At 45.4% G+C, this 144179-nt stretch overlaps 2 protein-coding genes across 6 annotated transcripts in view; one reads left to right on the top strand and one right to left on the bottom strand.

The window, feature by feature from the left end:
• The window catches only part of LOC133370342 (digestive cysteine proteinase 1-like), a 43931-nt gene extending 26941 nt beyond the window's left edge, over positions 1-16990 (bottom strand). The window contains exons 1-2 of the mRNA XM_061596522.1: positions 16643-16990; positions 5573-5632 (exon numbers count right to left, since the gene is read on the bottom strand). Coding sequence (XP_061452506.1) covers positions 5573-5632; positions 16643-16694 — 112 coding nt within the window. The 5' untranslated portion in view covers positions 16695-16990. The remainder of the gene's footprint in view (positions 1-5572; positions 5633-16642) is intronic.
• Positions 16991-41864: 24874 nt separating this feature from the next.
• On the top strand, positions 41865-139597 carry FGR (FGR proto-oncogene, Src family tyrosine kinase). Of its 5 annotated transcripts, none has more exons than XM_061597998.1 (13): positions 41866-42281; positions 96185-96245; positions 104539-104803; positions 105431-105533; positions 108137-108235; positions 109729-109832; positions 115090-115239; positions 123867-124031; positions 127304-127483; positions 130162-130238; positions 135220-135373; positions 136762-136893; positions 139005-139597. In XM_061597998.1, the coding sequence occupies exons 3-13, from the start codon at positions 104551-104553 to the stop codon at positions 139211-139213; spliced, it is 1626 nt and encodes a 541-aa protein (XP_061453982.1). In that variant the 5' UTR covers positions 41866-42281; positions 96185-96245; positions 104539-104550; the 3' UTR covers positions 139214-139597. The 5 variants fall into 5 exon arrangements, with proteins under 5 accessions (XP_061453984.1, XP_061453982.1, XP_061453985.1 ...); XM_061598001.1 differs by lacking the exon at positions 123867-124031 and adding an exon at positions 125874-126029 and having other exon boundaries at positions 41869-42281; XM_061597999.1 differs by lacking the exon at positions 41866-42281 and adding an exon at positions 45255-45381.
• Positions 139598-144179: the final 4582 nt, after the last annotated feature.

The raw sequence follows: 144179 nt of genomic DNA, 5'->3' as shown, positions 1-144179 counted from the left end.
GTACTTCCTTTTGTCTGTCCTGAATCTTCCAACATTCAGCTTCTTGGAATGTCCACGAGTTCTAGTATTATGAGAGAGGGAGAAGAACTTTTCTCTATCCACTTTCTCAATGCCATGCATAATTTTATACACTTCTATCATGTCTCCTCTGACCCGCCTTTTCTCTAAACTAAAAAGCCCCAAATGCTGCAACCTTTCCTCGTAAGGGAGTCGCTCCATCCCCTTGATCATTCTGGTTGCCCTCTTCTGAACCTTTTCCAACTCTATAATATCCTTTTTGAGATGAGGCGACCAGAACTGTACACAGTATTCCAAATGCGGCCGCACCATAGATTTATACAACGGCATTATGATATCGGCTGTTTTATTTTCAATACCTTTCCTAATTATTGCTAGCATGGAATTTGCCTTTTTCACAGCTGCCGCACACTGGGTCGACATTTTCATCGTGCTGTCCACTACAACCCTGAGGTCTCTCTCCTGGTCGGTCACCGCCAGTTCAGACCCCATGAGCATATATGTGAAATTCAGATTTTTTGCTCCAATATGCATAATTTTACACTTGTTTATATTGAATTGCATTTGCCATTTTTCCGCCCATTCACTCAGTTTGGAGAGGTCTTTTTGGAGCTCTTCGCAATCCCTTTTTGTTTTAACAACCCTGAACAATTTAGTGTCGTCAGCAAACTTGGCCACCTCACTGCTCACTCCTAATTCTAGGTCATTAATGAACAAGTTGAAAAGTACAGGTCCCAATACTGATCCTTGAGGGACTCCACTTTCTACAGCCCTCCATTAGGAGAACTGTCCGTTTATTCCTACTCTCTGCTTTCTGCTTCTTAACCAATTCCTTATCCACAAGAGGACCTCTCCTCTTATTCCATGACTGCTAAGCTTCCTCAGAAGCCTTTGGTGAGGTACCTTGTCAAACGCTTTTTGAAAGTCTAAGTACACTATGTCCACTGGATCACCTCTATCTATATGCTTGTTGACACTCTCAAAGAATTCTAATAGGTTACTGAGACAGGACTTTCCCTTGCAGAAGCCATGCTGGCTCTGCTTCAGCAAGGCTTGTTCTTCTATGTGCTTAGTTAATCTAGCTTTAATAATACTTTCTACCAGTTTTCCAGGGACAGAAGTTAAGCTAACTGGCCTGTAATTTCCGGGATCCCCTCTGGATCCCTTTTTGAAGATTGGCGTTACATTTGCCACTTTCCAGTCCTCAGGCACGGAGGAGGACCTGAGGGACAAGTTACATATTTTAGTTAGCAGATCAGCAATTTCACCTTTGAGTTCTTTGAGAACTCTCGGGTGGATGCCATCCGGGCCCGGTGATTTGTCAGTTTTTATATTGTCCATTAAGCTTAGAACTTCCTCTCTCGTTACCACTATTTGTCTCAGTTCCTCAGAATCCCTTCCTCCAAATGTTAGTTCAGGTTCAGGGATCTGCCCTATATCTTCCACTGTGAAGACAGATGCAAAGAATTCATTTAGCTTCTCTGCAATCTCCTTATCGTTCTTTAGTACACCTTTGACTCCCTTATCATCCAAGGGTCCAATTGTCTCCCTAGATGGTCTCCTGCTTTGAATGTATTTATAGAATTTTTTGTTGTTGGTTTTTATGTTCTTAGCAATGTGCTCCTCAAATTCTTTTTTAGCATCCCTTATTGTCTTCTTGCATTTCTTTTGCCAGAGTTTGTGTTCTTTTTTATTTTCTTCATTCGGACAAGACTTCCATTTTCTGAAGGAAGACTTTTTGCCTCTAAGAGCTTCCTTGACTTTGCTCGTTAACCATGCTGGCATCTTCTTGGCCCTGGCGGTACCTTTTCTGATCTGCGGTATGCACTCCAGTTGAGCTTCTAATATAGTGTTTTTAAACAACTTCCAAGCATTTTCAAGTGATGTGACCCTCTGGACTTTGTTTTTCAGCTTTCTTTTTACCAATCCCCTCATTTTTGTGAAGCTTCCTCTTTTGAAGTCAAATGTGACCGTGTTGGATTTTCTTGGCAATTGGCCAGTTACATGTATGTTTAATTTAATAGCACTGTGGTCACTGCTCCCAATCGGTTCAACAACACTTACATCTCGCACCAGGTCCCAGTCCCCATTGAGGATTAAGTCCAGGGTTGCCGTCCCTCTGGTCGGTTCCATGACCAACTGATCTAGGGAATAGTCATTTAGAATATCTAGAAACTTTGCTTCTTTGTCATGACTGGAACACATATGCAGCCAGTCTATGTCCGGGTAGTTGAAGTCACCCATTACTACCACATTTCCTAGTTTGGATGCTTCCTCAATTTCATATCTCATCTCAAGGTCTCCCTGAGCATTTTGATCAGGGGGACGATAGATCGTTCCCAGTATTAAGTCCCTCCTGGGGCACGGTATCACCACCCACAACGATTCTGTGGAGGAGTCTGCCTCTTTTGGGGCTTCGAGCTTGCTGGATTCAATGCCTTCTTTCACGTATAGAGTGACTCCGCCACCAATATGTCCTTCCCTGTCCTTCCGATATAGTTTATATCCAGGGATAACCGTATCCCACTGGTTTTCTCCATTCCACCAGGTCTCGGTTATGCTCACTATATCAATGCTCTTCTCTAAGACAAAACACAATGGCCAAAGTAACAAATGGACTTGGTTCATTTTGGTCATCCCGGTCACTCATGGGGGAGGGTGACAGAGTTCGCAGAGGACCTCTTGACAGCTGTCTCCTAGTGGCTGCCAGTTACATTTTCCCAGAATGCCCCAGGCATTGTGCCATGTTGGAGGGGGAACGGTGGCTGACACACGCACGCACACACAAGCAAGTAAACAATTAAGGGATCTAGTATTCATATTGAATTGCTCAGCATTTGATAAAAGAACTGATACTATAAAGACCTACATTCGCATGCAATTTCTTCAAGAGGAGGCCCAGAAACTATTAGCTATGGATGCTACTCTCCATCAGGTTTCTTCTGTGACTCAGGGCTAGATCAATATTATGTACTTGAAACAAAATGTTGCCATGTGGGGTGATGCTCTTTAGGTTTCCAGCCAGCCCTGCCCTTTTCCAGGATTCCACCACCTCAGTTTTCTGCCTCTGCCTCCCACCCCCACCATCAAACAGTTGTCAGCATTCTGTGACCACTGAGTGTGTCCAGTCCTCATTGAGCTGTTTTGGGATTTCCCACCTATTTGGGACCATCGGCGGAATGGACTCCACCAGTTCCACTGATATGGAACCACCAGTTTGTAACAGTATTCTCCAGTACAGAGTACCGGCACTTCTGTTTTTGCTGCCTATGGCAGTGATTTTGTGCTGGCACCCATGGCACTTTTATCATGATAGGAGTACTGGCATCTCATTTTTTTTTACCAAAAAAAGGATATATCTTTCTCTATAGATATTAAGGGATTCACTGCTGCTTGCTATGCACCCCCCCACAGGGATTCCCCACCCCCAAGCACCTCCAAACATACAGCCAGGCAACTCCCAAAATGCCCACCCCCAGGAAACTCCCAAAAGAGCCCCCCAGGCACTCGCTGGCACTTTGTTTAGGCAGCTTATTGACCTCCCACCTGCCCAGGCTGCCGCTGCCTCAAACGCTTACCTGTCTTCTGACTTGCAGCTGCTGCCCACCTGCCCGCCCACCTGCCTGCCCACCCCACGCTTGCTCATTGATTAAGGGATATATAAATCTTGTTAAAGAAATAAATAAAACAAACGAACAGGTTAAGAAGAAATTTTGCTCTGGAAAAGAGTAGGTGATGGCTTATGAGAGCGAGAGAGGCGGGCAAGTCACTCAGCTATGCTGGCTAGGGCAGATGGGAACTATAGTCCGAAACATTTGGAGAAGACCCAGTTGGACAAGCTGAAACATTTGCCCAGGGGGTTTGTCAGGAGGAAGATTTCTGATGCATTTCAAAAGCTTTACGCTCTAATGTTCCTCCTAGCTGGTGAAAACAAAAATCAAAGGGAAGTTGAGAAATCCCAGCAACTTTTTACTTCACTCATTTTCTACAAGTCACAGCAAATTGCCAAGTTGAAATCCACAAGAATTTGCCTTGCTGGATCAAAGCCAGCCTGTGCTTCACCTTAAATTGCACCTGCCGACTCACATGTTTCTTGGTTACATTTCATTCAAGCCGGCAGGTGAGATGCCAGTATCACTGGACTTCGTATTTCCTTGAAAGTGGTTGCCAATGAAGTGCAGCTGAAGGAATATATCGGGGGGCCTAAATGGAGGTTCTTAATGGAAGTAGTTTGCAACATACAGAAATACGAAACATGTATTCATGAGATGGTAGCATTGGCCATAAGCGTTCCAAAGCACCCTAGTTTTATTTATTTATTTATTTATATCAAGCCCTTCCTTCCAGAAGGAGCCCAGTGGTAATTACTTCCCTATGAAAGTTTAGCTAAATGCTAGTATTGCTAACATTAGTTACTCCTCCTCCTCCTCCTGACTTTGACTATACGGCGAGCCGCAAGGAAGTGGCTCTCTTCCTTCAGGGATGGGAAAACCTGTCACCCTCCAGATGTTGTTGGACTACAACTTCCATCATCGCTGATCATTGATCATGCTGACTGGGGCCGATAGGAATTGTGGCCTTCCAGATGTTGTTGGGCTACAAGTTCCTCACTCCTGGTTATGTCACATTTCCTGAGCAAGATGAGAAGATTCTGTGTGCTTCCTCTCTTGAAAGCAAAGGGTTGTATTAAACTAAGTCCTACTCAGAATAAACCCATTGAAATTAATGAACCTAAATTAGTCATGTCTATAAACATCAATGGGTCTATTCTAAGTAGGACTAGTGTTGGATACCACCTAAAAAATTATGGGCAATTTATGAATCCATTGATTTTAATGCAGAAACATGCCCCAAACTCGGGTGTCTTTGATTCAGTCTCAATGGGATTTTCCCCCAGATTAAGTATGTATAGGATTGCAGCCCTGAAGGACCAGAAAAGACAAATATGTAAGAACATAAGAAGAGCCCTGCTGGAACAAGCCAGTGGCCCATCTAGTCCAGCATTCTGTTCTCATAGTGGCCAAGCAGATACCAATAGGAAGCCTGAAAGCAGACATTTTTAACGACATCCATTTGGAAATTAACATGGTGCCAGCCAAGAAATTTCACACAGACTGGAACTGTTTGGAAGGCTCACATATATTTTCCAGTATGGCTCCTATGTCCCAAATGAAGGCTTGCAATGATCCTGTAATTGGGAGACACCAGTTTTCAGCTAAACTAAGGATATTTTGCACAGTTCCAGATGCATCTTTTACTGCCTGCCCAGACCACAGCATCTATTGCATGATCACAGCCATAAAAGGCACAGAAGCATGTTTCAAGACATGGTCAGCACTTCTGTCCTGCACATAAACTAAATTTTACTGCATGGGAGTAAAAGCCATCACCACAAGGGTAAAGTGACATCTGAAAGCAGCTTAAGAGCAGAGTTGTACGCCTCAGGTATTTTGGCCTAAGGCAGTAAGGGGTGAGAGAGAGAGAGAGAGAGAGAGAGAGAGAGAGAGAGAGAGCGCATGCACGTGTGTGTGAAGTCAAACTGAGGAAAGCTTACCTTTGACATGGTACAGGGCTCCAAAATCAGGGGTTGTGCTTGAGTAATTGCAGCCATTTCCTGAAACAAGACAAAAAATGGTTATGGTGAATGCATCACAATGGTGATGTCTAGATTCTCTGTAGAAGAAAGCAAAGGATGACAATTCCAAAGAAAGGGGCTAAAGTGGAAAGCAATCCGTTTTCTTGCCATTTGCAGTTGGCAAGTATAACTGGTCACCATTTTCCAGCCTCAGCTTCCCATCTGTAAGACAATGGCCTTGGGCTGAGCCATAAAAATCAGGAAGACCCTGGTTCAAATCTTGTTTCTGTCAGGAATTCACCATGTGGCCTTTACTAAGACACTCTCTCTTATCCTCAGTTCCCAGAGCTCCAAGTTGAGATCTTATATTGACAAAAGCCCTGTAAGGTTACAAGCAAAGAATGGATGTGAAACCCTTTGATCAAGTGAAAGTGATATACAAATAACTATTGTTATTAGTTAGCACTGGACATTCCTTAGGCTGGTGGATACTCATAAACTAACCAACAACAGCTTTGCTGCATTAAAATGGCTGGACGAATTGTGCAGAGGTTGATTTGGTTGTTGTTAATTAATCCATGTTAGGAGAAAGCACCTCCTTTCACTCGGTCTGCACTTAGAAGGCAATGTGTTTCTGTCCTCCTAGCCTGGACATTGTCATCAGCTCTGCTCCCTGATCTGATCTGGGGTGGGGAGAGTGCATCAAGCGAGAGAATGCTTTTTATTAAGGGCAAGACAGCTGTAAGCACTACAGACATCAACTGTAACTTCAAAGAACATGTGCTTGAGCTTGCTTTTCCCTCTTCTCTCTCGCTCCTTCTTCCCTCATGTGTCATGTTATTTTAAACCAAGATCCTGAGGGTAGGGACCATCTTAGAACGGGTTTTTGTAAGCCGCTCAAAGAGCATTTTTGGCTAAAGAGGCAGAGGATGGATGCTATCAGTCAATGAATGAATGAATGTTTGGTTCTGGATATTCCATCATTTTGTTTTTATTAAAATGCAACAAGAAGAGACGGTATTGGCTGAGGGGGAGGGGAGTTTCAGCACTAGTGTAATGGCAAGTTCAGAAGTGCAGAGCTCATTCAAGATAGTCATACCATGCCCAATCAAAACCATGCCCCCTTTCCCATTTCCCCTCATGTCCCTTACTCTCCGTGTTGTCTCCAAGTCCACTCTCCACTACAACAGACATGCCTAGAAGCCAATCAGTATGAAAGGAGAGGCTGTGCATTAGCTACTGAGAAGAGTCTTCTCTGTGGCTGCCTCATCTCCTTTCACTCTGATCTGTTCCAATCAGCACAAAAGGACAGGAACTCTTCTCAGTGACTAACACACTCTCCTTTCATGCTGATTGGCTTCTAGGCATGTCTGTTCCGGGGAGGGTTAATTTTCAGGACTAACTGCCTATTACTCTGAACTGTTATCATTCCTATTTATAGTTTCCTTGTTATATTGTATTTTATGTGTATTTTATTGTGCTGCATTTACTGCAACTGATTTGTACGTCGCCTAGAGTGGCCATTGGCCAGATAGGCGACACATAAATTAAATTATTATTATTATTATTATTGGCTTGTACATAGGGACCTGACTGGGATCCTGCTCCCAAAGAAGTAAGGGGTCTATGACTCCCTGCGACCCCGGATGACTACACCCCTGAGTTTCAGGTGGCATTACTGGAAAGCCTCCCACAATCAGAATTAGAAATTGCACAAGGAGAAAATAACTATTTTGAGAAAGGGACCAACCCCCAAAAATAGATCTGATAAGCTTGTCTGTTTTGTTTTTTGGTTGTTTTTTTTTAAAAAAACTAACACTTTGACAGAGATCCGGAGGAACACGTCTTACTCTTACCCTTCTAACACCTGCCCCTATCATTAAGCAACTTCCAATTTGGAATGGCTATGAAATAACACAGAGACCAAAGCCAACACACCCTGAGAATGGGGCTTGTCTCTTCCTTGATGTCAGCATTTCCCGCAGAAGGGGACAAGCCGCTAATCTGCAGGTAGGAGCAAGGCGGCCTGCCTTGGAAGAAGAACAAACCGCCCGCCTTGAAGAACAAGCCTTGGTGCACTCAATGCCCCTTGGCTCTTTTAGCACCTCTGTGTAAAAGCTGTTGGGCAAAGAGAGGAGAAGGCGATGTGGAACAAGCAGCCCTGGTTGCTCTTGGCTCCCAGCTAGGGCTGGAACATTTGGAACATTCATAAATCAGCCTCTAATTTGGAAACAGAATGGTGCAGAAGGAGACATGCCCTGCTTCTCTCCGTGTCTGCTATTTCTCAGAAGATGCCGGAACCCAAACCATCTTCCCCAACAGGGAAGGGCTGTAGCTCAGTGGCAGAGCATCTGCTCTGCGCGCAGAAGGCCCCAGGTTCAATCCCTAGCCTCACCAGGTAGGGCTGAGAGAGACTGCTTGCCTGAAATCCTGGAGAGCTGCTGCCTATCAGTGTAGTCCAGGGGTGGGGAACCTCCGGCCCATGGACCTGGAGCCAGATTTGAAATGGATCCAGATTAACTGGCTTCATCCAAGAATGCCTGAAGTTTCGCTTCTTCCAGCTTGCAGGCTGCGATAAAGGGCAGGATGAAGAGATGGGGCCATGGATTGTTTGCATTGACAGCCAGTAAGAAAAATGTACAATATTCCCAACCAGACAATAAAAGCACAGCTGCAAAAGATGTCGGGGATAAAAAGGATCCGCTGATTGAACAATTAATCCAGACCTGGAGAGCTCACAGTGCATCAAGCAAAACACAGCCCACCAACCATGTACTGTAGCCCCAACAGTCCCCTTGTTTTTACTGTTCAAGGGTGGCAGCAAAAAGAGAGGTGTATTCAGCCCTGGTGGAGCCACCATACTTTGGCTGCAAGTCCTGCAGGCTTGAATTAATTCCCAGTTCAGCTCCTTTCCACTCATTCCTATGCGCCTTCACTCAGAAAGACTAGTGTTGTGTTCAACGGGGCTTATTCCCAGGTAAGGACGCAGAGGACTGCAGCCATAATCTAGTGGCTAAGGAAACCACCTGTCGCACAACTTGGGCCATGACAAGATGAGCTCCCACTGACTGTGTAGAAGCTGGAGACAACACCCTGTGCTTACCCAGAACAACCTGGAACAAGGGGTGCCAAACAGTGGTCTGCAAGCTTCATTTGGGTGGTCAGCAGTATATCTATGGATTTGTGGCTGAAGACAGGAGACAGCACATCCATTGCACTGAATATGAATATTGATTTTTAAGTGTCTTTTGTTTGCTTCTTTTATCTCTTACATTGCATCTTATTGTGTTAAAATTGGAATTCCATGGAAACAGGCAGAAAGATCATTACGTGGTCCACCAAGACACTCAGCAATTGTCAAGCAGTCCACGAGGGGAAATGTTTGGGAACCAATGACCTAGAACATCACTGCCTTGCTAGATCAGGCCAAAGGTCTATCTAGCCCAGCAGGAGCCTGTTCTCAAAGTAGCAAACCAGAGGCCTAGAGGAAGCCCCCAAGCAGGACTTGAGCACAATAGCCCTCTCCCCACGTGATTCCTAGCAACTGGTATCCAAAGGCATACTCCCTCTGGAGTGGACGGAGCATGCAGCCATCAAGGCTAGTAGCCACTGATAGCCTTATCCTCCATGAATCTGCCCAGTCCTCTTTTAAAGCCATCCAAGTTAGTGGCCATTGCTAGAAAGTTTATATTTTTTTCTTCGCTGCACATGCATCCACATCTGCCATTTTTGTCCCGTTCCTTTCCAAAAGGCAACTCAGCTTGAGAAGTCACACTCAGCATTCAGGGCACAGCCAGGCTAGACACCCAGCTTGTTCCACTGAAAAACAACACCACCAAACACACCATGACTGATACATCCCTATGCAATTTCCAATTTAGAGCAGGGATGGGGCCCTTCAGGCCCAGGTGGCAAAAGCAGCCATCCAAACCTCTCTGTCAGGCCCTAAGAACTCTTCCCAGGCCACACCCCTCACAAGCCCTGCTTTGCATCTCAAATGTTTTTCCTGGGTGATAATCCTGGATGGAGAATAGAGAGAGATGAGATTTTTTGTATAAAGTAGCCTACTGTACAAAAGGTACAATTAATATTAATTGTTCACAGAATCATACAATAGTAGAGTTGAAAGGGGACTATAAGGCCATCAAGTCCAACCCCCTGGTCAGTGCAAGAATCCAACTTAAAGCATACCTGACAGGGGGCTGTCCAGCTGCCTCTTGAATGCCTCCAGTGTGGGAGAGCCCACCACCTCCCTGGGTAATTGGCTCCATTGTTGTACCACTCTAACTGTTGGGAAGTTTTTCCTGATGTTCAGACAAAATCTGCCTTCCTGTAATGTAGCCCATTACTCCATGTCCTGCACTCTGGGATGACTGAGAAGAGATCCTGGCCCTCCTCTGTGTGACAACCTTTCAAGTACTTGACGAGTGCTATTGTGACTTCTTTTCTCAAGGCTAAACATGCCCAGTTCTTTCAGTTTCTCCTCGTAAGGCTTTGTTTCTGGTCCTTACCTTTGCCTCTGCCCCTGTCCACCAATGGCATGTGCCCCCCTCCCCCCGGTTGCTCAGAAGGGAATGTGGCTCTCGGGCTGAAAAAGATTCCCCAACCTTATGGTAGAGCACCTGTAGTGCCAAATATCTCCTGAAGACATCTTGATGTGAGGGCCGAGGAGATAGTATGGCATGCCCCATTTCCCCTGTCCCATAATTCTTGCCTCAGGACCCTTGATTTATGGGGTGCTTATTGCTGTTGCCCACTGTCATTGCATAGTCTTGAGAGCTCACAGCACAGGCTTTCTGACATGGTTGATAATAAGCTGAGAAAGAAGTTTTTCACTCTGCTTATGTTCAAAAGCAAAGCTTGGAAAAAGCTGTTCAATTAACCAAAACAATCCACATGAGCTTGTCTCATATCCCTGCTTGCCCAAGTGGGCTTGTTTATGGCTTTCCCAAGCTGAGAAGGGACAGTGAGCTTAATTGGTTTACAAATGTTCTCACCCTGCTTATGTAAACAAGAGTCAGAGAAAGACTCTTGTTAGTCAAAATAAAGCAGCTATGCCCATGGCGGGAGGGCAAGGGCAAAAGCTGGGAATGGTGTCAACAGCTGTATTCCCAGCCCAAGTTGTAGCAAATTCAGGGTCAGAAGAGATAAAAAAGTCATCTGTGTGAGAATCCAGCAATCTGGGTGCTGGGAAGATAATGATCTCATAGGTATAAGGTGCCCCGTCCCAGGGAGTCTTTTGGGTATAAATACAGAACCCTTGATCTGGGCAGATAAGCCTCGGCACCGGCTTGCAAGGGCACACTGCTTGGTGTAAAACTGGGCGAAACGGATTCCTCTGTCTGTTGCTGATAACAAGGTTTCCTGCCGGGAGAAATGGAGGCAAACAAGATCAAAGCTGTCATCATCAGCTGCTTAAGTGTAAGAGATTACAGCCTGCTTGTTAGGAGTCTCAGCTTGTTAGACTGTACAGCTTGCTTCAATGAAAATCACCACATTTTCCTTCCTCATCAGTGTGTTTCATGGTTGTTCAGATCTTGAGCCTCTTGCCTCAGGGAAGGGCAAAATCTCTGGCAAAACAGCATCACCTGTTCCAAGTGGGCTGCGTCTTGTGATAAGGGGAAAAGATCATGACGAGATGCTGTTTGCACAATTAGCTGTAGGTGTCTGTGCAGGGAGTGGCAATTCTATAATTTTCGGTACTCAAGTTGGGGCCCACCCAGGATTTTAAGGAGTGGTTCTGAGAATCAGAGTTTCACCAGGTCACCTTTGATCTCTTATGCCACCACAGGAAAAGGAAATACCTGGAATTGTAGTTTTGCAAGGGGACAAGGCTAAGAGAAATGAGGAAGAGCTGGGAATTCTTTTCACTCTTAAAACTACAGTTCCCAGGTTGCCCTGGGGAAGCCTCATTCATCAGACCTGCTTGAAATCATGTTTAGTTTAATCTGCCCATAGTGTTGGCATGGGGGGGGGATTAACACAATTATTTGAAACTCTGACCACCAGAATACGACTGACTCATGTCTTTGTCCTCCGACATACTCTCACTTGTGATTTGGACTGAAACTGCAGCACCTGCTGGAGCTGTGATTTGCTATATAAGGCTGAATTAACTTGAAAGGGCAGGATTGGCATGGAGCATCACTCTGGCACCACCAGTTTGTCAAGCCCACAAGAGAAAGAGAAACCCTTATGTTAGATTGACTGCTAAGTCTGCTGTCAGAAGAGAGAGCTAACCAGGGCTGTGGAGTCGGAGTCGTGGAGTTGGAAGAAATTTTGGGTGGAGTCAGAGATGGCAGAAATGTACTGACTCCGACTTCAAAATAAAATTAATATTTTAATATTAATATTAACTTATTAATATTAATACATTAATATACATTTGCCATTTATGAAGGAGTCAGAGTCAGACAGTAGAAAAATTAATATACATTTGCCATTTATGAAGGAGTCGGAGTCAGACAGTAGAAAAATAGAGGAGTCGGAGTCGAAGGTTTGACTTACCAACTCCACAGCCCTGGAGCCAACAGTATGTTTTAAATACTCAACATTTCACAGCTTCAGCCAGCAATGCAATTTTTTTTTAAAAAAAAATGATGGATAAATGCAGCAGGAGTTTTCATGGTACATTTCCCTTCCTGCAGGTTTGTAAAATTACTTGGGGAAAGGCTGTAGTTCAGTGGTACAGCATCTGCTTTGAATGCAGAATGCCTCAGGTTCAGTCCCCAACATCTTCTGGTAGGGCTGGGAGAGACCCTGGCCTAAAACCCTGGAGAACTGCTGCCTGTCAGTGTAGACAGTGTTGAGCTAGACAGGCCAATGGCCTGACTCAGTATAAGGCAACTTCCTACGTTTCTATCCTCCTCCAAAAGCAAAAATGTAGAATCAGCAATAAGTCAAAACACAAACTATTATGTGCCTTCCCAAGCTATTTCAGTTGCTAAAGCCCCATTAAATAAGCACACTGGTACAGTTACTATAACAGATAACAGCGATGCAATATGCCCAGTGGGGGGGAAACACACTGATCATGTTCACATGTGGTGTTACATATTATCTTCGCTGTTCTTCAGTAGGAGAGTGCCTCCATGCAGCACAATTAAGCAAATCTTGTCGAAGGCAACGAAAACTCCAGGAAGTGTTTCATTCATTCAAAGATGCTATCGCTGGACAAATAGGGATATTTGCTTTATGCAACTGTTAGCACACATTTACAAAGGATATTGTCATCCATGGCTCTTCTATGGGCATTGCATGTGGGGAAATGCTTCACAAGTAGCTACCTGCGAGCAACAATGCCCAAGTCAAGCAGGTCGGACCCTTGGTGAAATTGCTGCATGGATTATTGGATACTTCACAGTCTTTCTCAGGTACAAAAGCACAGTTGCAGGGTTTGCCAAAGTGTTATTAGGTACCAGTAACCATAGGCATAGGATCTGGTTCTCTCAACATAACAACAGAAGCTACTCAGCCCCTGAAACCATTCTGGGAAGTTGAAGGAGTTTTGGGGCACGTTTTTACAAACACATATAGGCCCCATCTGCACTATACATTTAAAGCAGTATCATACCACTTTAAACTGTCATGGCTTCCCCTAAAGAATCCTGGGAACTGTAGTTTGTGAAGGGTGCTGAGAGTTTAGGAGTCCCCCTATTCCCCACACAAAGCTGCAATTCTCAGAGTGGTTTAACGATCAAATCCTCTTCCCAGGAAACTCTGGGAACTGCAGGTCTATGAGGGGAACAGGGGTCTCCCAACAACTGTCAGCACCCTTCACAAACTACAGTTCCCAGGATTCTTTGGGGGAAGCTATGACAGTTTAAAGTGGTATAATACTGCTTTTAAATGCATAGTGCAGATTTGGCCTCTTGTCTTGATAAGAACCACCATCCTGTGAACTTGCAAACCTGCCAATACAACCTTCTTTAGGTTGACCAACTGTGACCTCCAGCTTAGGGCATCTTACTGGCTAGCATACACTAAACACCTTCCTACTTCCTCGGTCAAATGATCTCCACATCCTTTAAGCATTTTGCACACAAGGTAGTTTAGAATCTGCTGTACACCTCTGGGTTGTTTTGCAATAGCTCAAAGGTTTCTGACTCCCAGTTATTTTAGTAAGAGCAGCAACCTAAAGTTCTCTCTTTTAAATTAAGACTGCTGACATTAATAAAGCTTTGGGGGCAGGCAGCAACTCAAGCAGAAGAACAGTGAGCTCAGCTCTGGTACTAAAAACAAATGCCTGCACTGAGCATGCACTTAGAGGAAGGCTGAGCCAAAATGCCCCCTCCCCAATCCCTGGAGCAAATGACACTAGGGGCACTTGCAATAATCTAATCAGGCGGTTATTGGGGTGCAGATAACTGTGCCAAGGCTGTCTCTATCCAGGTTACGCACGCCTGGGTTACAACATACCCCAAGCTTTCCTAACCTGATGCCTTGCAGATGTTCTGGACCTTAACTCCCATCAGTCCCGGTCATCGTGGCCAATGGTCTGGATTATGAGCGTTGTAGCCCAGGGGGTTCCCAAAGTGTGGTCTGCAAGTTTCATTCAGGTGGTTTGTGGTATGTATGCCCTAAATACTCATATCGATCTTTAATTGCTTCTTTTATTTCTTATAATGTATTTTATTGCATCACCATTTACATGCTATGGAACGCAAACCATAATACAATAAAATGCAGTATAAGAAATAAAAGAAGCAAAAATAAAAATACAGTTAAATACAGCATCTAGCAGAGCACATTAGAATTGCCAAAGGTCTGTCAAGACCACTAGCATTTTTCAAGTGGCCCACAGGGGGAAAAAAAAGGCTTGGGAACATAGGAAGCTGCCTTATATCTATTGATTATTTGATTTATATCCTGCCCTTCCTCCCAGCAGGAGCCCATTATACTGAATCAGACCATTGGTCTATCTACGCTGACCGGCAGCAGCTCTCCCAGGGTTCAGGCAGGAGCCGTATCTGGAGATGCTGGGGGTTGAGCTTAGGAACTTCTGCATGCTCTACCACTGAGCCACAGTCCTTCCCCCATTGTAGTCCAAGAACATCAGATCTGGAGGGCATCAGATTGGGGGAAGGCTGGCAGAGTATATTGTGGCTTGCCATACTAAAAACTGCCTGAATCAACTCTCAGCCACGGTGCTTTTAGCTTCAGTTCTGCATTGAAAGCAGCAGTCGACTGCATGGTTTTCCCCCTCTATAAATCATTGTGCATTAAAGTTGCTTTTGCTTATCCAGCCTCTGTGCAGCCACTTTGCAGCTTGCATATCCCTTTCTGCTTTGTAGGAAACACAAGGGTGGGGCTAGCAGTACACCTAACAGCAGTTGCTAGCCAAAGCCCTCTCTTCTCTACATGTAGGTGAAACAGAGGTGGTCATTACGAGCAAGGGAGGTTTGACCTGGAGGTCACTACGAGCGAGGGAGGTTTGAACTGGGAGGTCACTACGAGCGAGGGAGGTTTGAACTGGGAGGTCATTACAAGCAAGGGAGGTTTGAACTGGTGGCCTTTGGAAGAATGTCATCCAACTCACCTAGCAGTTCCTACACATCCTCAATTATGCCTCTGGATCCACCTGCATGTATGGGAGCCAAACAAACTATGGACAACTCAGAATGCCAGCATTCCAAGTCACTTTGAGTGTGCGAAGGACCACAGCTCAGTGGTAGAGCATTTGCTTTGCATGCAGAAAGTCCCTGGTTCAATCCCTGGTATCTCCAGATGGGGCTGGGAGAGACCCCAGTCTAAAACCCTGGAGAACCATTGCCAGTCACTGTAGACAATACTGAGATAGATAGGCCAATGGCCCGACTTGGTATAAGGCAGCTTCCTATGTTTCTATGGTATTTAAGGCAAAAGGCAGAATGCAAACCAAAGCCAATGAATAAAATAAATAATTCAACAGATGTCCACGTCTCTCTCTCCCATTTTCTAGTCTCCCTACCAGGTCCAGAAGAATGCACTGAAGAGCTCCACAGTTGCATTGGTCACAGGCCAACCAACCATTACCAGCTGGGCTATATGCCTAAAACAGCAGACCAACAGGCAGAAGTTCAGCAGATGCAGTAGCCTCATGGTTACAGCTGTTTGATTTCTGACTGTTACAGAGCAACTCAAGGTACAGATCCTCTGGTAGGAGAGCAGGGAGAGAGCTTGGTAACCGCACATACCAAAAGAGGTTTTGTGCTTTTTATTATCCTTCCATAACCCAAACAACCTCCCATACCATCAAAAGAATGGCAGAGAGACATTGATCCCCCTTCTCCAACTGGACACCTTCCACCAGGTCTTGCATGCTGCAAAAAATCTTACAAAAAAAATACTTCTATTTTGCAAAGAATTTAACAAGTTACACATAACCAAACTGCTTATATCCCTGCCTGAAAACTGAAGTCTTCAGGGGAGCCAGTGTTAGCGGTCCCCTGTGGCTCAGACACACACCTCATATCTACCACTGAAGCTGTGTGTTCAGTATTGTGGGCCCAGTTCTATGGAACTCCCTCCTGGCTGGGATCAGACAAGCCCCCTTTTTGTTGAACTTCCTGCACCTATTGAAGACCTTCTTCTATTTCAGGAGGCATTTTAAATAAGTTTCCCCGATTTTATGAATTTTAATTATTTTTATCTTCAGTGTGCCTTTCATAGCCTTTGTACACCACTTAAGAGACTACAGTGTTAAGCGGTATATAAATTGTTGAAGCAAACATACATACAACAGCTCCAAGGTGTGTGCAAATGGCCATGTGTACATATAGCGATTCACACACATGTAGTCTCAGCATACTCTACAAACCCCAGAGAGAGAGAGAGAGAGAGAGAGAGAGAGTGCACATTAACTCTATCCTGAAACACACAGCTCTGACACATTCCAAAGTTCATACCTGAAAGTGCCTTAGTGCTGGGTCAGAAGATACCAGAAGGCAAGGAGGGTGCAATAGAATTATACATATGAATGCCAACTTTTTACCAGCACAGGCTTGATCACAAGCAACCGCAAAGAAACGGAAGGCTTGCCTACAAAAGCCACGATAGCCAGAAACTCACCTAAAGCAAAACTCCAGGCGCAGACGACCAGGACCCAACAAAACCTCCCCATATCGCCTCTTCCTCTTCCCAGGCTGCACAAACACAGAACTTCGTGTCTTCTTTTAAGATGAACACAGCCTGCCAATGAGAGTAGCGAAGCTCTCTCCGGAGGTGGAGTTTCGACTTTGTATTTCCAAATACTGTAGTGTAGGTGATTATTTTGCGACAGAGACAGACGTCTGGCACTGTAAGGAAACTGGCGGTGCAATTTTAAAACATGTCTACTCAGAAGCAAGCCCCATTGAAATCAATGGGGTTTACTGCCAGGTAAATGGGCAGAAGATTGCGACTCTTAGGCTTTCCTTCCTCCTGCAACATCCCAGGATGATGCAGGGAGAGTTTCGGTTTGTTTGTTTCAGCCTCGTGACACGCATCTCCCAACCCTAATCCGCCCCCGGATACTTACAGTAAACTGTTCGGGGCCTGAGCAGACTAGTTTCCCCTCTGCCACCCACCCCCCTTGTGTCATCCTTCTCCCTTAACTGATACCTCAACATTCTGTGCATCCTGGAAGCTCACAGGTCTTTGTCAGACCATTTTTTTAAGAGAGAGCGAGAGAGAGCGAGAGAGAGAGAGCTCTTAATCTTTATTTAAAATATTTCTTAGCTACCTTTCATTGAAAAAAATTAATCCACCTGCAACATGTTTTTAAAAGTGACAGAATAAAAATAACAAAAGAATACAACAGGGAACCCCCCCATTAAAAAACAAACAAATAGAAATCCAAATCTTATATCAAGAGAGTTTAAAAACACGTATACAGATACCTTTACATACCTAGAAAGAGGGCATTCTAAAGAGCCTTGATACCAATTAATAGCATTAATTAATTATTTCTTAATAGTAGTACAAAGAAGGCTTTATTGGATGGTCATAAAAACTTGGCTTTTGGAAAAGACCAAATATCCATTTCAAGGTCAGCCACTTGCTTCCAGCAGTGCTAGCCTGATGCCTCTAAAACCTGCCTTTGGCAACCTTTTGCTTTCCAGATGCTTTGGACTATAGCTTCCATTAGCCCCACTAGCATAGCTGTACTGGCTGGGACTGTTGGGAGGTACAGTCCAAGACATCTGGAAGGAAAGGAGAGCAGTACACTAACATTCCAGCATATGTGTTTAGACTTAAGATATGCCTCCCACCTATATTTTAATGCCAGAACCCAGAAGAAAAGATAGAAATATGAAATGATTTTGTGCTTATGCAACAGGGGTGAAGAAACCTGTGCCTCTCCAGATGTTGCTGGCCTCAAAAGAGTGGTTTAACAATTGATCCCTCTTTCCTGGGAACTCTGGGAATTGCAGCTCTGTGAGGGGAACAGAGATCTCCTAACATCTCTCAGCACCCTTTAACAGACTACAGTCCCAAAAATTCTTTGGTGGATGCCATGAGCGTTTGAAGTGGTATAGTAGTGCTTTAATTGTATAATGCAGATGGGGCCTATGTGTCCATTTACTACAGCTCCTGGCTAGATCCAAGGCTAGGTCCTTGGGCACCAGACAGCCATACCCATGCACGAATGCGCATATGTTAATACTCTTGTATTAATACTCTTGTGGCGCTGCATCAGCACACGTCTGCCATTACCAAAGATGGTGGTGGTGATGTCAACACACCCCTGCCACCGTCTTGGGTGATGGCAGGCATGCAGTGTTGCAACAGGAGATGCGACTGGGTTTATTTAAGCCCATGCCAGATGCATGCACATTGGTGGCGTCACCTGGGAGAGTGGGCCTTCTGCTCCACGATCCACACCACCTTTCGGTCACACCCCACAATCCAATGCTGCCAGGGATTGGGGAGTGGGAGCTCCGTCCTCCCAGCCTTCAGCCAGTGCCTGATTTGGCTACCTGCTGGCGCCAGGCATGGCTAGATCTATTCATTACTATCTCCTTTGTGTAAATGTTATGTTATGTTATGGTTTATTTCTAGGCCGCCTTTTGGCCAAAAAGATCCCCAAGGCGGCTTCCACACAAATAGAAAAACACAAATACAAAATACAAATAAAAGGAATACAATTTACCAAAATTCAAGCCAACAAAATCCTTGCATTTCTAAAAAGCAACAACAGCTAAAAACCAAAAGCACTCATCTTCCTGATAAAGGACAGTCCCCAGAAAAATGTCACTAAGAGACATTCCAGTCATCACCCAAGATGACTCTAGTCATCCTTCCTTTATTACTTTTGAATTTAATATTAAACAAAAGAGCATCCGACAGATGACTTCTTCTGGAGGTGCTAAGTAGAGATCAGGGAGAAATTTGATTTAGTTCACATTTAGGGCAAACTTACCAGATTCCTGCTTAGAGAAACAATACATGGACTGAAACACAGCCATCCTTTGAAATTTGCACTTCTCTCAATTTTGAACTGCAGTACTCCAGACAACTAATGTTTACAAAAATGCATATATTAGTGAAAACAACATACAAAATACATTAGGGATAATTACTTGCAAAAATGTGTATATTAAAAATTACATACAAAAATATGTTTATCAGAAGAAATTCACACTAAAATGCTGATGAATTTTCACAAGGTTCTTTTTTAAAAAAAACATTACAAATTGTTGTGGAAAAGTGGAGAACTGAATATAAGATTGGAAAAATGAGAAACCTGGAGAACTGAAACTGATAGCTTTGTCCATCCCTAGTGTTAAACCAGAAGATTAACTGCTAAAGTGTTAATGAAAAGCCGCTCCTTCCCAGTAGTGTAGTAGCAAATTCAGAAGTGCAGGATCCCTTCACTGAAGTCATGCCACAACTCCTCACTCGCTCTCTGTTGTCATCTCCGCACTCCTCAGTCCTTCCTATGTGTGCCTTCTCCAGAACAACAGACGTCCCTTAGAGAAAATCAGCATGAAAGTAGAGTATGTTAGCTACTGAGAAGAGTCTTCTCAGTGGCTGACTCATATCCTTTCACTCTGATTGGCTCCAATCAGCAGGAAAGGACAAGGAAGCATGTTAGAAGCTTCTTCTCAGTTGCTAACACACTCCCATTTCATGCTGATTGGCTCGTAGGACAACTGGAGACATAGGAACCAGGCTAGGACACTGCTTCCAAATTAAGGGGTCTAAGTTCCTGGATGATTACACCCCTGCACCTCCCTTTCCTCCCCCTGCTCCCTACAACCAGATGTTTGAATGGCCTGAGACTCTGGCCAGAGGGGCTAATCTTTCTCTCTGCCCATCCATCCATGAAACAGCAAGAAGATGCCTTTTTCAAAGGTTTACCAGGGCAGCCAATATGGTGCCCTCCAGATTTTGTGGGACTACATCCCCCATCACCCCTGACCTTTGGTCATGTTAGCTGAGGCTGATGAGAGTTGGAATCCAACAACATCTGGAGGGCATCACATTGGCTGCGTCTCATTCAGAACAAGCACCATTTCAAAAACTTAAAACACCCCAATAGCTATCAGGAAGCAGGAACACACACATTCTAATTATTAAGCTCAGGTTTGGCTGTAGAAGTTGCTACTAGCCACCCAACTTTTTAGTAGGACTCCTCTCTTCCAAGGATTTCTTACTGAGAACTTGCTGTCTGTGACTCTTAGGAACACCCCTCCACTGCTGCTGCCAGGACAGTGTACTCAAATCTCAGCAAAAAGCATAGCATAGTCCTTTCCTATACAACAGTAGGAGATGTCTGTTGTCCTCAGGACCTACTTGCAGACTTCCCACAGGCATCTGGTTGGCCACTGTGTAACAGGATGCTGGACTAGCTGGGCCTTTCAGCCTGATCAGGCAAGATTCATCTTACGTTCTTTTAGTAATTTCTCGCCTTCTAGACAGTCCGCAGACCAGCTAACATAAGAAAAGTCCTGCTGGGTCAAGCCAATGGCTTATCTAGTCCAGCATCCTGCTGTCACTGTGGCCAACCAGATTCCTATGGGAAGCCAGCAAGCAGGAGCAGCTAGAAATTGTCCATGCTGTACACACCCCTTCTCTGGACCTCCCTTTCCTCTCTTGCTCTGCTAGGGCTTTTGCTGTACCAGGATGGCTCCAGAGAGACAATACAGGACTCTCCCTTATATTGAGGAAGGGCCATAGCTCAGTGGGAGAGCATCTGCTTTGCATGCAGGAGGTCCCAAGTTCAATTGCTGGCATCTCCAGGTAGGGCTGGGAGAGATTCCTGCCTGAAACCCTGGACAGCTGCTGCCGGTCCGTGTAGACCAAACTGAGCTAGATGGACAAGTGGTCCAACTCTGTATAAGGCAGCTTCCTACATTCCTGTTCCTTATCAAAAATACTCAGAACCTGCTCAGTGCTTGCAACAAGTAAGTTTCAGCTCTAGGCAAAGATATGTTTGTGTTCTGGAGCAGCACTAGTGTTTGGACATTTGTGTTCTGATAAGGTTTTTAAATACACTTACGTAGTTTTATTCTAGTTCTAAATTGCTTTGGGGACTTTGTGGAGTGGGAAGCAATATATACATGTAATAAACCTAACCTAACTTGTAGTTTGTGATTATGCTGGGCCCTTAAGGTTACTGTTATAGAATAATTTCTCTTTATTGTTTTGGATAAACACCCCTTCTCTAAGTGCACTTTTTCTAATCTCTGCCTCAGTTCTTTCCCCTCTCTTTCTTTGATCAATTTCACTGCATCCTACCTTTTCTGTACAGGTCTGTGCATGCTCATAGAACTGATCGTTTGAATGCCTTAACTCTTTCTATGCCTCCTGCTAGTGTACTGCTTAGGAAAGTCCATGTCAAATAATAATAATAAAATAATAAAATTTTATTTAGCAGATGCCCATCTGTCCGACTGAACGGACACTCTGGGCGACGTACAATATAAAATACAATATAAAATACAATCTCCTCATATACATAATCATCACATTATTAATGTCATAACATCTCATCTGAAGACCATCTTACGCTAGTACAGTGTAAAAGCTAACCCACCCCAGAGATCCCATAGGCCTGCCTGAAGAGCCAGGTCTTCAAGGCTCGGCGAAAAGTCAACAGGGAGGGGGCATGCCGAAGGTCAAAGGGAAGTAAGTTCCAGAGGGTGGGGGCCACGATCGAAAAAGCCCTCTCCCTGGTCCGCACCAACCTAGTTGTCTTAGTCGGTGGGACCGAGAGAAGGTCTTGTGAGGCTGATCTTGTTTGGCGGCATATTTGGTGATACTGGAGGTGCTCCTTCAGATAAACTGGGCCGGAACCGTATAGGGTTTTAAAGGTTAAAACCAACACCTTGAATTGGGCCCGGTATACAACTGGCAACCAGTGTAATTCAATCAACACTGGGGTGATATGATCGCGGCGGCGGGTCTGCTTTATTAAGCGTGCCGCCGCATTTTGTACCAGCTGGAGTTTCCGGACCGTCTTCAAGGGTAACCCCACGTAGAGTGCATTACAGTAGTCTAATCGAGAGGAGATCAGGGCATGTATCACTCCTGGGAGCAGATGTATGGGAAGATAGGGTCGCAGCCTCTGTACTAGATGAAGTTGGTACCAAGCTGCCCGGCTCACTGCAGAAACCTGAGCCTCCATAGACAGCTGGGAGTCCAAGATGACCCCGAGACTGCGGACCTGGTCCTTCAGGGGCAAACTCACCCCATTAAGTATCAGGTCAAAATCACCCAACCTTCCCTTGTCCCCCACTAGTAATACCTCAGTCTTATCGGGGTTCAGCCTCAGCCTGTTCTCTCCCATCCATCCACTTACGGACTCCAGGCACTTGGACAAGGTATCCACAGCCAACTCTGGTGAAGATTTAAATGAGAGATAGAGCTGCCTGTTGCAACTTCTTTTTAATTAACACGCTAATTCCATTTTTGATACACAATAAAGTGATGGAAGATTGATCTTGGCTGTTCTTGACTCCATTAATCCTCATGGTGCCAAGTTCTGGAACAGGGCCAGCTCTCAATGTCAAAGGTCCTAAAGATGGGTGCATTAGGCCATCTGGGAGAACGAGCTGTAGGCTTGTGTGCAAATTGCACATATTGGAACAGCTAGGCAATGAGACATCAGGAGGGAGGGAAGAAAACGAGACATGGGCAGCAATTAAATTACATAATTTTATAAATAGGACTTGGATCCTGCTTTTTGACAAAAGCTAAACATCCTGAAAAGTGGCTTAGGGTATTAGCGATGGAATGTTGGCATTCCAAGGTGACCTTCATAGTTTTAACACCCACATGTACAGGTGGATCTGTGACTGAGCTAGGATGCATAGAAACTGCTAGATGAATTGAACTGCATTTCCCAAAAACTGCCAGCTCAAATCTTGCTGGTAATGGCCATCTCTGCTCCATTAGGATCAGTGAAGATAAACCTTTTTCAGCCAGAAGGCCTCATGCGCAATCTTCTGGGGGGCTGTATACCTGTGGTAGGTAGGGCTGGGGCCAGTTGCAAAAGTGGGCAGAGCAAAGGATGTCACCCTTATCTTTATCCAGTAGGGGGGCTTCCAGTCTGTTACTTCCATCTGGCAAATTCAGGGTGCACAATTAAAGCTGATTTTTGAGCTCTTGCACAACAAACCCACTTCCCCCAAAGCACTGCCTTTTGGCAATAAGGAAAAAACGGAAATGGTCTGCCTTCAAGTCGATCCAGACTTATGGCTACCCTATGAATAGGGATTTCATGGTAAGCAGTATTCAGAGGGGGTTGACCATTGCCTCCCTCTGAGGCTAGTCCTCCCCAGCTGGCTAGGGCCTGCTCAGCTTGCCACAGCTGCACAAGCCAGCCCCTTCTGTGTCCACAGCTGCCAGCTGGGGGGCAACTGGGCTCCTTGGGACTATGCAGCTTGCCCACGGCTGCACAGGTGGCAGGGCACGTAACCCCTGAGCCACTCACTGTGGGGGTGATCTTTAACTGGCCGTTGATGCCTAGGAGACAAGAGCGGGGATTTGAACTCACAGACTCTGGACTCCCAGCCAGGCTCTCCTCCCCACTGTGCTATACCAGTTGTTGGCAATAAGGAAAGTGACGGGGAAATGCACTGGAAGGTATGGGATAACTCTTGATTTCACACAATGCCATCTAGCCTCCCTGGAAAAGTCAGGATGAATGCTCAATTCAACAGGCCATCTGGAAGTGCCCCAGGTCACATTCCAGCTCTGCAAAAGCCAGATGTTTCTGAACGCATCTCTCTCCGTCCTCCTTCCAGGCAAGCAAGAGGCATTATGACAGTTGAAGGACACATTTCAAGCCAGGCCAAAAGCACACAAGGAGGATGTGGCCTCTTGGAAGGGCTGGGGGAGAGTCCTGAGGAACAACTACAGAGGCCTGGAAGGCCATATTTGGCCAATGGCCCAGAGGTTCCCCATCCCTGACCTGCATGTAGAGGCAATAGCGATAGCCATTAGATGCATTGCTAGTCACACCCTTGTATCCTGCACCCTGCAACATCAAAAAGATATGCTGATTGCTCAGCAGTGGAAGACCCTGCAAGGTTTGAATCTTGGTTTGTGATATCTAAACGTTTGGGATATTGCAATCCTTGAGAGGCTAGCAGTCCACCTGCATGCTCTCCAAGGACGTGCCAAGCCATATACTTTTTATACTGTTTGGTGCAACTTTATTGTTTATACTGTAGAATATCAGTTGCAACAGCAGCTTTCTCCAGCATCTCAAGATATATGGAACTCCTGATTTGCTAATAGTTTGGAACTCTGCATCATCACTCCTTTTATAGTTCATATGTGTTGGCTGCTTTTCTTGTTCTATATTTAAAAAATCAATAAAAATATTTACAAAAAAGAGGGAGCACTGCATCACAGGGCTTCATATCTTGGACAGAGATAGCCTGGACACAGTCATCCTCACAACCTCCTAACTTCCAGATTAGATGACTGCAATTTGTTAGATATGGGGCTTAAGAAAAACTCATATTAAGTTACAATTAAAAGAGTAATTCACTGAGCCTAGAAGAGCATTCCGTAACATCAGCTTCCAGCTGCTTCCCCCTCACCTCATTGGTTCCGGGCTTGCTAAATAAGTAGTTCAAACCCATTTGAAAGCTGCTGTCTTTGCCTCTTTCTTTGAGTAGGGACACAGTTACTGTTGTGCCAGTTCCAGTGCATCTCCACCTCTCTTTTCTGAAAACAGGGCACCCCTTCTTACTCTAAAATCTGGTCAGATCAGCTCAAGTGAGTTTTTTTTTTAATCTGCTTCAGAAAGATTTCACAGCTGATTAGTAGATCAACTCATTGCCCCTCTAGGTGTGGCCAATGGAAATGGTTTGCTGTAGGCTCAGGCAGAGACAGTGGTTGGCCCAACACTTTACTGTGGGCAGTCCTGAAAGATCTGAAGTCAGCAGTGGAGAAGGGAGGTGTGTCCAGCAAGAGGGCAGAGTTGCTTCAAAACGCAGCCAGAAAAACATTCTCACTGCTTTTGAAGCAACTAGTGTGCCCACAACTTTAAATAGAAATAGGGAAACAATTTAACTGAACAACTAGTGAAACATTGCACAAATAGGGTTAGCAACTTTTCATGAGCTGGCTGTTCAGACTTTACAAATGATTGTTAATATTAATTTATGAATTGCTTTTTACATGTGTGTCAAGGCAATTGACAAGCATATCATAAAAGAGCTAAGGATAGTTTTAAAAAGTATTTCAAAGAACTGAACGTTAAGTTTACAACTAATACAAAAGAAACATCTAAGGCAGAGACCTTTTCAGCCAGCTGGGAAAGGCTGTTGCAACAAAAATGTCTTCAGTTGTTGCCAGAATGATGTTTTCCTCCATACCATGAAAAGGTGTCAACTGCTGATTTCTGCAATTCAAGCTGTTGTTTCCCTGTGCCCCCCCCCCCCGCCATGGGTCAGTTAGCAACCCTACAGCATAAACAGGAGCTTGCAAAATGTTTTAACAAGCCCCACTTCAGAAGTTCAATCCTGATGCGAGTTTTTCTATTCAGGACACAGACAACAGATTCCTCAGTGCAATCTGCTTGTCTGTCTTACGTTCTCACTCACCGTTTGTTCCTTCTGGGAGCCTGGTCATCATCAGTTTTCCTTCATGTCTTCTCCACCGTCTTCTTCTAGGCACCTCAAGCATCGCCTAGGGAATCAGATGCCACACTCTGGTGATCCCAGAAGAAAAGATTCAGAGGGGCCCTCCAGATTGGCGGGAGGGGGGTTGCAGGTTTATTTTGCAACATCTCACTGGAGCAATAATCATGCATTAGTGGTAGATTTATACTGGACCATCCACATATCATTCTGCTCATTTAGTTGTTCTCCAATGCTTCCCCAATGTTGCCATGTTATTACCATCTGGCAACAAAAGCAGGAGAAAAAATAAACCAGAACATTTGTTATAGGATTTCAGCAGGAATCTATGGGGAATTCACTGATTGGCAATGAAGCAATATGTGCACCCTGAAACTTTTGCAGGCACAAACATTACTGGAAGTAGGATCACATATAGCCCACCAATACCATTATAAGTGCAAATCATCACGAATGCATAATAAAGGGAAGTCTGCAGGGACCCAAAGAATATTAATGAAACTCTCTCTCTTTCTCTCCCTCTCCAGTATTAGGTTGTGTTGAGCTACTCTACAATGGCCAGCAGAGGGTACTACAGGCCACGTTTAATACTGTGCATAATTTTAAACCTATATGGAACAGAAGCATAATTAGCGACACCTGCTGAAATCTCCTCTTCTACACAACTATGAAAAGTGCAGGAGTTCTGTCCTCTTTTGCACATGACCATTCTTAATACTATTTCAGGCTCCCAAGAACTACAAGCCACATAGGATCTGTGCCAATTCTCTTGCTGATCCTTTGTGACCCTGCCTCAGCGATGGGGAACCTCCACCTCATGGCCTAATTAAAGCCACCAGGCCTCCACATTTGGTCTATGAGACCCTTTTGGTCAAGCCATGCCCACCTGCTCTACACCTGACATCATATATAGCATCAGGAGTAGGGCAGGCAAAGGCGCAGCTCCCTGCTAAAAGCAGGGTTTTCCAGCACCACTGATCAGCTGATTATTGACGCTTGCAATGGTTGGTGCATTTGCAAATACTGACAAGCAGCTGATCAGCAGCACTTGCAGACTCTGGTGGTTTTTCCTGCAAGGATTTGATTTCAAATCATTCAGACAAAGGAAAACAGTTCACTTGATCCCATCATGGTGTCAGTTGATTGATAGGTGGGCAGCCCTACCTATGTGTCAAAGCTGGTCTGCAGGGGTGGTGGCAATGGTAAGGATATGGCCCACTCACCAGATGCACTCTCACCCTCTTGCTGTATCTGGAGAAATTGAACCTGGCTTAAGTTACACCCAATACCCTGGCTACAGCCACATAAGACTCCTGCAAAGCTCTCTTTGTAGAGCTACAGTTAAAGATTGTTTAGGAAACTTTAGCTGGTACAGAAGGTAGCCACCGTCATATTTACAGGGCGGCCAGACATTCTGACTATATTGTGCCATTTGCATTGGTTGCCTATTTGTTTCCAGGCTTTGCCTAAAGTGACCCTTAAAATGCCTAAGGGTCTGCACCAAGTTCCTTGGAGTGTCAGCACCCATATGAATCTGCCTGTGTCCTGAGATCAGCCTTAGAGGCCCTGCTCTCTGGCCTGACATTGAGAGCTATCAGATTGGCTAATAACAGAGATAGAGCCTTTTCAATGTTGGCCCCACATCTTTGGAACTCCTTGCAACAGGAAATACATATGCCCTCTTGTGATGAAAAGCGAACCTTCACTTTGCCTTCCATATCGCCTCACTAAACAAAGACATGTCTGGACATAATGAGACATCTTTAGGTACAAGAGTCTGTAAAGTGGAGGTGGCTCTTCCAGCTTTACGCATACACCCATGACTCAGGAAATGGTTACCTAAGGTACATGCAGGAAAGACGGCATGGTTTGACCGGAAAGGCAGGATACAAATATATTAAATAACAGTAACCATTGTTCATCAATCATTGTTTCTCTTCTCAGTGTTTTAGATGCAAGGAAAGTATTTGTATTTATTTATTTGCTAATTCTTAACTGAAGTATTATTGCTATAGGAGAATCTAGGCATGCTATTTATTTACTTATTTATCAATAGAAGTATTTATATACCACCCTCTCGCTAAACGGTGGCATACAACAAAACTTTAAAAGCAACACAAACACACTATTTACACAAAAATGTGTAAATAAACCTGAAAATCATAATCCACTGCCATGAAGAATTCCTTCACTTAGACAACTGAAAAGGAAGTTATGGAAGGAACATTAAACTGACTGAGACTGATGGGAGTTGTAGTCCAAAACATCTGGACATCTGGAGGGCACTAGGTTGTGGAGGCTGGCCTACAATGAGGAACGGCAACTTGATAGTTTGACAAAAATCCAGCCCATTGTGAGACTGTTGTGAAAAGAGCAAATTCAGTGTTGCATATTGTTAGGAAAAAGATTAAAAAATAAAACTTGCCCATATCATAGCACAGGGATCAAGAAGCTGTGGCCCTCCAGATGTTGTTGGACTCCAATTCCCCTCAGCCAGCAGATCCAACAGTCAGGGATTATGGGAGTTGTAGTCCAGCAACATATCTGGAGCTCCACAGGTCCCCCATCTCTGCTTTATATAACTTTATTGTGTGACAGCACTTTGGAATACCATGTACAGTTCCAGTCACTGCCCCTCAAAGATGATATCATAGAGACAGAAAAGAAATTGGTGTGCCACAGCATCTGATTGTCCTGATGCGCAACCTATACTCTGGACAAGAGGCTACTGTAAGGACAGAATATGGAGAAACCAATTGGTTCCCCATCAGAAAGGGTGTGAGACAGGGCTGTATTTTATCACCCTATTTATTTAATCTGTACACAGAACATATCATACGGAAAGTGGAATTGGACCAAGATGAAGGAGGTGTGAAAACTGGAAGGAGAAATATCAATAATTTAAGATATGCAGACGATACCATACTCTTAGCAGAAACCAGTAATGATTTGAAACGAATGCTGTTGAAAGTTAAAGAGGAAAGCACAAAAGCAGGACTACAGCTGAACATCAAAAAGACTAAAGTAATGACAACAGAAGATTTATGTAACTTTAAAGTTGACAATGAGGACATTGAACTTGTCAAGGATTATCAATACCTTGACACAGTCATTAACCAAAATGGAGACAATAGTCAAGAAATCAGAAGAAGGCTAGGACTGGGTAGGGCAGCTGTGAGAGAACTAGAAAAGGTCCTCAAATGCAAAGATGTATCACTGACCACCAAAGTCAGGATCATTCAGACCATGGTATTCCCGATCTCTACGTATGGATGTGAAAGTTGGACAGTGAAAAAGGCGGATAAGACAAAAATCAACTCATTTGAAATGTGGTGCTGGAGGAGAGATTTGCAGATACCATGGACCGTGAAAAAGACAAATAATTGGGTGTTAGAACAAATTAAACCAGAACTGTCACTAGAAGCTAAAATGATGAAACTGAGGTTATCATACTTTGGACACATCATGAGAAGACATGATTCCCTAGAAAAGACAATAATGCTGGGGAAAACAGAAAGGAGTAGAAAAAGAGGAAGACCAAACAAGAGATGGATTGATTTCATAAAGGAAGCTACAGACCTGAATTTACAAGATCTGAACAGGGTGGTTTACAACAGATGCTCTTGAAGGTCACTGATTCTTAGGGTTGCCATACATCGTAATCGACTTGAAGCCACATAACAACTTGTACTAGGCCCTCACATGCATGCATTCACACACAGTCCCAGGAAAGGTCCCAGCATCCCATCAGCATATTCTTGCCTTGCAGGGAGCCGCTGATGCCGTTATGGGGGGTTGTTGGTAGTGGCAGCTGGTGGCCCCATGATAGCGGGGCAGTAGTGTCTGCTCTGGGTTTTAGTCCAAACTGTCAATGAGCTGTCCAAGGTTCTGAAACCTATTGCCTCAATCAGCTCAGCACCTTGAACAACTCCTTGAGAGTTTGGACTGAAATCCAGAGCACATTCCACTGCCCCACTGACGTGGAGCCACTGGCCACCGGTGGTTGTTGGTGGGTTTGGTGCTGGAAACAGGGTCAGTGGTGATGATGGCAATGGTGACCGTGTGGTTTGCTGCAGCTGCTCCCCTTCCAACTGCCCTCCTTCCTGACTGCCACCTCCCAGCTCAAGTACTGATGTAGCTAAGGGTGGACAAATCTGTTATTTTCACAATCCTCCCCGTTTCTCATTTTTCCCAATCTTCAGTTCTGTGCACTCCACAACAGTTTGCATTTTTTTTAAAAAAAAATCCTCATGAAAATTAATCAGCAGACATTAATCATAATTTCCTCATGAAAATTAATCAGAGCCAGTGTGGTGTAGTGGTTAAGGTGCTGGACCACGACCTGGGAGACCAGGGTTCCAATCCCCACATAGCCCTGAAGCTCGCTGGGTGACCTTGGGCCAGTCACTGCCTCTCAGCCTCAGAGGGAGGCAATGGTAAACCACCTCTGAATACCACTTACCATGAAAACCCTTTTCATAGGGTCTCCATAAGTCGGGATCGACTTGAAGGCAGTCCATTTTCCTCCCAACATACACACTCCAAGCATAATGTCCGTGTGTGTGCTGCCTGGCTCCTTTTGCAGAACAGAAATCAGACTGACTCCCTTTCATTTCCCTCCAGAGATTTTGCAATGCTTTCTTTAAGCTGTTTGGTGGCACGGAATCCGCCCCCTCCATTTGCTGCCTGTTCCAATAGCTAATCATGCTTGTTACAGAAAAACCCGTAACACTTTTCTAATTTGAATATGCCCATTACTTTTGAAGGAAGGGCTATAGCTCAGCAGTAGAGCATCTGCCTTGCATGCAGAAGGTCCCAGGTAATCAGTGCAGGCTGGTCCACTAGGGCAAATGAGGCGCTGCCCCACCATGATCGGTCAGCTTTCAGCCAGCCCCACCCCTGCCTACCTCTTTACAGCCAGCCTAGGGTGTGGCACTGGCTGTCAGCTTCCTCCTCCTCCTCCTCACTGTCAATGTTGCCTTTGTAAAACTGAACAGGAAGGAGGGAGGGGACAAAATCAGAACTGGCTGGCTCCACCATTCATTAGCTCTGGCTCTACCTATTGTGAGCACCAGGCTCAGTCCCTGGCTTCTCCAAGCAGGGCTGGGAGATGCCTCTGACTTGTTCCCCCCCCCCGGACCGCTTGAAAATTGCTAAGAGTCTTGGTGTACCACTGACTGATTTTTTTCTGCCTGTTGTAGCAATTGTAATGTGCTGTGCTAGATGCTGTATAATTTTTAATTGTATTTTTCCTGCTGCTTTTATTTCTTACATTGAATTACAATCTTCATTCCATAGAATCCCAGCTGTAACACAACAGCATACAGTGTAAGAAATAAAAGAAGCAATAAAATACAAGCGGTGGAATACGTGCTGTGAGGCTGATCGGGAACGAGTAAAACATCATAATGGTGCCTACTGTGTGGCGGTGAGGGTGGCGAAGAGGGCCCATTTCTCTGCCTCCGTGGCATTCTCAAGTAGCCGTCCAGTGGAGCTTTTCCGTATTGTCAGGGGTCTGTTGACAGCAGCTCCAGGAAATTGAGTTTTAGACCCTTCGGAGGCCCACTGCAAGTTGTTTATTTATTTATGTATTACATTTATACCCCGCCTTTCTTTTCATCATAGAAACCCAAGGCAGCTTACATATGGTTCCCTGGCGGTCTCCCATCCAGGCACTGACCAGCCCTAACCCTGCTAGCTTCAACAGGGTGCTGGCCTCATGTGCCTTGGGACCATAGCCTGGGAGCAAGTCACTTGGAGGGTAAAGTTGCTCACCTCCGTAGCAATCTTGATGCCCCACCCACATTTACTGTAGTCCCCAATGAGATGTCCCGTGCAACGTCTGCTGCAACTTTTTGGGATCGGTTTCAGTTGATGTGACCTGATGACATGGACAAGGTGCTTGTGACGATGTGGCCAGAAATGTGTCCTCTTGACCTTCACCCTTCTTGGCTTATTAAAGCTTGCTGAGGGGTTTGACCGAGTGGATCCAGGGCATGGTCAGTGCGTTGTTGCGGGAGGGAGTGGTTCCAGCTGCCCTGAAAGAGGCAGTGATCTGACCACTCCTGAGAAAGCCCACCCTGGACCCATTGGTTTGTGACAACTACTGCCCAGTCACAAATGCCGCCTTTTCAGTGAAGGTGATTGTGGCGCAGCAATTGCAAGTACTGTTGGATGAAACAGATTATCTTGACCCATTCCAATCTGGTTTAGGCCTGGTTATGGGACTGAATTGGCCTTGGTTGCCCTGATGGATGTCCTCTATTGACAGAACGATGGAGGAGTGTGATCCCATTGTTCTTGATCTCTTGGTGGCTTTTGATACCATTGACCATGGTATCCTTCTGGGCCTACTTGGTGGGATGGGTGGATCCTATGTCCAGGGTCATTTTCAGAGAATAGCACTGGGTGATTGTCTTTCGGCCCTCTGGCAGTTGTGCCTCAGGGTACCATCTTGTCCCCCATGCTGTTTAACACCTATATGAAGTCCTTGGGAGCAGTCATGAAGAGATTTGGGGTGAGGTATCAGCAGTACACTGATGATATCCAGCTCTATTATTTTTATAACGTCTGAATCAGGACAGGCCGTGCAAGCCCTGGGCCAGTGCCTGGACTGTGTAATGGGCTGGATGAGGGCCAATAAACTGAGTCTGAATCCTAGCAAGGTGCAGGTGCTGAGGGTTGGTGGTTCCTAAGTTTGGATAATTGAACAGTTGCCTGTTTTGGATGGGATCGTCCTCCTTCTGAAGGAGCAGGTTCATGTTTGGGGGTGCTCCTCAATCCATATTTGACCTCAGTGGCTAGGAGTGGCTCTTATCATCTTTGGCTAGTAAGGCAGCTGTGCCCATTTCTGGACCGGGATAGCCTGACCACTGTTGTCCATGCACTGGTAACCTCCAGGCTGGATTACTATAATGCACTCAGTGTGGGGCTGCTCTTGAGGTTGGTCCAGAAGCTGCAACTGGTGCAAAATGTGATGGCGCAACTTCTTACCAGGGTAGGATATCACCAACATGTCACCCCACTGCTGGAAGAACTGCACCGGCTGCTCATTAGCTACTGGGCTAAGTTCAAGGTTCTGGTTTTGGTGTACAAAGCCCTATATAGCTTAGAACCAGGATACCCGAAAGACTGTCTTACCCCTTATATACCCCGTCTGTCATTTTCCTCTGCAGGTGAGAGCCTCCTGCAGACACTGTCTTATCTGGAGGTCCATTCTGGACCTTTAGTGTAGTGGCACCAACCCTTTGGAATTCCCTCCCCTTAAATATTAGACAGGTGCCATCTCTGTTATCATCTTTTTGGCACCTAGAGAAGACCTTCCTCTTTCAACAAGCCTTTTAAGTAGAGACCTTAGCCTAGTTTGCATCTGTGCTGGAACTGCTTTTAAAGATGTTTTTAAAGTTTTTAAAAAATATATGAATTTAAAGATGTTTTCTTTTAATATGTTTTTAAAGATGTTTTGTTTTAATATATTTTAAAGTATATTTTTATGATGTTTTAGAGTGTTTTTAGTGTTTTTGTTTGCCGCTGTAGGCTCCTGCTGGGAGGAAAGGCAGGATATTAATTAATTAATTAAAAACCCAATGTATTTAATATAACATGCCACAAACCACCTGAATGAAGGTTATCGGCCACTGGGGGTCAACATATTACAGTTTGGGACCACCTGAACTACATTAATTTCAATGAGTGTACTTTGAGTAGGTGTGAATGATTCTGAGGTAAATGGACCACTGGCCTGACTCCATGTAACGCAGCTTCTTATATTCTAACTCCAAGCTAAGATGTGTGTATATTTTGCTGTTTGACCCTAGCAATGTGAATTGTCAGTGGACTGTTAAATTTTTTTTTAATGCAATCCTGAATCTTTTGGTCTGAGATGTTTTTGGGTTGTTTAGAAATATTGAATATAGAAGAAGGCTAGGACTGGGGAGGGCAGCTATGAGAGAACTAGAAAAGGTCCTCAAATGCAAAGATGTATCACTGAACACTAAAGGATCATTCAGACCATAATATTCCCGATCTCCATGTATGGATGTGAAAGTTGGACAGTGAAAAAAGCAGGTAAGAGAAAAATCAACTCATTTGAAATGTGGTGTTGGAGGAGAGCTTTGCACATACCATGGACCGTGAAAAAGACAAATAATTGGGTGTTAGATTAAACCAGAACTGTCACTAGAAGCTAAGATGATGAAACTGAGGTTATCATACTTTGGACATATCATGAGAAGACATGATTCCCTAGAAAAGACAATAATGCTGGGGAAAAACAGAAGGGAGTAGAAAAAGAGGAAGGCCAAACAAGAGATGGATTGATTCCATCAAGGAAGCCACAGACCTGAACTTAAAAGATCTGAACAGGGTAATTCATGACAGATGCTCTTGGAGGTCACTGATTCATAGGGTCACCATAAGTTGTAATTGACTTGAAGGCACATAACAACAACAGAAATATTACATATTGTAATAGAAATATTACATATTGTTCTGTGCTACACGTTTTCCTCAGCAGTGGAAAGTTCCAGCAGCAGCACTACCAGGGTTTGGCTTCCTTTTTCAGGACAGATTACTGGGAGAGTTTTGGTGTTTTTGTAACATTTGATTCATACCTCAGGAGTAGAACATCATCTTTTCATGCAGGAAGTCCCACATTCAATCCCTAGCATCTTTAAGTAGAGCTGGGAGAGACCCCTTGTTCAAAAACCTGGAGAGCTATTGACAGTCAGTGCAGACCACTGTTCTTCAACCTTGGGTCCCCAGATGTTGTCAGACTACAACTCCCATCAATCTCAGCCAGTTTAGCTAATAGCCAAGGATGATGGGAGTGCAGTCAAACAACATCTGGGGACCTAAGGTTTATTTATCAGTCAATCAATCAATAAGGACAGTGGTGTAGACAATACTGAGCTAAATGGACCAATGGTCTGACTCAGTATGAGGCAGATTCCTTTGTTCAACGAGCCTTAATCTAGGGCTAGGCACAATAGCTGGTACGAGATTAAATTCAGAGCTTGGAAAAGTTACTTTTTTGAACTACAACTCCCATCAGCCCAATCCAGTGGCCATGCTGGCAGGGGCTGATGGGAGTTGTAGTTCAAAAAAAGTAACTTTTCCAAGCTCTGATTAAATCCCACTTGAAAGTAGCAACAGTAGAGAAGCCCCTAGGTTGGCACTGTTCCCTACTTTAGAGAGTACAGTCCTCTATTTGAAGGGCTGGCTGGTCCAAGCCTGGCCTAAAGATAAAGGACTCTAAGAAAGGAGAGCCGGGGGGCCCTTAAAGTTGCCCATCAACAGCAGCCCCTGAGCAGCAGACTGTTGTACAGGCACACAGGTCACCTGCTGACACAGTCTTTCCAAGGTGAAATGCCTTATATTTCTATTTAAATTAATAGTATTTTAAGGTACTAAACTAGACATATAAATTTATTGACCTCTGATCATGCCAGTTTGATTGGATGGAGGATAGAGAGGGATATGTGAGTGTGTGTAGAAACAAGCCTACTGTACAAAGGTAAGATTCACATTTGTTGCTCCACCCACTTTTGCTTCTGGCCCTGCCCACCATGGCCATGTGACCCCCAGGAAGTTGCCTAGAAATGTGGCCCTTGAGCTGAAAAGAGTTCCCCTTCCCCTGCCCTAATACAATATACGGTAGCATCTTTAAAATGTCATGATATGGTGGTTTTAAGATGCCCATTTGTTTCTGTATCTGATAGAACCCTAACTATAATTATAGAACTTGAAATTGGTGCTTCCTGCTCACCACCAAACCTAGCCATTTTTCAACTTATTCTGTTCAGGGATCTGAATATGGATTTGAATTACTGTTCTTTCCGTAGTCTCTCATGTCTCTTGATTGGGAACTTTGGGAGGCTTGTAAAAAGTCTTTCCTATCAAGACAGTTTCTCTTCCACTTGCCTTGATGGCTCCGTGCTTATGTGAGCAAACCCTGCCTGGATCCTCTGATTAAAGCAAGTTTTAGCCAAAGATAGCAATAGTAACTTTGCCTGGAATTCCTGTGAGGACAAACCCAAAGTGATAGGAAAGGCAGTCCTAATAGTTAAGAAAGTGATCTTGCTGAAATGTTTGCAATAATGTACATTCAGATCAGTATATGCACAGTGAGTAGAGGCTGGTCCATTAGGGTGAATGGGACACTGCCCCACCAACCTCAGTCTGTCCTTAGCCAGCCCCCATCTGCTTGTTTTGTTATTTAGAGCCAGTCAGAGGATGGCTCTGCCTGCTATTGGCTCTCACTCCACCTACTCTTGGTCTCTCTGCCTTCCGCCCTACCAGTCCCAATAAGCACCAGCCATCACTGTGCCAAGTGGAGCCAGGAATGTCTGTGGAACATTTTATTTTGTTCCCTAAGCAAAATATCTAAAAGTGCAACGCTTCCTTAGAAGTAAGCCCCACTGAATCCAATCAGATTTGGGGCCCTTGCTCCCAAGTAGGGATGGGGGAGAAATTGGATTCAGCTTGCATTTAAAGGGAAACAACTAATTTGCACTTTCTGAAATGATACACAAAATGAAACTCAGACATCCTTCAAATTCACGCTTCTCCGAATTTTGCAATGCAATTCTCCTGCCACGTAATACATACAAAAATGCATATACTAGGGTAGAGACGTATGCACATCAATGTATGTGTGTCTATGTACATATATGTATAAATGCATCTGTGTTGGAATTACTTTTTTAGATGTTTTTAAAGCTTTTTTAAAATATATTTTGTTTTAATATGTTTTAAAGTCTTTTTTTTTTTTAAAGATCTTTTAGAGTGTTTTGGTCTTTTTGTTTTCTGTCCTGGGCTCCTTCTGGGAGGACATAAATATATAAATAAATACAATATATTAGTGAAAATAGCAGACAAAATGCATTATAATAGGGATTATATTAAGAGAAATTCACATGAAAATGCTGACGAATTTTCATGAAGACTTTTTAAAAACGAAAATGAATAAATCGCAAACCAATGTGGAAGACTGAACTTAAGACTGGAAAAATGGGAAACTTAGAGAAACCAAGTCACCCATCCCTACTCCTAAATAAATTTGCCTAGGAGGATTGCATCCTTAAACTAGCCATGCCTGGCATGCATTCCTATATGCCAGCCCTATCATTAGGTAGAGGGAGGCAGCTGTCTCAGGCAGCTGGTATTAGGGGTCTCATGAAAGAGTGAGAATTGTCATTTTCCACCCACACTGCAACACTGACAAAAAAAGCCTCCCTAGCTGTTCTTTGACCTGGAAGGGAAGCTTTCATTAGTGCTAGAGCACTAATGTTCATCGGGGTTGTGATCCAGGAGGGAAAGGATTAAATTCCCATCCTCTCATGTCATGATCCTGATCTCTACCTCTCCCCCTCCCCAGGATTGCAAATTAATAACAAATGAATAAACATATGAAATACATTCATATGCTTCATATATCATTTAAATATCATTCAGCCTGACCCCTAGACCAGAGGTTCCCAGACTGTGGTCCGTGGACCACGAGTTTCATTCAGGTGGTCTGCTATGTGCTGGAAGAATGCTTACAAATTTAATTCTGTAGGATTCTATGAAATGCAAAAGGTAATACAATAAAATGCAATATAAGAAATAAAAGAACTGGGGGGGGGCAGGGATAGAATGGAGAATCCTAGAAGAGGACATGGCTGGGTCGCTATGCTGCAACATTTTGTTGCAAGTCACACTTGTATTATTTTCTTACCTTTGTGGCTTCCCTCCATTTAAAAACCAACATAGGGTTATAGTTAAAACTATCTATGTGTGTGTGGGTGTTCTAAATAAAACAGTGGAGAAGAGAAGGTGAAAGGAAGCACTCTTCCTCAGCTCTAAAACTGAGAAGAGTGGCAGCAACAGCTTTTCAGCTTCTCACCTCCACCTCTTGAACCCCCATTTGTTGTCTTCCCACTCTTTTCATTTTGCAAAGCTGCTCTGCTTCACTTCACTTGTTTAAATTGGTATCGCCTAAATCAGTAACTTGGTGACAGTTTATTTCTGTGTGTGCAGCCACTCTTGAGGGTGGGAGCTGGGCAACCACAGGGCTGTTATCCTCCTGTAACCACTTAGGATTAAATTGGAGCTGTGCCCAGCTCAAAGATCTCACACTCCACCAATCTGGAATGTTTCCCCAGGGATTAAAATCCCATTGCATTACCAACATTATCTGCATCCTGTGTGGGTTGAAATTAACAAACTCCCAGCTGTTAAGAGCCTTTCGCATGGCAGACAAAAAGAGGTGACATCTGTTCTTTCCTCTCCTCATTTTGCTCTTTATCCCACTATCAAAATTTAGATTGTAAGTGCCTTGGGGCAAGGACCTCTCTCTCTTGCTTAAGCCGCCTTTTAGACCAGGAGAGGGGAATGTTTGGCCCTCCAGACGTTGCTGAACTACAACTCCCATCAGCCCCAGCAAGCATGGCAGCATCTGGAGGGCCAAAGGTTCCCCACACCTGCTTTAGACAATACTGAGCTAGATAAACCAATGGTCTGACTAGATATATGACAGCTTCCTCTATTCCAGGTATGGGGAATCTTTGACCTCCAGATATTGTTGGACTCCAGCTCCCATCAGCCCCTGCAAGCATAGCCAATGGCCAGGGATGATAGGAGTGGTAGTTCAGCAATATCTGGAGGGCCAAAGGTTCCCCACACTGTCAGTCACCTGACATTACATGATGCCAGGTGATTGACTCATAGCCCACAGAGGATTGGTCACTTCTGGACCTTTAGCCAGATCCAATTCCCCCTTGTGCTGGGACCCCCTTCCCATTTCAGAGCTGTAAACCAGGGCTGGAGACTCTCAGGCCCAGGGGCCAAATGTGGCTCTCCAGACCTTTCTGCCTGGCCCTCAGGACTTTCCTCAGGCCACACCCCTCACTGGCTCTGCTTCACACCCAAAGTATTTTTGTCTGGATGAAATTTGTCCTTGAACTCAGATAATGCCTCTTGCTTGTCGGGATGGAGAGTAGAGACAGGTGTGTGTGCGTGTGTGTAGAAAGATACTAGCCTACTATACAAAGGTAAAATGTATATTTCTAGCTATGCCCACTTTTGCCTCTGAACCTGCCCACCACTGGCTGTGGCCCTTGGAAGGTTGCCCAGAAGGGAATGTGGCCCTTGGGCTGAAAAAGATCCCCCAGCCCTGCTATAAACTGTCTAAGATCAATATATCTTGAGGACTGGCTGCTTATGAGTCTCTCTGTATGTAAAGATTTTCTACTGTTCCCTGCTCCAGCTGCCTACACCTTTGGGAGTGAGCTGGATATCCACGGAGAACTGCATCTTTTCAGTGGTGGCACCTAAACTTTGGAATACCGTTGGTAGCATTATTTGGCTTGTAGGACAAAGTCCATTGTGGTGATGGCAAGTCCAGTAGCTTGAAACTAAGAGTACTTCTCCTTGCCCGCAGTGTGTAGGAGGTGCATTAGAACATAGGCACAACTTGATAGGTCTAGATTTTGGGGAAAACACAGCTCAAGGAGTCTGCGTCTGTTCTGTGATACATATAATGAATGTTTTATTTACTAATGGTACCCAAATTGTATGTCTTGACTAGTGAAGCATAAGGGGGGGCATGATAGCTGTCTTCAACAGTCTGAAGGGTGGCTATACAGAAGATGGAGCAGACTTCCTCTCTGTTGCTGCAGAGGATGGAACTAGAATGAATGGGTGAAAATTGCAAGAAAGGCGATTTCAGCTAAATGTCGGGAAAAACTGCATAATGCTGCTTGACAGTAGGCCAGACTGCCTTAGGAGATGATGGGCTCTCCTGACCTGGAGGTATTTAAACACAGACTAGGTGGCCATGTGCCAGGGATGCTGTAGCTGTAAGATTCCTCCATTGGGCAGGGGGTTTCTATATGCACTGGAGGTTGGTCCATTAGGGCAAGTGGAGCATTGCCCCACCAACCTCATTCTGCCCTCACTTGCCTGTCTTCTTGCTTATCAACAAGTCAGGGGGTGGCTTTACCTGTCATTGGCTCTGCCTATCATTGGCTCCACCTACTGTTGAGCTCCCTATCTTCCGCTCTACCAGCCCAAATGGGCACCAGCCACCACTGGCTATGTGACCTCTCAAAGACTCTTTCAACTCTGAAATGCTACAATCCTGTGAATTCTACAGAACAAGTTATGGAAAATGTCTCTTGTCTACACACCATGTGCATGTTTTGCTAAACGTATTGTACTTCTAAAATGCACTGCTTCTGAAGAATTTGGATGTTTAAAGAAAACAAACAAGGTGTAATGGTTATAAAGGGAAGTAGTAAAGGGAAGTAATGGTGGAGAAACTTGAATTTGTGAGCTAGGCAGAGCATTTAAGCTCCACCCCAGCCCCTCTGGGAGCCCACCCCTGCCATTCTCCTGGCTTTTTAAACTTTCACCAGACCCTTTCTGCACATGCAAGCTTTTCTCTTTGATTACAGGCAATATCATGCAACTGAGGTTGTCTATGCACTATATAATCGGCAACCCTCATTTCTTCCAGGCTCACTCGGTGTTGATTCCTTGCATGATTGTCCTGGAGGAATCATGATGTTGTGGAGTACACTTGGATTGGCTATAGGGTTCTTGTTCTTTGGGTGGTGTTCTAAATGCATTGAAATTATGGGAAGCTGCCATGGGCATGCCTGAAGGGGACTAATAACCTGGTAATTTAAAGGAGGAGGGTCTGGATATAGTAGAGAATTTCAAGATGCTACATTCCTGGATAAATATGAAATTTTGTACTTGAATGACAAGTTGATGGATATGCAGGAAGGACACACATAGCTCTGGGCTTGTCTTGCTATGACGCTTACTGAGTATGGGTTTACTCAGTTCAGTAGGCCAACTGAAGGACAGAGTTAGGAATTTAGTTGATAGGCATCTTGGGAGAGATAACTGAGTAGGATTCTGTGCATCACAGATGTGGTGTGGAACTTTGATGCTAGATGCTAATACCACAAAAGAACAAAACTGCAGGTCTTCGGTGAAATATTTCTTATGCAGCAATGGGGAACCTGCGGCCCTCCAGATGTGGCTGGACTATTGTTCCCATCATCTCTGACTACTGGCCATGCTGGCTGGGGCCGATGGGAGTTGTACATGATGAGAGAAATATCTGGAAGGCCAAAGGTTTCCCACCCTGCTACAGAACTCCCCTCCTCATCTTTTTCAATTAAAGCCTGGTCTGTGTATGCAGCTAAATAAAACAGTAAAGTCCTGTGGTGAGATCCCATAATAGAGGACTCAGTAGCTCAGTTATTACTTCCCAACTTACATTGACTAAGCCTCTCCAAGAAAATCTATGGTTAACCAGATCAGGCATACAGGTCCTAATGCATAAAGCACTTTTATTTTTTTAAAAAAAAATGTTTTTCTTATTTTGAATATAACCATATAAGTACAGCAGTAAACATTTACAAAGAACTTCTCTGGCTCATAATTTGCTTAGTACATAGTCAAACACAGAAAAAATAAAACCTCAGGCATAACTGGTCAACTAAGATGTATGCACGTAGCCCAGCCAAGAAGATGCTTGAGAAGCTGGATGACACATCTCATGTCCAAGTCCATTAACATATTTAAAGAAAAGAAGCCATGTCTCATCAAATGAATCACTCCTGGATATACCAGCAACTGCTCTCCTGTGTTGTGTTAATTTTTCTGATGGAGCTATGTCTCACACTTCATTAAACCAACCCTCCTGAGTGGGAGGCACATCACTTTCCCAGTGACTTGCTATCTCCAGGCGGGCTGCTGCTAGGAGAAAGGCAACAAGATTTTTGTGCATCAACTTAGGACTGATGTCGCTCTCAAGGGCCAATATCTCCAACACAGGGGTGGGTTATAAAGCTGAGCTGTTGTAAATGTCAAGGCTCAAAAAACTTGCATTACTTCGCATGCCTAAAAGGTTCCCTTTCTCCCGCAATCCCTCCAAAGCCACAGGGAGCAATCCTTTATCACTCTCGATAATCGTACCGGTATCCAATCATAAAGTACCCTTCTAATGATGGGATACGCACTCGCCCACCCCTAGGCAGGAAATAATAATAGTTTTCGTAAGAGAGGCATTTCTTCTCCCAAACCGCCCTGAGATGCCTTTAAAAAGACTTCTGAGAGAAGCTCCTGATTGGCTGCTCCTTCCCTCCTCCAGAAAGCAGCAAGCCTGCAATCAATGAATGGGTGGGACCTGGGGGGGGGAGAGAAGGGGGTCCCTCCCCGACAGCTGATTGGGGGCGGTGGCGCTGGAACAAGAGGCGCTCAACCTATAGGGCTGCCCCCACCCCTTCCTACACCGCTCGGCGAGAACAGGGAGGGCAGACAGAAGGAAGGCAGAGAAACAGGGGAGGCGTTTTTCTTTAAAGGCTATTACACCAGCAGAAGGGTCAGTCCGGGGAATATACACGTATATATACACCCGCCTGCTTGCATGCTCAGGAAGTACTCTGGCTAGTCCAAGCCCACTTTCGAGGCGTTTGTAGAGAAAAGCCGCAGGACTGAGGGAGGCAGAAAGGGGCAATTCCAGGAGAGGAAGGCAAAAAGCGAAGTTCCCACGGCTGGTGCCACCGCTTCGGCAAAGAGGCATCCGTAGAGGGCAAGCAAGCTGGACGAAGGAGGGCAAGCAGTTCAAGGTAAGGCAAGTTCTCGATCTCCGGCGCTGTTCAAAGCTGAGTGGCGTGTGATGCGCGCCGCTGGGGAGATGAGCGCTTGTAGCTGGGAGTCAGGGGCTTAGTAGCCAACCTCTGCTTTCTGGTCTCCCCTCTTCGTGTGGGTGTGAAAGGGCAGGGAGAGGGAAGAGAGGGTCAGCTCGCCTTCTTGTAGCAGCCTCGCCATCTCTGCGGCTTGTCGCTGCATCGCGAGGAGGCAGATCAGGAGGGCCACCCAAGCCCAGGGGGGAGAGGAGGGAAGCAGCCGAGGGCCGTGGAGACTGGAGACTTGGGCGCGAGGAAATGCGCCCCCCCCATAAACGATTTGGGGGGGGGTGGCTTGTGGAGGCGGCGGATGCCCACCAGCGTTTGGAAGAGGGTGGCATGTCCGTATCTCCGCAGAGTCCTGGGGTGCTCTTGGGGTCCAGCGCGGTTCCCGGAACTGCAGTGTGGCGGTGTGAGGAGGAGGAGGGGAAGATGGATGGAGAACTGTAATGCTCAAGAGCCCCTTGAAACCTCCGAAGCCAGCCACACTGCGCAAGACGAGGGTTGGGAGCGTGGGGAGGGAGAGAGAAGAGGGAAGTGTGTTTGATGGGCACAGGTTGATGTAGCTTTGTCTCCTCCCTCTAGCCCCCCCTCCTCCCGGCGGGGCTTTCGTCCTCCCCCCCCTCTTTTTATGCAAGGCTGTGCAAGCCAAAAGAAGCATCCTCTTGCCGCCTCCTACGACACCTCTCTCTTCCCCTCCCCCATTTCAGACGTCCTTTTTAAACAGCAGCTTGAGCATCAATAAGCTCCTTCTGTGACAGCCAGCCAAGATCGGGACTAAAATGGACCGCTTAACTCTCTCTCCCTTCTCTCTTCCTCCCCCACGCCCCCCGCAGTTACTGGGGTGTAACCCTTCTCTCTCTTCCTCTTTACTGTCTCTCCCCCCCGCCTTTTTCTCCCTGGAGATACAGGGGCCGTAAATCCCACCATAGCCAGCCGCTCCACAGCAAGCAACAAAAGGCTGAGTTGCAAACAGCCAAGGGGGTTAGTTCTCTGTCTGATCTCACCCTGCAGAGAGAGAAAAGGGTGTGTGTGTGCGTGCGTACCTAGCGTAGGAGTGCCCTTCTCCTCCCGCCACCATTGCAAGGCTGGTGACCTACGGTGGACCCCTTTGGACAGTGGATCGGACAGCTGAAGAACACCTGAAGCCTTTCTCCAGTCTTGCGTTTCCTGTTCCAGCGTGAGCGACTTCGCCCATCCGCACCCCCCTTATTAATTCTGTTTCCCCGTTGTCCGTTTACTTTACCTGTGAGATAGGATGTTGCAAGGGGGGAAAGCCTTCAAGCCCCTCCCCCCTTCCTTATGCTCGCACCTCCCGTTCTCGCCATTGATAAGATTCTTCCCAAGCCCCGCCCCCTCGCCACGCATGCTGGTAAGAGTACAGGGAATGTAGCCTTAAGAGACGTTGTGCCATGCGGGAATCGCAGGCTCCCATCCTCAGGACAGCCCTGACTCCACCAGTGAACTTCAGCAGTCTTGGATTCTGGACTTAGTGATATTGTTCTGGGACATACCCCTCTTTTGTTGGCAATACGTGCTGGTTTATTATTACATTTATATCCCACCTTTTCTCCAAAGAGCTCAAGGTGGTGCACATGGTTCTCCCCACCACCACCAATTTTTATCTTCACAACAGCCCTGTGAGGTTGGTTAGGCTGGGATTGGCCCAAGGTCACCCAATAAGCTTCATGGCTGAGTGGGTATTTGAACCCTGGTCTCCCAGGTCCTAGTCCAGCACTCTAACCACTTTGCCACATTACTTCACTGTGTATATATCATACATTTAAAGCATGTTGCTTTTCCCCAAAGAATCCTGGGAACTGTCATTTACTGAGCTACAATTCCCAGCACTCTGAACAAACTACAGTTCTCAGGATTCTTTGGGGGAAGTCATGTCCTTCAAAAGTATGGTGTGTATGCAGCTCAAAATGTATCAAACCAGCCCTGTGGGGGGACTTCCTTTGTGGGTCCATCTTCTCATTCTGCTGAGTAGGGCCCTTGACTTTGGCCCTAAAGTCCTATCCCAGCAATGGGGAATCCCAATGGCTGCATTCCTTTCTAGGTGACCTCCAGGGAGGGAAGACATGATGTCAATGGTGGGTGGAGCCAGAAGCAAAAGTGGGCAGAGCAACAGATGTAGATTGGGACAGTAGATCAGTTTCTGCACATGAACTCATGTACCCCTATGTATCCCCTATCCAGGCAAGCAAAAAGCATTATTGGCATTCAATGACATATTCTAGCCAGGCAAAAATATTTAAGGAGGGTGCAAAGCAGCATCAGTCAGGGGATGAAACAGTGTGTAGTTAAACTATAGAATTCACTCCCGCAGGATGAGGCAGTGGCCACCAACTTGGACTACTTTAAAAGAGGATTAGACAAATTCTTGGGAGATGAGGCTATTAATGGCTACTAGTCATGATGGCTTTGCTCTGCCTCTGCAGTCAGGGGCGGTATGTTTCCAAATACCAGTTACTTGAAACTGCAGGAGGGGCAAGTGCTCTTGCACTCAGGTTCTACTCATGGCCTTCCATGGGCATCTAGTTGGCCACTGTGAGAACAGGATGCTGGACTAGATGGGCCACTGGCCCGATCCAGCAGGCTCTTCTTATGAAGCTGGAGAGGGGTGTGTGGTCCAGGGAGAGTCCTCCTGCGGGCTGGATAAAGAGACCTGTAGGCCACACTTGGCCCATGGGCCGACGGTTCCCCATCACTGTCCCACCCCGATGACACCCACCTTTCTAATCACACACACTGTAGCCAGGCCTCAGTAGATGCTTCAGGCTTCTGCTGGAGAGCTTTGGTGGAAAACAACTTGTTTCCTTCTGTCTCGCAACGCCCACCCACGTGTGTCCTTGGTTTCTCTTCTGCATTGTTCTTATTTTTCAAAAAGAAAAGAAATGGAGAGAGACAGCATGCTTCCCAAAACTGGGGGTTTCTCCCAGAACTTGACCAGCGGTTTCCGCCTCTCTTCCAACACTCACAGATCCGGGAATTGGCTTCTCCTTCCGGAGGAAGTCCTGTCTTTCTCAGCCAGAGGGTGAGCTGTGGGGAGATGATAGGGTTTGTGGGGAAAGGGTTACTATGGCTACTCTTGCGCAGAAGTGAACGTTTCTCTTTCCTGTGTGTGTGCGTTTTTTTCTCTGGGTCACTTCACAGAGAGTGTATTTTTATCAGGTTTCGGAAGGACAGCCCTTGCGGGGGGGGGAAGTGGCTTAGCTCAGTGGCAGAACATATGCTTTGCGGGTAGAAGGTTGCAACAGAATAGCAAGAACACGGGGTACGTAGCAAGCTGCTTTATACTGAGTCAGACCTTCGGTTGTTCTGCCTTAATAGGGTCTCCACCAAGGCTTCCCAAACGTCTGAGTTCATTGACCCCCTTGGTGAGCTTCTAAAGTTGTCATCGACCCCAACCCAAATTCTTAGGAATGTAAATGAAGTAAAGTCAAGCAATATCAATATCTAATCAACACTGATTAATCGTTGATTGCCGTTACTCGGAATAATAAAATGTAAAAAATAAATATTAAATACAGAGGTTCCTCATTTGCAAGGGAGGTTCCCTCAGTACCGACCAGGCCCTTCATTCCTGAGGTTCATAGTTCCTAGTTCAATTTTTTGCACTATCCCTCATAAACATCTTTTCTACCCTGAGTTCTTCTTGATCCCTTTTTGATCTCAAAGAGCCCTGCAAGTGGCATGGACCCCAGGGGATCAATATCTGCTGTTTGGGGAAACCCAGCAACTCTCCAGGATTTCAGGCAGGGCATTCTCCCAGTTTTACCTGGAGATGCTGGGGATTAAATCTCTGGTTCAGTCCCAGGTATCTCCAGGTAAGGCTAGAAAAGACTCTCGAGTGGCTCTCCAGATGTTTTTGGACTCCAACTCTCTTCAGACCCATATAGCACCAGTGATGGCTGGGGATGATGGGAGATTGGAGTCCCAACAACATCTGGAGAGCCACATGTTCTCCATTCCTGGTGTAGACATTATGGCGTTAGAGGTGCCCGTGATCTGTCTCACTAGACAGCAGCTTCCTATATTCTAAATCAGGGGTGGGGAGTCTTTTCAGGCTGGCAGGCCAGATCCTTATATTCCCACCCATGAAGGGCAAAATTTGAGAGGTGGGTGGGGCTGCCTGCTTTTCAAATCACCTGACATTATAGTGATGTCAGGTGGCACTGCACTTTGAAATCCCAACTGTTGGGACTTCAAAGTGCAGCACAGGGGCTGTTTGAAAGCTGCTCTTTAAATGTCTGGGTTTTGTAGTTTTAAAAAACACCATGGATCTATTTGCAGAAGGTTTTCAAACAGCCCAGCACTGCACTTTGGCTATGCACACATGTTTCCCTGCTGGGAATAGGCCCGTGCAGCCAAACTGAGCAGGATTGAACCCTCAGCTCACTAGCTGATGAGCAGAGGGATCAATTCAGCTGGCTGTACAGGCCTGCTTTGCTTGTGCATTCCCTGCAGGGAATACCCTGGCGAAGCAGACCCCAGCAGGACTGAACTCTGCCTTCCTGCCCAGTGATTTCAGCTGATGGACAGATGGGTGTAGTTTGAGGAAAATGGCTTTGCAGGCCAACTTGGATCTCCTGGTGGGGCAAGAGTGGCCCCCGGGCTGGAGGTTCTCCACCCCTGTTCCACATATTTGGCTTAGCTCCAAAGCCGCTGCAGAGTGATTTAAATGTATACCGCACAATTCCTTTTAGTATCAGGGAGGATGGGGGGCATAATATCCAAGTTAAGAGTAGAAGAAGTGTCTGGCTATATTGGATCACAGTCTACCCAATAGGTCCATCACTTGTAACTCAGCGTTACATTGCCTCTGGATGTACAAGTTCTGTCTAGCTATCACGGCAAGAGCCATTGGTTGTCCTTATTGAGACAGATAGAACACGCACTGATTGTGCATTCAGGATGACCCTGAGTTTTTTGGATCGGACAGCAGTAAATGTGTGGAACCGGTGGGAGGAGGATCTTTGCATTAGGCCGGGGTAGGAATCAACCTACAGTTCTTGGGCTAATTTCAAAAGCCTTTTGCAAGCAATCTGTTCAGACCTCTGGCAAGAGCGATCTATCCCTCCTTAGGCAGCCTGCTTGGCAGGAAGGAAGAGAGAGAAGAAAGGAGAGAATGGGATGTTTGGGAGAGAAACAGAGAAGGGGTGTCAGAAAGAGAGAAATAAGGGGTAGCAACACCCATGTTTGGCTCTGCCCCCCCACATCAGCATGGGCCCTCTGGGTGATTACCCCCAAGAGAATATAGCCCTTGACCGAAAAAAATATTATCCATTTTTTGCTTAGATCATCTGGTTAATTCCATGGCTCTAATATCCTAGAACAGAGATTTTCAAACTTGTTTTCTAAGCTTTCTTTCTGTCTTCTGCCCACCCTTGCCAACCCATAATAATCTGTTCCGCAACAGAGTATGCAGAGACTGTTGCAAAAGATGCTTGAGCTATGAAGCAGGAAGTCCCCAGTTCAGTTCTTGCCTCTGCCCTGATCAGTGGTGGCTGGTCTCCATTGGGACCAGTGGGGCAGGTGGCAGGGAGCCAACAGTAGGTGGAGCCGGAGCAAGTGCCAGGAAGAGCCAACTAGTTCTGGTTTTGTCTCCATCCTCCTCCCTGCCGAGTTCTACAAGGGCAACACTGAGACTAAGGAGGAGGAAGTTGACAGGCAGTGCCACCCCATGTACCAGAAGTAAGGAAAAAGGCAGGCAGGCGGAGGCTGGCTAAAAGCAGACCAAGATTGGTGGGCTAGTGCCCTATTTGCCCTAATGGACCAGCCTCCACAGGTCATGAATATACTATGTAACCTTAGGCAAGCTACTTGTTTTTAGACTCGGTCATCCCACCCCATCATCTACAAAAAGGGGTGGTGGTAATCATGCTACCGTGTCTTTCAGGGCTGTTGTAATCATTATAGCTAGCTAATGCATATGAAGTGCTTTGAACACTTGAGAGCGCTATACAAATGTTGAGTATTATTCTTGATATGTGCAAAGAACTAGGATTGGTACCCCAATCCAGCCTTCCCCAGCCTGGTGCTAGGGATGGAATGATCTGTCAAATTTGGTTCTTTCAGCTTCTCATTTTTTCCAATCTTAAATTCAGTTATCCACATTTCTGCAATTTGCTTTTTAAAAAAATCTTCTTGAAAATTCTCCAGCATTTTAGTGTAAATTTCTCCAAATAGATACATTTTTGTACGCAGTTTTGAGTAATGTACACATTTTTGCAAGCAATTTCTGGTCATACAGTGCATTTTTGCGTTATTTTCACTCATATATTCAAGTTTATGCACACTTCCCTAACATATTTTTATTTATTTATTTATTTTATTAGATTTATATACCGCCCGACTAGCATTAGCTCTCTGGGCGGTGAACAACAGAATATAAAAATACAAAACATCTCAGATCTCATAAAAATACAGCATAAACATATATAAAACAAGAAATCAAAAACAATTACAACAAAATTTAAAACTAAAACGAGTTACATATTAAAACGCCATAGCAAAGAGTTAAGTCTTAACCTGGCGCTGAAAGGAGAGCAATGTCGGCGCCATACGCACCTCTTCGGGGAGACTGTTCCACAGTTCGGGGGCCACCACTGAGAAGGCCCTAGATCTTGTCACCGTCCTCCGAGCCTCCCTATGAGACGGAACTCGGAGGAGGGCCTTCGATGTGGAGCGTAGTGTACGAGCAGGTTCATATCGGGAGAGGCGTTCCGATAGGTATTGTGGTCCCGTGCTGTATAGGGCTTTATAGGTCAAAACCAGCACTTTGAATCTAGCCCGGAAGCATATTGGCAGCCAGTGCAAGCGAGCCAGAACAGGTGTTATGTGTTCCGACCGCCTGGTCCCTGTTATTAATCTGGCCGCCGCATTTTGGACAAGCTGTAGTTTCCGAACTGTCTTCAAAGGCAGCCCTACGTAGAGCGCATTGCAGTAGTCCAGTCGTGAGGTTACCACAGCATGTACGACTGATGTTAGGTATGCATCACATATGCATATGTGAACATTGTTTGGTTGGTGAATTGCACTGCAAAATTCAAATAAGAGTGAATTCAGAAGGATGGCTGTGTTTTGGTTCACATATTGTTTCAGAAAGTGCAAATTTGTGAATTGGAATGCAAACTGAATTGAATTTCTCACCCATCCCTACCTGGTGCTTTCCAGGTGTTTTTGGACACCAGCTCTCATTAGCCCCAGCCAGCATGGTCCGTGCTCAGGGATGATGGAAGTTCCAGTCCAACAACTTCTGGAGGGCCAAAGGTTGGGGACAGATGCTGTAATCCAATACAGGTGTTAAAACTGAACAGGACATTTCCAATTCCTCCTAAAAGCTCATGCAGGCAAACACTATCAGAACCAAACAGCACCTCTTCTCATTTGAGTATGGATGATGGGGCAAGTGGAGGGAGCACACAGGCCTCTCAAAAGAACTCATTGCGAATTCACTAATAGGCAAAAACCCTTGCGGTTTAAGAACGTACCTATAGTTAACAGATATTTCTATCAAACTTTGAAGAGCAGGGAAATTGGGCAGCTATAGTGAATGCACCAGGAGAGCAGGAGACCTGACCTCCTCTCTGAGATATTGTACTGCCCTACAAATTTGTAAAAATGCAAACACAATTTGGGTTTATTTATTTATTATTACATTGATACCCTGCCTTTCTTTTCATGATAGAAACCCAAGGCGGCTTACATATGGTTCCCAGGTGGTCTTCCATCCAGGCACTGACCAGACCTGACCCTGCTTAGGGTCAGCTCCCTGCTGAAGCTAAGCAGGGTCAGGTCTGGTCAGTACCTGGATGGGTTTCATGAAAAGAAAGGTGGGGTATAAATGTAATAAATAAATACATAAAATAATTGGGTGTTTGAACAAATTAAGCTATAGCTATCACTAGAAGCTAAAATGCTGAAACTGAGGTTATCATACTTTGGACACATAATGAGAAGACATTATTCATATTGAACTTGTCAAGGATTATCAATACCTTGTTACAGTCATTAACTAAAATGGAGACAAGAAGTCAGAAGAAGGCTAGGACTGGGGAGGGCAGTTATGAGAGAACTAGAAAAGGTCCTCAAATGCAAAAATGTATCACTGAACACTAAAGTCAGGATCATTCAGACCATGGTATTTCCGATCTCTATGTATGGATGTAAAAGTTGGACAGTGAAAAAAACAGACAAGAGAAAAACTCATTTGAAATGTGATGTTGGAGGAGAGCTTTGCGTATACCATGGACTGCGAAAAAGACAAATAATAGTTCAGGACTATAAGTTTTGTAAGGTTTTGTTTTGAAATGAGCTTGTGGGGTGCATCAGAATGGCATGGGGGTATATTCAATTTAACATTGCGGAATGCGAAAGATCCATGCTGACTATGATATATTTATCCTTCATTGGGGAGATCTGTAAGACCTACATTCAAGAGAATGTTTTGGCAAGGATGCCTGCTTCTGACTTTCTGGTGCTTGCTTGTTTTACTCTACCAGCCCTTGGACCTGCATGAGATGGGGTATGGCTACAACCTATAATTGGTTTAATGATAGATTAATCAACTAAAATGTTAGTTGGTTGATCTGTGGAGAAGAGAATGGAGAGCATGCCTATTTTTTCCCTCTTGAGGCTGTTTTGATTCTTTCATGTGTTACTATAAAAGAGAAGGAAAAGGAAAAAGATGAATCTCTGATTATGCCTTTGTAACCCACTCCAAGAACTACAGTATTTCTCTCTCTGTGGAATATGGTTGCCAAGTGGCCAGAAAAAGAAAAACTGTTCTGGCCTGCAGGTATGCCTTTAGTGGCAACTTTGATCTGCAAAAATAAGGAAACGCAGCTCTTTCTAGCATGGAGATAAAGATTGGCTATGTTTGCACATCGTGCTAGAGTTTGTTAATGGTATCTGTGTGCATCTCTGGCCTGGCCCACTTTGGGATCTGGCCCTACTCTCTGATGGGATGCTGCCTCTGAAAGCTTTCCAGAAATGTTGCCTTTGGACTGAGAGAGTTCCCAGCCCCTGTGCTAAATCATAGTTTAGTGCAATATACGAGAGCCAGTGTGGTATAGTGGTTAAGGTGTTGGACTACGACCTGGGAGACTCGGGTTCAAATCCCCACATAGCCATGAAGCTCACTGGGTGACCTTGGGCCAGTCACTGCCTCTCAGCCTCATGAAAACCCTCTTCATAGGGTCGCCATAAGTCGGGATCGACTTGAAGGCAGTACATTTACATTTAGTGCAATATACATGAGCTGGAATGAGCCTGTGCAACCTCAAGAGTAGTGCTTCCCCCCATTCCCCTATCATGGCTAGGAGTTCAGAAGCACACACCCTGCCCACATCTTTTTATCCAGACCAGCAAGATATATTATCACAGGATGCATTCCAGTCAGGCCAAAGCACTTGAACACGATGCAGAGCAGGTGTGGAGCAGGGACGTGGCCAAGGGAGGAGGTTTGGCCTGGGGAGATCCCTGAGGACTTGAAGGAAAGGCCTGAAGGGTCACATTTGGAGTGAGATTCCCCACCCGTTTTTAAATGAACCATAATTAATGTGAACCATAATGCTGGATCAGGATAATATGACAAGCTGTGTGGGTAACTATGACCTCTTTTGAACTCCCCCTACTTGGCTGGGAGAGAGGAACAGGTGCAAGGCTTCTTTGGTTTCATTTCACTTTGAGCAGTCATGCTAAACTATGGTTTTTTGCATGACGTGTGAACCAGCTCAGCATCGTTTGCTGACTTCTGTACACCATCTTGTTTAAAGACATAGGTACAGGAGCCAGTTCAGAAATTGGCAATCTTATTGAAACTCTCTGGCTTTGGCAGAGCTTGGTGCAGAATCCGTGGCCTTGCTGTTCAGGAAACGAATTCTAATGACTAAGGCTCTGATCTTTGTCCCACTTACCTGGGAATAAGCCCCACTGGATTCAGTTGGACTTCTGAATAGACACGGTCCAAATTTGTGCTGTTAGCCAGAGTAATTCATGGCTTAAGTGACAACCAGATTAAACTACCCTTATGTGCTTGATGTTAAACTACCCTTATGTGCTGGATGTGGGGCTGCTTTGAAGATCAATCAACTATAACTGGTTCAGAGGGTGGCCGCATGGAGCATGTGAAAGCTGTTTTTACATTCTTTGCAGGCTTCCAGTTGTTTCTGGACCCAGTTCTAAGAGCTGGCTTAACCTTTGAAAGACATTAAAAGCCTGGAGTTGTGTACACACCATACATTTGAAGCATGTTACTTCCCCTAAAGAATCCTGGGAACTGTAGTTTGTTAAGGGTGATGGGAATTTAGCTCTGTGAACTACAGTTCCCAAGATTTTTTGGGAGAAGCTATATGCTGTAAATGTATGGTATGTATATAGCCTGGGTCCACAATAACTTAAGGTATGAACCCATTAGTTCATCAAGAACGTCTTCAGAAGCCCTGCTCAGAGGGCTGATGTCTGGTAAGTGACTATGCAGGATGGGGCCTTTGTGACAGTGGCACCAGAACTGTGGAACGCCTTTCACAGTGAGGGTCCATCTTGCTCCATTCATTGCTGTTTCAGCATCAAATCACACTGTTCTTTCATGGAACTTTTGGGATTTGCTGATGCTTAATTTTGTTAGTGACCTGGTGCCACTGATGTATGAGATATCTTGTGTTTTATTGGTGGTCAGTGATTTTGCTTTTATTTATGCACAGCAGGCTTCAGACCTCTTCAGTGGTAGCTGGTGCCCATTGGAAATGGTAGGGCAGAAGGCAGGGACGCCAACTATAGATGCAGCCAGAGTCAGTGATAGGCAGAGCAAGAACCAATGACAGATGGAGCCAACTAGTTCTAGTTGTAGTTCTGTCACGATCCTCCTCCCTGCTGAATTCTACAACAGCAGAACTAAGACCAAGGAGGAAGACGCTGACAGCCAGGAACACCCCCTGGGCTGGTTGTAAGGAAGAAGGCTGAGGACAGACAGAACTTAGTGGGGCACTGCCCCATTTGTCCTCATGGACAAGCTTCCACTGGACTTCTTATCTGTTGGAACTCTGTGAATCCAAAGAAGAGGAACAAATACATAAAGAGAGAGTGAGAATAAGCACAATAATGTGGAAAGGGCCATATTTTGAGATCTAGGAAGCAGACACACATGTGCTGGAGCCCATCTGAAATTGAGAGCATTTGGGAGCATAAAACGTAGCCCCTGGTTAAAATATGAGTCTCATCTAACAGAGCTACTTCATAATTACACTTTGTACTCGGGAACCAATTACTGCACACAGCCAGCATGGCCAAGCAAGCATACTGTCATTTTATTAATGGCATGCACATATTTAAATGGAGGATTTTGCCTGCAAAACACTCATGATCTGCAGCTCCTCCTCCACCATTTGCATATATTTTGCAGGCTAAAGCCTCTGTCTAAACATATGTGAGCCATTCAGAAATGCCACCATGCACATGGAATTTGTACTCAGGAAATCACCAAGTACAAGATGTAGCAGCATATGAAACAACCCCCGCAGTTCCCTCCCCTCCCCTCCCCAAGGCATCCCTCTGCCTATTCAAGGTTTTCAATGGCATCTGGAAAGTGTGGGCAACTAAGATTTTGAATGGGTTCATCAAACAATGTTCTTCTACTCTCTGCCATGTTTAAAAAAAAAAGCGTAATCTTGTGCATGGAATGTTTCTGTACATGGAGCTGCATGATGTGTTACAGTTTTGTCATTCAATAGCATTTTCAGTGTGCAAAGTGTGTTGTGATCTAGTTAGCTCTGGGCTACTATGAAGGCGTCTTGCGGCTGCATTACACACCTTGCCCTTAGTCCTACTCAAAGTAGACCTGTTGAAATTAATGGAAATGACTAACTTAGGTTCATTTGTTTCAGTAGATCTACTCTGAGCAGAGCTTAGCTGCAGACAACCCTAAACAGCTGCTAAAGGGCACGAGTGCAAGCCAGGCTGGCCTGTTTTCCCCACCCCAACAGGATTCTTTGGGGTGGGGGAAGTAATGTTCTTGAAAAGTATGGTGTATACAAAGTCTGTGTCTGGGTGCGTAGTGCTTTTTCAGACCAAGTTCCAAAAGCTTTAACCTATCCTGGTGTATTGCGGGGGGGGGGGAGTGGCCAGGTGGCCGAACACTCAGTTCTGCAACATTGACCAAAACCGTGTTGACTCTTTAAACCGGGGGCAGCCAACATGGTGCCTTCTGGATCCTGTTGGACTCCCGCACCCATCAGCTCCAGCCAGCACAGCCAATTGTCAGGAATGATGGAGGGGGCATCATGCTGGCTCCCCCTGCTTTAATTGATAGAAGCATGGAGTTGAAAGGCTTCTTGTTTGCTACCTAGTCCAACCCCAGCTCAATACGAGAAACCCAGTGCAGGAGCTGGCTGTTGGCTTTTGCATGATGACCTATAGTGAGGGAGAACCCATCACTCTTCTAAGTTACTGGTGGCATTGCTAAACCCAAGAAGTTTCCCTTAATGTTCAACTGGCACCTACCCTTCTGGGGGGCGGGGAGAGAAATAAATGAAATGAATAAACAAGCAGTAGTGGGCCCCTGGTAGAGAGATGGTGGCAGACACCACCTCCATTTCTCTCTCTCTCTCTCTCTCTCTCTCTCTCTCTCTCTCTCACTCACTCACTCACTCACTCACTCACTCTCACACACACACACACACACACACACACACACACACACACACACACACACACACACACTATTGCGTTGCCATCATTATTAGGAACATAGTTAAGCTGCCTTATATGAAGTCAACACATTGGTCCGTAGAGCTCGCTATTGTCAACCAGGGATGGAAGGATCTGTCAATTTCGGTTCTCTCTTTGTCATTTTTCCAGTTTTCCACATTTCTGCAGCAATTTGTGGTTTGTTTTTTTAAACTCCTCTTGGAAATACTTCAGCATTTTAGTGCAAATTTTGCCTAATGCAAATATTTTTGTATGCAGTTTTGATGAAGGTACACATTAATTAATGTCTGCTATTATAATTCATATATTATCTTCATTAATATATTTGTTTTTATGCACACTTTCCCCTAATGGATGCATTTTTGTAAACATTGGTTGGTTGGAGAACTGCACTGCAAACTTTGGATAAGTGTGAATTTCCAAGGGTGGCTGTGTTTTGGTTCTTGTTTTGTTTTGGAAAGTGTGAATCTGATAAATGCAGCTTTAAATGCAAACTGATCAAATTTCTCCCCATCCCTATTGTCAACACTGACCGGCAGGGTTTTCCAGGGTTTCGGAGAAGCATCTTTCCCAGCCATTGCTGGAAATGCCACGGAATGAACCAGGGACCTTCTGTATGCAAGGCTTGTGCTCTACTACTGAGCTATGACCCTTCCTCATGTTTCCTTTCCACCGCCACTGTCAGAGATGACATGCCTCGGGATGCCAATTTCTGGGAATTAGAAGTCACTGTTGCGCTCAGGTCCTGCTTGCGAGCTTATTTATTTTATTCTTTATTCATTAAATTTCTACCCCGCCCTTCCTCCCAGAAGAAGCCTAGGGCAGCAAACAAAAACACTAAAAGCACTCTAAATATCTTAAAAACAAAAGACTTTTAAAAAACATCAAAACAAACAAAACATCATTAAAAACATATTAAAACAAAACATCCTAAAAGCATTTTTTAAAAAAAAAAACAGCTTTAAAAACACCTTAAAAAGCAATTCCAACACAGATACAGACTTTTTGAAGAAGGGAGGAGCTTCCCACAAGCATCTGCTTGGCCGTTATGACAACAGGATGCTGGACTGGCTGGGCCATTGGCATGATCTAGCAGAGATTTTCTTATGTCTTTATGTTCCAGCTGACATAAACTCACATTGGCACTGGGCACCAGCGAAAATACCTGGTTCCTATTGGATGCTTTACTTGTCTTGTTTGATTTTGCCATGTGATCGCATTTCAGAAACTGGAGGCCAGTGGGGAGGGCAGAGTTTGAGCAAGCCGCAGACTGGTAGGAACATAGGAGGCTGCCCCTTGGTCCATCCAGCTTAGTAATGTCTACAATGACTGACAGCGGCTCTCCAGGGCTTTAGTCAGGAGTCCCTCCCAGCCCTACCTGAAGATACTGGGGACTGAACTTGGCACATTCTGCATGCATGGCAGATGCTCTAGCACTGAGCTATCGTCCTTCCCCTAGGAAGACATTGGGGCTGGATAGAGGAGGGACAGAGGCCTTGAAACAAGCATTGGCTACATGTGGCAGTAGCCATGGATATTTCTACACAAAAATGACAGTTCCTGTCCTGTCCTGGAGGATTCTCTCTCTAAATGAGAGAGAGGCTGGGGGAAGGAAAGGAGCAGGAAGGGGAAGGTCCATAGCATCTACTTTGCATGCAAAAGGTCTCTGGTTCAATCCCCAGCATCTCCAGGTAAGGATGGAAGTGTCCCCTGCCTGAAACCCTAGAGAATTACTACGTGATGGTTACCTCTGGTCCACCCAGCGATGTGGAAAGGGTCACAGCTCAGTGGCAGAGCATCTGCTTCATACACAGAAGGTCCCAGGTTCAACCCCTGGCATCTCCAGGTAGTTCTGCAAATGTCCCCTGCCTGAAACCCCAGAGAGCTGCTACCGGTCAGTGTAAACAGTACTGAGCTAGATGGGCCAATGGCCTGTCTCGGGATAAGGCAGCTTCCTAAGTTCTTCTTCTGGAACCTGCCCCCCCTCTTCCAGACAGCATGATTCGCTTTGCTTCTTGGTAAAGCTGGCCCTGGCTGCCTGCCACTGTTTCTGCTGGATGCATCATTCTCATCTGGGCGACTCCCAAATGTTCCACTGCACAGGAAGCTACGGAGAGAGGCCACGTTGTCTCAGAGGTGGAGGGAGCCTCTTCCTAGCTCTGCCACTGACTCATTCCACAGCCCTTGGACAAGCTGTTTCCTTTTATGCTCCTTTCTCTGTCTCGCCCTAACCCTTTAAAAAGAGGATGCTGGCTCAGCGTCTCCTCTCTTGGACACACTTGTGACAACGGCCACGTCACTACTGTGGCAATCTTGGCTAAATTAAAGTTACTGGGAAGTACCAAAGGCCAAATATATATATGTATATATATTTAATTGATGTTTGTTGTGGCGGAGGAGGATGTGATATCCACATCAGTATTCTGGATTTCTGCTTAATCTGGATGCTGCTGGTGCTGCAGGCATATGGTGTTTTTTTTTTTTATGAAAATGACTTTGTGTTTATAAGGAACGCAGGATAACTTGTGCGTACATGAGCTTATAGCCTCTTGGAGATGATTGCCTATCACTTTTCTCTTCCTGTGAGCCTTTGCTTTAGGGCAATTTTGACAAGCTCACAGGAACTTCCTGGATGATGCCACCTTTAGAGGTTGATGGGAGTTGTAGTCCAGAGCATCTGGAGGGCACCAGACTGGTGAAGGCTGAGCTAAAGAGCGAAACCAAAATGCAAGGTCACTGAGGTCACAAATGCTGCTATTCTGACAGGAAAGATGGTAACCTCTGACTCCAGATGTGAAACAGATACAAACTGTATGTGGCACGTTTCTAAAGGGCGGCTGGTTCATTGTGATATTAACTGCCATGGATTTAGAGCTCACTTTATCAGATGCACCTTAGGTCCGATTAGGTAAACTGGGGGTGGAAGCCCTCCAAGATCAAATATATTCTGAGCCTTCTGTTCACATTCTGCACATCTGAGTGCCTCATGCACATAATAGGTCACCATGCACATTCCAGAGATGGGCTTCTGACAGATTGTGGTGTCACGGTTTAAAATAAGTTTCTAGCCCTCATGGGAATAGATGCAGATTTAAAATAGTGAAGGGGAAATGGGGTGGGGAGGTTGGTTGAAAACTCTGACACTACATCAGCATGACTCGACCCCTGTTTTTTCCTGTCCTAAGCTTCCTGACTTATATATGTTTCTTCCTTACCTTTTATCTCTAGTCTTTGCCAAAGATATCCCAAATCCTGGAAAGTCCCAAATTCGTCCATGAATGCAATCTGTATGTCTGGCAGAACACAGTTTTTGATAGAGTTTTTGTTTCCTTCTGGCACAGAGCACATCCAGCCTTCAGTATACCTTCAGAAGTTTAAAGCACACTTTGATCTCCTCTCCCCATCCCTCTGGCCCAAGCCAAACACCAAGGCCCCTCTCTCCATGCTGTGGGGGGGCACCTTCCTGGTTGCATCTGATCCTAGGCTATCCCAACAGGAGGACTAGATCAGGGCTGCGGAGCCTTGGGCCAAATGGCCCAATTCAGCCCTCCACACCTCTTTATCTGGCCCCCGGGACTCTTCCCAAGCCCCTTACCAGACCTGCTTTGCACCTTCCTTGAATGTTTCTACCCAGCTGGAATGCATCTTTGAATTCTGACAATGCCTCTTGGCTGCCTGGGTGGAGGATAGAGAGGGCTGTGTGTATGTGTGTATGGGTAGAAACTAGTGCACTGTACAAAGGTAAGATTTGCATCTGTTGCCCTATCCATCTTTGCCTCTGGCTCTACCCACCACAGTTAATGTGGCCTCCAGAAGGCTATGTAGAAGGGAACATGGCCCTTAGGCTGAAAAAATTTCCCTGCCTCAGGGTTACATAGTCAAATGGCCACTGAGAGTCGGGTTTTCCCACGAGGTGCCCCGTCTCTCCTCCAATTTCTCCTGTCTCAACTAAATTGGCATTATTGTGAACTGAATATTCTGTCACAGGCAGCTAGACAGCCTTTCATCCCCTCCCCTTGCTCCCCTGCCCAGGCCTTCTCAGCTTCCTCCATGAAGCTGCTATGAACTGGACCGGAATCTTGTGACTTCCTGTCTCCATCCTGTTTCCCTCCAGCAAACGCCCTCTGCTCCCCTCCACCACTTCCTCCTTCCTTCAGGGCCTCACGTTCAGGAAGAGTTAGAAAACATATCCCTCTCCCCAGTTCAGCTCCAACTGTTAATATAAGTTTCAGAAGCGTCGCTGTGTCTGTTGCGGCAAAGAGTCTTGCAGCCCCTGAAAGACTTAGCAAAGTGGACTGCAATCTGCTTCCTCCGATGCATGAAACTAGACTTCTCATCCACAAAAGCACATGCCGTAATAAATGTGCTAGTCTTTTAGTAAGGGATGGGGGGGAGGCCTGTGGCCCTTTGAAAGTTTCTGAAATATAACTCCCATCATCCCTGATTATTTGCCGTGCTGGCAGGGGCTGATGGGATTTGTAGCCCAACAACATCTGCAGGGCCGCAGGTTCCCCACTTCGGCTTTAAGGTGCCACGGGACTCTTTGGGCTCCTCCAGACAAGCTGTCTATTCAGCATTCACCCTGATATGCTTGCATGAAGCTTATGCAGTGATTACATTATGGGCTTTATTGAGCATTCGTCCTGATTTGTGTATGGGGCAGCTGTATGACAATAAGTGTTCATCCTGTATTCTTCCTGATTTGCTTGCAGGGTGTTACACAGCTTCCTGTTAATCGTTTGTTCAACCCACACTTTTAAATGCATTTCTCTGTTCTTTTCCAAACTGCAAAAAAGTCTGTTTTTTTTTTTACTTTAAATGGATTTATTGTGCTAGAGTGATGCAGCACTTTAATTCACAATAAAAAAGGATGTCCGGAAGTACCCTTAAAGGTTCAGTATGTGCATTACTCCATGCTGCAAACTACTGACAGTCTGGAGTAGGGATGGAGGTGAAATTTGGTTCAGGTCACATTTAAAGCTGAATCTATAAAATCCGCACTTCCCAGAGCAAACTGAAACATAGCCATCCTTTGAAATTCACATGTATCCGAATTCTGCAATGCCGTTTTCCAGCCAAACGGGGAAAGTGTGCATGAAAATCCATGTTAGGCATGGAAGGATCTGTGCATTTCAGTATTCTCAGCTTTCTACTCTTAAATTTGGTTCTCCAAATTTCTGCAGCTATTTGAGGATTTAAAAAAAAAATCCTCATGAATGTTCTTCAGCATTTTAGTGTGAATTTCTGCTAATAAACACGTTTTTGTGTGTAGTTTTGACAAATGTACACATTTTTGCAAGCCATTTCTCCTAATACAATGCACGCTTGTATGTTATATTCACTAATAGAGTCATCTGTGTGCACTGCTTTCTCTTAATATATGTATTTTTTAAAATATTGGTTGGCGAACTGCATCGCAAAATTCGGATAAGTGCGAATTTCAAAGGATGGCTGTGTTCTGATTCTCATGTTGTTTTGGAAAGTGCAAATTTAATAAATCTGGCTTGAAATGCAAACTGAGTAGAATTTCTCCGCCATCCCTAATTAATATGTTAGTGAAAATAAACATACGGAAATGCATTATATCAGGAGAAATTGCTTGCAAAACTGTGTACATTAGTCAGAGCCACATACAAAAATGTATCTATTAGGAGAAATAGTTTCTGCATACCCCCTCTATCCTTCATCCAGGCACACTAGAGGCACAGCGTTGTGGTGTTGGACTGGGACCCGGGGGGACCAGGGTCCAAATCCTCGCTTGGGCATGAAGCTCACTAGGTGACCTTGGGCCAGTCGCTATCTCTCAGCCTCACCTACCTCACAGGGTTGTTGTGAGAATAAAATGGAGAGGGGAGATAGCCATATATGCCACCTTGAGCTTTTTGAAGGAAAGGTGGGATATAAATGCAATAAATAAATAAGAACCATTATCAGAGTTGAACACACTGCAGCTGTGCAAAAACACTCAAGGAGAGTGTGACGCAGCAGTGCTGGTGAGGGGCATGGCCCGTGAAGAGGTGGTGTGGCATGGAGAGAGTACTGAGGACCAGACAGATAGGCTTGGAGGGCCATATCTGGCCCCCGGCACTGAGGTTCCTCACCCTTGGTATAATGTCTACTTTTCGGCCTTCAGATACCTTACTTGGTTTTTGTGGCTGAGTGAATAGGGGTTCCCCATTCCACATCCAACATTACCGTGGCTCTTAAGCGGATGTGAGATTCCCCACTTCCAAACACTTATCGCCTCAGGGCTGGGGAGGGGTTAGCAAGTGTATGATTCTCTTTTTTCTGCTGTTCAGTGCTCATGTTCACACTTGACAAGACCTGCTAAATCCCAGGATCCCCTGGCTTAGCCAGACCTCTCTGTGGCCATCTGCCTCCACATGCAGGCTGTGGCCTCCTTGCCAGAAACCTGGGCTGTTGGGTGGAACTCAAAGGCCACTCCATGCCAGACTGCCTCCTGCTTTGTGAAGGCTGCATCTTACACATCTTACAGGCTGCTAGCCTTGAGTGGTTTAACAATCAATCCTTCTTTCCAGGGTACTCTGAGAATTGTAGCTCTGTGAACAGAACAGGAGTCTCCCAATCCCTCTCAGCATCCTTAACAACTACATTTCCTAGGATTCCTTGGGCATATCCACACCATACATTTAAAGCACTGTTATACTTCCTTAATTCACTAGAAAAATTCACTTAATTCACTAGAAAAGACAATAATGCTGGGGAAAACAGAAGGGAGTAGAAAAAGAGGAAGGCCAAACAAGAGATGGATTGATTCCATAAAAGAAGCCACAGACCTGAACTTAAGATCTGAACAGGGTGGTTTACAACAGATGCTACTGAAGGTCGCTGATTCATAGGGTCACCATAAGTCATAATTGACTTGAAGGCATATAACAACCACTACAACCTTAATAGTCATGGAGAATCATGGGAACTGTAGTTTGTTGAGGGTGCTGACCTCACAGAGCTACAGTTCCTAGTACCCTTAAACTACAATTACCAGGATTCTCCTTGACTGTTCAAGTGGTATAACAGTGCTTTAAATGTATGGCGCAGATGAGGACCATGTCTACTCAGAAGTAAGTCCCATCAAATTCAGTGGGGCTTACTCCCAGGTAGCAGAGTTAAGATTGCAGCTTACGTCTGCAGCCTTTGGTAAGCTTAGCCTGTAACAGAGGTATGAGAGGAAGGTGATCTGAGCCTGTTCCTGATAAGGCTTGCATTTTTATACACAACCAGAGACTCAGTCTGCCTTCTGTGGCTCTTCCCAAGCCCATCCTGAGCATACTTTTCTGTTGCTGTTGTGCAAGGGCAGAGCCTGTGAAATCTTGTCGGCTCTGTTGCTTTGGGCTGCCAGATTCCTCTAGGGGCAATGGGTCTGCTGGGATGTCAAAGAGGGAGCACACCAGTCGGTATGCAAAGCCAGGCTTGCCACCTTCCAGGGCAATAGCCCTAACAGTACCCACCCCTTTAAGCTATTTTAAGCTTTCAATAAGATTCCTTTCATTATTGTAGAGGGAAACCCAGCTGCAAACATCAGGATTTAGCAGCAAGAAGCGGGACAAGGAAAGGGCTCTTGCTCAGTGCTAGAGTATCTGTTTTGCATGCAGTAAGGCTTGGGGTCAACCTCCAGCATCTCCAGGTAGGGCAAGGGGAGACCTGAAATCCTGAGGAGCTGCTGCCAGCCAATTCTGGCTGCATTCAGACAGCAGTTTATTCCGTTTTCCTGACATTTTCTTACCTGATAATTGCTGCATTCTATTAGATAGTTCCCACAACATGAAAGCCACTTTTGGAAATCTAGCAGAATATAGTGGAAGCTTAGAGCTCATTTCTCTGTTATTTGCTTCCAGAAAAAAAAATGTTTACAACCCCATTAACCCAGAAAATGGAGGGAGTAAAGTGACAAAATTTGGGCCAGTCTATTGGCATACAGTTCTTTCCTGCTTTTTTCCTGGGGAGACAGCAGTGCACATGTGCAGAAAGGGTGGGGGAGTAGCGACATGTCCAATGGTGTTCGTTGTTATGTCACACCACACCCACTGGCATGAATGAAATTTAGTGTGACATGGCAGTCAATCAGTCAAAAAGCCTCACTTCCATCATGCTACAGGTACTGCAGCATGAAAGGAACATTAGAAACCAGGACAGAAGAGCTACCATTATAATCAATCAAACTAACACACTCAACCCCATACCTGAATGCATCCTCTGAGCTTGATGGACCAGTGGACTGATTCAATATAAGGCAGCTTCCCACCGTCTTATGAAATAACTTATTTATTTTCTTACATTTATATCCTCAACTCAAGGTGACATACATGTGCTTCCTAGGTGGCCTCCCATCCTGGCACTGAGCAGACTCAACCTGCTTAGTGTTAGCAAGGTGGTAGCCTTATGTGCCTTCAGACCATACTCTGGGCTTGCAATGCAGAAGAAGGTTTCTTTGTTATTTACCGTGACTTGCAGCATCTGTACTGTTGTGCTCAGGTCCTTCTTATGGGCTTCCAACAGGCATCTGGTTGGCCACTGCAAGAACTGCTAAACTAGATGGGCCATTGGCCTGATCCAGCAGGCTCTCCTTACATTCTTACCCTCCTGCCATCTTTTTTCCTGGCCATTTTGTGGTTTTTTTCTCTCCATGTGGCTGGACTGGAGGAAACTAGGGAGGAACTGTAGCTCAGTGGTAGAATGTGTGCTTTGGATGTAGAAGTTGCAGGTTCAATCCCTGGCAATTCCAGTTTTTAAAAAAGGACCACAACTCTGTTGATAGGAAAGACCCCTCGGAGGGCAGATGCCAATCAAGTAGACAGAAGTGGGCTAAATGGACTAATAGCTTAACCTGTTATAGAGCCACCTCCTCTGAACTGGCTGGTGGGGAGGAATGAGCAACATCTTGTTGTTTTTCTTGCAGAGACAGACCACAGGGCATCCAGACATAGGCCACTTTGCACAACTTTCAGCAATCCTGAGTATGGTGGTACCTGTTTTCTTTTCCCTTTGTAGTTACTGATCTGTATCAAATTTAGCTCTGAATACCAGAGCAGCATTTCTTAATCCCACTTGAAAACTGCTGAGAGTCTTGGCAGACCACTCAAAACTTTTTTTTTGTTCCTCAAATTAAAGCACATTTACATGGGCATCTGCGAGGGGGGAGTGCAGTTGCCTCCACCCTAAATGAGTCGTGACCCGCAGATTCCCAGCTTTCATTAAAAAAAAGAAAGAATAATCCTTTTATCATTTGTAGAACCTGAGATTAGGGATGGGGGAGAAATTTGATTCAGTTTACATTTAAAGGCAAATCTATGAAATTCACGCTTACCAAAACAACCTGAGAACTGAAACACAGCCATCCTTCAAAGTTTGCACTTAACCAAATTTTGCAGTGCAGTTCTCCAACCAACCATTTACCAAAATCCATATGTTAAGAGACAGTGTGTATAAAAATTGATATGTTAGTGAAAATAACATATAAAAATGCATTATATTAGGATACATTGCTTGCAAAAATGTGTACATTAGTCAAAACTGAATGCAAAGATGTATTTATTGGGAGCAATTCACACTAAAATGCTGAAGGCTTTTCATGAGGATTTTTTAAAAATTGCAAATAGCTGCAGAAATGTGGACAACTGAATTTACGACAGGGAAAAAATAGAAACTGAGAGAACCAAAATTAACATTCTTCCTTCCTCATTTCTTTTGTGAGAAACTAGCCGTTTGTTTGTTTGTTTATCTGGAGTGTTTATTTTGTACCCCCTTAGAAAAATGCCTGCAGACTCCTATGTGCTTACATAACTCATATTTTAATACTGTAGTCTTGCCTGCCTTATGCAATGTGTGTGCTTCTGGATTTACATACAAAGAAAAATAAAATAGTCCCCCCTCTTCATCCTCTTTCATACCTGCATCTTCATCAAAACCAGGGCAGAATTTTGAATATCATGAGCATGAGGCCAAGGCTGCCGTAACCCTTTTTGATCATCTGGCTTGGACTGAAATGGCTTCGCTCTCCATCAGAAAAAATAAATCAAGTGCAGGGCCAGGAACAGATACTCTCAATTGTTCTGCAATCTGCGGGTCACCTGAATGGCTCTGATGGACCGCGGATGGAGAGCCTCTGTGCTACAGAGTTGTGTTCTCCAACAGAACACGTTTGCCTTCAGGCTACTTCTTCCAAGGTGATATTTTGTACACCGGCGTTGTCTGGTACGCAGGAACAAAATAACTAACACATGCTTCATAAATTGTGAAAGTCTCCATAGTCTTCAAATACAGCATTGTCCTTTTAAATACAAGGCAACAGAAAGCAGGAAAACATCCATATATCTTGATGGGGAAAGCCTTGTGCATCCTTGATAAATTGATGCAAGATTTTGTGCTGAGTACAAAATATGAATACCAGTTTGAATACAAGTTGCAGGGAATCACAAGTGGGGAGAGTGCTCTTGTGTTCTGGTATTGCTTGCTGGCTTCATGGAGGGATCTGGTTGGCCACTGTGAGAACAGAGAGCTGGACTAGATGGGCCTTTGGCTTCATCCATGTATGTATGTTTATTTTATTACCGCTCTCTTGCAAAACATCAGGGTAGTGTACAACAATGCAAAAAACATTGAAAAGCAAAACAAATTGCCTGGCTACTCAAAACACACTTTAAGCAGTTGTACAAAAAAGTCAAAAGTGAGAGTGCCTACCAGCTTTCTGCTGGAAGTGTGCTCTATAACATGGAGCAACACTCAAATGCCTGACTTCTCATGAAGGCTAGCTCAGCTTCTGTAGTACAGGGGACTGATATATGTTCTTAAATATGGTGGCTATATGTACAATTTTGCGATTCTCAAAACAACTACAACCTTGTAGCAATTGGTAGCAAGGTCTGCACGTGACATTCTGCAGCAATATAAGGATTAAGCCTTCAATGTTTAAACCAGGGACAGGGAACCTGTGGCCCTCCAAATGTTGCTGGACTCCAACTTCCCATCAGTCACAGCCAGCATAATTAACCAAAATCAGGGATGATGGGAGTTGCAGTCCAGCAACAATTAACCTGTTAGATTAGTCAATTAACCTTCTGATGAACAAAAATATATTCCTGATTGCAAGTTCTTATAACACTGCAGATGGCAAACCTCATTTTAAACGAATTCTACTTCTCTCTCTCTCGCTCCTTCTCACAAACATACAGAAATGGATTTGTGTGTATCATCTAAAAACAGCAATATGCTTGTGTCAATTTTTTTTTGCTTGTATGCAAATTTAACTGATCATCGTTGGGAGTCAGTTTATTTATATCGTATTTAATTGGGTTGCAGCCCTAATAAGAATGCATTTGTAAAAATGGTTCCCACACACACACACTCTAGGTGGATGTGCTTTAGTTAAAGTTTGCAAAAGTGATGACTATGGTGTCTTACTGTCATTGGGCCTCCAGAAATAACTTGCCTCCAAACCACTTGTTTGTTGCTGTGAACTTTTTCTCATGCAATGTGGAAGTAAGTGTGACTACTTTCATTAGTGATGTGGGAAGGCATGATGCTTTGACTTGGTGAAAAGGAGGCAGGTCTCTTCATCTATTTGGTTAAAAAATATCTAGCAAGTATATAAAAATACAACATAAAAATATTTAAAATGGTATTGTGAAAACAGAGATGCAACATAAAAAGTAGTATAGTAGGGGAGCAATTGTAATTTCATGGCAGAATTAGTGAAAAGAATGTGCAGTTGATTTTATTTGATCAGAAACTACCTTTAGATACATAATTTCTATGGTGTAACTATAGTGTATGGCATATATTTTTGATGACAGCATCAAGATGGCCACCATCAAAATTCACAAAATCATGAATATCTCTGTATATAGAGGGTGGATTTTAATTCATAAAGTCTCATTTTGTAGTCATTTCACAGAACTATAAATGTGATCCCTACAACTTTAACTCAAAAGTCAATAATATTTATAGATATTTGCATATTTATAATATCAACCTTAATTTTGGGTGTTACACAGGTAATGAAGATAGAACAAAAAAATTCCTACTGGAATTTATTTTTGTGTGTGTGGTTAAATTGCATATTTAATACCTAATAGGTAAATATTATAATAGGTAACAAGTTTAACAGAGGACAGTTGTATGTTGATAGTAATATGTAATATAATTACAGTGTTATCAGCTGTAAAAGTTATTCACTATTGTTTGTTGGAACTGTTAGTCATTACTGTAACATAAAATTTCACACGTTGCATATCCTAATAGGCTTTAGTCAACATGGTCATATCATCTTCATTATCAGAATCTGAGAGGTCTGGACCAATGTGAGAATCATTATCACACAAGTCATCTTTTCCTCCACATTCACACATGTCTGTACATGGTAGGTTGTTGGCTAAGCATTTGCAGGGTAGACTGCATCTGTTCTGCAGAATTGAATCTGGTGTGCATGGCATGTCACAGAGAATGGGAGAGATTTGCCCATTCATCCATGTTCAACAGGAGATGGAATTGTTGGATATGCTTGGTCATCTTGGTTCCAGATCATAGCTTGATAGTTAACCTTCTTCATTGCAGGTATAAAAGCACCTCGTGTGGGTGGTTATTTTTCCCAGTTTGTCTGTTTCTTAGAAAATATAGACAAATATAACTCCTCAAGAGTAATTATCCTGGTTCTTGGCTGATAGAGCCGGCAAATGAATACTTCCAATTTATCAAATACTATGTCTGGGATTGTGTCTTGTGCTTCTATTGAGTTTAAAGCAAGAAAGGTATCTTTGGTTGCTGTAGTGAATGCTTTCCAGTATGAAATTTTACATTTCCCTGACAAAGTACCTGTACAATCAGATCCGGACAAGGTGTGAAATGCAGGCATGCAGAAGCCTTCAGAGGGCCTATTGATTGAAATATATCTCTAAGTGATATAACATTTTTTGAAGACAGAGCAAAATAAGACTCAGGAGGTGGTCTTGGGTACCTTCATACAGCAAGAACCAAAATATTGGTGTCCTGTGCAAATATATAAAGTGTTTTAGCTCCTCCGTAGCATTGATGGCATGTAGAATTATCTTAATATCTGCTTCTTCCTGGGTACTACTAAGAAACTCCAAAGAACAATGTGAGGCAGCCTCAACTGTATGCCATGCAGCCACAAAATCCTTTCTTGTCATTTTTGCACGCTGAAGCATCTTATGAGTTGGGTATGCAGGTAGCTCATCTTTGAATTCCCTTATTTGTCCAGAGAGATTGCATTTCTCTATAGTGGTTAGCAGATCTTCAATATCACTGCCTGTGGTAAAATTAGATTTACCTTGTAGGTTTTCAACCTTGCAAATTTCTTTGCATGGATGCTTCTTAAAGAATATTTCTGGATAGCAGTCGTACAGTGCAATGAGTGTTTATGTGCGCACTTCTGCAGGACATCAAAGGTGTTTCCTCATGATAATGTAATGCACAGTGCTCTCAATGTACCAAACATCTCCACTAGTTATGGAGATATTGATGATTTTGTGATGGCAGCCATCTTGATCACATCATCAATATTATGCATCACGCACCAGTTACACCATGGAAATTATTGTCATTATGTAGCTGTCTGATATATCTTTTAATTGAGATGTTATAAATTAAAAGCCATCCAATACTGAGATATTTTGTGAATTTTTATGGTGACCATCTTGATGATGTCATCAAACTATACACCACACATGGTAGAGTAATACCATGGAAATGATATACTTAAGGGTAGTTTCTGACCACATAAAACAAACCATATATTCTTTTCACTAGTGTTAGAAAAACAGGGATCCGGTAATAATATGGGTCTAGTCAAAAAGATATAGAGTGATATTCAGCAGTAGTCCTGAGCAGAGTAGACCTATTGAAGTTAAGGGATAGGACTAACTTGGGTTCATTAATTTCAGTGGGTCTACTCTAAGTAGGGCTTAGATGAACATCACCCATGCCCTTCATCTACTCTGTGCATTTGAAGCTCCATACCATTTTAACAGTCATGGCTTCCCCCAAAGAAACCTGAGAACTATGGTTTGTTAATAAGACTGTTGAGTGTTGTTAGGAGACCACAGAGCTGCAATTCCCAGCACTCCTAACAAACAACAGTTCCCAGGATTCTTTAGGCAGAAGGCCAGTTTTTTAAAATGGTATGAGTGTTTTAATTATATGGTGTGGATGTGGTGATAGTACCTGGATGGGAGTTATGTGCAGTTGGGTAATTTCAAACACTAGCGTGGAGTAAGGCTGTGTATACATTACTGGCTTCAAATGCAGCATAGTTTGGGTTTTTTTGCTGTGTTCCAATTTAAATTTGCACGGTGTTGTACACATCACTACACTTTTATGTCTAGTGTCTATCCACAGCAGGGGGCAGGGATGGCTTCTTTGATGCGAATTGCATGGTTGGTTCCCACTCCTCTACCCACCTGCTCCTATTGGTGCAGCTTTCTTCCCTCCAACTCCCTCCCTCTGGAAATCATCTTCATGGCAGTTAGTCATCTGCAACCGCTTTCCTATACATCTTTATGTGCCACCTCCACAGGAGGCTCGGAGGGTGGCAACACAAGAATGGGTCTTTTCAGTGGTGGCCCCCCGGCTGTGCAATGCTCTCCCAAGGGAGGCACACCTGGCACCTTTTTTTATCCATCTGTAGGTACCAGGCCAAGACCTTCCTTTTCACTCAGACCTTTGGCCCTTGATCTAGGCTGTCTTAGTTTCTTTTGTTTGGGTTTTATATTGTATGTTTTAAAATTTGTATTGTATTGTACGTTTTAAAATCTGTTTTCATATTGTATGTTTTTAAAAATCTCTTGTAAGTTGCCTAGAGACAACTGGGTATGAGGTGACCAACAAATGAAATAAATAATAACAATAATAATCTTCCAGATGCAATGACATAAATACGTAGACACAGCTTCCCCACACCCTCGTCACCTTTTTAAAAGCCAGCAATCAGTTTTCTGGCAAGCAACAGCTGGTGCAATCAACATGCTCTTGGGCAGAGAGGGAGGGGGTGTTGTTGGCAAGAGAGATGTGTGGAGGGAAAAGGGATGGGGCTGCTTGTGCATTGTGGGCTCCAAATTGTTCAGACTTTTGTGCTACTTGATTCTCTGCTCCCTTTTCCCTCCCAAGCTCCTGCATGGAGATTGTTCACAGCTTGGTTTCTCCAGGTGTTGACACTTTCAATAAAGTGAGCCAGAGAAGACAGATTCTACCACCAGCCCCACTTTGTTTGCAAAGGCTCTGATTGGCAGAGATGAGCATGGATCTCTTCTCTCTCTCCCCCCCGCCATTTTGTTGTAAGGCTGCAGTCCTTCACATTTATTTGGAAGTAAAGCCTGCTGGACAGAGATGACTTGGCCCCAAGACTACATGCTCTAGTCACTTCCCGACTGGATTCTTGCAATGTGTTCTACGTGGGGCTGCCCCTGAAGATGCCTAAGAAACTTCAACTGTTCCAAAATGCAGTGGCCAGTTTAGTGGCTGGGGTTCCCTTTAGAATTCATATAACCCATTTTAAAACAGCTGCGCTGGTTGCTAGTTGGTTTCAAGGTGTTCACATGAGTGTTTAAAGATCCCAAATACCAGAAAGAGTACCTCCATCCCTACAGAACCTGTTGGGATCAGCAGAGGGGGCCCTCCTGGTAGATCCACCACCCTACAAGATACCTATGGGGCATGGGTAACGCTGTGTGCAGGAATGTATTTATTTATTTAAAATATTTCTATCCTGCCCTTCTACCCTACAACAGGGCACTCAGGGTGGCTTACAATAAAATCACACACAAACATAATAAGATTATACACAATAAAAACACAAAACATTACAGTAAATTAAAATACATAAAGTACAATTAAAATACAATATGCATATACATACATACATACATGTATGTATATGCATAGATATATGGGGGAGTGATACTAAAAGGACTCAAAAAATAAAAAGCATAAAAACAGTGTCAGTCTCACCCGTCAGTCCCTCCCAAAGGCTCTCCGGAACAAGTTAGTTTTCACAAGTTTCCAGAAAACCATCAGGGAGGGAGCGGAGAGGGCTTCTTGAGGCAGAGAATTCCAAAGCCTGGGAGCCACAACTGAAAAGGCTCTCTCCTGCGTGCTTGTCAGTCTTAACATCTTTCATTCCAGGCACGCAGAGGAGACCAGAGGCAGATGATCTTAAATCCTGGGCAGGTACATATGGGCGTAAGCGGTCCCCCAGGTACACTGGTCCAAGGCCGTTCAGGACTTTAAAGGTCAAAACCAGCACTTTGAATTGGGCCCAGAAACAAATTGGGAGCCAGTGGAGTCGATAAAGCACAGGGGTGATATGCCCCCTGTGCCGTTAACATTCTGGCTGCTGTATTTTGGACCAACTGTAGTTTCCGGACTGTTTCTGAAGGAATGGAGCTCACTGGAGCCAGAGTAAACAGTAGTGTGTACACAGCCATAGCGCTCTTGCTGCCCCTGTCTCTTCCATAATAAGTATTACTTCATTTACTTCACAATGTGGTAAGCGACTCCTGGTGCATTTTGGGGGCTTCCTGCTCAGTGGGGTTCTGGACATATGTCCCAAAGTCCTACCCTGGCAACACCACTGGATGAGAGACTATATCTGAGAGCCTCATGGAAGCTGCCTGGAAAGCAGGATGTGTTAATGAATTAATAGTAGGGGAGATGTTAGGAAGGAGAGAGATTACTTTGCAGCTGTGCTGTGACATATTGCAGGTCCCTTTCTAAGCATCCTTTGTGTTTGAGGAGAGCAGCTGATTGGAAGGGAAGGAGGGATAGCCTTATCCACCATAAATTTGTCTAAGCCAGGGGTTCCCAAACAGTGGTCCATAGGCCACCAGTGGTCCACAAACTTCATTCAGGTGGCCTGCAGTGTGTCTGGATTTGTGTTTGAAAATTGCCTCCATCTCATTAAACAGTCATATTGATTTTTAATTGTATTGCTTTTATTTCTTATATTGTATTTTATTGTATTTACAATTCAAAAAAGAAGCAATAAAAATACAATTGAAAACCATGCAGCATCTACTGCAGCACATAAGAATTGTTACAACAGGCAGAAAAATCATTGAGTGGTCTTCCAAGACCTTCAGCAATTTTCAAGTGGTCCATGGGGAGAAAATGTTTGGATACCAATCCCTTCCAAGAGTGGTGCGGAGGGTGGCAACATGACAGCGGGACTTTTCAGTGGTGGCTCCTCCAGGAAGGCACGCTTGGAACCATAACTATTTTTAGGTGCCAGGCAAAAACGTTTCTTTTCGCCCAGGCTTTTGGCCCTTAATTATGAGACATTATGTATATCTGTGACCTCTTTCTTGCTTATCTTTTAGTGGGTTGAGTTAGATCACACACATGCTTTTAGGTTTCTTTTTTCCTGTTTTTGATACATGGTTTTAATGTTTGTATCATTTTGTATGTCTCTGAGTCATTTCTCATGAAAAAAGCAAGTAATAAATTCAGTTAATAATAATCCTCCATGAATTTGATTTGCCCCCTTTGAAAGCCATCCAAGTTGGTGGCCATTGAAGTGAATGGTTATCGCTGCACCTGGCGGTAGAAAATCCCAGAATTTAACTATATGCCATGTGAAGTACTTCCTTTTGCCTGTTCTGAATTGTTGCTCTTATTATTAATTCAGTGTATAGCCCACCCTTGGTCCCAAAGGAGCTGAAGGCAGCAAACATTCTGCTTTATTGGATGATTTCTGGTTCTAGTATTATGGGGGGGACCTCTCTCTTGGCTTTTGTCACACACTGCATAATTTATTTATTTGAAAGCATTTATAAACTACTTGATATTTCAAAAATCTCTAAGCCATGTACAGTCTTAAAAATCAAACAGTATGTATCATTAAAACAAAAACAGCCATATAAAAACACATGAAGCACATAAAATGGAAATTCAGAGGTCTCAAACGTAAAATAAGACCAGGAAAAGCCTGGGCAAATCATTTTATACACCTCTGTCATCTCTTCTGAACTGAACAGCTCCAAATGTTGTAATCTTTCCTTGTAGAGGAGTCCCTCCAGCTCTGTGATTGTTTTGGTTGCCCTTTTCTGAACCTTTATATATATATATATATATATATATTATTTGGGAATATATACAGAAAAAGTATATTTTAAATATTAACTTAATTCATAGACCATATATATAAAGACTAATACTTTACATATGTGTTTGTTTCCAGTCTATCGCTATCCACTTACAATACAAATACAATACATATTGCTTAACATTGGTTATTTGATGATAATTAACAAGTTGACAGATCTCGAATCAAGGTATTGTTTTTTCTCCAAAAAGAAAAAGAAAAAAGAAAAACTATTGTAACCATAAGTTATTAAAGGCAGTTGGAACCTATGTTGGTGCTGTTGTTTTGGTTATATATGTAATAAAACACGACCATTCTGCAGCAAAACTATCTTTTTTTCTTTTGTCCTCTTACTGCTCTCAGCCGTTGAGTGAGTTTCTCTGTAAGCGCTATTTCCCATACTATACTGTACCATTTCCTAATGTTTAATCCTTTTGCCTCCTTCCAGCATTTAGTTATCAGCATATGTGCTGCTATTAGGAGATACTCAATTTGCTTTTTGTCTAGTATGGTTTGATTTTGACCATCAAATTTATTAAGCAATGCCAGTTCCGGTGTTTTTATTACTTTCGTTCCCGTTATGTTGGATATTTCTTCAAAAACCTCCATCTAGAACCTTTGAATACTTTCACATTCCCACCACACGTGAACATAAGATCCTCGTACTCCACATCCTCTCCAGCACAATGGTGAGTAGGACTTATTTATCCTTGCTATTCTGGATGGCGTTAAGTACCATTTTTGTAATATTTTAAGTGATACTTCTATGTATTTAGCTGATGTGGCTTTAAAAGGAAATTTCCCCCACATTTTTGTCCAATAATCTTGATCAATTTTAATAGCCCAGTCAGTTTCCCAGCAAATTCGTAGCCCTTGTTGTGATCCCAAATCCTGTTTAAGTAATAATCTGTATAAGGTAGTTATTTGCCCTTTTTTTCTCTTGTGTTAACTACCATTCTTTCAAAATCTGTCAAATTTCTAGTGCCTTGCTGTGTGACCATGTTGCTTTCTGATAAATGTAGATAGTTGATACCATGCTAACCATGTAATATTTGAATTCTTCAATGATGTCCTCCAAACAGTCCTAGATATGGGTACTGTCAGTGTAATAATGCATTAATCTATAAAGTTGATTATCTTTTAATGCCTTTTTATTTATCCTTCTCTCTTTTAGATAAAAATTCGGGTGTCCACAAATTGGTATCAGTGGGGATATCCCTGGCATCAAAGATTCCTTTCTATATTTCCAGACCTTTAATATAGAAATAATGCTTGTATGTTGTTGTTGTATTCCCTTTTTAATTTCTTTTTTTAATAAAAGGTAATACTGTAAGATCTGTGTCTTGGAATAAAGATTTTTCTATACAAACCCAATATATTTCTTGAGAATCATTAATTATGGACATCATATGTCTAAGCTGATAAGCATCATAATATAGTTTCAATAGTGGTATTCCCCATCCTCCTTCCTCTACCCTCCTATATCTCAAGTTTTTTAGTGTCCTAGGTCTTTTACTTTTAAAGATAGATGTATCAATTGTTGATTGCCATATTTTTTAAAAAAATTGTGCAATATCCGTGGGTAATACATAAAACAAGTACGTAAATTTTGGCACCACCATCATCTTTATAACCTATATTTGACTCATTAACAACAAGTTCATTTTATTCCATCTTTTAATATCTGCTATTATTTGATTCCAAATCCTTCCATAATTTAATTGGAAGGATTTGTTCATATTTTTTGAAATTTGAACTCCTAAATAACGAAATGACTTGTGAACTAATGGGATTTTAAGTTGATTGGACATACCAATTTGATCTTTAGGAGGTATATTATAACATAACAAATCTGATTTTGTGTAATTGACTATCATTAACTTTAATCTGTTTGCCCATATAGTAGCAAAGATTTTGTAGTCCACATTTAATAATGAAATGGACCAATATGAACCTGGAAGTTCTGGAGCTTTACCAGGTTTTAATAAAAGAATTATCCTTGATTGTTTCCAAGTATCTGGTAGTTGTGTTCCCTGTAATATTGCATTAAAAACTTCCAAAAGTTGTGGAATCAGTAATTTGGCATATACTTTATAAAATTCAGCTGTAAAACCATCAGGGCCTGGTGCTTTATTGGACTTCAAATTTTTAATTGCATTTTTTATTTCTTCTGCTGATATAGGCTGTTCTAAATATGTTGACTGCTCCCTTGTTAAACCAATAATCCTACTTTCTTGTTGATACTCTTTTATGAATTCTCTGTCTATATTCCTTTATATAAATTTTCATAATATTTGGTTAATATTTTCTTCATTTCATTTACACTATAGGTTTTTGTTCCTTCCTTAGTTGTTAAAGCCACAATTCTGTTACTATTTTTCCATTTTATTACTCTATTTGCTAACATTCTTGATCCTTTCCCATCAAATTCATAGTATTTTTGTTTGACATAGAGCAGATCTACCATTATTTTATCAATATCTAGCAAGTTTAGTTCTGTTCTTTTCTTTTCCATTTTTTTGTCTAATAACTTGTGAACCAGTGCATTTATATTGTATTGTTAGGGCTTCTACATTTTTTTCTAATTCCGATTTCTGTTTTTTAGTATTATTTCGAATGATGACCATTTCTTTAATATACTGCCCTCTGATTACTGCTTTCATACAATCCCATCTCACCCCTTCTGAGGTGTCATTAGTATGATTTTCTCTGAAATAGTTTACTATCCCCTCCTGTATTCTGTTTTTACATTCCTGTCATGCTGTTAGGGTAGGGTGTAATCGCCATATTGGTGTTGTTTTTTCTTTGGCACACGTTGCCATCTCCAAGAGCACTGGGGCATGGTCAGATATGTTTATTTGGCATATATCTATTCTAACTAACCACGGTAGTATACCCTTTGTGACGATTATTGTATCCAATCTCGAGAATGAACCATGGGGTCGTGAGTAAAATGAATGTGCATAGTCTTTTGGGTAGAATTCTGCCCATGTTTCATGGAGTTCATATTTTTGTAAGATTTTCATGCATTTCATTACTTGCTTATGATGTTGAGATTCATCTCTAGTTTGTTTAATATTTTCCACATCTCTAACTACTACTGCACCTTGTAAATTCCAATTGATGTCCCCTCCTATCAATAATTCTGTTTCTGTAAATTTACGTAGTTTCCTTAGGGTTCTGTCTAAAAAAGTAAGTTGATTTGTGTTTGGGCTGTATATTGATGCTAGTGTAATTTTTGTTGGTCCATTCAAAATTCCTTCCACAAAAATAAATCTTCCTTCCTTATTATTATTATTTTTGTCTCTTTGAAGTCAATTTCAGTATTGATTAGAATTGCTACCCCTCTTGCTTTACAAGATCCTTTAGCTATAAATATTTTCCCCCATTGTTTACTATTGAATATACCATCCTTTGAAGTTGCCTTATGAGTTTCTTGTAACATCATTAATTTTGGCTTCAGATCCCTGATCAGTTTAAACATCCTAGCTCTTTTTATAACACTGCCTAACCCTTTAATGTTAAATGAGACTGTTTTTAAATCAGCCATGGAGATCGCCTAACTGTTAAAGTGTTTATTCCTTTCTCAGGTTTCTTTTTTAATATCCTTCCCGTTAATCTTCCCCTACCAACTGACCTCCCCCCTCCCCCCTTCCCAACTGAATTAGATTCAACCATTAGATTAACAAATAATAAGCATGGCAACCAACCTTCCCCCCACCAAAGAGAAAAAAAAACTAATAAAAAAGATATATCTGTGTTGCCCCTCAGGAGTGCTTAAAGCACCTTCCCGCGATATGAACTTAAACTAAAAAAGAGAAGAAAGAGAAAAAGAAAGAAAAAAGAAAAAGAGAAAGAAAGTATTGAAACTAGTGAGGCAAATAGTTCAGATCTATTTGTAACATAGATCTGACTACGTGAGAGAAGAGTCCCTCTGGCCCTTTAAACATAATCAGAAGATACTATAGTCCCAAACCTTTTACCTAGAAACTGCTAGGATATTCATTAATAAAAGCCCTTCCAGCTTATCTCTTTCGAGGTGTTGTTTCTCTGAGCTGACGGCATGGAATGCCTCGTGTTGTCTTCCTCGTATGCTTTTGGGCTTATCAGGAAGTTTTCTTTGGACCCACTCCCATTCCTCCTTCTCCTCCCCGTCCGATTCATCACTGACTCCTTGTTTCTCAAAGTCCTCTTCTGAAACTCCTTCAGGGAGGTCAAAATGCAGGGTTTTAAATAACTGCACGGCTTCTTTTTCTGTTGTCACAATATGGGTGACCCCCTTATAGGGGACCACTAATTTGAATGGGAAGCCCCATGAATAACGAATCCCCACTTCTTGTAATTTTAAAGTGAAGGGGCGTAGTCCTCTACGCATTTGTAGTGTTTCCGTGGCTAAATCCTGTAGTATCATAACAGGTGCACCTTGGTATTGTATTTTTTTTTTTTAATTCCCTCAGAATTTTCATTAGATTAAGTCTCGTGGTGTATTTCTTTTCTTTGGCCCCAATGCACGATGAGCTCTTTCTAAATCATCCGGATCAATGGGGAAATCAGGCAGTAATGAAGTCAACCATTTTGCCACAACAGTTTTTGGGTCATTTCCTTCCAAATCCTCAGCTATTCTGCGAAAGCGCACGTTACAACGTTGATTTCGGTTTTCCTGATCAATCAGTTTTAATTTAATTTCAGAGATTTGCTTCTTTAGTATTTTATATTTCTCCTCTTGTACTGATACCTTTTCCATTGATACCACTCCAGTGAGCAGTGAAGTGGCCAAGTTTGCTGACGACACTAAATTGTTCAGGGTTGTTAAAACAAAAAGGGATTGTGAAGAGCTCCAAAAAGATCTCTCCAAACTGAGTGAATGGGCGGAAAAATGGCAAATGCAATTCAATATAAACAAGTGTAAAATTATGCATATTGGAGCAAAAAATCTTAATTTCACATATACGCTCATGGGGTCTGAACTGGCGGTGACCGACCAGGAGAGAGACCTCGGGGTTGTAGTGGACAGCACGATGAAAATGTCGACCCAGTGTGCGGCAGCTGTGAAAAAGGCAAATTCCATGCTAGCGATAATTAGGAAAGGTATTGAAAATAAAACAGCCGATATCATAATGCCGTTGTATAAATCTATGGTGCGGCCGCATTTGGAATACTGTGTACAGTTCTGGTCGCCTCATCTCAAAAAGGATATTATAGAATTGGAAAAGGTTCAGAAGAGGGCAACCAGAATGATCAAGGGGATGGAGCGACTCCCTTACGAGGAAAGGTTGCAGCATTTGGGGCTGTTTAGTTTAGAGAAAAGTCGGGTCAGAGGAGACATGATAGAAGTGTATAGAATTATGCATGGCATTGAGAAAGTGGATAGAGAAAAGTTCTTCTCCCTCTCTCATAATACTAGAACTCGTGGACATTCAAAGAAGCTGAATGTTGGAAGATTCAGGACAGACAAAAGGAAGTACTTCTTTACTCAGCACATAGTTAAACTATGGAATTTGCTCCCACAAGATGCAGTAATGGCCACCAGCTTGGACGGCTTTAAAAGAAGATTAGACAAATTCATGGAGGACAGGGCTATCAATGGCTACTAGCCGTGATGGCTGTGCTCTGCCACCCTAGTCAGAGGCAGCATGCTTTTGAAAACCAGTTGCCGGAAGCCTCAGGAGGGGAGAGTGTTCTTGCACTCGGGTCCTGCTTGCGGGCTTCCCCCAGGCACCTGGTTGGCCACTGTGAGAACAGGATGCTGGACTAGATGGGCCACTGGCCTGATCTAGCAGGCTCTTCTTATGTTCTTATGTTCTTATGTCCATTGCACTCACAGCAGCTTTTTTCACTTCCATCACTTTCTGCTTTAAATCCCCTAGTTTAGCATCCAAAATTTGTGTCCACGTATCCTTCAGTTCTAGTTTAAATTGTTTTAAGTATTGTAACATTTCTTCCTTCATCTGTATATTTGTAATCTCCAATGGAGTTGAAGACTCGCCCCTCCCTTGCTCGTCTCTAGAACGCTGAGACACTCAGTATGCCATTTCCTCTACAGAGCTGCCTTGTATCACTCGCTGTACGTGTGTCTTATCTTGCAGCTTAAAATAGGCAGTGATATCTTTCTTTTGCTTTTTAGTCAATTCTGTTGACATTCCCCTTTTATTCCTTCAAAGTTTCACTTCCATTCAAGCTGTTTTTTCCCCTCTGTTTTGGATTTGTTTTGTTAATTGGGCTATGGAGCTCCTGTCTCATGCCGCCATACTATTGGTGTCGGCCCCCGGACTTCTGATCCTTTTTCACCTCTACAATATCTTTTTTTGAGGTGCAACTACCAGAACTGTACACAGTATTTCAATTGCAGTCGCACCACAGCTTTATTTATATAATAGCATTATGATATTGGCAGTTTTATTTTCAATCCTTTTCCTAACGAGACCTAACATCGAATTTTAGCATTTTGGATTCTGCTCAGAAACAACAGTAAAGCTGTTGTGATATGGAAGCTGTTATGATATGGATATGGAAGTAACATGCTTCCTATAACAAGCCCACCAACAGCATTATAAATAAATAAATAATAATTATGAACCAGCTGAATTTTCAAAACACTCTTCAAGGGCAGCCCCAAGTGGAGCATGTTACAGTAGTCCAGCAATAGCCAACCTGCTGCTCTCCAGATGTTGTTAGACTCCAGCTCTCATAGCTTCAGCCTGCAAGGTCAACGATAGAGGATGATGGGAGTTGTAGTCCCAAACACTGGTGAAGAACACCATATTGGCTACCCTTCCAGTAGTCCAGACAGGATGTGGTGATTTTGATCCTGTTCAGAACCTCCTGTATCATAAGCTTCACTCTGGTTTTGGCAGCTCCACGCAAGAATCACCTTTGGGTAGGGACGGGGAAGAGGTTTGTGAATTTTAACATAGATTTTAAGTTGCATTTCCTGGATCAATATGCAAACCACAACACAGTTTATCTTTTGAAACTCACAGTTCTGTAAATCTAGTAATACAGTTCTTGAAAAGAAAGTGTACTAAATAGGTATATTAGGGGAAAGTGCATAGAACCAAATGCATGTATTGGTGAAGACAACATACAAAAATACATTATGCCAGGGAAAACTGCTTGTAAAATGCATTCTATTAGGAGAAATGCACGTCAAAATGTGTATGGAATTTTGTGTGGGCTGTTTCATTAAAAAAATGCAAACTGATGTGGAAATAGAGCTAACTAAACTTAAGACTGGGAAAATGAGAAACAAACTGACAGATTCATCCATCCCTACCATGTGGGATTGAGGAGAAATACTTTTCATGGCAATCCTGGTCTTTCTGAATCTTGGGACATCCTGCGAAGGGAAGGAGCCCTTAGAGGTCCAGCGGCATCTTCTGACCTAGCAGGAACAACAAACAAAAATGGCAAGAAAGGAACGGATGAGGGATTAGCAAAGGATCCCATTGGGAATGGGAGGACAAGTGGGAAACAATGGTGACAATTTATCCAGGCTGTGGTTGTTTCCGCGTGAGCTGCTTGTTGAGCATTCATTGTGATTTGTTTGTGGGAAGGTGATATGAAGCTGTGTCAACCGTTATCCCTTATGAATTTCCAGCGCTTTCCCCCATAACTTTCATTACCGCAAAAAGTCTAGTTTTGGGGTAGCAGCAGGTTTGTTGCTCAAAGTGTGACACCTGAATTTGCTGATATGTGATTGAATTCCCCCACCACCAAAAAATAGTTATAGCCTGGAAGCCCCCTGGATTCCTCTGTTTGGATATAATCTATCACGTAACAGTTTGCCAGCACCATTATGTAGGAAACATCAATTGTGTTGATAAATATTTTTGTAGCATTTTAAATGAAGGTCGGAGCAGAAGCAACTGGGGATGTTTTATTTATTTGTTTTAAAGATTTAATCCCTGCCTTTCAGTCAAATGATCTCCAAAGCAGCTTATGACAAAAGAGTAAAATGCAGAGCAATTAAGACCATTAAAAGCTGCAGCAGAATCACACATGCATAATAAGCAGCACAGTTGGTTTCCAAAAACACCAAAAGCTTGAGCAAGCAAAACCATTCTTATCTGGCACTGAAGAGAAAGTGTGTGGTGAGTGCGCGTGTGCGCATGAACACACAAGACCAGCCACCCCCGTCCATGCACTGGGAGGGTGCGCGCTGGAGGTCTGCACCCCCCCGCACTCCCGCTAGTGACGCCGCTGAAGCCACCAGTTGGCAGTCAGTTCGATACAGATGGGAAGGAAGAATTTCCTTGCCGGATATTTAATGAGCTACTTGCATAGCGCAATCATAGTGCAATGGGATCTGCAACAAAATGTTGCAGTGTGGATCCGGCCACTCTGTTCCATTGCCCTCCCCAACTCTCATTTGGCATTCTGTAGCCACTTAGCATGCTCAGTGCTCATTGGGGGGGCCCTTATGGTCTTCTTCAAAAGTGTTTTTGTATTTGTCCTCCAAGCGGCAGATGAGTGGAGGGTTCAATCCTTGCTCTCTGCAGAGGTCTGAGCGGGATTTAAGCCCCACTCATCAGCTCATCCTTCTGCTCCGTGGTCATCCTGCTGCTTTAGCTCCATGAGTCAAATTGAAGCCTGACCATCAGCTGATGCCACTGTGAAATCAATGGGCGTGGTTTGGGGACAATGGGCTCATGGGCCAAATTAGACCCTCTGGCAGGCCAAGATTGGTCTGCACGCGAGAGGTTCCCATTCACTGGGTTGGAACCAAGAGAAAATGTAAAAAGACCAGTTTGAATTGGGCTACAGCTGTGCCAGGACTGCTGTTGTCAGACTGGCTTGCCTCAAGCCTGTCAGCAATTAGGCAGCCACAAACTGCACTAGTTGAAGTTTCTGAACAGTCTTCAAAGGCAACCCCATGTAAACCCCCACCCCAGTTGCTGTGATTTGCTGTGAGGTGTTGAGGCTGGCTGGTTATCAATCAGGCTAATGGTATAAAACAAAAATGCATCAAATGCTGTCCATGGTTTTAAGAAAGGCAGGTTGCTTTTTGCTTGAAGAAAGGGGAGTGTCTTTAAATTCAGATCCCACACAGAGATGCTGGTAAATAAACAAATTTATTGATGGAGTTTTATTCAACTCCCTGTAATGGGTCTCCTGACACAGGCTTGCAGCAGGGATTCTTCAAGTCAGACAAAAACTGGGCAAGTTTAGAGACTGGGGCCCTTCTGTACCTAACTGCAAAATCCACATTTTCCATATTCGGTTGGTGGCCTCGAGATCCATACATGTCCTGTTTGTGGTCGGATTATTGTGAAAACCCTTTACTTTTTGCATGCTTTTTCGGAAGAGTGCAGAAACGTGTTTTTTTTTAATTCCCATGCATGTGCAGTTTGTGGATGTGCTATTGGGTGGAAAGGAGACAAGGGGTTTGACATATGATGGAGGAATACCCATGGACTGCCTATTGCAGGAAAGTCCACAGCATTGTGTCCGAGCGCACGGATATTAATGCAATTGATTTTCGGTTTAGGAAAGCATATCAGTTTTTTGGTGGTATTTCTAATGCATATTTGTGAATGCAAAAATCCATACTAGCTTGCAATGTCATATGGATAACAGTGAATTAATGAGGATACAAAGCTATAACATTGCAGATTATACAGTCCTCTGGATGGGCCTTTCGTTGTACTGAAGGAACAGGGCATGGTTCATTCACAGTACAGTGGAAGCTCATTATAACACAGCTCGCTGTACCATGGATTCAGATATACTGCGGGTATGATGATGTCCCCCAAGTGAAATATTGTATGCAGGCTTTCATTACAATGCGGAACCCTTATAACTTGCTTGCATTCCTTGTCTCTTGAGCCCAGCATTTTAATGAGCTTTTGCTGTATCTGAAAAAGGGACTGGCAGAGCAATCCAACCTGCTGCCTTTTGACAGGCTGGGAGCAGAGTTTGGATTGGGCGGAGGTGTTCCTCTGCCCAGCTCTGCCAGCTAAGTCGGCTTCCCGCCAGCTGGCACCAAGGGAGTGATGCAAGCGTCACTCTGGCAGTAGGAACTTTCCCTTCCACCTGCCAAACATGCAGGTGAGTGGAAATGCCACTAGAGATGAGGGAGAAACTTGATTCAGTTCACATTAAACTCTGCACTACCCGAACCAAAACAGAGGTGTCCTTTAGAATTTGCACTTATCCAAACTTTGTGATGCAGTTCACCAACCAAACTGTGTTTACAATAATTCATTTGTTGCAGAAAGTATGCATAAAAATGAATGTTAGTGAAATCAAAATAGAAAATGTGTTATATTAAGAGGAATTGCTTGCAAAAATGTGTACATTAATCAAAATTGCATACAAACATGTGTATACCAGGAGAAATGAGCAGTAAAATAAGGTGAAATTTAATGATTTTTTTTTAAATCTGCAAATCGCTGCAGAAATGTGGAGAACTGAATTTATGATTGGAAAAATGAGAAACAGAGAGAACTGAAATCTGAAATTGACAGATCCATCCATCCCAAGTGCCTCTGATGAGTTCTCTATGGCAGTAGTCAGCAAGAGCCCCTCAAATGGTGCTTTCCAATGGTGGGAAAGGTTCAGAGCTGGCCCAGGTTATCCATTGGATCCTGACCTGGTTCCACAGCTGTTGTGTGAAAACATCAGGCCTGTCGTGGGCCTGATTACTGTGCTACTTTTGGGCTGGCGCATAGATCATCCTGCCCCTCTATCATCTTCCACTTCGGCCACTTTGCACGGCTGGGCTCTGGATGAGGTGGCAGCCCCAGTGGTGTCACTAGGGTTGGTGTCACCCAGTGCGGTAACTCATGATGTCACCCACATGGACCTCCTCCCGTAACAGACCATGCTGAACTACAGCTCCCATCAGCCCCAGCAAGCGTGCCCAACGGCCAGGGATGACGGGAATTGTAGTGCAGCAACATCTGGAGGGCCAAAGGCTCCCCACACCTGGACTCAACAGACCTGCTGGGTTTGTCTTTTCTTTCTCTCGTTTTGAAATTCCACCTCAGGATAGAAAGATTCCAAAACACACATCTTTGCTTTGCTAGTGAAGTACAAGGTGTACCTTTTTGGACTTGCGAGGCCAATGCAAACTATGCCACAACCCTCCATCGCCAGAACAAAATGTACCGATGGTATCTTAAAGACAAAAGCATTTGAAAAACATAACCTCTGGTCCTGCCCCTGCCACGCGGCTCCTGCCTCTGTGGGATCTTCTCTCTTCAGCTTGCAGGGGTGGGGGAGGGCAGGGGGCTCCTTCCCCTGGGCAGGAGGGAGAGTTGCTTGACCTGTCTCAAGAGACAATAGAGCCACATCCTTGACAAACCGCTTGAGGCCACCTGCAGAGAATTCTTGGGACGGGCCCCCAAAGTTGCGCAGAGCCACTTTTATGCTCACACAGCTTCTGCTGTGGCCGGTCGCCAAACACGGGTGCAAGTCAGTCTGGGAGTGCACAGGCATCTGCCCAGTCTGCTCTTCCTTTTGTACCAGTCCACCATTGCACCGCTTCTGAAGTCACTTCCAGATAACCTGTTTTACTGAGCATGCATCCTGATTTGTTTGCACAAGGTTTGTGGGGAGGCAACAGTCTGCTTCAGCAGGCACACAGAATGGTGGAAAGAGTCTACGCCTGTCTGCATGGGTTGACGGAGATGGAACGAGGTGTGCCAATGTCTCTCAGTTGCCAGAGAGCAAAACAGAAACCACCTCTGCAAAATCATAGTTTAGGGCTGCTCCCAAACATTGGGGCCTTGCATGGAAAATCCAAATAGCACCTTCCCCTCCCACCAATGAATCCACCAGGGCCACAGTCCACTGGGCTTGGTGCTTTTACCCAGCCTCCCATTCATTTCAACATTTTAAAATTCCACATTTTAAAACTGCACAAAACAATTAGATAAGACCCCCAAAACACACACACATCAATATAAACTAAAACAGGTAATCTGTTGGGATCACAGTAACAACTAGGAGACTAAATCGATCCTTTGCCTTAAAGTGGGAACCCTGAACAGTCTCTGTGGTCCCAGGTAGAAGGCGGCAGCTTTTCGCAGAGAGGCAGCCATGGATTGCTTAGTGCGGGGCGGGAGCAGGGCAGCTCTCTGCCTGTTAGCTTCCTTCCTGCTCTTCCCCCGCGCCTTCCACGGCTGCGCGGGCTTCCTGTTCTTCCCCCCGCACTGCGCCAATGCCTTCCACATGTTGTTAGCACGGGCAGGGCAGCTCTCCGCCTGCCTCTTCCGGGTGGCGGTGCCTAGGGTGGAGGGTGGCTCTTGGGGTCACCCCCATCTCGTGGTGTCACCCCCATCTTGTGGTGTCACCCGGTGCGGCCTGCATCCACCACACCACCCTAGTGACACCCCTGGGCAGCCCTCCTGGTCTGTATTGTCCCCTAAGGCTGCAAACCCTGTTCACATTTTATATGGAGCAAGCCCCATAAAAGTGGTAAGAATCCTAACCGACCATGCTAAGGGTCAGGCTGAAAGGTTGCAATCCTATATGCATATATCTACTGAGAAGTAAGTCTGAGTACAGCATGTGGTTGCCATGCATATAGTTATGAAAATACCTTGCAATAATGCATTATATTAGGAGAAGCTACTTTGCAAAAATCTGCATATTAGGAAAATTGTGCAAAAACATATTAAGAGAAATGTGCACTAAAATTCTGATGAATTTTCATGAGGCCTTTTTTTTTAAATTGCAAACTGATATAGAAATGTGGAGAACTGAACTTAAGAGTAGAAAAATTAGAGAAACAGAAATTGTCAGATTCCTCCTCTGCTTGTGATCATGCTGAGGACTGGGTTGAAAGGCCACACGCCTGCATTTATACATCTACCCACAAGTAAGTCCTATCAAGCCCTGTGGATCTTAACTCCCAGGTAATTGTGTGTAGGATCGCAACCTAAACCTTTGATGACTTGTGGGACTGCAGCCTAAAGTTTCTTCTTCTTCAAGTTGTGAGGGACAGAATAGGCAGGAGAGAGACACAGGTACCCTTTCCCCTAAAACATCTCAGTCAGAGCCTGCTGGGATCTAGAGGAGCCATCGGTGCCCAGCTCTGCCCCCTTGGGATCTGCAGCCTCACCATAAGCATCCCATCTTCCACTTCTGTTCTGAGAAATGCAACTCTAGGTCGATGGCAGCCAGCGACTGTGCAAAAGTGAAAGCTGGGCTGTGAGTCAGAGCAAAAGAAACCAGCGAGTCCAGCGCCAGGCCTTTGGTTCAAAAGAACAACATGTCAGAGATATGTTAGTATTGTAGCTTTCATATCCACACCATATATTTAAAGCATGTTTTCCCAAAGAATCCTGGGAACTGGCATTCGCCCCTACAATTCCCAGCACCCTTAGCAAAGTACAATTAACAAACTAGAGCTCCCAGAATTCTTTAGGGGTGGGAGCTACGTGCTTAGCATGTATAGAGTGGCTGTAACCCAGGTCTCCCAGTATAAGACCTATCACGACAAGCTGCATTCTACAATAGTCCTTTATTTACCAGGAGAGATTGCCTAATTTTTCAGCACCTAGCCCTGCTAAAATTCTGTCCCTGTTTTGGGACATTTCCATACAACCTTTTATTGAGCATTTGTCCTGATTTGTTTGCAGGGAAGTTAGAGGACGTTGCTTCAAAGCAAGTGTTATCCCACACACTCTACTGCATAATAGTCATTCTCCTGTCACTTTCCTCAATGCAAAAAGTCAGATATTTTGAGGAAGTGGGTTTGTTGCACAAGAGTGGCAAATCAGCTTCAACTGCGTAACCTGAATTTTATGGTATGTGATTGAATCCCACCCAAAAATAGCAACAGTCTGGAAGTGTCCTAAGATCCTATTTTTGGTTTTGGTTTTGGAAGTTGAGGAGGCCTTTTAAAAGGAAAAGAAAAATCAGTGTGCAGTGCACTCATGCAAACTAGAGATTCTCACATCAGGGGTTGGCTCTTACCAAGTTCTTTCAGAACATAAGAGGAACCCAGCTTGATCAGATCAAAGATTCATCTAGTCCAGGGGTGTGGAACCTCAGTCCAGGCCTCTCTTATGTAGCCTCATGATTCTCCCCAGGCCACACCCCTCACTGACCCTGCTCTGCGCCCTCTTGAGCGGTTTTGCCTGGCTGAAATGTGTCCTTGAACTGTGATAATGCCCCTTTCTTGCTTTGGTGGAGGATGCAGAGGTGTGTGTATGGTTGGATAAGAATGACATATGTTGCTCCATGCACTTTTTGCTTCTGGCCCGGCCCACCGCTGGCACATGGCCCTCAGAAGCTTGCCCACAAGGGAATGTGGCCCCCAGACGAAAAGTGTTCCCCCCTCTTGGTTAGAGACTTTTTCTCTGGGCCTTTTCAGTGGTGTCCCACCCTCTGTCTGTGGAGCTCCCTTCTGATGGAAATAAATCTGTCCCCCTCACTTAGGATGATTAGATGACACGCAAAACACATCTGTTCACACAGGGATTTGGGGAAAGCGTGTGAAGACATGCGGCTTATTTTAGATGCTGCTGCTGGACTGTTTTAAATGACATTTATTGGTTTAATGTGATTTTAATTGTGCTGAAATTATTTGTTCTACTTGTCTTTTTATTCTGTACACCATCCCTGAGATACTATGGGAGGAGGGGTGGTTTATAAATATAAATAGTAAATCAATAAATATTTTGACAATGGGGCATCCCTCTTAACAAAATAATGCTATTATAGGAGTCCTTTGATATATTTAAAGACAGTCAGCTGCTTTTTTATTTATACTGCATAATTGTAAAAACGTCTAAGCAGTTTAGATAAGATAAACTATGCATTAAAATGACTGATAAAAGTCAGAGTTGAAAACAAGTTCACCTAATTTTTTTTTTTTTACAAAATGTAAGTAAAATCGGCAGTTAAAAATGCAGCTTAGAGTCCACCTACTTGCAGTATCTCTATGAGGAACGGTACTTGCCAAAATGAGAAACTGGGCCAGCTCCTATAGAAGTTTTCAGAGGGTCCTATTCTTGAATTACTCCTGTTTTACAAGCTGCCATTCTTTAAATGGAGGCTGTCATTGTCATTGTCAAATTAATAAGATCGTTTTCCCCCCCCTCCCAAATCCTGGAGGGGCATCCCAGCTCTAGGAGGGCGGTTCTCCCCATTCTACCCCCTCCCTCAGCTGCAGGGCTGCCTGGGAAACAGTCCTGTACTGCTCCCAACTGTTTAATTTCTTGACTGGTGCGCGCACTGACAGGAAACAGGGTCAGCGCAAGCTGTGATCTAAAAGTGAAGGCAATACACATGCAGATGAAACCGCAAGGGTTATTTCTGTGTCATCACATTGGACTTCGGCCAGAGTGGTTTTCAGCTCCGAAAAGCTCTGTATGGTCTGAGATGAAAAAGAAACTTTTATAGATTTATTTACTACACATATATCTCACCTTTATTCTAAGGAGCCAAAGGTGGCATGCATAGTTTTCTCACACTTCTATTTTCTCCTGTGAGGTAGATTGGCTGCTTGATGGTGGCTGGCCCCTAGATATGTGGGAAACTGACTTAAAGCGATTCAGACCACTAGGTCCATCGAGCTCAGTATTATCTACACTGACTGGCAGCAGTTCTCCATGTAGGGGACATTCCCAGCCCTACCTGGAGATGCCAGAGATTGAACCTGGGACCTTCTGCATGCAAAGTAGATGCTCTACCACCAAGCTATGTGAGTCTTCCCTAAGGTCATCCAGTCGGATTCCTGGCTGAGTGGGGATTTGAACCTGGGTCTCTTCCAGTCCTAGCTCCACACTCTAAACCCCTGCAACGAACTGCATTTACAGTGTTGGAAATGCCATGATTTTCTTGAAGGGTGGGCCTAGTTCATTCCTTTCTGATAGGGCTGGAAAGACAAGAACGGCTTTTTCCATTTCATGTTTCTCAGTGGCAGTTGCAAAATGGAGAAGTTTGCTCAGCAGATTGTGAGTCAAGGAAAGTTAGTCCGGTTCCACTTCCTCTTCTTACTTTGCTGCAGCTTCCATAGCAAGGCTGGGTCACCCTGTGAGCATGTAGACTACAGATAGCCAATGTGATGCCCTCAAGATGTTGCTGGACTACAACTCCCATCATGCTTCACCATTGGCCATGCTGACTGGAGACTCTTGGAGGCCAACACCATCCAGAGAGCATGTGATTGGGGAATGCTCATACTGAAGAGAAAAAGGAAACCTGCAGCCCTCCAGATGTTCTTGATCTACAATTGCCATCATGCCCGGCCACTGGCTACATGGGCTGGAGCTGATGGGAGCTGGAGTCCAACAACATCTGGAGGACATTGCATTGGCTACCCCAGAGGTAGATTCACATGGGCTGGTCCAGGAAGAGAAGCATTATTCTTAGTTGCCCTGTAGTCCAGTTGAAAAGAGAGCCCCATGTTCAGTCCCCACTGTCTCCAGCTCCCTGTCAGTAGTTTACTAAGGTTTTCTTTGTTCTCTGTAAGAAGAATAAACTATAGTGGAATGAAGAATTATAGCTAACACGAGAGCCAAAACGATACGTGGTATGAAGAAAAGGAAAGGGGGGGGGAAGGGGATGTTGTCCATTTGGGAAGTACAAAACCACCAGGCAGAAAAGAGATTTCTAATAACGAAATTACATGTCAGATGTTGTTGGGCTTCCATGGGCAGGGGAACATGAAAAGCTGTGGTGGCTATTGGCTCCATGTCAGTAGGGCAGCAGAATCTGCTCTGGGTTTTAGTTCCTTGAAAGTTCAGACTAAAACTCGGAGCAGATTCCACTGCTCCACTGACATGGAGCCATCAGCCACCACTGATCAAAAAGTCCAGTGTCCATGGCCCTGGTCCCTCTCTTCCAGCACCCAAAGAGCTACACCCACAGACTGTTTGGCTTCTTCTTGTTTTTTAGGAACAGGGAGTTGCAACACACTCCTACATAAGTGACAAAGTTAAAATAATTAATGACGACACTATTTCCACACCATTCATTTCAATGTAAAGGTCAACATCAAAACAATGTTTTTAAAAGTCATTAATTATGTATATGTAGCAAGTTTTTTAAACAATAACAAGAATGTTGTGAACGAGAAATATGATTGCTGGAGTGATTTCCATTCTGGATCTGGATCAAAACACAAACAGCAGCAATTTCTGCTTCCATTTCTGACAGAATTCTCTGAAACCTCTTTTTACCTTAATTTGGTCTAAGTTCTATTGAACACAGTGAGACTGATGTCTAACTAAATTGCAGTGAATTAGGTTATACTATGCATGTTTCTCTGTGGAGGTGGTAGGGTTCACTGTGGGCTCTGCGTCTGAAGGAACTGCAAGGGCTTGTGTGCTGTAAGGTCATTACGTTCAGAGTGTAAAACAGCACACTGCTGGCTGAGGATGATGGGAGTTCTGGTCCAAAACATCTGGAGAGCCCCAGGTTGACAAAGGGTGGTCTAAAAGTACCTTACTAGAACATAAAAACATAAGAAGAGCCTGCTGGATCACGCCAGTGGCCCATCTAGTCCAGCATCCTGTTCTCACAGTGGCCAGCCAGGTGCCTGGGGGAAGCCCGCAAGCAGGAACCCGAGTGCAAGAACACTCTCCCCTCCTGAGGCTTCCGGCAACTGGTTTTCAGAAACATGTTGCAATAGAACTTATTGCCCAGCTGAACTGGAGCTATTGCCGGTGCCTACGATTATTTCTTAAGGCAAAATCTAAAATGGTTGTCTTTTAAGGGTCCCCTCGATGCAAAACACTCTTGTGAAATACTACCGCCTGGTTGTTATTTTATGAGTTTGAAGCGCTCTCTATTTACCTTCTCTTGCCTGCTTGAGGCATCTGGATTTATTTCTAACAACGTTATTCAGTGCTTGACACGTTTTAGGCATACTGTAATTAATTTAAATTACAGGGGAACTCTCAGTTCTCCCCTGCCCTCGCAGGTGATGTAAAACAGTTTCCGTTGTGCAATTCATATATTTCCTGAACATACACTTTTGGCACAGGGACTGGTGCTCCTAGCTGCTAAGAATAATCTCTTGGCAATGCCCAGTTGTGTACAGCATTCCTTCCCAGGCATCTCTTGGCTAATCTGTTTATTGTTAAGTTAATTTTATACCAAGTTGTTATATGCTCAAGTTGTATGTTTTTAGTGATTTTACCTGATTTTTATTTTACTGTATTGTATTTTATTCCTTGCTGTGAACCGCCCAGAGAGCCATCGGCTAAGGGCGGTATAGAAATGGAATGAAATAAATAAATAAATAAATAAATTGTTATTGGTATGTAGATAAGATGGAAGGGGACGGGTGTTGCAAAAGGACAGGGCAGACAAAAGATGAGTATGTGCTTTCTTACTTCCCTGTAATGGATAATTACCTGGTGAATCACAGAACCAGGTGGACACGGGAAACAGGTAAAGCCCCTTCCCTTGGGACACATGACTGTACACTGTAAAAACCTATAAAAGGCCCTCAATTTAGGGAAGAAGGCAGTCTTCCGTCATAGCACATGCTAGCAGGGACTCCTTACAATTGTAAGTACAGTAGGGCCCCGCTTACCGGCGCTTCGTTTTCCGGCATTCTGCTAATGCGGCAGCTTTCAATTCCCCACTTTAAAGCCAGTATTGAGCTTTTGTAGCATTTTTGCGTCATTTTCGCTCAATGCACCCATTATTCTCAATGGGTTCTGCTTTAAGGCGATTTCTGCTTTACGGCGGCAGTCTGGAACGGAACCTGCTATATAAGCGGGGCCCGCCTGTATAATAAACAGCTGTAAGCTTCAACCTGCACCACTGGTGCTTTTTGCTACACTGGTCTGTGGCTGAGTTCAGACATAATAGAAAACCATTTCAGTAGCACCTTCCCATTGTAGTGTGCTCACCTTTCTCATGCTTTTGAGTAATGATTGTTGCCTTGTTCCTGATTCATCATAAAAATGATACTTTTGTATTAATGCTTTGGTGATCCACCAAAACCTGTGATTCAGCCCATACATTTAGCCAGTGGCTTGGCTAATCCTGGGTTTGAATAAGAATTGAATGAAGGCGACCAGAAGTGCAAAGCTTTTACACGGATTGATGTGATGGTTCTTCTTATGTCGCTGATGCTTACAAAAGTAACATATGAATGAGCAGCATGTGGGCATAGTTTTGCAGTGATTCTTTCCCTTCTCTCCCCAACACCACCCGCGATCACGGGCAGTTCTTCCTGGCCCTTTTGTGGTTGAGAAAATGGCTGCAAGGTGTATCCGTGTATTTCTGCTTCATATGTCACAGGGGTGGGAGACATTTTTGGCCTGTGGGCCAGATCTTTATCTCCCCTCAGTGGGCCGAGTTTGAGAAGTGGGCGTGGCCACCCACCTGTCAGTCATCTGGCATCATGACACCAGGTGACCGATAGGTGGGTGGTCCCACCCACCTGTTAAAGTTGACCTGCAGATTGGGGGGGTGGGGTTTGCTTTGCCAGTGCGTTCCCCACAGGGAATGCCTTGAGGGAGCAGCACCAAGCAGGATTGAACCCTGTCCCCCCCATCAGTTGATATCACACAGTGAACATAGTTTGAGACAAATGGCCTCACAGGCCAAATTGGACCTATTGATGGGCCAATATTACCATGTGGGCTGAAGGTTCCCCACCCCTGATGTATTACTTTCTCCATGAGCTGCGTATCCAGGGTTGGTTGCAGAGAGAAAACAATGGCCTAAGAGGGTGATGTAAAGCATCCATTCAAGAAGGGGTTAGAAAACTCTGCTCTGGTTGGAGAATTCAATGCATCTGCAACGCTGCTGGGGAACCTCAGGTGTGGGGGCCAAATGATGCCCTCTGGCCTCCCTCTCTGGTCCTTGGGAGTCTTCCCAAGCTACACCCTCTCCTGATTGGCCCATCTTCACATCCTCCTTGAGTGTTTTTGCCCGGGTTGGAATTTGTCCTTGAACTCTGAAGATTGTTTCCCTAGATAGCAGCATGTGAGGGTGTGCAAAATGTAGCCTACTATGCAAAAGCAAGTATTTACATTTGTTGCTCCACCCACTTTTGCTTTTGGCCCTGCCCACACTGACATGTGGCCCCTGGAAGGTTAGCCAGAAGGGAATGCAGCTGTAAAAGGTTCCTGGCCCCTGACCTACAACAACAGATATGCTATCAGATGTACATGATGGCACGCCAAACCTGTGCCGCTTACTAACATGTACGTCTCTGTCAGACTCCTTCCTTTTGTTACTGTACAGTGAAGGGTTAAGGAGCTGTGGTGGGCTTGGCTGATCCTGGCTCCCCTTGAGGTCTCTCTCCTCCTCCCCCCACTTGCCTTTGGGGCTGCTGTGAAGAGCACACAGTGCCCTTGAGCCAGTATGCGTTCAGTTCACTCCGTCATTCTTTGCTCCCATTGTATTAAGGCACCCACCATGGAAAATAATTTCACAGACCAGCCATCAGGAGACAAAGATTGCAGGTGACAGTTGGGCCTGGTGGCGAAACCGTAGCAAATGAAACTCAGTGGGCCCAGAGCAGGGGGTCTGGCGCTGCGACTTGCTAAGTGGGCACAGGGGTGAGGGAAGGTTGAGCTGACTTTCCTTCAGGAGTGGGCGGTGTGTGGAACTAACAATCCTCAAGATTACGTGGTCACCTTTTTTTTTGGCATAGACATGGGAAAACAGGTGAGCAAATAGAGTGGCCAGATGCACAAGAATATAAGAAGGATCCTGCTGGATCAGGCCAGTGGCCCATCTAATCCAGTGTCCTCTTCTCACATTGGCCAACCAGATGCCTACTGGAAGGCTGCAAGAAGGACCTGCAAGCAACAGCGCTCTCCCCTCCTGTGGTTTCCAGCAACTGGAGTTAGAAACATTCTGCCTCCAACAGCAGAGCCGTTGTGACTAATAGCCATTGATAGCCTTATCCTCCATGAATTTGTGTAGTCCTCTCTTAACGCTATCCATGTTGGTGGCCGTCACTGTTTCTCATGGGAGACAATTCCACAGTTTTTAACTATGCCCTGTGTGAAGAAGCACTGTCTTTTTTGTCTGCCCTGAGTTGTCCAACATTCAGCTTCTTTGGATATCCTTGCATTCTAACGTTAGGAGGGAGGGAGAAAAACTATCCAGATGCAACGTCATCTAACCTTCCTGCAAACAAATTGGAATTTATGCTAAATAAAGAGCTGGTGTCAGGCAGTTCCAGATGACCTGTTTATTGAGCATTCATCCTGATTTATTTGTGGGGAGGCTAGATAACAATGGTTATTTAATGATCATCCTTGCATTTGTTTGTGGAGAGATTAGACGACGTTGCAGCAAAGCAAGTGTTATCCCATGACCCTCCTGAGCTATGCATATAGCCACAGAGAGATACGATGGTAAGAGCGTAAGAAGGGACCTGCTGGATCAGTTGTCTGGCCCATGTAGTCCAGCATCCTGTTCTCTCAGGGCCTATGGGAAGCCCACAATCAGGACCTGAGCACAACAGCACTCTCCCCTCCAGCAGTTTCTAGCAACGGGTATTTGGAAGCATGCTGCCTCTGACCATGAAGGAAGAGCATAGCCATCATGGCTAGTAGCCGCTGGTGACCTTGTCCTCCATGAATTTGTCTTATTCCCTTTTGAAGCCATCCACGCTGATGGCCATCACTGCCTCATGTGGGAGCAAATTCCATAGTTCAGCTATGTGCTGTGTGTGAAGAAGCCCTTTCTTTTGTCTCTCCTGAATCTTCCAACATGCAGCGTCAAGCATGTTCTACAAGTCCACGGGTTCGAGTGCTATGAGAGAGGTAGAGAAATAATGGAATTGGAATGATCCAAGCTGTGGGTGGGTATGCAGGGCAGTAAAGCCTAGAATAGGACTACAGAGACCCTCCTGTATCCTAACAGGAGTGAGAAGTTGTATTGCCAAAAAAAATGTGGGCTGGCCCACTTAGCCCTCCTGTGATTTGAGCACAAGGCTGAGCCCTTCCCTGCACCATTCTTCAGCCAGAGTCTGAGCTGGGGTGTCACTGTCAGTATTTTGCAGGAGGGGTTCAGTTACCTAGGGAGGTGGTGGGCTCTCCAACACTGGAGGCCTTGAAAAGGCAGCTGGACAACCACCTGTCAGATATGCTTTAAGTTGGATTCCTGCAATGAGCAGGGGGTTGGACTCGATGGCCTTATAGGCCTGTCCAACGCCACTGTTCTATAAGTGCACACCGGAACTTTAGGTTTGCACATTTAAACTGGATTAAAGGACTCTGTTGCCCTAGCGCAACAAATCGACTTTTTAAATTAAAAAGGGAACTTTTTGCAGTTGGAAAGTAACCAGGAAATGCATTGTGGGATGAATTAATGACTAATGAGAAGGTGTGTGAACACCCTGCAAGTGACTCAGAATGAACGCAGGACGGATGCTCATTATAATCTCCCCACAAACAAATCAGAACAAATGCTCACTAGCAACCAGATACAATGGTGGGGCTCATTTGGCATCGACAAGAAACTGAGCCTTTAGTGTCATAGGCCCAGCCCTGTGGAATGCTCTTGCAACATAGATTTAGTGGCCGTCTTCTCTGGTGACTTTTAAATGCTTGCTGAAAACTTTTCTTTGCTGCTAGACTTATACAGATAAAGATGCACTTTCTGTAATCGGTGATGATCTGCTGCTGTTATTTTTTTAAAAAAAGTGTGATATTTACTGTGTTGTAAACAGCTTTAATATTTTTATTTTGAAATCATGGCATGCAAATGTTTTTATAAATAAATCTGACCTTGTTGTAAGCTTTGTGCAAGCAAATTGAGACAAATGCTGGGCGGGATATAAATCAAATAATAAATACATAAATAAATGCTCAACAAATAGGTTGTCTGGACTGGAAGGACCAACACTGCAGATACAATGCAATCTTGTAGCAGCTTCTGCAGTGTCTCTCAGAGGGATGGGTCCATCATCATGGTAGCCTGTCTTGTTGGTCTTAAAATAAGAGTTCCCATCTGTCCAGAAGCATGTTGTGCTAGATGTATACTGATGTGCATGCCCTCCAAATGACAATGTAGGGGTCTGCCCTTTTAGTACCTGGCCCTAGTAACTGTGGCTCTTTCTGCTTGTTTTCTTCTTGTTTCTTAGCCACGTGTTCTCATCCAACAGAAAACATGAAGCAGCAGCACTGACCTGACGGGCCATCCTGGTAAGCGCCGGGGTGGCAGGTGGGCAGGTGCGTGGGAACTAGGGATGGGGGAGAACTTCAATTCCATTTGTATTTAAAGACAAACTTACAAAATTCACATTTCCCAAAATAATACACAAGCCAAAACACAGCCTTCCTTTGTAATTCGCACGTCTCTGGATTTTGCAATGCAGTTCTCTAGCTTAGCAATGTGTATAAAAAATGCATATACTAGTGTGAAGTGTGCATATCTGTGTATATTAGGCGAAACTGCATAAGACTTGTATATATTTGGAGATGAATTTTCATGAGGCCTTTTTTTAAAAAAAAAACCATGAATGGATGTGGAAATGTGGAGAATTGATCTTAAGACTGGAAAAATGAGAGAAACCAAAATGGACCTATCTGCCTGTGCCTAGTGCAAACACCCTATTGCATTTCATTGGTCAGTAGAACAACCTGGATGGATCTCCATCCGAAAGCAGGGTAAGGGAAGATCCAATATTAAGACTTAGGGAGTTGTGGCTGACAATGGGCACCTTAAAGCAAACCTTAAGGCTGAAAAATAACTATTTCTCTGAGAATCTGGTTCTCTGCTGAACAGCTGCAAATGGCACAGGAAGCTGCCATATACCAGGGCAGCCTGTTTGACCATCTCACCCAGAATTGCCTACTCTGACTGGTAGTGACTCTCCAGGATCCACAAGATGTCATGATGGCTACCAGTTTGGATGGCTTTAAAAGAGGATTGGGCAAAATCATGGAGGACAAAGCTGTCAGTGGCTACTAGCCACAATGGCTATGTTCTGCGTCCAGTGTCAGGGGCAGTATGCTTCCGAATATCAGTTGCTGGGGATCACAAGTGGGGAGAGTGCTATTGCCCTCTATTCTGGCTTCCCAGAGGCATCTGGTTGGCCACTGTGAGAAGAGGATGCTAAACTAAGTGGACCTTAGATTAATCCAGCATGGCTCTTCTTGTGTATCAGGCAGAGATTGAATCCATCAGCTGCTCCCTGCTCCTTTTCCAACTGGAGATGGTAGGGTTTGAACCTGAGACTTTCTGGACTCTGACTCTCATCATCACTGACCACTGGCCATGCTTGCTGGGGCTGATTGGAGCTGTGAGCATGAGATTGTCAGTGGCTGGGATGTAATTTGCTTGTCATGTGTTTTAGGGAACTATTTACAAATATTTTGTCATTTTTTATTGTTCTTTTTCAAAATACATTATCTGTTCTGAATCTTTGGGGCACAGAAGGGATGTTATCTGAAATCAGTAAAGCAGCAAACTCTTGTCCTCAAAATACATTCACCAAGCTCTCTTACTTACCCCTCCAGCCATGGAGGGACAGCTTAGTTATTATGGCTAGTAGCCATTGATAGCCTTATCCTCCATGAATTTATCTTTTCAAGCCCTGCAAGTTGGTGGTCATCACTGCCTACTAGGAGTGAATGTCTGTCCTGACTCTTCTGACATTCAGCTTCATTGGATGTCCACAAGTTCTAGTGCATCTAGAGTAGAATTAGCTTTGGATACAACTCGTCTGTAAATATGCCATGGTGTGTGTGTACAGTTTTATGTCTGCCAGCACCAGAAGATGTATGGTTTTGGCAGAGCTTGGAAAAGTTACTTTTTTGAACTACAACTCCCATCAGCCCAATCCAGTGGCCATGCTGCCTGGGGCTGATGGGAGTTGTAGTTCAAAAAAGTAACTTTTCCAAGCTCTGGGTTTTGGTGCACTTTGCACAGAGCATCCAACAATATCAGATACAACCTGAACAAATTCTCTGTTTGCATATCCCATCTCTCCCAGGTTAAGGGGCCCCACTGAGGGATCTATGCCTGAGGGACCACTCAAATTCTGGAGGCAGCCCTGTTCAATATATTCCAGGGTAGGGATGTAAGAGGGCATCATTTTCCAGTCCACCCTCTATTCGTCACATGCACCACCAGCCCGCTGCAGTTCATCTTCTGCCAAAAGCTATGTTACTTGTCTCGCTATCCATTGAGCAAAATTACGTAACTATGTAAATTACATTGTCATAACATTATCCCACCCCACTCATTTCATTGCAAAGGAAGCACAATGAAAATGTAATCAATTATGTGTCGTTGTGGGACAGAAGGCCACAACAACAGCGAATACCAATCAGATTCGTTGGATTGATTCCAATTCCAGACATGGGATCAATAAGCAAACTGATGCAGTTTCCATCGGAATTCTGCCAACATCTCTATTCCAGGCTGTTGTGAATAAATGGCATCCCACAAATAAATACGACATTAAAACTCACAAACAAGATAAAAGACCCAATAAATAAATAAAAAATAAAATCCCACAATGTGCCCTAGTCACTGGTTTTGTGAGAAGCATCCCCACTCAACAGCCATGATCCTTCCATGTGTGTCTGAGGAAGAGCCCTGAAAATATTATTGTCTCTCCACATTTTCATACATTGTCCCCACCACCACTAAGTATTCTTCTTTCGCGCTTGGCTGTCCCACTAACATCAGATGCCTCTGATGTCTCTGTCACTCCGAATTAGGGGATATTCCCTGCCTTCCCCATGACTTGCCTGTGTGTTGATCACACCTCCGAACGTCATTCCTTCACTGCTCACAGCACCAGATACTGCCTAAGGCTCTGGCTACTTTCACACATGGGGATTATTGTGTCAGTTTTGCACATTAAAATGGTAGTGCTTCTGCCCTTTCACACTGCAGTACCTGTTAAGGAGCCATGGGTTTTTCAGCCAATATACCACCATTTCATGCAAATGTCTTTCACACTGCTGCAGCTAACATCTTGTTTTCATCCCTCACCTGTTATACACATGTACACTGTAGTTCTCCCATAATTTACTGCATGAGTTAGCATCTGGATACAGGGGTATGTGTGTGAAAAGGAGGCAGAAGAAGCTGCTATCTGCACCTATGCCAGAATATTGGTACAATTTTCATCAGGCAAAAAAAAAATTGACGTGCACCTAAACGGCAGGAACACTTTGCATGCTGAGATGCCTGTCACGTGAGCGGCTGCAGCTAATGCAAGACTCCAGCGATGTTCTGGGTTCCCAAGCTTGCAAATGGATTATTTCTGGAATCATTTATCACAGAAATGAGCACTAAACTTCCACTAGATTCCACTAGATATCCAGAACTTTTGTGTGAAAGGTCAAATAAAATGTGCAGATCACTACGTAAGAAATAATCAGAACAGAATAAAGTGCAGTGTGAAAGCAGCCTCTTTCTGGATGCAGCCCTGATTTTTTTTTCCTTCAATGAAGATGGGAAGGGCTTGCTTTCTGAAAGTGGGGATAACTGTTGGTGCTGGCACAAAGTGTGTGTTGTTTTGTTTTGCTGACCTGGGCACATTAAATCCCCCCCACCTCCAGCACACATACAGACCCTTATTTATTCGATCCACTGGGATGGGTGAGTTAGGATCTGGCAGAACTCTGGCTCAGCCAGCTGGTTCCCGGCTCAGCCAGGCTCTGCTGGTGTAACTCACTCAGCCAGAGATACGCCAGCTTAACTTGCTCATCCTGGCTCTGGTGGCTAAGCCAAGGCCAGTGTAACTTACGCTGGCATAAGCCCCCCTCAGATGGTTGTTCCAGAGGAGGGACCGAGGTAGAGGGACTTATGCTGGATACTATTTCCATTCAGTTCAGTCATGTGTCTTGGGAACACTGCTGAACTTACACTGGTGTAAGTCAAACTGCCGTAGACTTACGCTACGTGTGCTATGTGATTTACCAGAAAGGAGCAGCCTTTTACCCTGCATTCAAATCACTGAGACTTTAGACTGTGCAAAATAAGAAAAGCTACTTTATTTATAGAAATACATAGTTGATAGGAAAGGCATAACTAGTTCTAGCTAACTAAGGTTGCAATCCAGTACCTGTCAACTCAGAAGTAAGCTCCATTGGGTTCAATGGGAATTATTCCCAGATAAATGTGTATTGGATTGCAGCCTAAATGAAGTTAGGGGTGCAATGGCCAGGCATCTCCACCTGTCTCTTCTGAAAATGGGGGCACACAACGCAAGTCAAACCCCACCCCTTTTTACTGTAAAACTTGGTTGGGATCAGCTTGAGTGCATTTTTTTAAAAAATTGCATCAAGGAGATTTCGCAACTGGTTGGCAGATCAACCTTTCCCTCTCCAGGTGCAGCCAATGGAAAAGCTTTGCTATAGGCGACTAGTGTGTTCACAGCCTAACATCCCCACAAAACAAATCAGAACGAATGCTCATGAAATAGCCAACACCATCTAATCTCCCTGCAAACAAATCAGGGTGAAAGCTGAGTAAACTGGAAGCGACCTTACAGTTGGAGCGGTGTAACAACGGCACGTTATTTCATGGAGAATTGACCAGGATGTTGTTTTCTCAGTTTGATTCTGAAGGCCTCGCTTTGCCTCCTTCTTCCCTTTTTTACGATTGTATCTGTACTCCAGATGGCTGAGAGAGATCAGAAGGCGCTTAGTTCTATGTCCCCCAGATTGCAGGGAATATCACGCAACTGGCAAGATGCTCTGCTTCCTCTGTGTGCCCTCCTCCAAAAATGCAGGATGTCTCTGACATTCACACAGCTGATGGAGCTGCCCCTGAAATTCTAGCGCGCAAAGCAATTGCCTCATTTGCTGTAATGGTTCATCCCACCCTGGAAAACATACACACAAATATTTCCCTTAGTCTCTTCTGTTATCAGATCTATACATGTCCTGGTTCACACATTTCACAAACATGCTTGTTTTCCCATATAACAGCAGTGGGGAACCCAGCCTATCTGTCAAACCTGGCCCACAGGAGATTGGGGAATTAAGTATCCAGCCTGCTATGTAGCCATGGAGAAGTCGTCTTTGGGATTTTGGATCTTGAGTCTTTTGCATGCCACAGAGGTTATTGGGTCGATAGGTATGTAATAGTTTTATTGTTTGGCTACAAGCCATAACAAAACAGAAAACAAAAACATTAACATAAAAAAATGCAAAGTTGCACCACATATTTAACTCTTTATTTTCTGGACACCAGTGCTGCATCTTCCACTGCCAAAGAGGTATTTCCATTCGGAAGCTTCTCCTAATGTTTAGCTCAAATCCGCTTCCTTGAAATTCCCACCTTTTGATCTTAGTCCTGCCATCTAGAGCAACAAGGAACATTCCTGCTCCATCTTCTGCATGCCATCCCTCCAGATATTTGAAGCCTGCTGTCACATCTCCCCTACAATTCTCATCTTCACTGATCATCAAACATGCTGGCTGGGGCTGTTGGGAACTGAAGTCCACCATCTGGAGGGCACCACAGTGGCTACCCCTGCTTTCATTTTCTATTCTCCAGGCCAAAAGTATCTGGCTGTTTTCAACCATTCCTGATAGAACTTGGTTTCAAGAACCGTCACAATCCTGGTCTCCCTTCTCTGGAGATGCTCGAGTTTATCAATGCCTTCCTGGATTGTGTGACATCTACAACTGGACACAGTACTCCAGTTGTGGCCTGACCAATGGAGAACAGCATGGAACCTTAACATCTCATGTCCTGGACATGGACATGGTTTGTATTGATACAGTCTTAAGATTGCATTAACTTCGTTTGCAGCTATGTTGCACCACTGGTTCAGCTTGTGATCCACCAAGACAGATGTTGGGAACTTTTGCCCCTCCAGACATTGTTGGACTCCAACTCCCATCAACCCCAGCAAGCATGGTCAATGGCCAGGGATTATGGGAGTTGTAGTTCAGCAACATCAGGAAGGCATTAAGATACCTAAGATCTTTTTTCATATCCAGACCAAGAGATGACCCCACAACCACTTTTGGTGGCCCTAATAACTCCAGTTCCATAGATGCTGCATATCCTGGGCCATCCAGAAACTGTCCAAGCTGTCTCCATGAACTCCTCCTGGCCCCGCGCCTTCCTTGGCTGAAGTTCCAAATATATTGCTATGCAACCAGCATGTGGCAGAAAGAAAGAGAGTTTGGGGGGGCAGGGTGAAGCACCACTTGGCAGTCATTCAGAATAAGAAAGCCAAGAAGCAACCTCCTTCCTCCCCTCCCTCAAGCTTCATGTTGAGCTATGCCATCTCCCCCTCTTCGCCACCTGTGTGTCGTAAGTCTGCACAAACAGATACCGAGGGTCTTCCTTTCTTGATGGGCAACAGAGTAAAATTGCAACCCTTCACCATTTTGGTCATGCATTTCATAATTGCTAATAGTCCAGGGTCCCTACAGACCCTTTCGGGTGTTAAAATCAGCATAGGAGGAGGTCCACTTGGTAGTTCTTCCACCCTCAGAAGCTCAGGTGGTGGCAGCCCAGGAGAGGGCCTTCTCTGTGGCAGCCCCTAAGTTGTGGAATTCCCTCCCCACAGAGGAACATCTGGCACCTTCATTATGTAGATTCTGTCTATGTTGATGACACACCCCTTTATCCTGGTCTTTGACACCTGAGAGATATGTTTTAGGATCCACCCTATTCTATTGACTATTTTAAACTGACAGTTTTAAACTGATTTTAATGTTGTAAAGTGCTATAACCTACCCTTGGACCGTATTGAATTGATAATGATGATGGGGGACAGTCCCTCCCTCCCTGATGTTTCAGTTCGCATGCTTATTATTTTTCAGCAGGATCAGCTCTGTCATTAGGCAGAGTGAGGCAACTGACTTTGGGTGTCATGAAAAGGCAGCAAATTGTTATTTAATGAATTCTTACTCTGCAAAGGAAGGGGAGACGCCTTTGTGGGATTGTGTGTCTCAGGTGCCAGAATAACTTGACCAACCTTGAATAATGTGCATTTTGACTGTTTAGGTGGGGGGGGGGGGAGGCAGCACTTGCTACCCTGCATCAGGCTTCAAAACATCTGTTTGTTTATAAAAGCGTTTTTGTACTGCCATATCAAAATATTAGGGCAGCATGCAATATTCAAACATAAAACACTGTTTAAAAATAAAGATACAGATCATCATTAAGGTGACTGACTAATCAAAAAATTAAACAGCTGAAAAAGCCTATCAGCATAAAAAGGTCTTCAAGAGACACCTGAAGGTCAAAAGCAAGGTTGCCTGCCCCATCTCTGCTGGAAGAGTATTCCACAGCATGAGACTGGCAACACGAAATGCCTGGCTTCTGGCTGAGGCCAGCTGGGCCTCTGTAATATGGGGAACAACCATCAGCGCTCTGCCGGATGATCTCGGCGATCAAGCTGGGATATAAGGGTTCAGGCCAATCTTATCTTGGGCCAATCTGTTGTTCAGGAGCACATATTGTTATAGTTGTTACATCATAAGCTCAGCTGTAATGCAGCATTATATATGATGCTGAATTCCCCTCCCCTCCCCCTGGAGACTCTGAACAGCAAATCTGAGTGGATTTTTAGTTGGATACCTGAAACAGACACAAGGGGTGTTCACACGTTATGTTCAACAAGTGTACAGTCTGTGTATACTGATAGATAGCTGTCCACTTCTGCAGTTGTTCACGTGCATGTTTAATGAGTGTATGGTCTTTGTACACAATAGCTGAGCTGTATAAATCAGCAAATGTACATTCTTTCACACAGACACTTGTCCATGTGTGGAGGTGCGTGTACCTGAATTCAGTGTAACGTGTGAATAAGCCTACAGCGACAGTGGGCATCGTAAGAATGGATGAAAACCTCTGCTAATAGTTGCATGTCGGGTTTTTTGTTTGTTTGTTTCATATAAAATAAACACTTGAAACACTTTTAAATGTACTGGTTTTATTACTGAAATGTTTAAAACGTGAATCCATCTAAGAGCCGATCGTCTGTCCTTGCTCTAAATCCGGCTTCCTGCAACTGGCTCTCAGTTTTGTCGCTGCCCACTAAGGATGGATGAATATTTTAAATTCAGTTTTCCACAACACGCTGTGATTTATTTTAACCCTCATGAAAAGTTGTCAGCACTTTAGTGTGAATTTCTCCAAATGAACCCATTTGCGTACGCAGTTTTGACTCATGTACACAGTTCTGCAAGCAATTTCCCTAACGGTTTGTTTGTTATCTTCACTCATATATACATTTTGTGGACACTTCCCCTAAAATGCTTTTCTTTTTTTTTGCACACATTGGTCAGCTGGAGAACTGCATTGCACAATTCAGAGAAGGGTGAATTTCGAAGGGTATCTGTGTGTCATTTCCTGTATTAGTTCAAGAAGTTCAAATCGTGTAGTCTCTCATTCAAATGCAAACCAAATCCAAATTTCTCCCCCGTCCACCCCTGCGCCCTGCAATGGCACCTGTCCAAAGCCTTTCATTCAGTCCTCACTTCCCTCTCTGCTTCTCCCTCCCTGTAGGTGCTGCCAGCGATGGGTTGTGTGCAATGCAAAAGGAAGAGGCCAAATAAAAACCAGAGCAACGGGAGCGATGGGGCAGCCAACCCACCCCCCACCTCCTGCTACGATCCCGATCCCATCCAGCAGAACACCTCCACCACGTTCACGCGCATCCCCGACTTCAACAACTTCCCAGGGACATCTGGGCCTTCGACTCCTGCCTTCATAGGGACCCCTGGCCTGTATCCCACGCCCTCCCTGCACATGCACGGAGCTGGGATTGCAGGTCAGTCTCTTGGGCCCGTCTGCAGTTCAAGGGTTTGGATGGGGTGGGTGGGCTTCCATTGCTTGCTTTTGTTGGGCCAAGTGGGGGGTTTATGTCAGGAGCGGGGAACCTTTTTCAGTCCAAGCGCCACGTTCCCTTCTTGCCAGACTTCTAGAGGCCACATGCCAATGGTGGGTGGGTCTAGAGGTAAATGTGGGCAGAGCAGTGAATGTAAATTTTACCATAGCACGATAGTGTGTGTGTGTGTGTGTGTGTTGCTATCCTCCATTCAGGCAAGCAAGCAACATTATCAGAATTCAAGGACAATTTCCAACAAGACAGAAACACTTGAGGAGGATGCAAAGCAGGCCAGTGAGGGGTATGGGGTGGAAAGGGTGTATGGCTAGTGAAAGTCCTGAGGGCCACCTAGACACGCCTGGAAGGCCACATTAATTCCCTAGGTCAGAGGTTCCCCACCCCTCTTTTGTGGCCTTAAATAACTGTTTCTGCCCAACCCATTGGATGGAGCCAGGGGCTGGTATCTCCTGTGGACCAGTCATAGCTAACATGCCTGGGGGCAGGATTTCTCATCAGCAGAAGCTCTCTGTGCAGGGTCCTCTCACTGCCCTTCTGCTGATGCCCCTGCAGGTGGAGGAGTGACCCTTTTTGTTGCCTTGTACGATTACGAAGCCAGAACGGAGGATGACCTCACATTTAAGAAAGGAGAGAAATTCCACATTATCAACAATACGTGAGTATTCACTGACATTATGGGCTGAAGGGGCCATGGTGCAGCAGCATTGCAGAACCTAAGCGGCTCGAAGTCTTAGCAATAATGCCTGGATTGGAGACGCTGCCGCCAGTTCCATCGTGGGTGGTGTGGGAGGAAGGCAGAATGTAATGATTTAAATAGCCATCCTCAGCCTGAGCGTGATGGTGAAGAGGTTTAAGAACATCAGAAGAGCCCTGCTGGATCAGGCCAGAGGCCCATCTAGTCCAGCATCCTGTTCTCACAATGGCCAGTCATATGCCTAATGGAAAGCCAGCAAACAGGACATGAGCACAACGCTGACATTCAGAGGCACACTGTGTCCAACCAAGGTAGAACATAGCCATTGCGGCTAGTAACCATTGATAGCCTTATCCTCCCTTCATTTGTCTAATTCCCTTTTTAAAGCTGTCCCAAGTCGGTGGCCAGCTTGTGGGAGTAATCTCCACTGTTTAACTGTGCACTGTGTGCAGAAATCCTTCCTTTTTGTCTGTCCTTCTGCATCTTCCAACATTCAGTTGGGTTGGTCTCAGGTTCTAGTGTTATGAGAGTTCTAGTATCTAGAATATCCCCCTGGAAAGCCACAGATCATGCAAGGTTGCAGGACCCAGGGAAGTCTACATGCGCAGAGGCCTGTAAGCGTAGGTCCTCCCCACCCTAGGCATCCATGCTTACATGTGAATGCTGGGGCAAGTAGAGCCATAAATCATTGGAGCAGAGGTGCAGTTTATTTGTACCTATTTTCTCCCTTCATGCAAACAGGTAATGGCTGGCACATTTGTTTAAATCTCGGTCTGCCCCAATTATGTGAAAGGAACTGACAACCCTTCCCTTTCTAATGCTTCCTTTTTACCTTCCTGTAACCCCCAAGCCAGGATCCAGCAAGCTCTTCTTAAATTCCAGATGTGAGGAACCTTTAGTGCTCCAGATGTTACTAAACTACAGCTCTCATCAGCCCTGCAAGTATGGCCAATTGCCAAGGATGGTGGGAGTTGTCATTCAGCCACATTTTTTTGGGGGGGGGCAAGGTATATTCTTACGTTGATTTGTTTCAGTTGGGCATGTGGTAGGAAATGTCCTGGTGAATTGTGCTCCATGTTAATGGCTGGGCGGGTGGGCATTCGTATCACCCACCTTGTGCGAGCTCTGCTCAAACTGCTCACGTTTTCCTAACCATTCAACCAGCCAGGGTTCCCCAGATGTTGGACTTCAAGTCCCATCATCCTTGACAGTTGGCCATGCTGGCTGGGGCTGATGGGAGTTGCAGTCCATCAACATCTGGAGGCACCAAGTTCCCCACCCATGCCATAGCCTCTTCTGTCTTCACAGTTTGGCCTGCTTTAGAGTAGCCTCACTTTTATATTTGATGACTCAATGCTCCCTCTCTGATCATCCAACCAAATCCCCCTTTACCCCAATGGGGGTGGAACAGTGTTTCCAGCTGACATCTCTGAGAGGTGTAGTGTTCTGGCTTCAATAGTAGCCATCGCTGGTTCTCCAAGAGGGCATGGTGGTCCAAAGGTCCAAGACAGGCCAGTCTTAGTGCTGTCAAATTTAGTGCTGTCACAAGCATGTCTTTTTAATTTGTTTACATTTAAGTAATAAATTAAATTACAACAAAAGAAAAAATCATAAATAATTACTTACGTATTTATGTTAACTCCTTTCACTAAAGTAAACAAATTATATGGATGCACATTGCTTGACATTTGTTATTCCAGGACATCAAAAAGACAGTCGAATGTTTGAAAAACCTATTTGCCTGTCCATACTTCTCTTTCCTATAAGTTAACTTAGATAAGTGTTACGATATCCCAAATCATCTCATACCACTCAAACATGGGGGAGGGTGTGATGTTTCCTGTCTCCAAGATTTTGCAATATTTATTTTTGCAGCAGTCAAAAGATTCAATATAATCTCTAGGTCATGTTCAAGAGCGATAGCTCTTAAATTAACCTAGTAGCAATATTTTGGGATTGTCTCTTTGAGGTCACTCTCAACCCTCCCACATGTCATGATGAGCTTTGAGGTTGGGTCCTTTCCATATTGTCTGGAGTTTACCCTGCCTTGCTTCTGTATTGGCTGAAATTATAGCATATGCTCAAAAAAAGATTGCCCCCAAAAATGTTATTTGGAGCAAATGTTTAGTCTATCTGTACAAAGTTGAGCTAACAAATGTGAAACGTTATAATCAAGTATGGACTGATGGTTGATGTCCTCAAGGATGCTACCTTTATAATTGCAAAGTAGTGTATTAAAAATCAAGGATTGTAAACAACTCACTTTTACCCATTGAAACTTAGACCCATTAAAATAAATGGACCTAACTTAGTCATGCTCATTAATTTCAATGGGTCTGCTCTGAGTAGGACTAGCATTGGATGCATCCCAAAAGTCAGGACCTTTTGTTATTTAGATGTCATCTCCAAACTATGCAATTAACTTCCTTCTACCAGGAGATGCCAGGAGTTGAACCTGTGACCTTCTGCATGCAAAGCCTGCAGTCTACCACTGAGCTATTGCCCTCATCCCAGTGTGCTTCCTAATGGCTCGCCGGTTTCTTTTCTCTCTCCTGCTGCTCCAGGGAAGGTGACTGGTGGGAGGCAAGATCTCTGAACACAGGATCCACAGGCTACATCCCCAGCAATTACGTGGCACCCGTGGACTCCATCCAGGCGGAAGAGTAAGTACCACAGCACCTGGATGGGGTGCAGCATGCAGAGGCTTGGGAGGGAGAAGAAGTGCTCAAATGAACAAGGAAGTTTTTGCAATGTATAGCAAAGTATCTGTATGGAGGAAAATTCTGTTCTCTCTCCCCCCCCCCGGATATTGTAATGCATTTCTATAGGAAGAGGGTGACTTCAGTTTCCTTCCCTTTTCTCTTTCACTTTCCACAGGGCTTAAAAAATAGCCACATAGGAGGCTGCCTTGCACTGAGTGGTCCATCCAGCTCAATGTTGTCTACACCAATCTTCACCAGCCTGGTGCCCTTTTGGACTGTGTCTCCCATCATCCCAAGCCAGCATGGCATTGCTAGCTGGAGCTGATGGGGGGTTGTAGCCCAAACCATCAAGAGTGCACCAGGCTGACAAAGGCTGGTCTATGTGGAGTGCCAACAGTTTTCCAAGTTTTCATCCAGGGTTCTAGAGTTGCTGGGGATTGAACCATGGACCTTTGGGATGCCAAGCATCTGCTCTGCCACTGAGCTATTATCCCTTGACAACATCCCAGATGTAATATGCCATATCAAAGGAAGATAGGAACCTGTCTCACATCAGGTCATAGTATTTGTCCATTGAGCTCAGGATTGGTGACTCCAGGGGTAGGGAACTACCTCCAGATGTTGCTGGGCTCCACCTCCCATCAGCCTCAGCCATCATGACCAATGGTCAGGGATAATGTGGCTTGTAGTCCAGCAGGATTTGGAGGGGCACAGGTTCCCCACCTCTGATCTGTTCTGACTGGCAGCAGCTCCTCAGGCTTTTAGGCTCCTCAGGATCATGTCCCATCACCTGTTCTCTGATCCTGTAACTGGCAATAGAATCATAGGACTGTAGACTTGGAAGAGGCTTATAAGGCCATTGAGTCCAACCCCCACCTTGATGCAGGAATCCAAATTAAAGCATACCCAACAGGTGGCTGTCCAGCTGCCTCTTGAATGCCTCCAGTGCTGGAGAGCCCACCACCTCCCTAGGTCATTGGTTCCATTGTTGTTCCACTGTAACTGTTAGGATGTTTTTCCTGATGTTCAGTTGAAATGTGGCTTCCTGCAACTTGAGCCCATTAGTCCTTGTCCTGCACTCTGGGATGATCGAGAAAAGATCATGGCCCTCCTCTGTGTGGCAACCTTGATTGGAGACTGGATGCTGGGGATTGGACCTGGATTGTTCTACATGCAAAGATTGTGCTGTTCCACTGACCTGTGGTCCTTATCTTCAAACTATTATCCTAAAGCTTGTTATCTGTCCCTGAACATTCACATTTTCCCTCCCTCTCTGCTCTTTAATAATATTTCCCAGGGATTTGCTTGTGATTTCCACAATGCTCTGGGAGGAAGGGCAGGATATAAATCTAATAAATAAATAAAATAAAATAAATGCTTCTGTAGAAGCAGAGGCTTGGAAGAAGGTCTCTTTCTCTTTCTCCAAACATTCACTTCTGCATCTCCTTTCCCAGGTGGTACTTTGGGAAAATTGGCCGCAAAGATGCTGAGAGGCAGCTTCTGTGCCATGGCAACCCCCAGGGGACCTTCCTTATCCGCGAGAGCGAGACTACCAAAGGTATCACTGTGCCAGTACACTCTCCTCCCTAATCTCCAAGGTGGGAGCTGTCCAAGTTATGCTTGCAAAGGCTGCGCCTGGGCCAAGCTAGGACAAGCTCTCTTCTTTTTTTGGCTATTTTGTCAACTCCATTGGCCCTTCCTGTGGTATCTCCAGCAGTTGTATTGATGTACAGCAAAAGAAGGGAATGTCTCTCAGGACTCTTCCAGACAACGTGTTTAATGAGCTTTCATCCTGATTGGTTTGTGGGGCGCTTAAATGACATTGTGTCAAAGCAAGGGTTAGCCCACATTTCCCAGTGCATTTTCCTATCATTTTCCTTACTGCAAAAGGTCTGGTCTTCTGGGAAGTGGATTTGTTTCCCAAAGGCACCAAATCAACCTTAATTATGCAGCCTGGATTTGCCAGGATGTGATTGAATCCCACCTGAAAACAGTGACAGTCTGGAAGCACCCTAAGGGCTAAACTAAAGACAAGACATTAGTTCTGTTTGTGTGTCCTTAAGTAATAAATAAAGACACATTGCCCAACATGTGTGTGATATCTGGAATGGGACCCCAGCATGTGGGTGGGTGGTGGGTTTTAACTCCCCCCCCCCGTGAGGGTCCTGATCTAGATTGGTAATTTTTTATAAAATAACCTTGCACTTAAGGGCAGGGATACTGCGCTAACATATCTTCTACCTTAGCCATAAAAATGCCTAGTATTTCTTCCAGACTAGGGGCTGGATCCCAAGAGAGAGTATGAAGCCCAAGGCTATCGCTATTTTCTTTGTGCTGCTTCACCATCTTAGTTCATCAGGAGCCAAGGATTTGCCGTCACAATACAGTACAATGATAAGTCTCTGTTGCACTTACACATTATAGGCCTGACATTAAAGGGAAACGGAGCCCTGCTGCCAACATTGTGTGTCCCTGCCCTGCAACGTCTGTGTGTGTTCATTGTGGACATATCAGGTGGGGAAGTCTCTGTGCGGAGGATTCCAACACTCTTTGGTGCTGCCATGTGCAGAGGTCTAGATCTAATGGAAGCCTATTCATACATGTAGGCTTCAAAATGTGCAGGGTTCTTCAGATGCCCGTGCTCCTATTATGGACCCTGGGGGGGAGGGGCCAGAGAGTGGAAGCACATGATGTTGGGGGTGGAGTCAGCACCATTGCCCCACTTCCACTTAATTGTTTGGAGCCCCCTTTGTGCCAAATAGAACAAGTAGTATTAGTAGTAGTAGTTCACCTTTGTATTTGTACATTTGTATTTAACTTTTCCTTCAAAGAGCTCCAGGTGGCATCTACAGTTCTCCCTCACTCAATTTTATCCTCTGAACAACCCTATGAGTTAGGCTAGGTTGTGAAAATGGCCCATGATCATCCACTAAGCTTCATGGCCCAGCACCACACTGTCCACAGGTAAAAGGGGCTTACAGATGAAAACCCACACAGAAATTCCTCTTTGGGGGATGCTTCTAGACTGTCTCTATTTTTCGATAAGATTCTGCGGCATGCCAGCCAATTCAGGTTGTGCGATCGGAGTTGATTGGAAGGTTTTGCACAACAAACCCATTTTCCCCAAAGACCAGACTTTCTGCTATAAGGAAAGTGAAGGGGAAATGCACTGAAAAGTGTAGGATCAGACTTGCTTTCATGCAACGCCATCTAACCTCCCCATAGACGAATCAGAACAAATACTTAATAGACAGATTGTTTGGAAGCTGCTTTGGACACAATAGATGTGAGAACAAAAAGGTGTTAAAAACACCCCAGGGAGGATACAAATACCATAATAAATCACAAAGAGGAGGAGAAGGAGGATTCATCTCCAGAAGAGTTGGGAGATACAGTCCCTTGTAACTTGGCCTCCTGGAGAACATTGCCATCTGCTGGCCTGCTATGGCTATGTAATGATGCCACAATCATTTTTTTAATCATGCACACACAGACAGGGAGAGCCAGTGTGGTGTAGTGGTTAAGGTGCTGGACTACAACCTGGGAGACCAGGGTTTGAATCCCTACACAGCCATGAAGCTCACTGGGTGACCTTGGGCCAGTCACTGCCTCTCAGCCTCAGAGGGAGGCAATGGTAAAACCTCCTCTGAATACCACTTACCATGAAAACCCTATTCATAGGGTCGCCATAAGTCGTGATCGACTTGAAGGCAGTCCATTTCATTTTTTCACACGCACAGGACGCAGTCTGCATATATTGCAGACTGCATATACCACCTCCCCTCCCCACCATGTCCACCCACACACTGCCCAGTTGGCTGGAGAACAGTTAAGCGGTGGCAAAGAGGGAGCTGCTGCTTTGAGGTGCTCCAGATGCATCTCGCAGGCGGCTCCTGATAGACCGGGTTTCCCTCTCCTTTGGAAAGCCTTCAGGAACTGCTTCACGCAGCTGCTTCAAAGGAATCCTTTAGGAGCAGCTTCATGGCTGAGAACTGAGGCTTCAGAGAGGGGGCAGGACCTTGGCTGGGGCAGAACGAATGGAGAGCTCTCCAGGGTCGGAACTGGCCTGAGGGCTGGCGGTTCCCCACCCCTGCTCTGTCTAGACAGCCCTTGCCTCCCCTCTTGGTTTGAGAGCACCTCTCCAGCTCTCTGTTATTCAGGCAGTTCTGTCTCTATATTTTTTGAATGGTCTTCTCTGTTGGCTATTCATAATACTCTAGTTCAGGGACGGGGGAACCTTTTTCAGACCAAGGGCCACATTCCCTTCTGAGCGACCTTCCATGGGCCACATGCCAATGGTGGGCAGGGCCAGAGGCAAAAAAGTGGGTGGGGTAACGCATGTAAGATTTATCTTTGTACAAATGCTTGCACATCCCTCTCTCTCCTCCATCCTGGCATGCAAGAGGCACGATAAGAGTTCAAGGCCACGTTCCAGCCAGGCAGAAACACTTAAGATGTGAAGCAAAGCCACTGGGGGTGGTGGTATCGGGGGAGGGTGTGTAGCCTGGGAGAGTCCTGAGGGCCACATGGAGAAGCCTAGAGGGCCGCATTGGCCCTGAGGCTCTCCAGCCCTACCCTAATTACTGGTGTGCACTCTCTTAAGAAAGCATTTCATCTAATACACAATTCTATGCATGTCTACTTGAATTAAATCTTGGTGAATACAATGGGGCTGAAGCCACAATCACACCACACGTTTATTCCACTATTATTCCACTTTAAGCAGTCATGACTTCCCCCATAGAATCCTGGGAATGGTAGTTTGTGAAGGATGCTGAGAGTTGCTAGGAGACTCCCTGTTCCCCTCCACAGAGCTACAATTCCCCAAGTTTAACAGTCAGTCTCTCATCCCAGGGAACTCAGGGGAATTGTAGCTCTCTGAGGAGGAATGTATGGTGTGAACACGGCCTTACTCCCAGGTAAGACTGTATAGCAAAGGATGGGGAACCTGCCATTTCCTCCATGAGGCTGCAATCCTCTGCAAACATACCTGGGAGTAAGCCCCACTGAACTCAATGGGACTCACTTCTGAGTGTACACATACAGGATTGTGCTACACGTAGCCATATGCAAGTCATAGGATTGTTTCCAATCAGGTTCTACTCAGAGTAGACCCATTGAACCTAATGGATCTAAGTTAGTCCTGCCCATGACCTTCAATGACTCTCCTCTGAGTATGGTGTCACACTGCATGCAACCCATTCTTTTTCTCCACACACACTCTCTCTCCATCTGTAATGTAATAATAATGATTTAATTTCTTTATTACGTTTACAACAACCCCCTCCTTTCTTCTTCCATGGAACTCAGGAGGGGGGTAAATAAAACTTTCCAGGGTGGCTTACGTTGAATAAATAAGAGAAAATATTTATTATATCTTGTGATAAGAGAAAATAGCAAATGCAGTCAAAATACAAAGGAGAAAAACAAAAAGCTTAAAACTGCAAATACAGCCAATCAGCTCAGGTTTAAAAAGTTCTGAAAATAATAATAATAATTTAATTTGTGGGTCGCCTATCTGGCCAATGGCCACTCTAGGCGACGTACAATTTAACAACAATACATTACATCATAATAAAATACATCATAAAATACAATATAACAATAAAGCAATAAAACAGTTCCAGTACAGAGTAGTAGGCTATTCGTCGTAAAAATTTAACCCTCCCCGTAAGTCCCAAAGGCCTGTCTGAAGAGCCAGGTCTTCAAAGCTTGGCGGAATACATTCAGGGAAGGGGCATGTCGAAGGTCATACAGGAGGGAGTTCCAGAGAGTGGGGGCCGCCACTGAAAATGCCCTCTGTCTTGTCCCTGCCAACCGAGCTGTTTTAGTTGGCGGGATTGAGAGAAGGTCCTGTGTGGCTGATCTTGTTGGGCGGCATGGTTGGTGGCGTTGGAGGCGCTCCATCAGATAAACTGGGCCGAGACTGTATAGGGATTTAAAGGTTAATACCAACACCTTGAATTGGGCCGGAAAATAACTGGGAGCCAGTGTAGGTCGAACAACACTGGGGTGATGTGTTCCCGGCGGCGACAGTTTGTAAGTAGTCGAGCCGCAGCATTTTGTATAAGTTGTAATTTCCGGACCGTTTTCAAGGGTAACCCCACGTACAGCGCATTACAGTAATCCAACCGAGAGGTGACCAGGGCATGTACCACCAGTGGGAGCTGATGAGCAGGAAGGTAGGGCTGCAGTAGGGCTTGGGAAAACTTAAAAAGGCCTTCCCTTGGCACTGCATAGATAACAGTGCAGGCACCAGCTGAGCCTCCTGGGAAGGGCATTCTAGTGATGGGGAGCCACCACTAAGAAGGTTCCCTCTCCACAGCTCTGCTGGCGGGGGCTGATGGGAGTTATACTCCAAAACACCTGGAGGGCCCCAGGTTGGCAAAGGCGGCACTATCCGTGTTTAGCAACATCATTCCCACCTTCTTAACTAAGCTTCTACATCTGATGAAGTAGGACAGCTTTCCCCATGCTGGGGTCCTCCAGATGTTGTTAGGACTACAGCTCCCATCATCCCTGACTATTGGCCATGCTGATTGGAGCTGATGGGGGTTGCAGTCCAACAGCATCTGAAGGGCACCAGGTTGGTGAAGTCAACTCCAACTTCCATCAGCCCTAGCGAGCTTGGCCGATGATCAGAGATGGTGGGAGCTGAACTCCAAGACCATCTGGAGGGTTGTGCGTTCCCCTTCTGTGGCTTAAGGAATTTTATTCCACACCATGCAGCAATCCGGGTCTGAAGGCTGTTTTCTGTTTTGGATTTTGTCTTTCCTTCCTCCATCGGGACCCACCTCTGCCTTCTGATCTGCCAGGTGCCTACTCACTGTCTATTCGTGACTGGGATGAAGTGAAGGGTGACCACGTCAAGCATTATAAGATCCGGAAGCTGGACAACGGCGGCTATTACATCACCACTCGGGCCCAGTTTGAGACTGTGCAGCAACTGGTTCAGCATTATATAGGTAAGGTGCCAGGGGTGGGGGTGGGAAGAGGGAGAGATCAGCAAGAGACAAGAGGCAAAGAAGAGTCAAGAACAAAGAGTCCTGACCCGCCTCCTGTTGGTTTTGGGGTGGCCACAGTGTTTCCTTTAATAAAAGACACATTTGCACCAATACCTTTTAAAGCACTCTTTTATGCCACTTTAACCATCATGGAGAATCTTGGGAATTGTAGTTTGTTAAGGGTGCTGGGAATAGTAGTTCTGAGAGGTCAGCAACCTTGGCAAGCTTCAGTTCCCAGGGTGCTTTGGGAGAAGCCATGGCTGTTAAAGTAATATAAGAGGGCTTTAAATGAATGGTGTGGCAGGAACCAAAACAGAAGCATAGAATCATAAGAGCTGGAAGGGGCCTATAAGGTCATTGAGTCCAACCCCCTGCTCAGTGCAGGAATCCAAATTAAAGCATACCCGACAGGTGGCTGTCCAGCTGCCTCTTGAATGCCTGGAGAGCCCACCACCTTCCTAGGTCATTGGTTCCATTGTCATTTCACTGTAAGAGTTAGGACATTTTTCCTGATGATCAGTCGAAATCTGGCTTCCTGTAACTTGAGCCCATTATTCCTGCACTCTGGGACAATTGAGAAGAGATCCTGGCCCCCCTCTGTGTGGCAGCCTTTCAGGTACTTGAAGAGTGTTGTCATATCTCCCCTCAGTCTTCTCTTCTCAAGGCTAAACGTGCCCAGTTCTTTCAGCTTCAACTCTGCCTGAAAGTGGAATCCTGGAAGTCAGTGATGGTTGGTGCCCATTGGGACTGGTAGGGCGGAAGGCAGCAAGGCCAACAGTTGGTGGAATCAGAAACAATGAGAGGCAGAGTCAACTGACCCTAATTTTTGTCCCCATCCATCTCCCTGCTGAGTTCCACAAGGGCAACACTGAGAACTGTTAAGGGTGATGGGGATGGTAAGTCTGTGGGGAGGTATACTACAGTTCCCAGGAAGGAGGAGGAAGCTGACAATCAGGGGCACCGCTTGGACTGGTTTAGGAAGGCCAGCAGGTGGGGGCTGGCTGAGGGCTGACTGAAGTCAGTGGAGCAGTGCCCCATACACCCTAATGGATCAGTCTCCACTGCTGGGATCCTTCATTCCTAACCATGAGACTGTGAGGGTTGCCATGTGTCATTGCTCAAGTCAAATCCCCAGCATTTCCTGCTAAGTCTGGGCAGTAGTGTAGTAGGGGTGGTTAGCAGGAGTGGATGGCATCCAAAGAGGCAGAGGTGAGAAAAGGAGGGGGGAACCAGAGGATGTCAAAAGGAAAAAACGTAGATGGTGAAATTCCAAATGGATTTAATGAAAAATTATTATTATTATTATTATTTATTAAATTTATATACCGCCCGACTAGCGATAGCTCTCTGGGCGGTGAACATAAAATAGTATAAAAATACAATGAATAACAAAATAATATTAAAATACAATCAACAATACAATAAACATTATTAAAATTAGATCAATGTAACTTAAAATGCTTCAGAGAATAGGAAGGTTTTGACCTGGCGCCGGAAGGAAAGCAGAGTCGGCGCCAGGCGTACTTCCTCAGGGAGACTGTTCCATAGTTCGGGGGCCACCACTGAGAAGGCCCTAGATCTTGTCATCACCCTCCGGGCCTCCCTGTGAGTTGGAACCCGGAGGAGGGCCTTCGTAGCAGAACGTAGTGCACGGGCCGGTTCATATCGGAAGAGGCGTTCCGCAAGGTATCGTGGTCCCGCACCGTATAAGGCTTTATAGGTTAATACCAACACTTTGAATCTAGCCCGGAAACATATTGGCAACCAGTGCAAGCTGGCCAGAACAGGTGTTATATGCTCGGACCGCTTGGTCCTTGTCAGCAATCTGGCCGCCGCATTTTGCACTAGTTGTAGCTTCCGAACTGTCTTCAAAGGTAGCCCTACGTAAAGCGCATTACAGTAATCCAAACGTGAGGTTACCAGAGCATGTACCACTGATGTAAGGTCCTCTTTACTCAAATAGGGACGTAGCTGGGCTACCAACCGAAGTTGGTAAAACGCATTCCTAACCACCGAGGCTACTTGAGCCTCAAGTGAGAGGGAAGAGTCTAAAAAGACTCCCAGACTACGAACCCGGTCCTTTAGGGGGAGTGTAACCCCGTCCAGGACAGGGTATATATCCACCATCCGATCAGAGAACCCGTCCACCAACAGCATCTCAGTCTTGTCTGGATTGAGCTTCAGTTTGTTAACTCTCATCCAGTCCATTGTCGAGGCCAGGCAACGGTTCAGCAAATCGACAGCCTCACCTGAAGAAGATGAAAAGGAGAAGTAGAGCTGCGTGTCATCAGCATACTGATGACAACGCACTCCAAAACTCCTGATGACCTCTCCCAACGGCTTCATGTAGATATTAAAAAGCAGGGGGGACAAAACTGACCCCTGCGGGACCCCATATTGGAGAGCCCGCGGTGTCGAGCAATGTTCCCCAAGCACTACCTTCTGGAGACGACCCGCCAAGTAGGAGCGGAACCACTGCCAAGCAGTACCTCCAACTCCGCGAGCCTCTCCAGAAGGATACCATGGTCGATGGTATCAAAAGCCGCTGAGAGATCAAGGAGAATCAACAGAGTTACACTCCCTCTGTCTCTTTCCCGACATAGGTCATCGTACAGGGCGACCAAGGCTGTCTCAGTGCCAAAACCGGGCCTAAAACCCGATTGAAATGGATCTAGATAATCAGTTTCATCCAATAGCGCCTGGAGCTGGCCAGCAACCACCCGTTCCAAGACCTTGCCCAGGAATGGAACATTCGCCACTGGCCTGTAGCTGTTAAAATTGTCTGGGTCCAAGGAAGGCTTTTTCAGGAGTGGTCTCACCACTGCCTCTTTCAGACAGCCCGGGACCACTCCCTCTCGTAAAGAGGCATTTATCACTTCCTTGGCCCAGCTACCTGTTCCATTCCTGCTAGTTTTTATCAGCCAGGAGGGGCAAGGATCCAGTATCGAAGTGTTTGCACGTACCTGTCCAAGCACCTTGTCCACGTCCTCGAGTTGAACCAACTGAAGCTCATCCAACAAAACAGGACAAGACTGTGCTCCGGACACCTCACTAGGATCTACTGCTATAACTTGAGAGTCTAGGTCCCGGCGGATACATGAGATCTTATTCTGGAAGTGATCGGCAAACTGATTACAGCGGGCCTCTGATGATTCCACCCTGTCCGGAGGATTTGAATGGAGAAGCCCCCGGACAACTCGAAAGAGCTCCGCTGGGCGGCAAAGAGATGATTTAATAGTGGCAGCAAAATGATGTTTTTTAGCTGCCTTCACTGCTCCTACATAGAGCTTAGTTGAAGCACTAACCAGCGCATAATTGTATCCGTCGGGAGTTCGTCTCCATTTCCGCTCAAGCCTCCTCCTATCTTGCTTCATCGCTCTCAGCTCCGGAGTATACCATGGAGCTGTATGAGCTCTACACAGGAGAGGGCGTGCAGGAGCGATCGTGTTTACAGCCCGGGTCATCTCCGTATTCCACAGAGCGACCAGGGCTTCAGCAGGAGCGCCAGTCCTATCAGCCGGAAAATCCCCCAGAGCCCTTTGAAAACCTTCAGGATCCATTAGTCTCCGGGGGCGGACCATTTTAATAAGTCCCCCACCCTTGCAGAGGGAAGAGGTTACTGAAAGTCTAAACTTCAGCAAGCAGTGGTCTGTCCATGACAAAGGGAGTGTTGTAAAACTCCCCACATCCAGATCACTTTCCCCATGCTCAGTAGCAAAAACAAGGTCTAGAGTGTGCCCCGATACATGTGTTGGACCACTAACATATTGAGACAGCCCCATGGCTGTCATGGAAGCCATGAAGTCCTGAGCCGCGCCAGACAAAGTGGTCTCGGCATGAATGTTGAAATCCCCCAGTACTATTAGTCTGGGGGACCTCAACAATATATCCGAGACCACTTCCGCCAGCTCAGTTAGGGAAGCCATTGGGCAGCAAGGTGGGCGGTACACCAAAAAGATTCCCAGCCTGTCCCTCTGGCCCAACACAAGGTGTAAACACTCCAGGCCAGTAACTGAATGAACATGGTGCTTGGTGAGTGAGATGGAACTCTTATAGACAACAGCAACCCCACCTCCCCGACCCTCAGATCTACCATGATGCTGGACCAGGTACCCCGGTGGGCAGAGCTGAGAGAGACCAACTCCTCCCTGCTCACCCACCCAGGTCTCGGTTATACATGCCAGATCGGCTGCCTCATCCACAATCAAATCGTGGACGAGGGAGGTTTTATTATATACCGATCTGGCATTTAATAACAGCAACTGGAGATCTGAGAGTTGGCTGATAGGACTACCAACGACCTTGCGGGTGTGGGAAGGACCGGAACAAGGCACAGCCACAACATGTCTGGACCGCGTTCCCCTTACCTGGCACGTCCTTCTCACAGCGCCATACCTTCCTTTGCCCGTCACTACGGCAATTGGGGCCCCCTCAAGTCTCCCCGCCTGATGGATAAAACTCTCTCTGAAGCACATAATACAACTAAAATATACAACAATTAAACGTATAAAAACAGCTATATATACAGCCATATATACAGCATATAAACAAACATACATTCATATAATCAGGCACCCATTCATCTCAAATTGCATCAACACACCAACAAAAAGTAAAGAAAAAGAAAAAGAAAGGAGCAGCACAGCAGCAGCAGCAGCAGCAGCAGCAGCAGCAGCAGCAGCAGCAGCAGCAGCAGCAGCAGCAGCAGCAGCAGCAGCAGCAGCAGCAGCAGCAGCAGCAGCAGCAGCAGCAGCAGCAGCAGCAGCAGCAGCAGCAGCAGCAGCAGCAGCAGCAGCAGCAGCAGCAGCAGCCGCCTCTCCTTCCCTTGGGGCGATGCTTTCTTTCTCCTGCAGGGCCTGGGTCTCCCAGGCCACCTCAGCCAGCCGGCTTATGTATCCCTCCAAAGAGGGACAGGTGGTAAGAATCAGTCCTGGCTGGCTGGGTACCTGGGGCCTGGTCCTGCCAGGCAGAAGTCCCTCTGGGAAGGGTGGTGGAGGTGGTGGTCCCGCAGCAGCAGCAGCACAGCAGCAGCAGCCTCTCCTTCCCTTGGGGCGATGCTTTCTTTCTCCTGCAGGGCCTGGGTCTAGAAAAAAAGTTTCTAAAGAAATGTGCCCAACACGTTTCAGCTAGACAAATCTCAGCCTTCGTCAGAGGCTAAAACAAATAAATATAAAACACAACCAGTAGATAGTCTGTATCAAATCTCTACCTACAATATATATCTGAACCATGAACAGGGATAGAAAGGACAATCTGAATAGTCACGTACCAAATGTGGAATCTTTGAAGTCATTCAATAGTCAAAAAATATACAACTGGAGCAAAGAGGCTATGACTCTACAAAGACTCTGCTCTTTGTTGTGGATAGCCCACTCCCTGTCCCTTAAACACCAGCTGGCAAATAGGGGCTATTCACAACAAATCATAGAAGACAGCTACAGGAGAGCTTTACATCAAAGACGTCCAGATCTTTTACATCCTATACACAAACCCACCTCTGAACGTCTGCACTGTAACTTGACTTTTAATCACATCACTAACAAGTTACAGAATAGCATTCACAGATACTGGTACCTTGTACAACACATTCCTGGCTGCCTTGGAAAACCTATGATTTCATTTAAAAGGACCAGAAACATCAGAGACATTCTAATTAGATGTACCTTTAGGGAGACTCCACACCACCCCAGGACTATTGTGGGCACCTCTGCACCCACGGGGCACCATCCATGTGGGCACTGCACCTACTGCAGGTACACACAGAAATCATTAGGTTTCACCAACCCCTGTAACCAGCAGCAGTACACTTTAAAACATTTTTCAACATGTAACACGTCTAACGTGGTTTACATCATACAATGCAGCTGCCCTAAATTGTACGTTGGCCAGACTTGCAGAGCTCTCAAAGTACGGATAGGTGAACATCTAAACAGTATTAGACATAAAAGATCAGGTGCACCCTTGAACATTTTGTTAATTGTGGACATTCCCTTGCAGACTTTAAGTTTTGGGCTCTAGAAAAAAATTATGCACAACACTCATACTCTTTTGAGAAAAGAAATTGCATGGATTTTGGAACTTAACACGCTCGTTCCCAATGCGCTGAATGAAGATATAGAGTTTCTTCCTCTTCTATAAGTTTTCATACTTGGAGACGATCCCTTACACACCGCTGTGATGAATTCCTTAATCAGTACACTTACGGAGACTTTTTATGAGCCACTGTACATAACCTGGCATTTTCCATTAATACCTTTACTAGATTCACTTTTATGTGCAGAGTCATAGCCTATTTGCTCCAGTTGTATATTTTGTGACTATTGAATGACTTCAAAGATTCCACATTTGGTACGTGACTATTCAGATTGTCCTTTCTATCCCTGTTCGTGGTTCAGATATATATTGTACATAGAGATTTGATACAGACTGTCTACTGATTGTGCTTTATATTTATTTGTTTTAGCCCCTGACGAAGGCTGAGATTTGTCTAGCCGAAACGCGTTGGGCACATTTCTTTTAAAAACTTTTTTTTATTAAATCCATTTGGAATTTCATCATCTACGTTTTTTCCTTTTGACATCCTGGGGTTCCCCCCTCCTTTTCTCACCAGTAGTGTAGTAGCAAATTCAGAAGTGCAGGGTTCCTTCATGATAGTCACAGCCATTCCACCTCTCAGCTACACCCCTTCTAAGATTATAGAACCTTCTAGGATTATAATCTGGCCAGGTCTGAATATGGCTTTCTGTTTCTCTATCTTTGTTAATGCCTTCTCCCACCACAGCAGACATCCCTAGGAGCTAATCGGCATGAAGGGGAGTGTTAGCTACTGAGAAGAGTCTTCTCAGTGGCTGACTCACCTCCCTTCACTCTGATTAGTTCCAATCAGAAGGAAAGGACAAGGAAGCATGTTAGAAGACTCTTTTCAGTGGCCAGCATGCTCCCCTTTCATGCTGATTGGCTCACAGGATTTTGAAGACATAGGGCCCTGCTGGGGCCTGGTTCCCAAAAATGTTAGGGGTCTAAGACCCCCCAAGACCCAGGGCAACTATACCACTGAGGGTGGGAAACCCTGGGAGAGCTGCTGGCAGTTAATGCAGACCATCTTTCCCCAACCTGGTTACCTCCAAATGGTTTGGACTCCAAACTCCGATCAGCCTCAACAGGCATAGCCCAATGGTCAGGGATGATGGAAGCCATAGGCCAAAACATCTAGATGGCACCACATTTCCATCGAAACTGCACTTGCAGATGGGCAAAGTGGTGCTCACAGCCCTTTTGAAGGTGCACTATCAGCATAAATCAGCTGATCAGCAGTGACAGCAAGCCCTGCTTGCAAAGGAACAATTGGAAGCTCACTTTAAACTTCTGACTGTTCCTTTCGAGCCGTGCCTTACCTGCCCCACACCTGACATCACACATAATATCAGGTCTGAGGCAGGTAGTTGTGGTGTGGGGAAAACTGCCTCACAGCCCAAATTGGGACCCCTGTTGGGCCAGATTAGAACACTGAACCATAGGCTTCCCATGCCTCTCTAAGCACTGCACTATACTGCCTTTTGCTTGGAAATGCATGGAGAAGCCAGCATTAGACCCTAGAAGACCCCCATAAGAGCTTCAAACCACAGGGATGCAGGCAGAAATCAAACCTGACAATATCGGTTACTGAAGTTTTCTTGGTGTGGACAAATTATCCTAAACTCACCCTTTATCTGATTCTGTCCTATTTATTTCCTGCCAGTGGTTAAAACAATGGACAACTGGATGTCCATGCTCAGGCGCAAGCTGGTTTAAGGATTTGTGACGCATGTGCCATTGAAAGCAAAAGGCATCATCCACATGTGTGTACCTGTCCAACACTCCCATCAGCCCTCGCAAGCATGGTTCATAGCCAAGGATGAAGAGAGCTGGGCCAAAGGTCCCCCACACCTGGAGGATGATCCCAGGCTCAGACGATGTCTCTGGTCCCTTCTGTGTGCCAAAGGGATTTCAGTCACATCCATACCACACATTTTAAAGCACATGGCTTCCCCCAAAGAGTCCTAGGAACTGTAGCTTCTTAAGGGTGCTGGGAATTGGAAGTCTGGGGGGGGGGTAAGCTACAGCTCCCAAGAATCTTTGGGGGAAGCCATGACTGTTAAAGTGCTGGAAATGTGCTTTAAATGTATGATGTGCATGTGACCTTCATCCTACTGAGCTTTAATAGGTATCTAACGGGGATTTGAAATGGCTACGAGTGGATCCGATGACTGCAACAGTTTTGCTACCCCTTAAGTGTATGATCGCCGCTTGCTATAACCGCTCTCCTTTGCAGTATTTCCTGGTGCCGAAAAAAGCAGGTGCCCAATAGATCCACTGTATGACGCTTACGCCTCAGCACCCTGCCGGTGCTGCTCTGAGTGGCCGATCTAGAAAAGAAAAGCCTAACCCGGTGGTGAAAAAGTATATTTGTTTCCTTGGTGACCACCAACTTGATCCACATCTGCTATCTCACCAGTCTTTCTCTTTTTCTTTTCTTCCTTTTTTTTAAAAAAATGCATATCTCCCCTTTTTTGCCCTCCATCCTTGCTACCCGGGGCTCCTTCTTCAAGAGAGAGCTGCAGGGCTGTGCTGCCGCCTGGCTGTGCCATGCCACAAGGGGATGCCCAAGCTGGCGGACCTGTCCGTCAAAACCAAAGATGTTTGGGAGATCCCGCGCGAATCGCTACAGCTCATCAAGAAACTGGGCAACGGGCAGTTTGGGGAAGTGTGGATGGGTAGGACTAGCTACGAGAACTGGGGAGGCTGAGTCTGGAGGAAGAGGATGAAAGCCCCAGGCTAGAGGCCGGCCACAGGGTGGGGAGTTGAGGTGAGCGTACAGACACAAAATGCCATCCCTGGAGCATAAGAACATCAGGAGAGCCCTGCTGGATCTGGCCAGTGGCCCATCTAGTCCAGCATCCTGTTCTCAGAGTGGCCAACCAGATGCCCATGGGAACCCGCAAGCAGGACCTGAGTGCAAGGGCACTCTCCCCACTTGTGATTCCCAGCCACTGGCATTCAGAGGTGTACTGCCTCTAGGGCGGAGCGGAGCCACTGTGGCTAGTAGCTGCTGATCGCTTTATCCTCCGTGAATTTGTCTAATCCTCTTTTAAATCCATCCAAGCTAGTGGTCATCATTGCATTCCTGCCATGAGGGCCTGCAAACTTCCTTGCATTATTGTGCCTTTCTAGAAAAGAAAAGGGCAACGCTCCACGACTTGACATATTCTTTCCAGAATGGAAAAGCCACCATGAAGTGAGATTACAGCACCACAACTTTAAAGCACAAGGCTTCCCCCAAAGAGTTCTAGGAACTGCCGTTAAGTGTGCTGGGAATTGTAGGTCTGTAAGGGGTAAACTACAGTTCCCAGGATTCTTTGGGAGAAAGAATGTGCTTTAAATGTGCAGTGTGTTTGCAGCCTTAGTCATAGCCAGTTTGTTGATGTGCCACATTTACCATAAATACATCTGTGCTCACAGTTGTTCACGTAAAAAACAAAACCGTCTAAAGTAGTACTGTACATTAACAACACAAAATAAAAAGTATAACGCCACTACAATATAATGCTAAAAAACAGAGAAGCAATTAACAGCTCTTTTAACATACCCAAAAGATTAAGTGCGTATCAAGCTCACCAACCAAGTAAAAATAGCAAAAAGAACTTCACATCCAAAAGTAGCCCATCCAAAGCTTCCATTTCAGAGGGGCCCCCCCAGGAAATTGAGTTCCTCACTAAAGAGACAATTTGCTCCCCCATAATGTCTAAATCAGGTGGGGGACCACGTTCACCCTGAGGGCCGCATTCACTTGTAAACCATATTTCAAGGGCCACGTACCAGCAGTGGGCGAGGCCAGAGGCAAAAGTGGGCAGAGCAATGGATGTACGTGTTGCCTTTGCAGAGCAGGCTAGTTTCTACATATACACACACATGCCTCTCTATCCTCCATTCAGGCAAGCAAGAGGCTTAATCGATGTTCAAGGGCACATTCTAGCCTGATAAAAAGAATCAAGGAGGGTGCAAATCAGGGCTAGTGAGGGGTATGGCCTGGGGAGAGTTCCAAGGGCCAGATGGGGAGGCTTGAAGGGCCACATTTGCCCCCGAGCCTGAAGTTCCCTTCTCCTGTCTAGGCAGGCATTGCAAGAAACTTTTTTTTTTTTTGCAATAGATTTGTTCAGGTGGAGAAATGGCTGCAGCTTGCCTCTTCATTAATAACTTGAATAGGAGTGGCAGGGCTTTACCTTTAAATCGTGTTGTGCAGGTAATTTCAGCACACAAGCTTGAACCTGCCCAAATGCTCTTTTTCTACATCCTGGAAAGGGAAGCCTGCCCTTGTAAAGAGAGTTCACTGTTATCTGTATTTGGCCACTGCTACTCTAAAAGTAAGCAAAAGGCACCACCTGGTGGTCAAAGCAAATATAGCCGTCTGATATAACATGGGGCCTGGTGCTGTGCTCTTCCTCTTCCTCCTCCAGGGCTCCAGCTGTCTCTCCCAGGTGCATGCTGAATTCATCACTCCATTTCCCATCTCGCATTCTCTCTCCCTCCCATCTCCATCCCCATCCCACCCCTTACAGAGTACAATGACGGTCTCTGCCACCTACTAACAAAGGTCTGCCACTTTCCGAAGCCCCAGACTATGGGCCTGTCTAAAGACGCGTGGGAGATTGCACGCGAGTCCATACGCTTTGATGAGAAGCTTGGCATGGGATGTTTTGGAGATGTGTGGATGGGTAAGGTGGGGCTGCCAAGGGTTATTCTGTAGCATGGAGCCTACATAAATAAGGAGGCATGGTGGCATAAGCCCACGGGGGGAAGGGTGCATTTTAGGGTCAGGCAACTGCTGCTGATTTTATACCTAGGACAAATCATTGCCCTGCCTCATTTGGCAAGGCCATAGCTCAGTAGCAGAAGAAGACATCATGTATTGTACGTAGAAGATCCTAAGTCTAGTCCAGGGATGGAGAACCTGCAGCTGTTCATATGATCATGATTACCTTTATATCCCACCTTTCCTCCAAGGAGCTCAAGGTGGTCTAGCTGGTCCTCCTCCCTCTTCATTTTATTCTCACAACAACCCTGTGAGGTAAGTTTGCTGAGAGACAGTGACTAGCCCAAGGAAGTACAGGGGAGTGCCACAAATTTGCTGGAAGCCCCCCACCAATACCCTTGGCAAGCTTCATGGCCAAGTAGGGATTTGAACCCTGGTCTCCCAGTCATCGTCCAGCACTGTAACCACTACACCACACTGGTTCTCACAAGAGACTCCAACTCCCATCAGCCCCAGCCAGCGTGACAGGAATGCTGGGAGTTGTAGTCCAGCAAGAACTAGAGGGCCACAGGTTCCCCATCTCTGCTCTAGTCACTGGCATCTCCAGAGGATCTGAAAGTGAAAGGGCCAGGGAAAACTCTGTGCCTCGACCCTTGCAAAGCTACTGCTATTCGGAACAGAACTAGGTGAGATGGGCCAGTGATCTTCCTTGGTACAGACAACTCCATGTAGCTTTAAAGAGCAGCCGGTGGGTGCCCATGCAGGCCTGTGCCTATTCCACAATCAGATTGTGCAAGTACAGGATATGGTGCTGGCTTTGCACCTTCCCAAGAAATGTTTGTTGCCCAAGAGCTTCCAGTCAACTAGAATTGTGCAACCTGAATTTGATTGAATCTCATCTGAAAATAATGACAATCTGGAACCACCACCACCCCTTGGGAAGGGTAGATGCTTGCTAGAAAATTATTGCTCCCCAGCTGGATGGCTGAGGAAGGGTGGGGCTGGCATTGACCCTTCTGAACTGGGTTCTTCAGAATGAAGGCATTCCTTCCATCACTCATTTCCTTGTCGTTTCTCTTTGTAGTTAGCACCATTCTGATCCGGCCATGGCTTTCCCCCATCCATCTCCATTTCCCCATGAGGCAGGGTAGGGAGCACAGGGGAGGGCCGCCAATTCAGTGGGGGGGGGCTACCAATACCCCCAGTGACCCTGTCAATGCTTCTTGCTGGCTCCAGGCACTTGGAACGGCACCACGAAAGTAGCGGTGAAAACACTGAAGCCGGGTACCATGTCTCCAGAAGCCTTCCTGGAAGAGGCTCAGATTATGAAGCGCCTCCGGCATGACAAGCTGGTGCAGCTGTACGCCGTGGTGTCGGAGGAGCCCATCTACATTGTCACCGAGTTCATGAGCCAAGGTGCGGCAATGCTGTTGTGGTCAATGCCAGGGCTGCGGAGAGGGTGTGATGCCTCTGGATACACAGATGGCTGGCAGGGTGGTGGGTGGGCAAATAGATGTCTGGGTTGGGGGACTGGTGGAAATGCAAGTCAGGTCAATGGTGGGAAATGCAAGTCAGACAAAGAAGTGCTACTCTGTACAATGCATACTTTAAGCCAGTGATTCTCAAACGGTGCGCCCAGGCACACTGGTGTGCCCTAAGAGGTGACTAGGTGTGCCTCAAATATTATGAAAGTATATTTTAAAAATGAGAAGAAACTCATTTGTATAGGGTAAGTAATATTTTCTATAGTTTATATTTATTCATAGTTTAAAATATAATAATATATTTTTAATTTTGTAAACAAAGTGCGCCAGAAATTTTTTTTATGTTTTACAGTGCGCCGCAAACCAAAAAAGTTTGAGAACCACTGCTTTAAGCTATGGAACTGGCTCCTACAAAACATAGGGTTAGCTTTGGACAGTGGCAGCTGCTGGCACCAGGTCAGTGAGGCAGTGGAACCCACTGTGGGTTTCAGTCTGAAATTTCAAGGAGCTGCCCATGGTGCTGAAGCACTTTGGACAGCTCCTTGAAAGTTCTTAAGCGACTAGCCTGAGAACAACACCAGGGATAGCTTTTCTGAAGCTATAGAGACTTGCTTAGCAATCCAAATGGGAGACCAGTGGAATGGGATGAGATGGACCTGTCTTTTGCAAACAGGCCACAGCACCTGAGGCAAGCCAGAAAGTGGGGAAGGGCCGTGGCTCAGTGGCAGAGGATCTGCCTTGAATGCAGTAGGTCCCACATTCAATCCCTGGCATCTCCAGGTAGGGCTGGGAGAGACCCTTTTGAAACCCTGGAGAGCCATAGTCAGTCAATGTAGACCATACCAAGCTAGATGGACCAATGACCCTAACTCAATGTAAGGCAGCTTCCTATTTTCCCACATTTCAGTGCCATGGAAAGCTCCAAGTGAGCAACTTACAGTACTCCATTGAGGCTGGATTGAAGCCTTTTATGTCTCCATGGCCAGATATGCCCTCTTAGGCTCCACCCTTTCCTTAAGGCGTTGGAAGACCTTAATGGGACAGGCCTGTGGATTGGAGCGTAGCACTTCTCTTCCTCTGAGACAGTTCTCTCCAGACCCAGTGCGTAAACTGATGGGCTGACATGGGGGAAGGGGTGGAGGGGATTGGCTCCTGGGGCCTGGGGAGGGATGCAGGCTCTGATGGTACAGATTCCAGGGGCTGCAGTTCAGTGGTCTCAGGCTCAAGGGTCCCTGATCTGACTAGCTCAGGTCATGATGTTGGGGCTTGGGTCATTCACCAGTACCTCTGCTTCCAGGTCATTGGGCTAACAAATCTGGTCAGCACCTCCTTGTTTGAGTTGGAATAAAGCACTAGGCTGCTTCTCAGGCTGGGAGACCTGAGAGGGACATCCGTGTAAGAGAAAGGTAAACATAGGCCTGGTTCAGATGTAACAGAAAGCCATAGTTTCCCACTACGTGAACAAGCCAGTACAAGCTTCAGACTCATATACACTTCTTTTTCCCTCCTCTCATGTGGTCACCAGGAGGAGATTAAAAGTATCTTTTCCCACTTTTAAACAAACCACAGTTGCCTGTTCTCTCCAAACTCATGGGACTATATTTTGTTGAAACCATGGCTTGAAAACAAGCTATGATCAGAAACCACTATTTGGTTCTGGCTTAAGTCAGTCCTGGTCCTAACTGACTAAACCATAGTTTCAATAAACCATAGTTCCCCAGGATTAAATAGCAGAGAACTTTAATTTGTTTAAAAGCAGAAAAGGACTGTTTCCAATTCTCCTCGCAGCTGAGAAAGAGGGAGGGATTTGTAGGAGGGAGGGCATGTCAGTGTGAGACTTCTGTAGGCTTGTCCCTGCAGCACAATGGTTTGCTATTATGTTTGAACTGGACTGCTACATAATAATTAAACTGTTGGATTCCCCTGATCCGCACCAGTTCTAAGTCAGCTGCTAGGCGCCGGCCAAAGGAGAACACCAGCCCAACCCATTCCCTCAAGAGAGGAGGGCCGGGCAATGCCCGTCGCTATGTAATAATATTTTCCCTAAAATAAAATAAAAATGAGGAATTCTGCATGGTACTGAGAGGAGTTGGATCCCTGTGTACTAGGAGGCTTTCTAGCCCAATATAAAACCAGTGATGGACTAGCCCAGGGATAGTCAATGTGGTGCCCCCCAGATCTTGTTGGACTCCAACTCCCATCAACCCCAGCCAGCATGGCCAATGGTCAGGGATGATGGGAGTGGCTACCCCTGCACTAGCCCAGTTGTCCAGGCTCTCATGAAATGGTTCCATCATATGCATTAAGCCTTCCCCAACCTAGTGCTGCAACCACCCTCCCACCCAGATGTTATTGGACTACAACTGATCATTTCCTATGCTGGCTGGGGCTGATGGGAGTTGTAGTCTAACACCAGGTTAAAGCTGACAGACCTCATTCCTCAGCTGCTCAATAGCAAGAGAAGGTTAGCAGCAAGAAACTGGGAGTAGAAATCAGACTGGGCAGAGGAACTGGGCTAACTGGTGGATGGGCAGCTGCTGGTGGTGGATTATTGAAAAAAGGTCCTAACAAGATGCTGGCTTGCTGACCTCTGGACTCTCTCCTCCACAGGGAGTTTGCTGGATTTTTTGAAAGATGGGGACGGTCGTTTCCTGAAGTTACCCCAGCTGGTAGACATGGCAGCCCAGGTAATCTGGAAGGGGTGTGTGGCGGGGGAGTTACATTTAATTAAAAATTAAAACTTCCTAGAAGCCTTCAAATACTAAATAAATAAGTATGCCTGTCTTCAATTTTGGCTCTGCTGGTAAATTCCTCCTTCTCCCCTTCCCTAACTATCAGATTGGTTCCACTTTTGAGGGGTCCATAGCAAAGTGCCCTTTGATAGGCCCCCACGTACACTGGCTGGCCACCTCATTTGCCAGTAATAGGCAGCAAAAATGCTCTGATGACCATAGGGAGGTTGGAGTTTGGGGAGGGGACATACAAATTTCCCATAATGCCCTGTAGTGGTGCTACATCAGGGGCATTATGGGAACTTTTTAAATGGTGGGCAGATCTCAGATCTAGCTTGCTGTTATAGACCTCCCCACCCCCGCAGGGGAGGTATCAGTGAAGAAGCGGCCCCCACTGAGGTTTAGGCAACTGCTGTGTGCTGGCCTGGGGCTTCTAACTAGAACACTGATTTCTTTATGACATTTATATCCCACCTTTCCTCCAAGGAACTCCGTGTGGCATACATGGTTCTCCCCCTCCCCACTTTATCCTCACAGCAGCCTTGGTTCTCCTCATATCCACAGGATTTCGGGTTGTCCTATCAGCCAGCTCTCGAATCTCCAAGTGCTGCTTTTAAATGCCAGGTCGGTATATAATAAAACCTCCCTAGTCCATGATGTAATTGTGGAGGAGAGCGCCGACCTGGCATGCATAACCGAGACCTGGGTGGGGGAGCAGGAAGGAGTTGCCCTTTCCCAGCTTTGCCCACCCGGGTATATGGTCCAGCACTGTGGTAGATCCGAGGGCCGGGGAGGGGGGGTCGCTGTGGTCTATAAGAGTTCTTTTCTCCTCACCAGGCACCCTGTCCAGGCGGTGACTGGCCTGGAGTGTCTCCACCTTGTGTTGGGCCAGCGAGACAGATTGGGAATTCTGTTGGTGTACCGCCCACCTTGCTGCCCAACAGCTTCCCTAGCTGAGCTGACCGAGATAGTCTTGGAGGTGTTGTTGGGATCCCCTAGACTTTTGGTACTGGGGGATTTCAATATCCACGCCGAGGCTGTCTTATCAGGGGCAGCTCAGGACTTCATTGCCGCCATGACAACAATGGGGCTGTCTCAATTTTCTGCTGGACCAACGCATGTGTCGGGACATACTCTTGATTTGATCTTCGCCACTGGACATGGAGATGGTGACCTGCAGGTGGGGTGTTTTTCATCTACCCCATTGTCATGGACAGATCACCGCCTGCTGAGATTTAGACTTACGGCGTCCCTTTCCCTCTGCAAAGGTGGGGGACCTATTAAGTTGGTCCGCTCCCGGAGACTAATGGATCCTTTGGGTTTTCAGAAGGCTCTGGGAGATTTTCCGGCTGATAAGACTAGTGCTCCTCTCGAGGCCCTGGTCGAACTGTGGAATACGGAAATGACCCGGGCTGTTGACACGATCGCTCCTGCACGCCCCCTTCAATGTAGAGCTCATACAGCTCCGTGGTATACCCCAGAGCTGAGAGTGATGAAACAAGAGAGGAGGAGGCTTGAGTGCAGATGGAGGCGAACTCCAAACGGATGCAATTATGCCTTGGTAAGTGCCTCCACTAAGTTGTATATAAAAGCGGTAAGGGCAGCAAAAAAGTGTTATTTTGCTGCCACTATTAGATCATCTTTATGCCGCCCAGCGGAGCTTTTTAAGGTAGTACGTGGGCTTTTACACTCTGGCCCTCAGGATACTACAGAGTCATCTGAAGCCCGCTGCAACGAGTTTGCGGGGCACTTCCAAAATAAAACCGCATGCATCCGTAGGGACCTCGACTCTAATGTTAGGACAGTTGAATCCATTGAGGTACCTAGATCACGGTCTTGTCCTCAGTTGTTGGATGAGTTTCAGTCGGTGCAGCTTGAGGAAGTTGACAAGATGCTTGGACTGGTGCGTGCAACCACGTCGGTACTCGACCCTTGCCCTTCTTGGCTAGTTAAAGCTAGCCGGGCTGGAACTGCCGGCTGGGCCAAGGAAGTGATCAATGCCTCCTTGAGTGAGGGAGTTGTCCCTCGTTGTCTCAAGGAGGCTGTAGTGAGACCTCTCTTGAAGAGGTCGTCCTTGGACCCAGATAATTTGAACAACTATCGACCGGTAGCGAATGTTCCATTTCTGGGCAAGGTCTTGGAACGGGTGGTTGCCAGCCAGCTCCAGGCGCTCTTGGATGAAACCGATTATCTAGATCCGTTTCAATCTGGTTTTAGGCCTGGTTTTGGCACAGAAACAGCCTTGGTCGCCCTGTACGATGACCTTTGTCGGGAGAGGGACAGGGGGAGTGTAACTCTGTTGATTCTCCTTGATCTCTCAGCTGCTTTTGATACCATCGACCATGGTATCCTTCTGGAGAGACTCTCGGAGTTGGGAGTTGGGGGTGCTGCTTGGCAGTGGCTCCGCTCCTACTTGGCGGATCGTCTCCAGAAGGTAGTGCTTGGGGAACATTGCTCGATACCCTGGACTCTCCATTGTGGAGTCCCTCAGGGATCGGTTCTGTCCCCCATGCTTTTCAACATCTACATGAAGCCTCTGGGTGCGGTCATCCGGAGTTTTGGAGTGCGTTGCCATCAGTATGCTGATGACACGCAACTCTATTACTCCTTTTCATCTGCTTCAGGTGAGGCTGTTGATGTGCTGAACCGTTGCCTGGCCGCGATAATGGACTGGATGGGAGCTAATAAACTGAAACTCAATCCAGACAAGACTGAGATGCTGTTGGTGAGTGCCTTTTCCGCTCAGATGGAGGATGTTTATCCTGTTCTGGATGGGGTTACACTCCCCCTGAAAGAACAGGTTCGTAGTTTGGGGGTTCTTTTCGACCCTTCCTTGTCACTCGAGGCTCAGGTAGCCTCGGTGGCTCGGAATGCGTTTTACCATCTTCGTTTGGTAGCCCAACTACGCCCCTATCTTGGCGGTGACGACCTCGCCTCAGTTGTTCATGCTCTAGTGACTTCTAGATTGGATTACTGTAATGCACTCTACGTGGGGCTGCCCTTGAAGACGGTTCGGAAGCTACAGCTAGTGCAAAACGCAGCAGCCAGACTACTGACGAGGACCAAGCGGTCCTCACATATTACACCTGTTCTGGCCCGTTTGCACTGGTTGACGATTTGTTTCCGGGCCAGATTCAAGGTGCTGGTATTGACCTATAAAGCCTTACACTGTGTGGGCCCACAATATCTGATGGAATGCCTCTCCCGCTATGAACCTACCCGTACACTTCATTCGACATCTAAGGCCCTCCTCCGAGTACCGTCTCACCGAGAGGCTCGGAGGGTAATGACAAGATCTAGGGCCTTCCTGGTGGTGGCCCCCAAATTGTGGAACAGTCTCCCCGAGGAGGTACGCCTGGCGCCTACGCTGCTATCCTTTCGGCGCCAGGCTAAAACCTTCCTATTCTTCCCAGGCATTTTAATATATTTCTATGTATTTTACTGTTTTAATGTTTTAGCTATGCTAATATCATTTAGTGTTATTATGAATTTGTATTTTTATCTGTGATTTTGTTCATTTATTGTATTATTGTATGTTGTACACCGCCCAGGGAGCCATTGGCTATGGGCGGTTTATAAATGAAATAAAATAAATAAATAAATAAAATAGATTAGGCAGAGATAGCAGGGCTATTAAAGAGAAACATCTTGGGAACTGCCATCATCGAGCTTTAAGAACTGGTGCCTGAGTTTGCTTTTTTCCTCTTCCCTCTGTGCCCCTTTCCCCTTGTATGTTGTGTTTTTTAGATTGTAAGCCTGTGGGCAGGGACTGTCTTGTATGAAATGGTTTATGTAAGCCACTGTGTGAGCCTTTTTGGCTGAAGAGTGGGGTACAAATACAATCAATCAACAATAAATAATGATTCTTATCTGAGACACAGTGTTTCCAAGTCAATAGATTCAGGGGTGTGGACCCTGTGGCCCTCCAGATGTTGTTGGACTCCAACCCCCATCGGCCCCAGCCATCATGGCCAATGGTCAGGGACAATGGGAGCTGGAGTCCAGGAACATCTGGAGGGCCGCAGATTAGCCACCTCTGCTTCATCCAGTGCTGTGTGGCTCACAAATACAGTGGCTCCCAAACCTTTTCCCCCATGGACCACTGAAAATTGCTAATGATGTTGGTGAACCACTTAATGATTTCTCTGCCTGTCTTAGCAGATGTAATGTGCTGTGCTAGATGCTGTACGATTCTTTATTTTTTATTGCTTCTCTTATTTCTTATATTGGATTTTACTGTATTACAATTTGCATTCCATCAAATTCAAACTGTAATACAATAAAACACAATGTAAGAAATAGAAGAAGCAAAAAAATACAAATTAAACATCAGTATGAATACTCAACGCAGGCATGTGATGGACCACCTGAATGAAGCTCATGGACCACCGGTGCTTCATGGACCACAGTTTGGGAACCAAATGCTGAGCATATGAGAGTTTTTTTGCTTAGACTCGCCCTGCTATCCAATCTGCCATGGAGGAGTTAGTAGTGCAACTCTTCTTTAGAAAATGGTAATAGACTACAATGACATCGTTCTCCAACCTGGTGCCCTCCAGATATTTTGGACTACGATTCCCATGAGCCACAGCCAGCACAGCCAATCGCCAGGGATGATGGGAGTTGTAATCATAGAAATATAGGAAGCTGCCCTATACTGAGTCAGACCATTGGTCCATCTGGCGCAGGATTGTCTCCACTGGCTGGCAGCGGCTCTGCAGGATTTCAGGCAGGGAGTCTCTCCCAGCCCTACCTGGAGATGCCACGGATTGAACTGGGGACCTTCTGCATGCAAGGCAGATGCTCTCCTGTTGAGCTACAGCTTTCCCCACCATATCTGGAGAGGCCTAAGGCAAGGGAAGGCTAGACAATGCGGACGGTCAATGAACTGCATCATTTGAGTCCCTCTTGCATTGTTACTTCTCCACCTTCCAAGATTGCCGCTGGAATGGCGTACATCGAGCGGATGAACTACATCCACCGGGACCTGCGTGCTGCCAACATCCTAGTGGGCGACAACCTAGTATGTAAGATTGCCGACTTTGGCCTGGCCCGCCTCATTGAGGATAATGAATACACAGCGCGACAAGGTAAATTCCCAGGCTTGCCAGGTAAGATACGCAGGGAGCGGCCTTAATACCAGGCCACAGTATTTGTCCACCTTAACCTAGTATTGTCAACTCTGGCAGAGGCTCTTGGGCAGAATTCTCTCTCATAATCTCCTCTCTGATCTTTTTTAATCTGGGCAGTCCAGGGATTGAACCTGGGACTTTGTGCGTGGAAAGGGGGCAGGGCCTGCATCAAGGGTCAGCATGACTGGGCATCTGCCAAGGGCCTACCCTCCAGCAGGGAGCCCTCTGGCAAGAGCCCCCTGGACTTGCTGCAGGGAGGTGGTAATCTCAGGGAGGGGATATTGTGGAGGGTGCCTTGCTCAAGGCCCCTCAAAAACCTGCAGTCGACGCAGGTGCCGTACCACTGAGCTGGGGTCCTTCCCCTAAGGAGTGCCCTGGGGTGGACTGGGCATGACTGGAGAGGTGTTGTTTTTAGTGGTGTGGTGCTGAAATGTAGGCACAGCCAGTCAGTGGCATGAAGGTAAGGTAGACAGCAAGAGCTGCACTGGGAATTTTGCAGTGCAGTGTGGTGTGGTGGAGCTGCCCTCCCAACACTGGCCTCACTGCAGCTTCTCTGCATGGGGTTGGATGGAGCAGGGCAGAAGCTAAGGGCCGTAACTCAGTGGAAGAGCCTCTGCTTTGCAGGGAGAAGGTCCCAGGTTCAATCCTCAGCATCTCCAGGTAGGACTTGGGAGTGTCTCCTGTCTGAAACCCTGGAGAGCCCCTGCCAGTCAGTGTAGACCATACTGAGCTAGATGGGCAAACGGTCCAGCTTAGTATAAGGCAGCTTCCTGCAAAGTCGGGGCTGTACGGACAGCCAAGCAGAGCCTCCCAGCAGGGCGCTTGTTCAGTCTCAGCCTCCCAGCTGCCTTGTCCTCTTTAAGGAAGCTGTAGCCATGCTGGGAGAGCTGCTGTGCCTCACTCTAGAAATCTGTGACGAGCCAGAGGCAAATCTCCAGCTTAAAGCACAAGTACAGAATAAATGTGATTTATTGTGTTTCGTTTTGTACACATTGGTTGGTTTGATAACTGCATTGCAGAATTCAGAGATGTGCAGATTTCGAAAGATGGCCATGCTTTGCTTTGCGTATTGGTTTGATTTCCACCACCTGTTTTGGGGGCTTTAATGTGACTTGCTTCTTCAACTGGTGGATATGCGTACATAGTGTATGCCGAGGGAGAAGGGCCATTTTACAATCCCCAGTGATTTCATCCCTCTCATGGAGATGAAAGCCTTGGCCTCAACTGTCCTACTGGCAGGGGGACAGGTCAAAGAGCAAGGAAATTATTTCCAGCCTGGGCAGTGTGGCAGGGAGTCTTTTCTTCTGTACCACCTCAACATCTGCTCCCATCTCACTTCCCATCAGGTGCCAAATTCCCCATCAAGTGGACAGCCCCGGAAGCCGCTCTTTATGGCAAGTTTACCATCAAGTCCGATGTCTGGTCCTTCGGGATCCTCCTGACAGAGCTTGTGACCAAGGGTCGAGTACCCTACCCAGGTAAAAGCTCTCCCTGTAGGGAGGGAGGGATCTGTCAGCTCTGGTTTCTTGCTGCTTATTTTCGCAATCTTAAATTCAGTTCTCCACAGCATTTTGCAAAAAACTTTTTAAAAATCCTATGAAAATTTGGCAGCAATTTACTGTAAATGTCTCCTAATGAGAATGCTTTGTGTACAGTTTTCACTAATGTACACATTTTGGCAATCAATTTTCCATAACAGAATGCATTTTCATATATTATTTTCACCGATATATTCATTTTTATGCACACTTTCCCTAATGTATTCAGTTTTGTACAGATTGGTTGGTTGGAGAACTGCATTGCAGAATTTGGAGATGTGCAAATTTCAAAAGATGGCTGGGTTTTGCTTTGAATATTCGTTTGAGGGGTGTAACTTGGGCAGTTCCTCATTAAAATGCAAACAAAATCAAATTTCTCACCTAACCCTGTCTCCCTGTGACAGTTCTCCCATTGTAGAACAATTGTGGGAATTGTCATCCTGTGAAGATAGTGGCAGCTGGTGACTTCATGGCAGTGGGGCAGTGGATTCCGCTCTGGGTTTTAGTCTGAGCACCTTGGACAGCTCCTTGAAAGTTCTGACTAAAACCTAGAGTGGATTCCACTGTCCCACTGACATGGAGTCACCAGCTGCCACTGGATGAATGTACTGAGAATTGCCCCCCTCCCCACAAAACAACAGTTCCCAGGAACCATGATCTGAAACCATAGTTTGTTGTCGGCTTATGAACCTTGGTTTGTTTTAACTATAGCTTGACGTTACACGTGAACCCAGCACCTTTTCTTAACCATGGTTTGTTTGGCCACCCCTGTCAGCTCTACACTGCGTCAGCAGTGCCAGTGGGGGCTGGAATTCCTGGGTGGTTGGCAGGGAAGCAAAGTCCTTAGCCGGCAGTCTGGCCATAAATCTGCCAGGTCTAGGAGGAGGGGAGCTGATAAGGGCCAGGCTTGTCCGAAGCGTACTTGCTGAGTCAGGAGTCCAGAAGCGAGGTCAGTAGAGGTCCGGGATCAAGTGCCAAGGGGTCAGTCCGAAAGAGGGTGCCAGGAAACTAGGAACACACAAGCCACGCCTGACGTTGCAGTCAGCAACAAGCTGCAGCCAAGGTGTGCCTTATAAAGAGCAAGATGGACAGCAGGTGTGAGCCCTCAGCGTTTGGGCCTTAAGGAGACAGGCCTGCCTCTCTTCTGCGTGACTTTCTGCTGTCTACGTTCTGCAGGTGAGGGGGGAGTATCCTGTTCACTGTCTGTGTCTGGCTGCAGGGCCTCTGCTGTATCTGGGGTGCTCTGCAGCTGAGGGGGAGAAGGAGCTGGATTCTCAGGAGGCTCCTCCGTGTCTCCTGCTGCTCCTGGGTCTGCTGCTGTTACTCCCGAGTCGTCCTCATCTGAGGAGTCCTCTGACGGGGCCATGACAACCCCACCCCAACTTACCAAACTACAAAAGGACAAAGCAAGAGCAGCTGGAAAACAAACCAAATTTTGGAGAAACTAGCTATGGCTTAGCCTTATGTGTGAACTAGGCCAATGCCCAACACCCCAAGATGAAATTCTAAGGAAAGTCTCTCCACAAGATCTCAGTGCTCAGGCAGGATAGGAGAGATAGACACTCCTCAAGTATCAAGGTCCTAAGTCACTTAGGGCTTTATAAGTCAACAACACCCTCAATACGGACCTTGACCCTCTAGGCTGGTGCCATCTAGTCTGACTAGCAGCTGGTCTTTTGCCTCATCTGCTGCCTGATCCTTTCTAGTTAGAGATCCAGGAATTGAATTTGGGACTTTCTGCTTGCAAAGCATACCCATGAGCTATGGCTCCTCCTCTCGCACAACCCACTGACACTCTGGTGCAAGTTGTGTTGAAATGCAACTATTTGTCCTCTTCCTCCTCTCCTCTTCATTTCTCAAATAGGGCTTGGGCCAGGGAACTTCCCAGTGGATTCTGCCCATGAGTCAGACCTCTCTGCTCCTCATTCTGCTACCCAAAATGGTACCCTAAAGCATGCCACTGTGGCACTTGCCTTGCACAGCCTCCTTCACAGGTCCACCTCTGGAGCTCTTCGCTGAGTCCAGCCAACCCCCTTGTTCTTTTTCTGCAGGCATGAACAACCGGGAGGTGCTGGAGCAAGTGGAGCGGGGCTACCGCATGCAGTGCCCCGCCAATTGCCCTCTCTCGTTGCACGAGCTGATGGTGCAGTGTTGGAAGAAGGAGCCCGAGGAGCGCCCCACCTTTGAATACCTCCAGTCATTTCTCGAAGACTACTTCACCGCCACAGAGCCTCAGTACCAGCCAGGAGACAACCAATAATACTTGCCGGGGATGCCAGCAGGGACTCTTGACCATGGACAGCCCATCCACTGGGGTGCTCTGGGACTTGGCCATCCACAGAAACAATCCTTTGCCTCTCCAGAGCCGGGTCCAAGGATCCCTTTTTTGTACCTGTGGGGTTGAACTCCTGTTTCTTTCTCTATCATCCCTCCCTTCCCTTTTTTTACAATTCCACACTGAGATTTTTTAAATTGTGATTTTGTGTGTTTAAGTTCTGCCTCCTCTTAGCTGACTGCCATGCCTTCCCCCCCCTTTTTTTCTTTTGGAGTTCTTTTGGACAGTGAGCCAGAGGTTAGGGGTAGCAGGGGGAGAAAGTGGGGCTTTGTACAGTAAATCCTTGCTTAATAAACATACCTTCCCCCACCCCTTTCCTCTCTTTCCCTCCTACATCATTCGGGAATCGATGGCTACTAGCCATGATTGTTATGCTCTCCCTCCACAGTCGGAGGCAGCATGGTTCTGCATCTCAGTTGCTGGAAACTGCTGGAGAGGAGAGTGCTCAAGTCTTGCTTGCGGGTTTCCCATGGGCATCTGGTTGGCCACTGTGAGAACAGGAAGCTGGACTATATCAGCCACTGACCTGATCCAGCAGGCTGTTCATATGGAACGTGACGGTGCTCGTTGGACAATAAATATTCCCCTCTTCCCTTCCCACCAGCCCTGATGCTCCCAACTCCCCATAGGAATACAGCAGGCATGGGAAACCTGTGGCCTTCCAGATGGTGTTGCATTCCAACTCCCATCATCCCTAGCCATTCATTGATGGGGATGGAGCTGATGGGAGTTGAAGTCCAACAACATCTGGAGGACTACAAGTTCCCCATCCCTGAACCACAGGACACTGCCCTATATCAAGTCAGTCCATTAGTTCACCTAGCTCAATATTGTCTGTGCCAGGGGTGGCTAACCTCTGACCTTCCAGATGTTGGACTCCAGCTCCCATCAGCACCAGCCAGCATGGGCAACAACATCTGGAGGACCAGAAATTATCCACCCCTGGCCTACACCGACCGGCTGAGGCTTTCTAGGATTCCCATCATACCTGGAGATGCCAGGGATTGAACATGGGACCTTCTACATGCAAACCCAGTGCCCTACCAGTGAGTTATGGCTCTTCCTCCCATTGTGTGCTATCTCTCCTTCCTTGTAGATGGGTACCTCTTAAGACCAGATCAGTTGGTTGAGATTGCATAGCTCAGTACCAGAGGTCCAAGTAGAGGTGACCTGCAAAGGAATTGTGGGCTGCCTTCACCACCCTCCACAATTCTTTAAGCTGCCATTGCCCCCCAGCCTCAACCCATCAGATGCCCAAATGCTGTGAAATGGGTTGTTTTTGTGTTTTACACCTTATCTCACCTTTTTAAAAATCCTCCTCAAACCCCATTTCTTTACATAGAGGTTATGGGTTGTATTCATCTAAATGTTACTCAGAGTAGACCCATTGTAATTAATGAGCCTAAGTTAGCCATCTTTAAAAATTTCAGTGGATCTGCTCTGAGTAGGGCCAGCATTGAATACCCCCTGATATTATTAAAGCTATAATCCACTGGCTGCGTGATGATAGTGGATGGTGTTACAAAATGCAACTTGAACTGAAGATTTAAGGGTGAAACGTGTGCCATGGCAACTTTTTAAAGGCACATTTACCGAAGGAAACAAAGGGGAGGGTTGCCAGAGAGGAAAAGCTCTGAAACTTTGAAGTATTTATTTTCTGAGGAAAAGTTAATATTTCTTACCAGATGGGGGCTTAGGGACCCATCTCCCGAGAACTAGTCATGACTTAGGCAACTTCTATATCACAGTGGTGGCTGGTGGCTCTGATGCCATTGGGGCAGTGGAACCCACTCTGGGCTTTAGTCCAAACTTTCAAGGAGCTGTCCAAGGTGCTTTCAGCATCACCAAGACTGGACCCACCAGCCACCACTGCTATATTAGGTGTGTTGAACCGCTGGCCCTCCTGATGTTGCTGAATGACAACTCCCGTTATCCCTGGCCATTGGCCATGCTTGCCAGTGCTGATGGGAGTTATAGTTCAGCAGTATTTGGAGGGCCACAGGTTCCCCATGGAATTATCCTGTTCCTCTACACAGGGAATCCTGTAAACCAGAAGTCACCAATGTGGGGCCCTGCAGACACTGTTGGACTCCAGTTCCCATCAGGCAACCAGTATGGCCAATGGTCAGGCATAGTGGGACCTGTAGTCCAACAACACCTGGAGGGCATGTTAGCCCCCTCTGTGCAAACTGGGCACCAGCGATTTCTCGCAAAGAATCCCCAGTGCCTGCACCAAACTACAATTCCCAGGATTCTTTGGGGAGAACAGCAACATTTATGCTGGTTTTTGACTGACAGGAGGTTGCCTTAAGCTGGCCTCTCCTAACCCAACATCCTCCAGATGTTTTGATCTACAACACCCATCATCCCTGACCGTTGGCCATAATGGCCAGGCCTCATCTGGAGGGCACCAGATTGGGACAGGCTGTCCAAAGCTATGCTTCGGTCAGGGGAGAAAGTGGGATGGGGGCTCTTAATGAAAACCAGGAGACCCAACTCCCATAATTTCCATCTCCTCATGACTCCCATTTCCTTCTAAAATCAGCTCAGGGGCTCTGCTCCCTTCATTTGGCACCCTCTTGTAATCTGAGCACTCTAGCAGCTCTTTTGAAATTGCTGGAATTGTAATGCATGAAAAAATGCTTATGTCTGGCTGGCAACAGTAGGATGGACAGCCTGGGCCTAAGCATGTTAACTTGGAGGTAAGTCCCGCTGCCTTCAACCGGCCTTGTTCTCAGTTATATCTAGAATCACAGCCTTAGCTACGGCTAATGCTTTCAGGCTTCCCATAGGCAACTGATTGGCCACTGTGAGAATACGATGCTGGGCTAAATTAGCCATTGGCCTGATCCAGCAGGCTCTCCCTATATTCTTTGCAGGATCATAACCAGGGTGTTGAGCAGCGTGGGATGTGATGGGGCCTTTTCCCTGGGAAATGGAGGCGATCTGAGTCTGTATCAGATGTTCGTATGCAACAGCGTTTGATACAGTGGGAAGGTTGTTTGGGTGGGAGAAGCGGAGTAGGTTATCCTCTTTCCCCATGAGGATGCTTGTGTTCAGTGAAGTCATGGTATCCCGGAATTCATTTTTGTTCTGCATTAAAAAATAATCTTTATCTCTCTCTGGTGGAACCCTGAGAAGGCATGGAGGAGGCCCTACCTTTGTAAGCAGTGGTGGCTGGTGGCTCTGATGTCAGTGGTGCAGTGAAATCCACTCCAGGTTTTAGTCTGAACTTTCAAGGAGCTGTCCAAGGCACTTTTGGCACAGCTCCTTGAAAGTTCATACTAAAACCTGGCATGGATTCCACTGCCCCACTGACATGCAGCCACCAGGTGCCATTGCTTATAACATGCACATAGGCAAACAGCTCGGGAGTAATGGTACATACTCTTCTTCCATTAACAGTGTTGCTTTCACAAAAGCCACATTCTCCAAAATTACCATTCTTTGTTTACTGTATACTGATCATGTCATTGCCAAATGGTTTCACTCCAGAGTTTTCTGTGCTGTCATCCTAGTTTTTCCAGACTTGATTGATTTACTTTTATTTTTATTTACAATAAAATGCAATTGCAGCACCCACCTGTTTGGTGTGGTCAGACAAAGCACTGCTGAGACTTTTAAGGAGTACTAGTGCCTTTTAATTTACAGCTTATTGTTTACAAGTCCTGCTCATTTTATTGCTTCCTGTTTTGTGCAGCTGGGGGAGTAGTGATGAATTACCCCCCTTGGTTAGTCAGCTTCTGTTCCCCTTAGTGAAGGGGAGTCTTAAAGGTGTTCCTTTATTTTTTATTTCTTTTATTTCACTATAAATTAAAAAAACCCTACTTCTGTTCTTTGCAGGAACAGAAAGTGGCTAATTAGGAGGCAATTCATCACTAATCTCTGGGCAGGAAACAATAAAACAAGCAGAACATAGTCAGGAAGCTTTCAATTAACACTGCAGAGGACCTTTGCTGACCATTATAGAAGGATCTTAGCCATGGAAATGGGCATTGCTGGATTAATATAGCACTCCGTTAAGTGTTGTGTGAGAGTACCATTTAATTCTGCATCCAGCTGATTATGGAAAAGCAATGCCACAAACATGATAAAGTACCCTAGTGTGGCAACAAGCCAGGAGAAAGGTGATCCTGCTTCTCTCTCAGGACCAATTCATTCATAATCGTGGTGGTGTGGCCACTGGGATTCTGAACTGCACAGACACAAAAAATGCATGGCTAATTGTTTGTGCACGTGAATGCAAGTGACTAAACCACAGTAGGAATCAGGAAAAATCACCACAGCACAGAGGGAAAGGGTAGGTCAACAGTAGTTACTACTGACCACCATTGCCACTCTCACACCTGAATGGATGAGCAAGCGAAGATAAGGGGGGGGTCAGTAATAGGTCTTTTAGGGGCCTGTGCCCAAGGATGACCGCTTTAGACACTGGTCCCAAGCAGCACCAGTGTTACTGTGGAATGCAAAAAGCTCTACTAAACTGAGAAGGTGCTACCTGGTGTTCCCTACTCCACCCTTAAACTTGTCTCAACAGCCCTGAGACCCAAATCCTCCCTTAAAGTACAAAAGACTCCAGATTCTGATAGTTGGAATGGCCTGGTTTTGGGAGGCTGAGGAGAAACATGTCAGTTACCAAGATAGGGGGTACAGCATCTTTGACTTGCAACCTGGGAGTAAGCCCCATTGAAATTGACAGGAGTTATTTCTAAGTGAGACATGGTTAGGATTGCATTATTCATTATAAGTGATACTGAACAAAGTGTGCTTCCACTAGTGCAAGGATTTCTGCTTGCCCTCCCTCTCCTCTTCCCCCTTCCCCAGACCCTCCCCAAATCTGCTCTAGAGGATTGGGAGGAAACCCAGAACAGATCTAGGGGGTATGCAGGGA

This window comes from Rhineura floridana, chromosome 15 (assembly GCF_030035675.1).
Source record: "Rhineura floridana isolate rRhiFlo1 chromosome 15, rRhiFlo1.hap2, whole genome shotgun sequence".
Taxonomy (NCBI): Eukaryota; Metazoa; Chordata; class Lepidosauria; order Squamata; family Rhineuridae; genus Rhineura; species Rhineura floridana.
This window is presented reverse-complemented; position numbering and strand designations above follow the sequence as displayed.

What these genes read in the sequence shown, in the direction of transcription:
- FGR (XM_061598000.1), top strand. Translation starts at nt 104,551, where the DNA reads ATGGGTTGTGTGCAATGCAAAAGGAAGAGGCCAAATAAAAACCAGAGC. An exon ending in GACTCCATCCAGGCGGAAGA is followed by an intron (nt 108,236 to 109,728) that starts GTAAGTACCACA and finishes CTCCTTTCCCAG; the next exon opens with GTGGTACTTTGGGAAAATTG. An exon ending in GTTTGGGGAAGTGTGGATGG is followed by an intron (nt 124,032 to 127,303) that starts GTAGGACTAGCT and finishes TGCTGGCTCCAG; the next exon opens with GCACTTGGAACGGCACCACG.